Here is a 143,615-nt window from a genome sequence, read left to right as displayed (position 1 = left end):
CTCAAGTAGGCCTCGTGTCCCCTGGAAGGCATTCAGCAGCCAAAACAAGAAGACAAACAAGAACGAAAGAAGAAAAAAAAAACATTCTCTTTGAGGTGTAGAATTTAAAAGAGTCGTTTGCATGTGTACTTTAATGATGTGACCCTGAAAACGGGAGGGGGGAAAGTGACTGTACAGAGGACAGACAGGAGACATAAAAAAAAAAAAAGAACAACTCAAAGAGGATTATGTGTGTGCATGTTGTCATGCGATGGTCCAATGACTTAGATTTATCCTTCTAATAAATGTTTTAGTCCATCCACAACAGCTTCAGTGGATCTTGGACCTTTAATTTCAATGTGTCTTTTTTTTTTTTTTTTTTTTTAAAGACAGCAGAGGAGAAAGCAGTTAAACACACAGTCCAACGTCTCCCGCATGGGGTTGCAGTGAAATCTGCGTGCTCAGGACAAGCCGTCCTCACAACGTCACAGACTTCAGTGGATCAAAGTGACGCGAGGTGAGTGCAAAGAGTTAAATAAAAAAGGACAAAGATGCCAATGGTTGCATCTGCGAAATGAGGGCCTGGTTGCTAAAGAACTTGCCAAGAGTAATGATAACTGAGAGGCTGCTGGCAAGAAAAGCACTGCAGGAGCATCAGTGCAGGGGGATGCAGACCATCGCTAGCACCCTGAACTCCGGGGGGGGGGGGGGGGGCTTCGTGTGAATCATGGTGAAATCACCACAAAGGCTGAAAACCCTTTGCTCACGTGACCCAACGGTGGCCCAAACGCTGGGACATTAAGAGAGAAGGAGGCAGCTGTAATCAGGAAGTCGGCTCTATAGTTCAGCCTATACTGTATATGATAAATCTAATATCCAAGTTAAACTGGCTCAAATCATAATAACAACACGTTTGCATTATATTGTAAATTTAGAGACCAACAGTCATCTGTCAAAATCTACTCAAGGTTTCTGTTTCATTACTTCTCTCGTACACGCGGGGCATTGTTTAAACACGACGATGTGAGTGTTTAGGTTCCAAACTTACTCCTCAAAGAGCCGGTAGGTTTCTACTCGTTCAGACTGAAGATGATAAAACCTCTGGATGACAGATTTAAAGTCAGTGTGGACCTGGAGGGGAGGGAGAGAACAACAATAATAACAGTCACAAACGGGTTGAGTCATCATAGATTATAGCCATATTAATCTAACTTAAATGAAAATCTCAACTCCTCCATAGAATAATTACAAGCTGAAGTTACCGACATGATTCAGAGTCTGCTGTTGACTTAGCCTGTTAGCCTAGCACGTGTTAAAGCCTCGGCATCGAGGCTCTGGGACTCGAACCATCAAACACTCACCATGTCGGTCTGCCCGGCGACGCTGTCGGTGAGTTTCATCGCTTTAAGAAGGGAACATGTTTGATATTTCATGAAGTTAGGCCGTTGTTTTGCTCTACCATCTGATTCAGCACCACGCTCACGCTACAGGAAGTGACGCTGCGTGTGAATCAGTTGTCTTCAAAATAAAAGGATTCATTCGAAAACACCTTGGAATTTTATTATGAAAAAGTAGTTACTGAAATGTTTCTGCTTTTTTGTATTGCTTGCAAGATTTCTTTCTTGCTTTTTTTTTTGCTTCTTGTTGTTGTTTTTTTGTTGGTTTTTTTTTGCAATTCTGAACAAGAATGTATTCGCAGAAAAATATAATTTTGGCTCTTATAATTATAATAAATAACATGGATATGGATATGAGAAGGTGGGAACAGCCAGAAGATGAAGACGAATACACATTAATAAATGCAAAACATCTTGCTTCTTTTAAAATTAGTAATAAGTAATAAAAAAATTTATGAAATTGTGCCAATGATGTTTATTTAGAATATAGATTGAGCAGAAAAAGTTAGAAAGCAAATGAGCAATTGTGATGCACCTGAAGGAAAATGAAGGACAATTGTAAAATGTACCTTATAGCATGCTCTATTACAACAGTAAAAAAAAAAGATAAGGGTAGATTTGGTTCAATCTCACCATTATTATCCCATTAGATGTTCAGAGCTGTATAACTGTAACTGTGTTTTGTCTTGGTTTGACTCTCATTAGGACTTTCCAAATAAAAACCTTTCTAAATACAAATGATCTATTGTCTTTTGGTAAGATCTATTATAATTTACATATCATCTGCTGCTGTTGGTTCAGTGTTTTTCATTAAGTCCAAATGTATTGTAGTCATCACTCTGACATCTCAGCATTTCAGTGAACTTTATTGTTCAGTCTGCTGATAAGATTGATGAAGATGCTGTTTACTTTATGTGACAAATTAAAAAAAAAAAAAAAAAAAAAAAGTGCCCTGCCATGATAAAACTACTCTGAACTGCTTTGTTGATAACTCAACCTGACTGGACTGGGATTTGTGGATGGAGACATTCTTTACACATTGAACATTTATCAATCTCATCATTTCAATTTCTACCAAAAACCATAGGTTTTACTAAAAGTTGGTTCTTCCTTCGTGCAAAATCTTTCAACAAATTAACTATTGTGAAAAATGAACTTACATATGACCCTTTAAGTCCACATAGATCAACTAAGACCGAAACCAAATTATTATTTACTCTTTTATTAATTTAAGGTGTACTATCACTTTTTTTTTTTAAAGCAATAAATAAGCTTATGCTGGATGACGCTTTACAAGCACTGCCATTTAAACCATCGTGTACCATTGCATTTAATAACATCTGTCGAAACTGGCCGCGGTCCAGATTTGCACCTCTGCTGAATCAGACCGTGACCCATCAGCTGGAGACTTCGGCGGCCCATCATCTGCCTGCTGTTTCGTGGGATTAGAAAGCATTATTCCAACATGGAGGAAAAGGGGTCGTAAAGCTACTACTGTGCAGACGCGGGCACTCCCACGCCTCCGGTCTCCCCCCCGCCGCTCATTGGTCCATCCAGCCTCTTCAGCACCACGCAGGCTGAACAGCGACACTCCGCCGGGGCCGCTCGCTTCCAAAACCGGGGGATGATGCCGCGCCGCGTACTATGCCCAACTTATGGCTCCATTTAGTGGATTTCATTTCGCCGGCTGCCGTCACTTCATCAGCCCGACGCGATGCGCCCACGATCGGATTATCCGTAGATCGCTCGCTCGCTCGCTCGCTCTGCTACGGAACATCCCGTCCCCGGCGACTTCTGACTGGGCGACGAAGGAAGAAGCGGCTTCTGGCCGTACGCGGACGCTCGGATCGACGGGCTCGGGCTTGCCTCGCCGTGTCTCCCTCCCGTCGAGTCGACAGGCATGACGGGCTCTGAAAACGCAGCCGCTCGGGTTCTAGGCAGCACCAGCACCAGCACCAGCAGCCCCACATGCCCAGTGCCGCATCAACAAGCACCGCCGCCGCCACCACCCGACCACCGGGTCCCCCATCCGGAGCACCGGTGCCCCCCGACCGCCCCCGGACGCCTCTTGTGACATGACATGCTCGGCGCAGGAAGACCGGGATCAGAGCTTTCGGGCAGGAGCGCAGACGGGCCAGGCTGCACCCGAAGACTGGTGGTCTATGCAGGTTGGAGTCGGGGGGAGACGTACAGCCATACCTGCATCGGGAAATACATGTGATTCGTCAATAACCTGCACGGGGTTGTTTCTGCCTGTGTCGGGAGTTTGGAGCACGGTGTGACCCCCCCACCCCCTCCAGAGCAACCACTCTGCTGCCGGCTCATGCGCTCACACGCCGGCTGGGCGGAACCGGGACCATCCTCTGCCCTGTCCTGACCCCCCCCCCCCCCCCCCCTTCTCCTGCTCACTGAAGCCTTACTACTGCTGTTCTGACTCGAGGCCCCCCCGGAGTGGTAGCACCCACGGTTGCCTTACATTGTCATCTGATGCACGGCCACATAAGGTTGACCCTGGTTGAGCTCCAGCCCGCGGCGCTGTCCCCCAGAGCCGCCGGGCTCACTTGGCTGCTCCTGACCATCACCTTCACCTGCACAGCCATGGGATGCATCCAGAGCATAGCCTGCAACAAGTCGCGCATCAAGCGCGAGAACATCGTGGTGTACGACCTGTCCGCCACCATCGACCACTGCCCGACGGTCATCGAGGAAAACTCGCCCATAGTGCTCCGGTACAAGACGCCCTATTTCAAAGCGTCGGCGCGGATTCTGATGCCCCCGATTCCGCGCAACGAGACGTGGGTGGTGGGCTGGATTCAGGCGTGCACGCAGATGGAGTTTTACAACACGTACGGAGACGTCGGCATGTGAGTTCACGCCGCTCGTAACCTGCGCCCCCTTCCAACCCCCCCCCCCCCCCCCCCCGCTCCCCTTTTTTTTGGTTTGCTCCCCCAGTGACCAGGTTACAAGAAATCAAGCAACACGGGATGCGTGTGCGCGCTCTGTGCGCTCAACAGAGCGTGTCCAGGCTCGCGCGCCACGCTGAGTCTCACGGAAGGAGCGTTGGCGCGCGCAGCAGGTTAACGGTGCTGGTCGGCCTCCTTCATTCAAACGCCCACCGACAGATTCTGTTCCTGTGACTCTGGCACCCAAATAGAAAAGCTGCTATTAGAGGAGCTTAACAATAGTTGCTGCTGTCACACTGAAAAGTGTGTGTGTGTGTGTGTGTGTGTGTGTGTGTGTGTGTGTGTGTGTGTGTGTGTGTGTGTGTGTGTGTGTGTGTGTGTGTGTGTGTGTGTGTGTGTGTGTGTGTGTGTGGTACCCACCCCAGCATTATCTCGAAGGATTATCCGAGGGGGGTGTTTAGTCCTGCAAGTGTTTAGGGTGGGAGTGGGTGTCAGAGTGAAGAGGGGATTGGGGTTGAGGTTATGGGTGGTGGCATGAAGACCAACACAGATAAATGGAGGGGGGATAAGGGGGACAGTAGATGACAACAGTGAGCACAACAGAGAGATAATCCACTCTTCAGACAGCTGCTCGCCCTGGTTTTGTGTCTGGAGATTTAAAATCTCGCTTGCCTCACAATATTTAACATCTTGGATACATAAAAAAAACCAAAAAAACATTTGTGTTCAAGTACAAGCTGTAGTAAAGTGCTTAGCACTAGTAAAAAGTAAAAAAAAAAAAAGTAAGTAATAGTAATTAATAAAAAACTTTTCTTTTCCTTTAGCATTTTCAAATGTGTCAACACTCAGACAAACTTATTTTGTAAACAAAGTTACACGGAGAGCAGAAATCGCTCTTAAAAGAATAAATCTTGAGGCTATAAAAGTGGAACTCCAAGGCTTTGTATTTTCATTAAGATTGTTGTCAGACAGTTTTGAATGTAGTGGTTTTGACAAGGTGTTAAGTATCAGTGTAACTGCGTTATAATTGCCGTTCCTGTGTCCCATCTTCATAAATGTGGGTCTGCTGTCACCATTGAAACAGACATGCAATCTTTAGTTGAGCACTTGAAATAGTTCCAAAACAAATGACAAATGACTGAGTTTGTCTTTGAACAAATCTCACAGTTGACAAGCGTCTTCCTCCGTCGTTAAACTCTTTTGTTTGTTCAATCTAGTGATTTCCTTGCATTGTCTTTGCCCATTTCCTTAAAATGGGTATGAAAGGTACTCTTGGATAAGCTTAAAGTCTGTCCTCGGTTCAGAACGCACAAAGTTGTCCAAAAATGATCCGGTCAGACGTCGGCAAAAATGTAACCTTATAGTTAATAGGCGACTGACAGTCAAGAGATATTTTATTTCAAATCTACAGTTCCTCGGGTCTCATGCTTGTTGTCCGCCTGCAGGTCGAGCTGGGAGCTGCCTCAGCTGCGGGAGGGTCTGGTGAGAGCCATCAGCGACTCAGACGGCGTGAGCTACCCCTGGTACGGAAACACCACGGAAACCGTCACCATCGTGGGGCCCACCTCCAAGCCGTCGCGCTTCGTCGTCAGCATGAACGACAATTTCTACCCCAGCGTCACCTGGGCCGTGCCGGTCAGCGAGTCCAACACGCCCTTGCTGACCAACATCAAGCGGGACCAGAGCTTCACCACCTGGCTGGTGGCGCTCAACACCACGTCCAGGGAGAAGATCCTGCTCCACACCATCAAGTGGAGGATGAGGGTGGACATCGCGGTGGAGCCCTCCCTGCCGCTGGGCTCCCGGGCCAGGCTGGTGGGCAGGGTGCACCAGGACCAGCCGCGCGTGCTGACCCGCATGGAGCCCATACCGCTCAACGCCATGGGGAGGCCGAACGCGAACGACGCGCAGGTTCTGATGTGGAGGCCGAGGAGGGGCCCTCCGCTCGTCGTCATACCGTCCAAGTAGAGCTGCCGGGACTGTCCTCTGAGGACGTATCGCGCTTCGGCCGGATGGAAAACTCAAGGAGACAAACAGAGACCCGCCTTCTGGCTGAGACTTAGTATTTACCGTTAACGGCACAAATCGGAGTTGCAAGTTTTTTTTCGTTGTGAACTCTCCAAGGGGGACGAAACGCCTTAATTCCCCAACGATGCCTTTTGGTGATCCAGAAAGTGTGTCCAGCTTCCTGCGTTTGGTGCTGGTTTGGGTGTGTTTGGTACCCAACACACGTGAGCAAAGTGTTGTGCATCTCTGGCAAAAAAAAAAAAAAAAAGATTATATATATATATATATATATAACGCCATCAGTGCTGGGATCTAACACGAACCTGTAGTGTAGCTCTTCAAGCCCAGAGGGAAGAGTTCCAGCCTAAATACAGTTTCAAAAAAAAGAAGATTTTCAGCCTTAATGATGATCTAAACATAGCCTGCTCTGTACTGTATACTAAAGTGCTGTGTAGGAGTTTAACTGAGGAAAGGTGTTCGGTGTCGAGGTCGTGACCTGGTCAGACGATTCGGCGGTTCACACAGTGATGGAGAGGCACGAGCGTAAGACCAAGCCGGGCGACGTGAGCGTGGCCGTGCAGGCACGCGTGCATGTGGTTGTATGTTTTTCTCCAGCGGAGACCCAGGGTCTGGACCAGGCTTGCTGCTGCCGCTGCTGCTGCGTTACACCAGACTGCCTCACAGACGAAACACGCCGGGGGCTCTCGTCCACGATCATCAACACACCGTGTGCTCGTTTCGAAACATTCTTCAACCTACATGCATCCTCAGAGCCGCTTTTACTTTGACAAATGTCAAGAGGTACGGAAGACAGCACCTCGGATTCAGTCGTATCCGTTATTCAGTTGTTTTTTTTAATTTGTAATCACAAACGGCCTGTCCGGCGGCGCCGCAGAGCCTCTCCCTCCCTGCCTGCCTTTCCAAAGCCAGAGATGCCTGTGCTGATGACAGCCTTCCCAAAATGAAACGTGAATTTTTCTACCCAGCGTCCCGTCAAATCAAGTTCTCTGAGGTGGGAGAAGAACGGAGCTCATTTCAAATTGTGAGATATAACAATTGTGTCTGCCTTCAGGGCGTACAAGAGACAAAATGTCTTTAACTTCTCAGAATAAAAGAAGAGAGAGGGGGGGAGGTGGGAAGGGGGGGGGGGGGGTGTGTGTGAGGGGGCCCTCAGGCTATACAAGGGATCACATCACTCAGTTTACAAAAAAACAGAGCCTCGCAGTAACTTCTTGTGGTGTCGCGCTGCGAAGATGAACTGTATATAAATTACTTTTAAATGATCAGTCAGTGAGATTTTTTTTTTAATTAATTAATTTATTTTCTTCCTGGTCCATCAACTAAGTGGAGGTCAATTAACTTTCGTCAGCGGTCATCAAAGCTTTTCAAAAATGCCACGTCGTTGAAAGAAGCAGAACGGTGTTGGAGTTTACTGCTCCAGGTCAACATGCTCACCGCAAGTAATGTCACATGCTTCTGAAGACAAATTTAACCATCTTGGTTCAGTGAATGTGCGAGGGACGCTTTCAGGGGTGAAAAGAATGCAAGGAGGAAGATTTTCTTTGAAAAGTCCCTTTTGAAAAAAATAATAAAACGTGGGACTAATAGTCAATGTTTACTGGTAAAATTTAAATCCAGCTTTGCTTTCAACATGTTTAACTTTATTCTTTATTTGTTATCAAAATATATGTGGCATCCGGCTTTTTATTGCCCGAGTTTGTTTTGGCACCATCAAAAGAGATGAGGCCTTGTTTACTTACATTAATGCATCATAAATCATACGTTTGCTGTATATTACATATATAAATATTCAAAGGGAGTCCAATGGTGGTGGAGGCTGCAGTCCCTCTGAAAACACAAGTGAAACAGCTGATCACAAACTTCTGTTGTTGTAGATTTCAATCCCAACTGTTTGACTTCAATTCTCTAAAGAAATTAAGAAAAGGAAATCTTCACCTTGTATTATTTCTCCTCAGTGTGGCTCTAACGTGTCCTACAGTCACACAGCTTAGCACATTAAGAGTCTTGATATTTGGTAAAAACAGCCAAGTACCTCTCAGGCTGATGATAAGACTCTTTTTCCATTCACAAATATTGGACAAACTGCTTAATGAAAAATAAAACACCAAAATAGTTATAATTTATGCTCAGGGTGGCACGAAGATCGTCACTACATTTATTGACAATCTATTCAAAAGTAGAAAAGACGTTTCACAGAGCAACCAAACTATGGAACAAATCTGGTGCCATCAGAGACTGAATTATTAATATCATTACTGATCTCATTTACATTCAAAAGTGAAATAATTTGATATAAATCTGAATTTAATTGAGAAAGAAATGTGTTTTTAATACATTAATTTACCTCCTTATCACCCTCATATTATTCTTACTGAAATATTAACTATGTGTCTCAGTACAAATGATACTAACTTTGATATGCAGTGGAGAAGATCAGTGAAAATCAACCCGATTTGATTACAGGGACACCTTCTGCAGAAGTTTCAAATTTAAATGGGACGTTTCAAAATTCTAAGATCAGTAAAAATTTGGAGACAAGGGGCTTTTGGAAATAACTTGGAATTTCTTTAGAGATATACGCTGTGATTCATTTACTAGGTCATTTTAATTTAGGATATCCCGTTTATAATCCAGTTTTGAGTTCAAATTCAGCTTCGGGTGGCACAGAATCTGTTCTCTGCATAACCGCTGATCTCATGGTGGCATTGGTGAAAAAATCCCTTTAAATGCTGGTCCAGTATTTAGTTTACACAAACATGCAGACTGTTGTGCCGAGATGTTTTTGTATCGTGTGTATAAAGGAATCGTCACAACTGAAAAGACAAACCAGGGAGCAGCTAACGGCACATTTCACATTCACTGTTGGGGGAAAATGCTGTGTGTTGTTTTGCAGGCGGGTCTTTTTGCCAGTGAAATAGATTAGTAGATTAAAAAAAAAAAGAAAAGAAATACAGCTCACAATGAACTGCTGAGCTGGTACAGATGAGAACTAAACGAAGAGAGATGGATGATGATGCAACCACGCGATCGTTTCCCCCGTGCTGGTCATTACTCTTGGTGCAAGCCGAACGAGCCTTCACACACACACACACACACACACACACACACACACACACACACACACACACACACACACACACACACACACACACACACACACACACACACACACACACACACACACACACACACACACACACACACACACACACACACACACACACACACACACACACACACACACACACACACACACACACACACACACACACCTCATCAAGAGCCACACTCGAGCCACGACCACCAGGAAGGACTGTTGTGCCTGTGTTAACCGTACGCCCCGACACACACAAACAAATCACGCCGAGGGAAAGGAATCTGGATAAAGCTGCCGATTGTAGCCGTGTCACAGAAGCAGTTTGTGATGCATCCCGCCGGCCCACGCTGACAATCAAGGGGAAAAACACCTCGAACAGCACTTTTAAACCAACGAGTGAAGGAGATCTTCACTAGACTGGGGGATTTGATTCAGAAAATTGGGCTTTTTTGCTTTCCCCCCCCCCCCTCCTCTTCTTCTTAGTTGCAGTACAAAGTGGGAACTCCCTAAGATGAAAGTGTTTCTACTTTGACTACGAGGTTCATCCAGTCCACCATTGATGTGTATTCGGGCCTCAAGTGTCTTTATAACAGTCACAGCTGTGCCTGTGAAGTGGAGGGCGGGCCAGGACACCGGGAGTTTTAACCCATCGGCTACCGACTCGTTCCCGCTGACCCCCGTCTGACGCAGTTGATTGTCTGGGAGGCGACCGGGCGATGGGAGTTTTACAGTGTTACGAGATGACCCGACGTGAAACTCTTGCCGTGTTACAGTCCTTTGTCTCCCGACTGTCTGGCTTTTTTTTTTGCATGCAGTGTTTTTAAACTCATTAAAAGAAATGCCGAAAATATCAACGTTGTGAATCCGTCCAAACACACCCTTGGGTTTAGTGCAGCGCAGGTGGAAATCACACGTACCGACGACGTGGTGTTTGAGGCGTGAATGAGCCCGAGTCAATTAAAATATACGAAACCAGACAAAGGTGTAAAAGCTTGAAATGGGTACGAGGTGCTGTTAAATCATTTACATGATACAGGCGCATCGCAAACGAGTAGAATAACAAAAGAAAGGTAAAGGTTTCCAATCAACTCAAGCTGTTCCATTCATTTCAGGTTTATGACATCAACTGTTTCAAGAGATTTCATTTTTATAGATTCTTCATAATCTAAGCCTTTATGACCTGGAGATCAAAAATACACTATATGGAAATATAGTGTGATATTTCATAAGAGTAGATGTTGACAGCTGGCAAACAGAACAATTAGATCATCTGTGTGTGTGTGTGTGTAAGATCTATTGTGGACTGCTGAATCAGATAAAAAGCATTATATAAGTATTAAGTAGCATAAGTATATATTATTTTAACCACAGAAAAAAAAATCTCTTAGTTTGTCATATAACAATAATTAACATTTGATTGTTGTTATTGTGTCCCAAAAGAGGACGGAAGGTTCAGGTTCCATAGTGGGGCTGGGGGGGAAACGCAGACAAGAAAAGAAGCACACCAATACCATATTCAAGTTAAACATTTGTCATTTATAAAAGATTCACATATTGGTGATTGAAATAAAAATTAATAATTATACCTGCTTTGTCAAACTCAAATCTAACCAGAGTGAAACCAGCTCATTTGTTTTTGTACGCGTGTGTAAAAACGGCAAACATGGTTGCTGTTATTTACACTGAAAGAGAACACAAAATCACACATTGAACAGAAATGATCTTATACATAGACAAACTAGCTTTAAGCCCCCCCAAAAAATCAACATTTTCAATCAATTACCAGCTTTTAACAGTATTTCTCAGGTGTTTAATTATTTTTTGTTTTGTTCGCATTTTATACACACGATCACATCCCCATTGAATGTTTTCCTTCATCAGACGGACAGATAGGAGGTCCACAGTGTAAACGTCCCGCCACCGAGACTCGCAGTTCTGTAACTGTTATCACAGACTCCCTGGTGATTTGGGAGGCCGTTGTCAACAATAGCTGAATAAAAATCACGAGAGCTGTAAATGAAACAATACTAGTTGTGGTCACTGCAACTGCCAGAGACTAAACGATTGCTTTTGTTTCGATATTATGTCATACCTCCCCCAAGAGATAACCCGAGTTTTTAGACCCCATGAAAAAAAAACAAAAAAAAAAACAGCTTTCCAATAATGTCTGTAGACTAATTGTTCAATCACATATGGAGCATTTTCAAATCAAGGTAGCTCCATTTAGGAATTTAACACAGTGTCAAGTATCTGCTGGTTCATCCGGGAACCAGAGAGCGTTAATTCAGTCTGCGTTTCATGAAATTACAAAATGCTGCTTTGAATGCTCTGCACAGACACCACAGTCGACTTTAATCGCTACTTACATTCAGCGTGATTGGCAACTAAAGAAGGTCAATCACATCGAGAATTCAAAGTACTTTTTTTGCACCCCCCCCCCCCCAGAATGTTCACACAGTTTATAACCTGTGAACAAATCGTAGCTCTGTAGCAGGACCAATCAATCATTTCCAACCCGAGAACCACGTACGTGGCTGTATAATCATGAGCCGCACGCGAGCGCCAGAGAACTCATTCGAGCGCCGGAATTCGCTTTAAGTGGTCACATTTAGACAAGGACGCTTGTCTTGAGTGTAAAATACTGCCACCGTGAGGTGAAGGAGTCAACAATTTAGGATAGGTTTTACAATTGATATGCAAGAAAACGCGACTCTGAAGGAGACGACGTACGAGCTCCTGCCGACGGCCTCTCTAATCCTTTATGGTGTGACGGCAGCAGCTACTGGCAGTCAAGACGAGTCCTTGATGAACAACAATCAGTCGGTCCTCCGTCTCTGCAGCAGTGACGACGGCAGAAAGGAAAGACACAGTCCCGCGTTCTCCTCTTGTTGCTCGTCTTGAGGCACTTCTGGTGTGAGACCAATCGCAGCGTTGTGTTTGTTTCAGTTTCCTCTCATTTCAACCCGTTTGCCTCCTCCTCCTCCTCCTCACCACCATTATTTTGAAATCACAATGCATGAGAAAGACCTTTCAACGTATTTTTCCTCACATGTCCCGCTCTTCCTCTCCACGACCTTCTACGTCTACTGCTGCTGCTGCTGCTGCTGCCGAGTCGGCAGTGAGGGTCCTACGCCCTGCTGGGGTTGGGGGTCGGCTTGCATTCGTAGCCGTACAGGAAAGTGGCCAGGATGACCAAAACGGCCCCAAAGAAGAAGACGCTGCAGATGACAGCAGAAAGAAGAAAAAAAAAAAGAAGAGTCAGAGAGAGTGATCGCGACAACGAGGAAGAAAAAACAACAACAACAGAGACGATGACGGATTTCTCTACCTGGTGGGGTCGAAGTCCTGCAGCCAGAAGTACGAGATGAGAGTCGACAGGATGATTGAGAGAGACGTGGCGAAGCCCTTGAGGATGTTGTCCGCATACTTGATGACCGCCGCGATGACCAGACCACCCAGCGCCTGGAGAAACAACAAACACACAGACACAGATGGACAAAGGCTCGACCTTGCAAGGCCCCCCCCCCCCCGACACAAAACCAAACACTCCGTCTTCCCCCTGGGAGTGGCGGGGGCGAAGCAATATGTTCCGGGTGGGAGATGTCGGTTTTGAGTCATGGCGGCGGAGAAGAGGGGGGGGCGAGTTTTACCTGCAGGGCGACGACCGTCCAGGTGACCGTGTTGTATCCCTGAAACATGCCCGACTCCCTCACGCGCTCCCCGTCGTAGGCCAGCATCCCGAAGAGGCCGAACACGAAGCCAAACATCCCTGGAAACACACGAGCAGCCAGAGTGAGCGGAAGGGTCCGTCCGACGACTTCCGCCGGCTCGAGACTAAACTAAAAGGGGCATTTGAGCAAGTTACATGTATTTGCGCTCATGATCTGTAGTTGAAATTCCGTTTGTTTTTCTGTTCATGAATGACGCACCGATCAATTAATCTTTAAATGAGCCCAAACGGTTATTTTTCATCTGCGTTCTCAAGCAGCCTGAGTAAAAGTTGGCGTCATACACAGATTTATCCATAAACAAACTAAATACCAATTAATATCCGTGTTAACGCCGTATTGCAGTAATATACTGTGTATGGAAATTAACTTGTGCAGAAAGTAATAAATACCAATAACGGCAAAACAAATTGAGTTCGTTCAGAAGTGTAACAAGAGAAAATGAATTACTGTGAATAAAGCTTTTCTTAGTGTTTGACTGGTAATAAGGTGTCGCTGAGAAGATCTCTAGAGTGTATCTGGTAAGTAAATTTAACTTTTTAGTTCCTCTCAGAAAAACGTGGGCGGATTAAAAGGAGCAGGAATAATAGTCTCCATTCAGGATGCGTCTGTTTCGCTGGTTGCCTTTTTCTTTGGAATTTGAAAGAGACGACGCGGTAGTTTTGTGTGAAATCTTAAAAATGAGGCACAGATTGGATTTTTTCTTCTTCCCCCAGATAAGAAATCTACTTTTTTTTATTTCTATTTAGTTTATGTGGCTTTAGCATCAAATGAGGAATGATTGCAGCGTTTATATAAAAGATCAATGTAAACAATTCACTGTGATTATAGTAAGGGAGACAAAATAAACAAAAATAAAACCAGAGGAGATGAATGAGACCAGTGTTTTTTTTTTTTTTTAAAGCAGCCGTATTAAACCACTTTTCTGATTAAGAGGTCTCTTTTATATTATCTTCCATTTTAAATATCTACCCCAGATATTTAAACCGTCTCTGCTTTCAAATCCTCCAAAAAGTATCATTCTTAATTATATTTTTAACAAAAAAGTTAGTTTATGAATCAGCTAAAGGATCCAATCCAATATCCACATATAGACATTTTTTTATAAAGTGGAAACTGTGAATCATACTATACACATAATAGCCTCTGCGTTTTCTGTATTTGGCTCTCGGTGCAGATCGGAGCTCCAGCATTTCTAAAGCAGGTGGGAAAAAAAAGCTGGAAGCTCGCACCAGGAATCACAGGAGACTTAACACAAGACTCACACGTTCCAGGGTAAAAATAAACAGGAAAAAGAGGCAGGAACATTCATCTTCGCAGAAACATATCGGAGGGTAAAAAGCCCAGCTGGCTCGCTGCGCGAGGAGGATGAGGACACACACACACACACACACACATGGACACACACCTCTGTGATGTGGTCTCATACAAGTTCTTTCTCAATAACATCAGCTCACATCACTATTTCCTGTCGACAAATAGCTGTTAATCAATCGTCTTGACTTATTTCTGTCTAATTTTCTAATCGGACATTTCAGAATTTGCCCTCAGTGCCGACTGGGACCGGTCGGTGGACACTGACCCAGCTGGATGTTGCGGACCCAGACACTCTGTTTGCTCTCCTTCAGGATTTTCTCGAAGTAGACGCCAGCGAATCCACTGGAGCAGCACGCCACCAGGACTGCTGCGACGCCGACGAACTGAGAGCCCGCGGAGAGGGCCGCCTCCTCTTTGGCTGTGGGGGACTCGGAGGGCCACTGCAAGCACAGACAGACACGAGACTCCAGCTCAATAGACGGTCAAATGTAAAGTTGAATCCTCACTGAATATAATGTTGAAACTTACAAACATCAGCCAAACTCCTAAAGTACACCCCCAAAAAAACCCATTTAAAATGTCCTTGTTACTGATTTGGTCACAAAAAGACAGAAAATGACACGAGACACTATAATATGTTACACCAGGTTTGGAAAAAAGTGATTTACCAATGTATTTACCGTAAGGTCAATGACTTCACTAATAAATCTTCGGTTTAAACGATGAAAAATTATCTTTTTTAGGGAGATGAGACTCACTTTTAAACACTGAATTAAACATTTGTTGTTGTTTTTTTGAGGAACAAACATTTTTCACAAAATGTGATCGACCTCAATCTCCCACATGAAAGATTAAACTAATTTAAGTCGTAGAGAAGTAAGACAATATCCTGTGTCACTCTCCCAGAGACGTTTGAAGGTTTGAGAGGCAGGACTTGGCGCTTTGCTTTGTTTTGTGTAGACGTTGTTCAACGTCTACAGTCTGTGTTCACGATTCAATATGAAGGTAATTTGCTCAAGAAATGACGAGGAGCCTGACCGCAGTAGATAAAACACGTCGCCAGCTCGTTGCTTGATAAAAGCTTTCCACCATTTTTCGCTCAAACCTACCACACAAAGTATTTTACAAATAAGAATGCGGACAAAAAAAGACACTTCTAAAAGCTGGAGGAGAACCAGAGGCCGATGACACGGCTGCTTGTTTTCACACGTCAGTGTTTGTATCAAGAAAACAAACAAAGATATGAAAAATTCATTACCGAGCTTAAGAGATGCTGTCATAAGCTCATTTGGTTGTGGTAGACAAAGCCATACTCTCTAAAGCAAAGCACCTGCAGCCTTGTAGTTAACGGTGGGGAGCAAGAGCGGTACAAATGATCCTGTTTATCTCCAGGCAAGCGAGACAATAAGTGCAAGCTCGGCGATACACAAATTGCGCCGATGCACAGCGGAGGTGTCGGGATGAGAAAACTTAAAATCAGCAGACGGTCGCCGTTTCAGTTTGTGCTGTGAATTCTATGCCAGTGAAACTACTGCAAGTTGTGTACTTTCGGAGGTGAACGAACTCGATGCGGTGATCAACACTGAGTCAGATCTCTGGGTGGAGAACAGGTGCCTGAAGCTCAAACACACACACACACAAGTCCTCGCAGCTCGGCTGAGTTGTTAAAAGTGCTGCCGTAAGCAGGGAAAAAAAAGGGGCGCCAACGCAAAAGATGACGACGCTCTGTGGCTATGTGGGGAAACACATCTGTCGGTACAATATCGCTTTTCTTTCTGGTTAAAAATAAAGGTCGGAACAAAGCAGAGTTTTGCTTCATAAGGACAATTTTACAGGGGAAGATGCAGCTCGTCCTCCACTGCTCAACCTGTCCCATAATACACCCCAACAAATATTGAAAGAAATGCAACGGTTTCTCCCGGATTCATGCTGGCCTTGTTGCTCATTTGTAGGTGATGCAGTTTGCACACAGAACAGTTGCTATGACTGGAGTGTCATCGCATCATCCCGGATGTGTGAACGTGGAGTTTGAGCCTTTTGGGAGCCCACTGAGAACTGGCCCGGGAGTCATTGTTTCTCACTCTGGGCTATGAACGAGGGCATTTTCTTCACCATTGTGCTTTTCCTGGCTCGATGCTCATCCAGCATTCAGATGGAATCCCGAGTGCAATCCAGCAGACTGCGCTTTCTCTTCCTCCGAGAAACAGGAGGAGGGTGTCATCAAAACAGTCATTCCTCTTCTGAGGCGGAATTCATTCATGCATCTCTCGTAACCACCGAGAGCCAATATTTACTCAACGTTCCAACTTCGGCCTCGTTATTTATTCAACCTTTACAAAGCTGAGTAAGTGTGGCTCAGAGATCACGGCCGTTTCAACAAATCTTGCCTCCGGAAAGTACATTTGAAGAATGAACCATGTTTTCTATTCTTGACCCTCTTGATTCACAAGAAGTATTGTGATGTTTTTTTCCCCCAGTGTTTCACTGTCATTGCCTACAGAGTGCGCAAGAAAAAGCAAATAAAATAGATATTTGGATAAGGACTTCAACAGTTCCTCACAGCCGACGGGGAAATAATATAAAAGCAAAGACCTGTTATCTACGTATTCTTGTAGGCTGAATTCAAATTTGTGGTTTCAACCAAACAGCAAGGAGTTAAAAAAAAAGAGAATACTAAAATAATTGAATAAAAAATGGAATAAAAAAAAAAATTGCATACAGAAAATTGAGATTAAATAGTTCAGGTAAGCATGTTAGCTTGACTTTAACGAAGGCTTGTAGAGTAGAACTGGACAAGGGGTTTAAGCACATGGACTCAAGATCTGCAGCGAACCCTGAGCTGCCACTTAAACAGCAGGTAAAGTTAGTTTTAGGCAGATAAAGAGACACACGCCGTCACTACTGACCGTTGTTGTGCTCTGTGACACGGGAGATTTAATAGCTGATCTCCAACTATCGTCATGGTGGCGACATGCAACGTGTAAATCAGGACAAAGAATCCAATTACACAACGGCAACAATAGCAGCGAGTGTAACTAAGTACGTTTTTACGGGCTGCTTTAGGAATGCCGCTTCGCAGCTCTGGCTGCCACGGCGAAAGGAATGACAAAAAAACATTTGAGAAGAAGAAAAAAACTGCGCAGATTTCGAAGGGGTTGGACGGGCATTTACCATGAAGAATTGTGCAAAGGGTATGTGTGTGTGTGTGTAATAATGTTATTTTATTCAAGTTGATTTTAAGACACCGTCTGCAAATATGCACTGCACCTGCACGAGAGCCACTCCAGCCATCAGGATGAGCAGCGAGAGCCACTGGTAGATGCCCAGCCGGCGGCCCAGCATGGACACGGAGAACAGAGCCGTGGTCAGGATCTTCAGCTGGTACGTCACCTAGCATAGGGGGAGAAGATGTGTCAGCTCCAGTTGGAGTCGCACAGACTCCGCATTGTGATTTGTGAGGACTCGCGGGGCGGCACCTGGTAGGTGGCAGCGTCCAGGTTGGACAGGGCGACGTACAGCAGGTTGTTTTGCAGCGTGTAGATCCCCGAGGGGATCGCCAGCTTCAGCGTTTCAACGGGTTTGTGAATTATTTCCTGGCGCAGGATGCTGTTCAGAGCTCGCATGCTGTAACCTGAAAAAAGAAAGACGTTTGAGACACACAGCTCTATGATGAAATGGTGGAATTAAATCCATAACACTGCTGTCCTTCAGAAATGAGACGTGTAGTTTCAACAGAGGTTATTATCCTTTCAACAGGTCGGACATGGTGCAATGTTATCTCATTTGCAGTTACACCCCTAATATTTATTAACCACGGGCCAATGCAATGCCCCACGCTTCCTGTATTAATCGTTTCCTGGAGATGTTATAACGTCGTATTGTTTCCCATCCTCACACAACTTCAAACACGTCTTACTACAGAGATTTGATCCAGATCCAGATCTACCTTAACCTTGAATATATGACTAAGTAATGTCAACCTGGTCAATGATGAAACAAGGCAACTATTGCAAAAATCTGAAAATGATTAAAAACAGAAAAAAAAAGTTCAACAAATCAGCTGCAGTGTGAAACAAAATGTGGTTTTTTTTTCCTGGTAATTTTCTGAATGACAAAAAAAAAAGTGAACTGTGTTCATTTCCTAATCATCAATAATATCGAGGAGAATACACTATAATATATACTACCAGGGATAAATTAGGATGATTGTAAAATGCACTATATCATTTACAGGTGAACTGACTGTGGCCTTCTGGACACTCCTAAATGCACATGCACATGTACAGACAACCCTTTTTGCACAACCTACTGTTCTTCAACTTATTGTTTTTCAATAAAGGAGCTTAACAGCTAAATTAACAACAAGTGTTTGATACATGAAGTGACCAAAAAAATTAATCTGATTCAATTAGAATTGGTATTCAAACGGTCTTCCTCATCATGACGTTCGCATAATGACACCAAGACGATGCTTCCAATGGGATGGCCTCAGCCGGAAGTGGACCTGACTCTCGTGGAACACATCTGGAATCAGCGGAGCCGCTGCGCATTGGCTTTGTAAATCTTTACCCCGAAAAAACTTCAATGACCTGAGGGCTGCTGCTCAAGAGGAGTGGGACAATCAGTCCACTTGTGAATTTTTATACGAGTATTTTATATTATATACCTGGATGCAGAAAGGAGAGAAAGACACGAATGCTTAAGGGGTGACATTTCACCACCGCCTGTGAACACATGTTACTGAGCAACACACACATGCAAGAATAAAGCTGGAGCCATGAAGAGAAGACGCTGCAGGCGAGGACAATACTTGGTTCGTGCTTGGTTGGATTTGGAAGGAGGAGAAGAAGTGATCAGGTCTCACGTTCAGCTATTTATTTAATCGTTCATGGAGTCAGATGTGAAGTCGTCTCTTAACACCGTGAAGATGGTCACAAAAAAAGAAGCCCCGAACAAAGACATCACAGATCATTTTTATCAGGAGTCGTCATCTTCACATAACTCGAGTCACATGAGTCTGCAACTGCTCCATCTTGTTTAGTCTTCACTGTTCTTTTTTAAAACTTAGCCTTTTTTCTCCTTTCTTTCAATACAATAAAGTGAGACGCAGGTTTGACTCCTGTCATTATTTGATTTGAAGACGTTAAATTGTTTGTCAGTGATGATCTGTTGGGTTTCTCTCTGTAAAAAGCAAATAGAAATGACCGCGTTGTATTTGGTGCTCTATAGGGTGTAGCCTGTTTAAAAAGTGTTTAATGAATGGAAGAAAAACAAAAAAAGCACAAACTGTTCTTGTTTATCCGGTTATTATATTAGAAAGGGTTCTCCAGTTTGGTAGTCTCTTGTCAGTCAGCCTTTGTAATTGAAGAAAGAAGCCTTAGAAAGAATTTCCTTGAAAAGTTGAAGTCTCTACTGCTTCAGGCGATACTCGGCTTTTGGTGTCTTATAAGACAATGTAATAATTTGAAGGGTATGCTCACCATGACATAAGCCAAGTGAAGACATGCCAAAGAAAAAGAAACCGCATAATGCAAAAGTCTCTTTTCAGCCACAAGCAGAGAAAACTGGGCTTGTATGGATGGAGTAAAACAAGAAACCGTTCTTTTTGTTTGATCAAACTAAATTAACAAGTAGTTTGCTGTTGCTTGACATTGGGTTTTTCTTTTTTAATTACTTTACCACTTTAAAGGCGCGGTAATAAGGGAGGATTGTGAACTACCAACGTGGGTGTTGCAAATATAAAAATCCTGAACCATCAGGTTTTCAAACATGTATTCAACAGGTTTTGCTTCTCTAAAGCTCTCTAATGGTCGCCTATAGGACGCTTGCGTCACACTTTTGGCAACCACTGGACTGAGGGCATGTCAACACTTTTGTCTTGGACGTTTGCGGGTTCCAATCCCACAAGAGAAAGGGACAGGTCACCACCGAGGCAGTCCAAGACATCCTCGATATAAAATGGCTAAATGCAGAAGAAAGATTATCCAAAAGCAGATGAATAAAGCTTAGTTAGTCAGCCAACTGGGAGGGTTTGTCAGGTTAAATGTATACATCATTCTGGACTTGCTTTGGGTGTTTGAAGACGTTTCCAGGCTTCCTTGGTTGTACTGCATTAGAACAAATGACCCTTCAATCAGATCGCATGAAGTGTTTTGGATGAGAGGTGAAAATTCCAGGGATACTTTCATAGTGACATTAACAGCCTGGAAGTGGTTTTCTTTTGTTGACAGTGTGCAGCAGAACTCACTGTGCTCCTTGAAGACCAGCAAGACGCAGGCGAAGATCTTCAGGACCTCGGCCACCACCACGGCCGAGGAGGCCAGGTACCGGGGGCCCTCGGCCTGCAGGGTGCGGGAGTACCGCATGGTGAGCACCAGGGTGGTGGTCTGGAACACCAGCACGCCCAGGGAGAGGTACTTCAGCCGGAACGAGGCCATGGCCACGGGTGGGTGGATGGAGAACGAGGGGGGGGGGGGGGGGGGGGGGGTCAGCTGGACACAAGAGCACAAGAGACCCCGCAGACTGAGACCCAGAGCTACAGGAGGGGACAGAGACGTTGAATAAGAGACGTTTCCTAACCTCTTCCTTCTTTGAGCGACGCTTTATGAAAGCATAGAACGCGCTGCTGTGTGCAGCGTAAAGCTCCGCTGTCCCCGAAGAGGCTCAGCCCAGCTGTCAAAACAGCGTCAAGTCCTGCCGTCCATCGACCCAAACCGCACGGCTCACAGCTCAACGCGGACTTCTGCCGCTGTCACATCGCTCTCCGCCATCACGTCCGCAGCGGGGACCAGGAAAAACACACCGAAGAGGACCGGGGAGGACCGGGGAATGAGGAAATCCGTGAGAAAATACCCATGCGTGTACAGGTACAGATCCTGGAGGACTTCCTTGTTCGCGTCTCTTCTTCAGCTGCTCGTCAACGTCCTCCGTTTAACATCCAGCGCCACCTGCTGGCCTGGCGGAGGAACAGCACTAAATTAAATTAAATTAAATTAAATTAAATTAAATTAAATTAAATTAAATTAAATTAAATTAAATTAAATTAAATTAAATTAAATTAAATTAAATTAAATTAAATTAAATTAAATTAAATTAAATTATGATTTCAGAATTTCACACTGCGATGAAAAAGTATTTCTATTCTATACTATTGATCTCTCTACCACATCAATAATCATCATAACGATTAGGTAGATAGATAGATAGATAGTTTCTGTGGTGTTACTCAGGTTGGAGCAAATCCACTCAGGACTAAACAGGGCAAACACACTAGTCACACCTCCTGTATTAACAATTTAACTACAATGAATAAACAATTTAAATATATATATATATATATATATATATATATATATATATATATATATATTGGGCACATTCCTCATATATTAGCTCGAGAGGCTGCAGTTATACTGTATTCTGACAACCAACAAGTCTGTGGTCCCATTATTTCAAAGAAGCAGTTTAGATTTTAGATTGCACTCTTTTTGATATGAAAAACTCAGGTTCTCCTGAAGATATTTCCGGAATTCATGTTTCTGTGTTTATGTTTTCATTTGAGATCAAATTCTGCTCTATGTGGCCAAATAATCAAAATGAGTGTGACACCTTGGCTATTAAAATGTCATAAAGCCCACCATTGTACAAAGTCCTGCACAGTAAATACAAGCACAACATCTATAAAGATTTGGTTTTTATTAGAGGAAACACATTTGGTTGATCACTTTTTTTTCCAACAAAATTTATTTCATCAGTTTTTGTTCTACTGTATGCAAACATGGTGATGACTACTCCATATTTCATGTATATTAGAGGCTATTTGGTTAACAGAGAAATAGTAAACGTACATGTAAACACGCACACGCACACGCACACGCACACACACACACACACACACACACACACACACACACACACACACACACACACACACACACACACACACACACACACACACACACAAACTATGGACTCGTAGACTTGCTTATACATGGGAGCTGACACAGTTCCTATTAAAATGCGGACATGTGGAGCACTTGTGTGTAAAACTCTTGGGACATTAAAAGATGTAGAATAAAGCCGTGAAGCATCACACACTGGATTTCAATCAAACAAGGACTTTTCCAATATGTCACACATGATTCTTTTTTTTTTTTTTGGAAAGACAGGCCGTTTCCAACATTTGATACATGGCAACACTTTTTGCCAACAAGATCAACAGAATTTGGACATGGTGAAAATATTTGGCTGACGTTTAAATAAAAAAAATTTGGTCTTAAGAGACACCGATGTTTATTTTGTGAGTTTAAAAGGATATACAGTGAATGATTGTCTTGTGTCCACGTAGTAGTCACACAAAGCTATGCTCGACATCTACTTTAAAAAGGAAGACAAAGAAAAGCTTTTTTTTTTCTTCACTCACCTTCCAAACTTGGTTTATGAATCATGATCATTGCAAAAGTGCGAATAAAAAAAAAAAAAAAAAACAGATTGTAGCAAAGCAAAGCTGGTTATACAATTCTGGAAGAAAAAAAAAAACTACTTAATGAAGGTAAAAACTGCCTCTGTAACATTCAGAATCACTTAGGAAGTGCGAACAGTATAAAAACCATTAAAAAAAAAAAAGTCAACATCATCTTCGCAAAAATGAAGCTCAGTTATAAGAAGCAACGGGTGCTCTATAAGTGTATTTACAGTTCATCATACAACATACAAAACCTGGCGATACTATAGTAACATGTGACACACAAATGATTTGTTTCTTGCATAAAGTTTATGAATGAATTCCTCAACAACTCACGGTCCACCTCTGGCGAAGCATCCACACGAGTATTATTTGGTTTTCAAATGAACTCTTAGATTTCTCTAAGAGGAACTGATGAAAAAACAAACAAAAAAAAAAAAAAAACCACGGCCGCAACCACAGCATGTCGGCCAGACGGTGTTTGATTAGAAACGCTATCATTTGTCAGCTGGAATCAAAGTACTAACATTATGTTCACACCAGAAGCACTGACCCACACTGCAACACTGTGCACCTGTCTTTAACGTGTAGTTCTGTTGGTGTTTGTCGTACAGCTCTTTTCTAACACAAATCCCCTTCGGGCCACTAGCAAGACATACGAGAATAAAACACCGAAAGGCAACAAGTGGGGTAGTTCTGCTTCCACGATGAATGCGCCAACTGACTTGACCCATCATGTTAAAACAGTGATGTGGTTTCCAATGAGGAGTTCGTATGGGCCGGTTTTGCTGCACTGAGCAACATGTGAGGATCGCATTTTGCACAAAGAAGTAACGACGTCGTACACAGTCCCGTCTCGGTGTCCGTCTCCACAGTCTGTCTCTCTGATGCGACACCAGCTGAGCGCCATCTGGTCTGCGGCTCCTCGATGATCCGTCGATAAACAGTTTTGCGTGTTTGGTGCCAAGTAACAAAAAAAGAAAAGTCCCGACTCGAGAGTTCTCGGCTGGGATGAAGTCGCGTCAGCCTGTGACGGTCAATGCCGAGCCTCTCGGGTTTTCCGACAACTTTCAGTTTCTCGCTGATCGTACGCGAAGGTAACTATACAAAGTCTCTTAAGTGCAAAAGCAAAAATATAAAAAGGGAGACGAATGATTATCATATGGTGGGATAAACAAAGAGAATCAAGAGGAGGACGAGGAAAAGCATTTAATGTGTTACGATATGTCGTCGAACTCCAAACTCAAGTCTGTTCCTGCTTTCCTCTGGCACGTCTACCCAAACACCTGCATGTTTCCAGGCTGTGGCTGCTGGGGGGCCTGCGGCATCTGTTGTGACTGTGGGTGCTGCTGCCCCTGCTCGGGAATGTGTGTGTGGTGGGACGACTGCAGTGCGTGATGCGAGTTCCCCAGAGGGGTGGGGCTGGTGGTGACGTCGGACCAGTCCGAGTTGGAGTGTGGCGAGGAGGACGACCAGGGGTCGGGGGATTCCGGCGAGGGCGTGAGATACGGGTGCTCGCTGGGCGGGTGGGCGGAGTGGCCGGGCGTGGTGCCCTCCGAGCCGGCGGTGGTGTAGCTGTGCTGGGACGGGGGCGTCGGGTATTTATCCACGGGGCTCTGCATGGGGGGATAGGAGGGCAGTGGTCGGGACTGGCCCTCGATGCTTCCGTGCCCGCCCTGGCTGATGTTGTGGGGGTGCTGCAGGCTGTGAGGGAGCCCGTGGGTGATGCCCATCTGCTCGGGCATCTGGTACATCAGGCCCGGGGCGCAGTGGAGGTGGCTGGGCACCTGGTGGGAGCGGCTCTGACCCTGGCTCGGGCCCCGGGCCTGCGTGACCGGCACCTGCACCGGCTGCGGCTGCTTCATCATGGCCTGGCCGGCCCCGGGGGCCATCATCTGGAACGTGACGATGGGCGGCAGCTGTTCCCTGCTCATGGTGACATTCATGGGAGTCAGCATCGGGCTCTGGCTGTGGTGTTGGCTCATGCCCGGGTGGGAGCCTCCCATCTGGTGCGGGACGAGGCCAAACATGTGGTTGCCGTAGCCGTGCTTGGTCACTCCCACCCAGCCCTGCTGCTGTCCCAGCATGTGGCTGACAGGGGGCAGCATTTGTCTGGAGGTGGGGCTGCTCAGGAGGGGAGGAGAATTGGCCGTGGTGGTGCCAGCTCCGGAGACGTCCGCCGTGTACGAGTGAGGAGACTCCAGGGAGTCGACGGGCGACATGGTGACCGAACTCTCTGGAAGCCCTGCGGCTGCCTTGCCGCCGTTGGCGCTCCCTCCCGTTGCACCTCCGCCGTTGGCTCCTCCGGCTCCCGCGGCCAGACCCGGCGCTTCTCCTCCGGCTGGCTTCTTCCTTCTCTTTGCTTTCATGTCCTTCAGCTCCTTAGCCCCGCCTCCGACGCCGCCCACCTTTGCCCCGCCGCCGCCACGCCTGCTCTTCTTCCCCTGCGGTCCGGGACGCATGCCGATGAAGCCGGCTCCATTGGCCCCGCACATGACGGAGGAGTTCCCTCCCCCGCCCATATGGTTGGGCCCGTTGTGCGGACTGTGGACCAGATTGTACTGGTCCAGTAGGCGCACGATGTCGTGGTGCATGCGTTCTTGAGCAGTGTCGCGGGGAAGCCGATCCAGGTGATCGGTGATGTCGCGGTTGGAGTAGTGGTCGAGGAGCACCTGTGCCGCCTCGAAGCTGCCTTCCCGCGCTGCCAGGAACAGTGGGGTCTCCTCCTGAGGTGAACACATGAGAAACACTTTGAGAAACTAAAGCACCAGCTCCCTTCATGGATTCTCGATACAGCTTCACCCAGCCTGTCCTCACAAAGGGCCGGAGCAAATCACAGCTTGGCAACAAAGTGTGTTTTCTGCACAGGTCGCATTAAATTCATTTTGTGATACTGAATAGCATTACGAGTACTGTACCAAACCGTAATCCATTTCGCCTATGTATCAACAAGAAAATTATGTTCTGAAGAGGCACAGTATATTCAAATGACTAACATGAAGGGGCTTTTGTGGCTGCATATGTGTACTGATACAGGTGTTATATCAAGATGATGAATTACTATTATTATCTATCTGTGCAGCATGGCTTAGCTACCTCTGATACTGTAGTTTTATAATAAACACATCTTCCAGCGTTGCAGGGAGGGCTGACCCAATGAACTCACATAGGTGAAGTTTTTAGTGAAGCACATTAAGTATTTGTACTTATCGACACTGGTTAGGGACGATTTTCAATTATTATAATTCCATTTTGGGACACATTTATTCCAAAGCACCACACATGTGAATCCATGCAGAATAACATCTGAGACTATGTGCAACAACAGAACCACATTTAGAGGAGGAATAGTAGCGAAGAGTAAACAACAACCTGGACAATCTCATAGTCTACAGCAGTATGTGAACCCTCAACCCACTCCACTGGTTCCTATGATTGGCATGTAACTGGAGTAACAATTGAGTGGAATCAAAAGATCAGTACGCACCTTGTTATCTTGCATGTCACGGTTGGCTCCATTCTTCAACAGTCCAAGCGTGGCTTCCACGTTATTAACTGCAGCTGCCCAGTGAAGAGCGGATTTACCTGTAATAGTGGGACAATAAAAAGAAAACAGGACAGCATGACTACCGCTGGTAATTTCTGGTGTTACACTTTGACTATATTTGAGCTACTAATCAGAATATCACAATAAATCTCTCCTTTTTCTAAACAAAGGGAAAAAATTAAGTTTTACTGAATGGAATTCATTGTTGCCTTCCATATCATAGTTGTACAGCTTCTACAGTGCGTGGTTTATTGAAGGTCTGACGAGACAACAAAATCTTGGCAATAGTGGTTTTCTGACCGTGGTCATCGACAGCGTTGATGTCAGCATGGCAATGTATGAGCTCCTCCACCATGCCCTCCACAGCCAGTCGCGCTGCCAGAATCAGTGGAGTGGTGCCATCATTCATCCTGGCATCCAGCTCTGTTGCACGATTACGGATCAAAATCTGGGAGAGTACCAAAATCACATTACACGATGAGATAACTGCTTTGATGAAGATTTTACAATTGATGAGGATTTGATGGGCTTAATAATCAACCTGCTTCTGGCCGGAGACCGCTCTCACCTGAAAGACTCCCTGAGCATCGGCCGCCACAGCGGCGTGCAGAGGAGTCCGGCCCATGTTGTCGTGGGCATTGGGATCGGCTCCAGCGTCCAGCAGCCGCTTGGCAGCGTCGGCCCTGGCGTATCGCGCGGCCAGATGAAGCGCAGTTTCCCCCGTACGATCAGTCTGAGCCATCAAAGAGGCCCCCTGAGCGATCAGGTCTGAAATAACGCTCGGCCCTGGCTCATCTCCTCCACTCTCCTCCTCCTCTTCTCCATTCAGGCTGCAGTCCGGGCCTCCGCCGTTACGCAGCGATGCAAGCATCAGCGGGGTAAAGCCGTCTGAAGGGGGCGAAATGTCTTATTCATTTCGATCAAGTTGTTAAAAACCTTGCCAGATCCCAAAAATCTGTAAGTCATTTGTTTCTCACCGGGTCCCTTGACATTAACGTCCAGGCAGTCGGCATCCAGGTCGGCCTGCGGCGGCGTCAGGGTGATGTCTGCGGCTTTGCGATGCTGGAGGGTCCACTCTCTTCGGTCAACGTCTCCATCCATAGGAATGGGAAGCAGTGGTTTGTCTTCAGTCTGCGACAAGAAACAAAAGAAACAGCAACTGAAAAAAAACCCCTCCAATAATTCCAAACACTCCCTTTTCAATTTATTCTAAAATATTCCCATCAATGGTGATTTTTATTAGCCACTCACTCTTGGCTTTTTGAATGGTACTTCGTCCTCAAGCCACCTCTGACTCTGACTGCCGTCAATCGATCCATCCTGTGTCTTGAAATTTCTGATGTGGGAACGAAAAAAAAAAAAAAAAATGGCAATGATTATACAATTTTACCATTAATAAATATTTCTGCAAAGCACCTGCACATGTTTAAGCTGTGTTCTTGCAGTTTTTTAGCGTCGTATCCTTGAGCTTTTGAGGCACTCTGTCGACTCGTCGTTCACTTACTTCATGTCAAAGTCGTCCTGTCCAACGGGCTCTCTCCTTTTGTCATTTTTAGTTGCCAAGAAGCCATCGGGGAACCAGAGGACACTGTTTTTATGCTTCCTTTTGGCTGCTAGCATCCCGAGCACGAGGATGAGCAGGATAACAACCACCGCAACTCCAACCACATACATCAGAAACGAGTTTTCAGGTGGAGCTGTGGCTGGCTCGCCTAGAAGATAAAAAGACAGGTCTGAATACTTCAAGCTTCATTTGATTTGTTTTTGTTTTTTTCTGAAAACAAGCAAGTAAAACGCCATTTATTGAAGTAAGTATAGGTGTACTTACTTCGAACAGACTCTAGGGGGTATGGCAATTGAGCCTTGATGTGTGCGGCTGCGATGAAGGATGCAGCCTCGTCAGTTTTGGAGAAGCAGTGAACGGAGGTTTGAGAACATTCACGGTTATCAATCTCCAGGTACAACACAGAGCTGCCGGTATATGAATAAAAAAATTAATACAAAAAGTTACGAATAAGCAGGATATTCATGATTCAAATTAAGGTGACACATGATGAATGAATATGCTTACCCGATGACCTCCCTGTCTAATTCCCGCCTGCTCCTAATCCTTCGCTTTTGCTCCTCCTCTTCTCCGTAGTAGGGGTACACCATTGGCTCCTTGTTGTCATCCAGCTTCACTTGCAGGTTAGTGTGCAGCAGGGCTCCCAGGGCGCGCAAGAAACCCCTTATGTCTCCAAGCAGCTCCTTCGGCTGCAGCCGAACCACGAGGATCAACGTGCCGCCGACAACTTGAGGCGGCGTCTCTAAAGAGCAGTCGAGGCCATCCCATCCGCACGCCTCCGTGTAGCAGCTCTGGTCACAGATGTTGTTACGATAATGGTCCGCGCAGTACTTGTCATACCTGAAGATAAAACACAAAATGCAGGTTTGTGATTTGTGAACCCAATGTTGCAACTGTGCCCGCGACCGCGACGACCACAGGAGTCACCTACTTGCACAGCGAGGGCTCCTGGCACTCGAAGCCGTCAAAGAGGCACCCGGAGTTGTCGCACTCCTTGTCGCATCGTCCGTTTTTGAAGAGATCCCAGCAAGCCACACTGGCAGTGCAGTTCTCCCAAGGCTTCTTCCAGTTGAGCGAGCAGTCCCCTCCGTCCCACTGACATTCGTGGTTGTTGCACTGGTCGTCGCACACTTTATCCCCGGAGTGCAGCTCGCACTGTGGGTAGGGGCAGGTCGGAGGGGGCAGCGCCAGCAGTTTCTCACAGTATCGCCCGGAGAAGCGCAGAGGACAGCGACAGCTGAACTGGTACGCGTTGGACGGGTCTTGGACACAGGTTCCTCCGTTCTGGCAGGGCCACGGGCACCTCTGTTCATTCTCGCAGTGTGGCCCACTGAAGCCTGGCTGACAGTGGCAGTACAGGTGGCCACCTGGTGACTCCACGCAGCGCCCGCTGTTCTGGCAACGCAGTTTCCCACAGTTGTAGCCTTCAATTTCAACACAGCTGAATCCAGTAAAGCCCTGGAAAAGCAAACGGGCTGTATGAGTGTGACACAGTAATATAGCAATTCGTACAGTCCTTAAAGAAGTTGTGATATTGTTCAATTGCAACAGATGTTTAACCAAGAGAAGTTCACGGCAAGCGTTTCCGACAGATATGTTGCTCGTCTACCGTACCTGAGCCATGGGGTGGCCTTCGGAAGCAAGCATGAGAATAAATAGGGAGCAAGATGTTAGTGAAGAGAAAAAGCAGCACAGAGTGTAAAGACACAAGTGGGGCTAGCAAAGGGAAGGGAAATATTGTGTTGTGTGCGAAAGCTCTCTTTGTCACACACTGCATACATATTCATATTTAATGTGATTAGACCCATGAAACATAGCATCGTTGTTAACAAAGATTATACAGGACCAGCAACTGGCACATTTCAGCACATATTTATCTGGCTGTGAACACATGCTGTTCACAAAGCCAGCATTTCATACTTGACAGCAGATAGTGGCAGACAACAGACTGACAGTGGTAGCTTGTGAAATATTTCAAAAGCAGCCCATCCCTGCCATTCCTTGTGCTTGTATTGTGACAATCACTGCCAGTTTTGCCAGAGTTATTTCCTTGACAAATGTCTGAAGACCTCAGTCTGAATAAATTCCACATGGCATATAGACAATCACAAAAGCAAAACAAATAAGTGAAGCAGTACAGACGAATACTAACGCCAAAGACTTAGCAGAGCATGGGTTTCAGGCGAAGGTGTTTGAATACCAGCTATGATAATGAAGATGGAGCAGAACACTGCATGCAAGCCGATGCATGTCGAGTACTTGGAAAAAGCAATGAAAATGGGAGATGACAGCGGGGGAAATGTATTCTAAGCATGCTATGTTTTAAATACTCACAGGAAGGCAAGCACATGTGTAACCATGTACTGATGTCATGTTCATTGAGCAAACGCCCCCGTTATGGCACGGCTTAGACAGGCAGAGATCCACCATTGATTCACAATGACGGCCTGAGAAATCAAAGTCAAACACAGGAAATAAAGTGTGACGTAGTGTAACGGTAGATTGTAACTCTAATTAAATATCCAAATAATTACAACACTGAAACACAGTCGAATATACCAACAACCTGACCGGCTAGCGTAGCTGTTATGCGTCCCTTACCTGTGTATCCAAGGCGACAGAGGCACCGGTAGTCGTTGGCGAGCTGAACGCAGTCATGACTGCCCGGAGATTGGCAGGGTTCAGACAGGCATTCGTTGACATCGCCCTCGCAGTGTTCGCCCACGAACCCTGGCGGGCACGAGCATGTGTAACGGCCAATGCCGTCCACACACTGTCCTCCGTTCAGACAGCGAGGCTCCACCGAGCCAGACTTTGGGGCGCAGTCATCCACGTTGTTTTCACACTGGACACCTACGGAGCAGCACATAAGGTAGATGGGTGTCACTAGTGTGATACAGCTTATACAAGACAGATTTTTTTTTTTTTTTACTTTTGTGGACTTACCAGTTGTTCCAGGTGGGCAGGCGCAGGTGAAGTGATTTATGAGGTTGATGCATGTGCCTCCGTGGAGGCAGGGCTTAGAGTGGCACTCATCCACGTCATACTCACAGTTTACTCCCTGATAGCCGGGTTTACACTAAGGAGTTTCGCAAGGGATAGAAGTTAAATCACCATATATAGGGGTCCACTGTAGCATGTTAAAGACAATAGGTGGGGAAAAGCTGTTTGATATACTTACGATACACTCATATGTGCCCTGATAGTCTTTGCATGTAGCTCCATTGCGACAGGGGTTTGACTGGCACTCGTCAACCAACTCTTCACAGTAGCTGCCCATGTATCCCGGCTGGCACTGGCACTGATGTGTATTACCCACATTTATACACCGTCCCACATTCTTACACACGTTCTCCACTTCCAATCCTGCAGGCATGAGAAAAGACGCACCAATTGTAAATACAGCGGGCCATCTTTGCTGTTGTACATTTGTCAGCGTGCATACACTTTATTAACATTGATTAATCTGAACTCTCGATTTAGTCATTTAGTTTAGTTTAGTATGTTTACTTTCAACATTTTCTTGGTTGAAAGCCAACAGGAGCCCCAGCTACTTAACACTCTGGGGTTTTTTTGGGGGGTAAAATAAAAAAAAAAAAAATGGATAGGAATCAGGCACTTACCATTTCGGGCAGCATAGTCCTGGCAGGACATGTTGGGGACGTCACAGTAAAGTCCTGTCCATCCCATTTGACAGCGACACGTCCATGATGTTGCGGTCTGCGAGCAGGTGCCGCCATTGTGGCAGCGCACCTGGCTGCAGAGGTTCACGTAGTTCTGCACAGAAATAAGGAAGTTGAAAGAGTGTCAAAAGTGCCTGGTTGTGTGAAATATTGTCAGTCGGATGCATATAAAGTATGTTTGGGATTTTGATAAGCCTGCATGCTTTGATGCATTAGAAATTGTGTGTGTGCGCGTGTGTGTGTTGTTTGCAGTACACTGTGACACATTCTTTTGTCGTTGTTTTTCTTTTTACCTGGCAGTTCTGTCCATTGTATCCCACAGGGCAGGTGCAGCGGTACGTGCCCAGGCCATCAGTACAGGTGCCGCCGTTCTTACAGGGCTGAGAGTCGCATTCATTCTGCTCGTATTCACAGAACGTTCCATAGAAACCAGGGCGGCAACGGCAGGAAAAGGTATTGATGTCATCAATGCAGGTCCCATTATTCAGACATGAACTGGAGCGAAAGGGGAAAAAAAAATTCAATTGTACAAATTACATCCTGATTCATGTCAACTGTAAATATACCATGAACTAATACTGTTTAAATAGATATATTCTAAACCAGTATTTATGTGAAATTGCACTTGTTTTCCAATCGAGAAATCCAAAGAAGAACTCAACCAGAGAGAATCAATAATGGAAGAAAAACAGATGAACGGATTGGTAATCGAGTCGTCGGCTCACCTTTCAGTACATTCAGGGATGTTGTGCTCACATAAGATTCCATCAAACCCTGGCTGGCACATACACACAAAGCTGTTGACGTAGTCGTGGCAGATAGCGCCATTCTTGCAGGGCTGGCTGGCACACTCGTACACCTCCGTCTCACAGCGCTCCCCTTTAAAACCCGGACGGCAGTCACAGGAGAAACTCCCAACATCGTCCACGCAAGAGCCTCCATTGAGGCAGGGATCTGAAAAACGAGAAACAGAAAGCAAACAGTCAACAAATCTTGCTCATTATGACAACAAAAGTAATCTTGAATTAGGATTAAAGAATTTGGTGCTTGAAGAATTTCACTACCAAGTCATTATTGTATACAGGTGCATGTAAAAACAAATTGATAAATTTTTTTTCTTTTTTTTTTCTGTATGTCTTCACGAGCGTCATATAAACTAAAAGATTCCAAAACAATTTCAAAATGTTGACTGCGACAAATGCTAAAAGCGGAAAATCATTCAGTCATATGAAATAAAAGCTTGTGTGTCAGCGCATGTAACTGCTTCTTTTTGTGTGTGTTGCCACAGAACATGCAACATTCAAGCATCCAGCACAAACTGTGCAAAGGTAACTTTTATACTGTGAAAGTTTTAAATACTACTTTTTTTTTTTTTTTTACCAGACTGTGGAGTCTTTTTAAAGCATCAGAAAGCAACTGGGGGGAAAAAAACAACTCATGTTTTGCACAGTACATTCAGGGCACAATGGCATTATAAGTATAACGTATTAAATAAATCTATAGTCAGATGGGAAAATGTATGGAAATCTGTTGATTTACAGTGTTGCACAGTTACAACTTAAGAAACTCACTCGGCGAACAGTCGTCAATGTCAGTCTGACAGTTATGTCCACTGTATCCAGGCTGACATTTACACATGTAGCTCCCCGGGCTGTTGATGCAGCGACCGCCATTTTTGCAGGGGTTCTTTTTGCATTCATTCACATCCTCGTTGCATCGTAATCCTAAACAAGTGTAAAAAAAAAAACAACAACAAAAAAACAACAACTTTTATCCCAGCATTAATCTAGCAGTAGTAAACAAGTTTCAACCCAGAGACACACATAAACATCAAGGTTTCTGGACACACATGTACCTTGCCAACCGGCGGGACAGCGACATGTGTAAGAGGTGTAATCTGCAGATGGACGGCACACTCCTCCTCTTTCACATGGATGGGAAGCACAGGGAATCAGCTCCACCTCACAGTGATTACCTATCAAAATATTAAAAAAAAAAATTTTTTTAATGATTGAAGCATGTAAAAGGACATTTTCATTAAAATTAGATTTAGCTGACCTTAAAAAAAGTGTGGCACCGCATGTTTATGAGCCACTGTCGTTGGGGGAGTGACATTGCGTACCTGAATATGGTGGACTACACTGGCAGGTGTAACTGTTGACTCCGTCGATACAATTGCCTTGGTTCAGACAGGGTCCAGACGCACATTCATCGATGTTCTTCTCACAGTTTACGCCTGACGAAAGACGAAGAGTGATTAAGTCTGCCTCTAATCAAAAATGTGTTCCAAGACATTACTTCTCTTGCATGGTGGAGAGCAAACTGTCAAAATGACCACACCAAAAGACAAATTGCACCAAGTTGACAGGCGCTCCCTTTATAACAGCTGTCTATACCAAAGGTCTGCAACCTTCATGACCAAAAGAGCCATTTTTCAGGATTTTCCAGTGAATATAATTTATCTGAACTTGCCAATTATCTTAAATTAAGAAAAAAAATATGCATCTAAAATAATAGCTACACATACAAAAAACTGAGGTTGTATACATGAAGTGTCATAGGTACAATTCTATTATACTTTTAGCTTTTATGCCAATTTTAGAGATCTGTCCTCTTTTTTCCTGGATTTTTCCAGTTGTTTCTTTTTCTTCTTCTGAAAAAAAGCTGCACTTGTAATTTCAACCATTCTAGTTTGACCCTTCTTCCTGCATCTTGTTCCTTTTGAGTAATTTCAGCTTTTCTGGTTGATTGAGCAGTTTTACCATATTTAGCTGTTTTAGCAGCCCCCTGGTCTGCACACAAAACCTGTCTTAAAAGGTTGCCTCACTGATACAAGTATTCCTTCCTAAAATGTAACTCTTGACAAAAATGACAAAATCTTAGGACCAGTACTCATTTTTACATACCACAAATCTAGTAGGTTGACTTAATAATAAAGATGTATTTCAGTGTTGTTTGTGCATAAGTGGCTCAGCCACAATTTCATAAAACTTCTCTTTCTTAAAACACAAAAATAAAGGCATACATATTTCTAACATTTTCATGACTACACACACTTTTAGTATTGATCTTCATTGTTTGAGGACCAAACCCTCTGTAACATATATTTTCCATCCAACAAAAATGGGCTGGATGGAATCTATGAAGTTTTGTAATTTTTCTTCAAATAAATACTGAGAAATATATTTTCCAAATACTTGGGGGGGCGAGACGACGGTCTTACCTCTGAATCCTACTTGGCACTGGCAGGTGTAACCATTATGGCGGTCCACGCAAGTACCACCATTTTGACATGGACTTGGCTGGCACTCATCCCTTTCTTGGTCACACTGCTGCCCCACCCAGCCGGCTTCACATTCACAATGGTACCTTCACGTGAAGAAACGGAAAGCAGAAGTGAACATTTTGAAATCTGTCTCATTGCGGTTTCATGTGAGGCAGACATGTTCGGTGGTACACGTCAGTGTATTGCTGAGCAGCAGCCAAAAAAAACAACAAAACTATAGAATGGAATCTTCGCACTAAAGTACGAAACAATTCAAAATAGAAGAAAGCAAAAGCTTCATATCAAGTGTTGGTAGTTCACGTACCCATGTTGCTGTTCAATACATTCTCCGTGAAGACAAGGTTTTGGAGCACAGTGGTCAGTTCCAGAAAGACACAGAGGCCCGTGGGTGCTGGGTGGGCACAGGCAGTCAAACCCATTCACCTTATCCACACAGGTCCCGCCACTCATGCACGGGTTTGAAGAGCATTCATTGATCTCGACGTCACATTTAGTTCCTAGTGGAAAGAAGCAATGCAAAGGAAATGAGTTTCACCTATCCATTTAGTTAGCTGGCCATCTCTTTATTTACGTTTCCTTTCAATGTGACATTACGTTTTGTAGCACATACCTGTATATCCAGACGCGCACACACATTGGTACTCGTTGATGCCATCCCGACACTCTCCATATTCACAAGGCTTGCTGGCACAGTCGTCCACGTTGATCTCACAGTTCACGCCTGAGAAGAAAAAAAGGCAAATTCACAATGAATGCCTTTTTATATTTCCTAAATGTTGTATATGAAAGAGGACAATAAAACTATATTCTTCCCTAAAGACAAAACAATGATGCGACAGGTGAAAAGTAACAGTTTTACCACCAGGGGGAGCATGAGCTCAAATAAAGAAGGAAAAAAAAAAAAAAACCCAGCAGAAAAAGTAAGAGACACACATTTAATGCAATGCAGGAATGCTACAACATACAGCGACAGACAGGAGAAGAACAATCAGTGAACGTGGAAAGTAGAAGAGACGAAAATGAAGAAAGGAAAAATACAAATTCAAAAAAACTGAAAGGCAGATCAGAGGAGAGGAAGTGAGGCATGAAATCTGAAAGTGAGACATGACAGCGACACCAATTTTGGTCATGTGCGTACAATACGGGCTCAAGTACCACGTCTCAGGGTGGTACAACCCACTGAACTGAGATTACTAATCCACAAAGCAAAATGGGGGCAGAACAGCTCAATCCAGACTTGTGACTACTTCTCTGATGTAGTTCGACACTTCACAGTGCACCGAAAACTATTCAGGAAGCTCTCAATGTGGGGGGATGGTGGTCCCATACAGTCAGCGTGAGCTGCTCAATGCGGAACCCCAAAGAGGCAGAATTTAATCAATGTTGTACTCTGCGTGACAACTGTTGATTGTTTTATATAATTTACATTTTAATTTTCTATCGACTGTTCAGTAAAAAAAAAAATTACAACCAACCATTTTTTGAGTAATGACAGACACTAACAATGTTGATAGTTGGATTCTTTCATATATTTGACAATATGGCTTTGGAAACGGTGGACGTTTCTCCGCATCTGTACTGCTCAGGTTTGTCTTCCACCAAACATCCATTCAACGCTGTCTGGATAAAATCGATTTGACGTGAAATAGTCATTTTAAAGGTTTTTTTTCTATTATACTTTTAGCTTTTATGCCAATTTTAGAGATTTGTCCCCTTTTTTTCTGGATTTTTCCAGTTGTTTCTTTTTCTTCTTTTTTCTTTCACTGAAAAAAAGTTGCACTTGTAATTTCAGTCATTCTAGTTGGACCCTTCTTCCTGTATTTTGTTCCTTTTTAGTAATTTCAGCTATTCTGGTTGATTTAGCAGTTTTACCATATTACAAAAAATGTTTTTCAGGCACAGCAAATATTTACCTGCGGTTCCCTGTGGACAGTTACACTGATAGGCATTGACCAGGTCAATACAGCGTCCTTGGTTCTGACAAGGATTGCTGTGGCACTCCTGGACCTGGATGTGACAGATGGAGCCTGTGTATCCGGGATTGCATTCGCAGGAGTAGGTAGCAATGCCATCTTTACACACGCCGTGGTGGCAAGGAGCTGGCATGCAGTCGTTGATGTTCTCTTCGCAGAGGAGGCCGGTGAAGCCTGGGGAAGACAATTCTCTTAGAACAACACAGCAAACCTATTGTATCATGGCTCAAGTGACGATTTCAGATTATGTTCTGGGTCAAATAGAACCCAAGAATTTAAAGTGATACTCTTTTTTTTTTAACCTTCGGCACATTCACAGTCATATCCGTTGGGCCGGTCAATACATTTGGCTCCATTTAAACAGGGTGTGCTGGAACACTCGTCTATGTCTATTTGGCACATTTCACCGCTGAACCCTGCAAACAAAGTGGCACGAGAACAGTGATGAGACACGAGTAGAAATAAATGACTTAAAATGGTTGGAAGTGTACCAACCTGCTGGGCACTCGCAGACGAAGCGGCTGACATGGTCCACGCATTTACCCTGGTTCAGACAGGGGGAGCTGATACACTCGTTCACCTGAATTTCGCAGTGTGTCCCTTCGAATCCTGCAGAAATTATGATAAAGGGCATATTTTTGATTGAAAGTGTGATCGCCCAAACTACTACTGTGTTTTTGTTCGGCACGGGTTCTTCACAGCCTTGTCAGTGTGACGTGAGGTATTCTCTGGGACAATGAGTTTGGAACTGATTGAGTTTTCTCTTATCTTTAACGTGATATTAACATATTAGTAGAAACAAACCTTTTTGATATTTGCAATGCGAGGCCAATGGATCGTGACAGAAAGAGAGTTTAGTGTCAAAATAATGCAGTCAAGTTCAAAGTTCACATTATTTTCCAGTACGCGTTCTATAACTGACTTTCTAAGACAATATACGTGTGATGTGTGGGTTATTCTTAAGTTCCTTCAGAAGACTGCATTCTCACAGCCACTTCATGCTTTGCTAGTAGAAATAAATTTCTTGATCAATGTCGTATAAAGTTCCTCCTCCTCACAGAAAAACGCCATCAGGTCAAAAGCTGCACTTTTATGTCCAAATTCTTTCAAAAGTACTGCAAGTTACATTATCCCATTCGATTTACCAGGCATGCAAATGCAGGTGTAGTCTCCGATGCGGTCCAGACAAGTTCCGTCGTTCTGGCAGGGGCTTGAAGCACATTCATTAACATCTTGCTCACAGCGCGGACCGGCGTAACCCCGGACGCAGTTACAGGTGAAAGAGCCGTCGGTGTTGACGCACTGACCGCCGTGCTCACATGGGTTGGTACCTTGGGGGAGAAAGGATGTTTGAAATGACGTTTTGCAATGGAACTGAAACGTGAATCCACGCTAGGCTTCTATTCAAACACTCCCGTGTCTCACCGATGATGCACTCGTCTCGATCGGTGTTGCAGGTGTTGCCTACATATCCGGGTGGACAGTTGCAGTTGAACATGCCACTGATGGGGTTGGTGTCACACTGGGAGCCCTCTCGACACGGATTGCTGATGCAGGCATCATCGAGGTGGCAGAGCAAACCTGAGGGCACACGGCATTGAAAGACACGAGTTAAGGAATGTCTTTACCAATGATGTCTTAGTAACGACAAGCCAAATGCGTTGCAGCGATTGGTATAAATGTCTGCATCGTCCCACCCGTTTTTCCGCGAGGACAGAGGCAGATAAAAGAGGCGACGCGGTCGATGCATGTGGATCCCGGGCTGCACGCCGCCGTCGCGCAGTCGTCTATGTTTTCGGAGCAGTCTGGTCCGCTCCAGCCATTCACACACACACAGACATAGCTCCCGAAGACATTGCTACAAGTGCCACCATTCTGGCAAGTGTTTGGTTGCAGCCGACATTCATCCACATCCTCCGTGCAGTGCTGACCTGTGAAGAGGGAACAAAGGTGAAAAATATCCTTAATAATAAGAATAAGTTCAACGCCTGACATATTCCAAGAACTGAACTATTTTAAGGATTTTAGTACATAGTTTAAAAAACTCATTTTGTAGAGCGAATATCCATTTCTGCTGTCTCATTAGCTTGTCATGATAATAATCATGATGATAATAATATTAGAGCAAACAGAGCTTTAGTATCGGATCAGAAGTGAAAAAACCTGGATCGGTGCATTCCTATTAACAGTTACTGTTCTGAAAACAGTGCAAATATGCCCATAAAAAAAATATCTGGTGTAAACCGTGACATTTTTCCAAAATGTAGAGGCGGAAATATCTGTTGTCATAAACACGGCCTGAGAGGCTCAAAGAAGCGGAACTTTGGATGTTTGCTTTGTAAACAAAATATGTGTGCACAACACATATTTGTGTTTGCAAAGACATGTCTTGTTTCAAAGCGTCCGTCTCAGAGATGCAGAAAAAGAGGGATGAAATATGATGATAAGTAAGTATATTTTGTGAATGAATATATTTAGAATTGAACTACATATTTAGTAAATAGTGAATTGCAAAAAGCAGTAAACATTGTAATCATAAATAACTGTATTAATGAAAACTTAGTGAGAACATGTATTAAAAATACAAAGTGGTGAGGTTTTTTTTTTAAGTACGCTGAGATAATTCTAATCTATAAATGTTGAACCAATCAAAAAAAACCAACAACAAAAAAAACATTTGTGAACCAACAGTGGGTAGAAATAAACAGCTCTGCAGTTCTTACCGGTCCACTCTGGAGGACACTGGCAGTTGTAGGTGTTGACTCCGTCCATACAGGTTCCTCCGTTTGCACACTGATGGTCGGGGCAGTCATCGATGTTGTTCTCACACTGACTTCCGTTAAATCCTGGAAAGAATGAAACGAGAGCAAAATCGGTCGACCTTTCAATTGATGTATTAATTCGGGAAGGCTTTCAAAATCATTCTGCGTTGGTGTGCTGGAGCACAAATCCTGATGGAGAATAGGAAGCCGGCTGGGTGTGCGTTTGTTTGTTGTGTCTACAGTTGAGCACTCACTGTCGCAGTTTAACAATACGGTGTGTTTAATATACCACCGCCAGCAGGATCAGTCTGTTTTCACCTCAAACAACATGATGTAACAATTCAGAAACTCAAAACTAAATGGTAAAATGGTAAATGGTCTGGATTTATATAGCGCCTTCTAACCACACTGAGTGCAGTCCCAAAGCGCTTTACATATCAGCTCACTCACCCATTCACGCTCACATTCACACACCAATGGGACAGAGCTGCCATGCAAGGCAACTACATTTATTTGTTGTGATAGATCTGTTATGGTAGCTGTCAAAGCTGCACTTTTCATCTCCTTTCATTCCATTTTTTTTTTTTTCAATTGTCAGAACTCATTTTATATGAGGTGGTTGGACAAATGAGTTCATGTCACTTCTTAGTATCTGTAAAATAACAAGAAAAAGACTCATCCTGTCAAGGTTGCGCAATCCTACCTGGCAGGCAGTGGCATGTGTAGGTGGTTTCGGAACTCTGGTAGCAGGTGCCTCCATTTTGACACGGCGATGGGGAACAAGGAACGTATGAACTTTCACAGTGTTGGCCCGTGAACCCTGGTGCGCAGTTGCACCTGCAGCCAAAGGCACGAGTCCTTAACGTTAGTGTCATTTCTCAACTGCACTGCATATTAACATCGAGGGACATTTTTCCACATTTGCTAATTGGGGAAGGTGCAGTCTTACTTGAAGGAGCCCGGGGTGTTGACACACATGCCTTCGTTCTGGCATAAAGTCGGTGTGTCTTCACATTCGTCTGTGTCATTAAGACAGCGAGGACCTTTGTAGCCCTGTGGACAGGAACACGTGTAGCTGCCCCCAGACTGAGAGCTGCACTTCCCACCATTGGCGCAAGGACCAGAGAGACAGCTGTCCTCGTGCTCACAACGTGGACCTTGGGAGACGGAAGAGACAACGCAAAGTGGAGGTCAATGCTTTAACTATCCTGTGAAACGAGCTGCAGCAATATAAAACACCTTTTATATATACCCTACTTTTTATATACTTTCCTATACTCCTTAGAATTATAATGGCATTTTTGTAACAGTCACTTGTCAGTGATTTGATTTGTTTAATGGTAATTAAGTCAATCGATATCACAAATAAAGCACATTTTTCACTGTTTCAGCATTTCACAAGCACATTACATTGATGGCTCCTCACAAGTCAGTTTTGTTGGCTTGATCTTTAAAATGTGAGAAAAAAAAAAGAAAATCATAAATGTGTCATGATGGATTATTCTCAATTCGCAGATATATATATATATATTTTTAAAAAAAGTCAAATAAGGTTAGTTTTACAAAAATTTTTTAATAATACAATTTTGTTATAACATAATGAATGATTTGCCGATGGATAATAATGGAGAATACCAAAGTGGTTGTGAAAAAAAAAGTGTTTTGGTTGATTTTTATGAAGAATTACACTTCAGAACAATACTCTGAATAACGCAGCATCAAATCATGGTCAAATATAATTGAGGTTGGGTTACCACGGAATTTAACAAAACCTTCCCTGGCTTGCTTCATTTTAGAAAAAAAAAAAACAGCATTGTTGGAGCCTTATAAGAAAAAAACTATTAATGCTAAAAAAACAACAACCTTAGAATTAATTATGATTCATTAGTATCTTACCTGTCCAACCTCTGGCGCATTCACACTTGTACTTTTCAAGAGACAGCAGGGTGCAGACGCCTCGATTGGTACAGGGGTTGTTTGGGTAGCACGTGGAATTCTGGGGCGTTTGGCAGTGTTGCCCCGTGAAGCCAAGAGGGCAGGTGCAGGTCGCGCTGCTTGGCACAGGCACGCCGTCCGACATCGACACGGAGCAGTTCCCTCCATTGAGGCAGTAGCCGGGGTGACACGGGTCTTTGTGCTGGCAGTATTCACCCAAGAAACCTGGAGCGCACCTGAACAGAGCCAAACACACACGGGGAAATCAGTAAAAGGGGGCAACGTCAAGGCTCTCGGGATTCCCGGCTCGCCGCCACTCGGCGCGGACAATAAGGCTGGAAAGATGACCTGAACGAGTAGACAATTGCAGCATGTGTGCCGGCAAACAAAGGAAAAGAGTGAGTTTCAGTCAAGTGGCCGTAATCTACCACATCAGACAACTGTTACCGAGAGCACTGGCTGACTGTTCGGAGGAACGTTTGCACAGTTCGAGTATATACACACACACACACACACACACACACACACACACACACACACACACACACACACACACACACACACACACACACACACACACACACACACACACACACACACACACACACACACATACACACATCAAAGAATCAAATGAAGCAGCAAAAGCAAACACTGCTGTCTGACACACGGCCTCTTCAGAGCGGCACACTGATCTATACAACAATACGTGACGAACCACATCACGAGGCAGGAGGATTAGCCAAATGTGTGGTTATGCAAAAAAAATAAAAATAAAGCGTTTGTTAAAACTACTATGGAAATCATTTATAATAGACTCCATTTATGTTTTCTGCTCGTAGGGATGTAAAGTTGTCTCTACCAACAGACCACTTGCTCATCCACACACATTAACAAACCCCCTCAGAGAATGTGGGATTTTGTGTTTTTCTCCAGATCCTTCGTGACGAGCTGTTAAGGATGAGCCGAGCTTTGAGGCACGAACCCAAAGATTACTAAAGGAAGTGCTCTGAACCTGGAGCTGTTGCCTCACGATCCTCTCTCTCTGAGGGAAGGCAGAAGCTGGGTTGAATTGGGGTCAATGAAGACGAAGCAGAAGTTCAGAAGCAGAAGGATGTGAGGTGGCGATATCTGGAAGTTGTTGACCTAAGCTGGGCAGAAACTAAAAACAAGCAAAAAGCACCAACAATAATCTTGGTTAAGTGGCAGATAAAATGGGGGGGGGGGGGGGGGGGGGAACTGTACATTGAACAAAAAAAAGAAGAAAAAAAAACTAGTCGTAGACTAAATGACTAAAGTTGATCTGAAAATGGTGTTTTCCTGTTACACATCACCACTTCAGAGATTTCTTTTTATATTTCTCAGAATCAGTATCATATCGTCACAGAGGGGGGAAAATGACATTTTACATAATGATTAATAGCGATGTTCCCTTTATTACTTTCTATTCCTCAGCCTTTTGCAGTCCCTCCCCCGCCCTACCGTCACTTCTCTATGTGATCAGATTCGGCGAGTGGTTGTATTTTGTTTCGGGAGCTAAAATGTCATTTGTCAGGTAATTTCCTGTTCATGCTATTTTGATCTGGAGTCGTGTGTATGAGTGTGTGAGGCACATGGCAGACACGCTGTCTGGGGGCTGCAAGTGACAGAGAAACCTGCCGTCTCTTACAAAAGCCTCTAAACCTGCTTCCCCAGAGGGGCTCAGGTAACACAAGAAGATGGCAAAGAGACACGGTAACCAACCTACCAGATAGATACAGACGGACAGTGTTCAACAATGTATTACCCCAGCCTGCCCTACCCTCTTCAAAAGCACATTATTTGGATGAAAAACTGCTCGAGAGACAACATTTACTATCTTTTTATTTACTGCCGGCCACTCCACCCCACAGCAGCTTGAAGCTATTAAGTTATGTGCCTGGGAAAAACAGGAGGGGTATGAATCATACAAAGTGAAGTCTCACAGATCAATCACATCTGTGAGACTTCTGCCTGGTATGACGTCTGAGTCACCAAATGTCTCTCTCAAGACGACAAACAAACGTCGAGGAAGAAATCGTCATTCTCCCCATAGCAAGCTCACAAATGTGTTGACCTGGACGGACAAAAAAAACAAATAGAACGTAAGCGATGTGTTCATTATACTGAGTCTGAGTAGTTTTTCACTTAATTGAATTTGTAATTTTGTTTGTAATTTTCCTGCCATGTGCCAGAGCAGAGCTGCCTAATTGTGGGAGGGTGAAACTGTGGCAAAACCATTAGACAATGGATGTGTCATATTATGTGGTCATTTAATAAACTTCTTGTTTTCGTTGAATCCTTGGATTCAATAAAATATACTCAAAAATCTACAATCCATACAAATATTCATGATACTGATTAAAAGGTGACAGATGAGTTACAGACAATGTTCAAAGGAAAGGAATACTACATGCATCTTTACATCAGGTTAGACCACTTTCCCTCTTCTCAGTCTCTGCAGAGAGAGAGTGTGAGATATAGAGTGAGGGAGAGAGAGAGAGAGAGAGAGAGAGAGAGAGAGAGAGAGAGAGAGAGAGAGAGAGAGAGAGAGAGAGAGAGAGAGAGAGAGAGATAGATGTCCCTCTCCATTCTCAACACAAACACAGCTTGGTCATGATATCACAACAAAAATGGCCATCCTGGGAATTGGGGCTCTCTCTCTCTCTCTCTCTCTCTTCTCTCTCTCTCTCTCTCAGAGTGATGACATGACCCTTTGCCCTCACATTAGCAGTCCGTCAGACAAAGTGTCCGCATTAAATCCAGGTTTCTATTTCACTGTGAACATTTTACACATCGAAAAATGTTCAAGATGTTTCATGTTTCAAGACACTTTCTTCAGAATTGAGTTTTCGTCGCGAGAGTCTGAATGTTTTAAGTGTTATCACACCTGATGTGGGACTTCTTGCCACTCTTGCGAGCACGAGAGATTTTTCTGTCTCTTTGTGATCTAAAGATTTGCAAAACGGGGGGGGGGGGGAGACGCAAGGTCAACTCTATTCATTTCAGTTGCTGCAATTGAACCGCTGCTGACGGTACCAAGTGAAATGGCATCGGGACACGATACCCTGTCCTTCAGGTTTCCCTGCCAGATAGAGAGCTCGTTATTAGCCGCTGGCTGTGCCACTAGAGCCAGAGGCAAACAGACAAGGCTGTGCATGATTCGCATTATTTTCAGGGAGTGGTGTCTCGCTGAGGAAGCGATAACCCAACACACTGACACACTAGTGTGTCCATAGAAACAACACAGGCTGGCTCTGCTGACAAAAGTTACCATAAACACTGTAGGACTCCAGCAAAAGAATTGCACAAAAAAAAAAGCCTCTGCGCACACACACACTGTCGCCTCCGTTTTCAGGAGCAACACGGCAGAGAGAGAGATGTTTTGCAGCCACAAAAACTCATCTATGGGATTCTTTGTTTTGTTCCATGAGGACTTTTTTCCTCTCTTTTTCCTCCATCCTTTTCTTACTATGTGCAATTTCCCTCAGCCCCTCTTTCCCTCACTCCTCCACCTCTCTCTCTCTCTCTCTCTCTCTCTCTCTCTAGGTGTCAGGTTTCTACAGCTGGTTCACATTAGTCCCCCCCCCATCCCATGCACACCCCGTTCTCTCTTCCTACTCCTCCACCTCCATAACTACCTCATGCTGACCTCTTGCCTGTGCTCGCTGGCTGTTATGTGGGGGTTTCAATCGGCAACAGGGGTGGGTTGATTCTCACTGGCTCATATAATGACCCCCCCCCCCCCCCACTCCTTTCATTCCTAATTCCTATAGCTTAAGGTCTCCTACTCACTGACCTCCCGCTCCTACCTTCCCAACTTCCAACTCCTACAACCACCACCTCCCCCTTCTCTTTTAGCCACCATTCTTGTCTCAGCGACGCTTAACTCCATCATGATCCATCCCTGCGGCTATCAGGGAAAAGCAGCATGAGAGAGAAAGAAGGGAGACGATAAACCAGCTCACATTTCAATCCCTGGATCATTCCCCGTCTTGGCGAGAGCATAGGTGGCCTATTGACAGTACTATATTCCTGTGTGTGCATGCATGGACGTCGCTATGCGATTGCAGTACAGGTTACCGGCTGTGCCGTTTGTGCAAAGAATCCCCAACTTGAAAACAGAGCAAACGTTCTGCAAGATCTCTGGACTTTTTTTTTTTGGTTTTGTTTGTTTGACGTTCCCTCTGAAGAAATATCTGCTGCCATTTGCGATTGCAACCAGCAACTTCAGCGGATGGAAAAAGTTTCAGTTACATCACAAACACAGACAGACAGCATCTCACAATATAATGACAGTCTGTGGATATCGCCATTTAAAAAAAGCTTTACATCTTTAGGGAAATTAACAAACTCCTAAGAGCAAATGACGGTGATGGTTGCACAAGATCCAGGCATGAGGAGACTGAAGAAACCAGCTTTTGAGGACCCGACAGTAGAGTTGTTCTAATATACAGAAAAGGGCCGACACACTGAACGTGTATGCTTTGACTCTATTTTTGCGCAGCCAGGCTAGTCAACTGCTGCTGTTGTGCGCACCAAAAGACAAAAAATAGATCAAAAGCAGTGCATGTGGGTGCAGCTGACTCGTCCTCCCTACTTCCTTCCAATTGTGCTTGCAGTCAGAATTTGAACTGTTATATGAACTGTAATAAATCACAAGATTGTATGGTGAAAAAAAAAAAAAAACACTCCTCACTAATAGTGACACTTCGTCTTAAAAGAGGCTGCTTGTCCTGCCTCTGAATGATAACGAATTCTGTCGCTTCTTTAGTTTGAACTTAGAAGAAAAGGCTTGTTTGTAAAATGTAAAAAAATAAAAACCCCAACAAATATCACTATTACACTAATTCATTCAGCAGCAGAAGTCTGTTCTGTCTTTTAGAAGAGCAAAGGAGACCTGGAGTGCATAAAAATGACAAAACAGAGGGAAAGGAACAGACGAGTCTTTCAGAGGGATAAGAAAAGTTGTATAGGAAATGAAGAGAAAAAGAGGAAGACAGATAAAGTAAATTTAGTTGCAAAGGGTTGGAAATAACATCAGAAAAGTAATGAAGGAGCAAAACCTAAGAGGAAACAGAAGGAAGGCCGAGAGCACATAGAAAAACGAGAGAGCGAAGCAGGGTGGAGTCCCACAGTCGGGGTCATGTGGTAAAATCACAGGCTGCGTTTAGAAACAAACCTAAAAAAGACTAATCTGCGTGGCAAAACGGCACGGGAGCAGTTGTGGAGACCTGCGAGCTCCTTCCAACAGGCCCCAGTGTGTTGTTCTGTCATTATCCTGCGGTTGGTTTCACTGGACTCTCCCAACAATAGCTGCGTCTGCCTATAAAAGGTCGACATCGAGGTCGACACTATGCATAGTTCATCATCAGCTTCTTTAAAAACACATAAGACATGACACATTCTAAGTGTGAATTTCTGATGCTTGATACTAAATATCTCACATTTCTTCAAAGTGAAACGACAATAGCTGCTCTCCTTAATACAACACATTTTGAAATATTATGAGCAAGGTGACAGAGCACTAATGCAAACAATTGACATCCCACAGTGCAGATGGAGAACGTGAGGTTATGACAAAGTGTGGTACTTTTGACCCCGTGGTGCCACATTAGTGTGCCGCACAGAGCCACTTGTCACCATACTGTGTGTGGGTTTATGGTCTGGTTGCTACATTCCCCACTGTTTTGAAAGTCTTCCTCTTTGTGGGACAGCGCTTTTAATCTCTTCAAGGGCTTCAAGCAACCGCAATCTGCTACTTACAGCTTGGGTTTTTGTTTCATTTTTTCATTAATATCCCCAAACGAGTCAAATTGCATTGACTCCCAGACCTCACAGTCTATATTGCCCGCGAACGATTTAGCGTGCTGGTATTAATCCTTAAAAGTCAAAAATCACTTCACCAAAACGTCACCTAACAAAAAAGTAAATCACTTTAATATATCAACAATTTTCCCGTTCATTCCCAAGCCATTCAAAGCTCAATATAGCAATAACATAATATCACATTTATGTTGGTATCGAGAGACAGTCTCCCTGTTACCTACGAGCAACTTCATTCCATGCTTACAAGTCCCAGAATTCTATTTCCACCATCTGAACTTACAACACTGAATGAACTCCAGGTCTCCCCAGGCCAGCATGAGAACTTGGCCCTCGGCTCAAGGTGCCCCTGACTTTCACACAAATGGAAAGAGCACATCCACCAGATTACGGACAAAGAAACTCTTATCATTGTGGTTCCCCGTTGCGACCGCAGCTACAATGCCGTCAGCTGGCCTGTGGGAAGCAGATAAATCTTCGGAGAGGCGAACGCGGGAAATCACTGCTGTGGGTTTCGGTATCTTACTCTACTGTTTGTTGACTTTAGTTTGGATCATATGCCTAACCAAGCTAAACTCTGTGTGACTCTGTGGCTAATGCTAGGGGCAGCGCTGGAGCCGAGTGAAATAGTGGATTGGCTTCGGAACTAAATTTGAAGGTGTGAGAGTTTGATGAGTGAGGCGGATGCGAGATTACACCTTAGGTTGACTTACCAGTGAACGACAACAACTTTTACCGACGCCAGACCCGCACCAAAAATGAGATCTCAACTATAACTATCACCGAGAGTCACTGTAAACAAGTACAATTAGACTAACAATTAAACAGCATTAACAGCAATGACAAATTAACTCATGGTGAAAATGAAATAAAGGAGCTGATGGAAGAAAAAAAAAATGGAACAATTGAGAAACCAGGTGAGTTGTGTCCAGAGGCCTTCAGACCCCTGAAGCACAGGGAGGGACGAAGGCACAGACGGATGAGTGACAGTTTGATGAAGGAGGCGTAGAAAGAGGGAAATTACACTCCCCTCTCTCGCTGCTTCTCCTCCGTCTCCCATCCCCCTCTTCACCGCTCTCTCATCATTAGTAAGGAGTTGTGCTCCGAGGTATTCCTCCTCAAATTACCTGAAAAGAGACATCCTCCTTTGTTTTGGCCCTTTCTCTTCCTCCGTCAGGCCCGCAGGCTATTCTGGCTGTCAGATCAAACAGGCAGCACGTCTGCACAACACAGAAACTCTCTCCCCTCACTTTTATGAAAAGTTTTTTTTTTTTTTCCCCCTTCTCCTTAACATAAAGGCAAAACAACAGCTTCTAGACCAAAAAAAAACTAAACCAAAAAAGCAGGAAGACTTAAATACTTGGCACCACAGCCATGAAAAAAACACAAAGAGATCTTGTTCTCTGTTTTGAGAGAAGATAACATTGAAGCCTCACTGCTGTTTGGACTGTTCAGTTATTAACTGAAGTCAGTCTGACTCACTTTGCGTGTGTGGTAAAAAAAAAAAAATCCTTGGTGGCACACGAACCGGGCTTAAGTTGTTTTTTTTTTTTTTTATATCAGGCGATAATATTCACGTCCTCCCTTCAGCTCAGATGGGAGTTACAAATGTCGACCACGCAAACTGACAAATCCGCACGGTAACGTACTCACACCTCGCACACCCAACGCCGATGGCTTGCGGTGTCACCGGTTCGACGGCTTCTCTGCACCCTGCTCTGTGAGGCAGTCAATCGACCTCTCCCACGAACTGCAACTTTCTCTCATAACATTCTCTGTGTCCAAAGTCAAATACCTGAACCCACTGAGAAAAGACTTCTTTTTTTTTTTTAACACTTTTTTCTTCTCATTTTTGTGTGTCTTTACAGAAGAAAACATTGTAAACCAGTCAAATCGTGAAAAATGTCCATATGACCACAACACTTGGATGGGTATCAAATCACTGGATCACTGGAGGCAATATAAACATACAGATGTTTTCTTTAGGTATAGGGTTATTTCAGCTATCGGGTAAATAAATACTGGCCTTAAATGTATCCATCTGGATCAGGCAATGACCATGTTTATCTGCATGTGTGTGTGTGGGTTTTTTTTTTAGTTCACTACGTCTGGTTGGCACTCTGAAACAAGAGTATTCAACTCAGCTCAGGGTTTCTAATTGGATACCAACCAACAGAAAAGTAAACTTGAATAATAGGAACAATTTAAAATGTGTATTTTACATATAACCAATATTTTGTTTAACTGAGTTTCTCCTTGTGAAAAGGAGAAAAAAACCCAGAAATGTGCAGTCAATCATATGACTATAAGTAGCTGTAGCTATTAATCTGTTTAAACCAGAAAACTCACACATGTTGCTGTATTACATAGCTGATAGCTCTCATGACATTAAATGTTAATAATTAATAATTGCGGGTGGTATTGTTCGAGAAAGAGCCAAGAGAGCATAAAGTGCAATTTCAGAAATATTACACCTTTTAGCAGGAATACAAGAAGTTGACAAAAATAATACATTGCTGCCATATTAATTGTTCTATTGATAATCCAATCACTAACTGTCTGACCCCTGACCTGATTCATGTGACATATTTAGGCGAGTCTGTGCAGAAGGGCCACAGTGACAGTTTACTTACAAACAAGTGCCTTCAATACACTGAGGAGACTAATAGACACGTAATTCGATTTTTCTAACAACGAGCCTTTTGACCGACGACAAGGTCCAGATGTACGAGGCCCGCGAAGCTGGACAGACATATGAGCACACACATCTACTCATTTGTCTGCTTGTGCGCGTGTATACAATTTGTCTGCATGCTGTTCATGTTTGCAGTCTGTACACAGTAAAAAAAAAAAAAAATTGACTGACTATTTAATCAGTTTAACAGCAAGCCTTCTCTCTGTCAGCTGACTTCTCTGAACTGAGAGGCTTTTCTCTGTAGATCCTCAAGGCAAAAAAGCCTCCCCACTCTTTTCGTTGTAGCGTCTTTATCGTCGCTCCCAATCAAAGAACAAAATCAAAGAACACTCAGTTGTCACAAAAGAAGGACTTAAGCTTGACTTAATAAAAGACTGAGGATATGTAAGAGGAAATCAATTGATATCTTCTCTGGAATAAAAAAAATTTAAAAAAAATTACCAAAGCACACACACGCACGCACGCATGCGCACACTTACCCTCGGTGTGTATGAGGAGGGATTTAATGGCAAAAGGTAATGGCTCCTCAAATAACCACAGCTTTAATAATGAATGAACAGATCAAAGCAAGGCCTGTGTGAACAGGTTACAGTATGAATGGCTCTCTAGACAAAAGTGGCCATTCTCATCAACGCTTTCAAGTATATTTACGCCATGACTTCAGCTCACCGTAAAGTTTTGGAAAAACACGTTTTTCTTTTGCTTTCTGATCAATAACTTACAGTTCATGGGAAGTACCGCGCCTCTGAAGGCAATCGTTTTCTTACTGGGGGATAATAATAGGATTGTGTTTTGGAGCTCCTGACTCCCCCTCCAGCTGCTTTCCTGTCAGGTGTGAATGGTGAAGAATCCAGGGAGGACATGCTCTTGCCTCCCCATATTACCGACATAGCTCTAATTTTGTGTCGCTGCGACAATCCAGATGTGTTTCTTTGTCCTTAAAAACATTTAAAAGCAAAATCTAGTTGACCGTGCAACACATCCATGGCACCGTATGTACACTCGGCTGTATTCGTGCACCTTAAAGTACAATACAGTTACTTCACATGCTACTACAGCTACATGATGACTGGTAAAATAATATTCTGAATTATTTTATATCAATGCTGAAAAAACAACTATTATTGTTGTTATTGTATTATTTCAGGGAAAACACATTTTTAATTGCACTTCAAATAAATTACTTTGTAAAAAAGCCTCCTGCTCCATTGTTGCTGCACTAATGTTTCAAAGTATCATAGTGTAAACCTTCCATCGTCAAAAGGAAACTTTAAGGTTCTTTTTTTCCACCTGTCTGAGTGAATTTCATGAAATCACACATGAAAAGGACCAACTAGAAATTCTAAAGTGCAATCCTCAGTGCACTTTTAATGAAGCTACAGCTTTTTTGCAGGTTATTTAAAGGGAGCTACAGCAGTTTTCTGAATTAAATATGAAACACAAACCACCAGTCCTCATACCAAACATACTTAGGTTTATGTACAATTATGTGTGCAAAGTGTCACAAAAAGTCATGTACATTTAGGTCCTTAAAAATGCAAGTATAATCACAATAATCCGAGCCGTTTCAATAGGACCAGCATTGTGTAAATATAAGTAAAATCATCCCAAAACGCAACAATTCTTTGCGTGCTTTATTTGCATTTTGGACGTGGAAGGGTGAAACGGTGTGTGAGTACTGAGCCCACTGCGACCAAGAAGAGCAAGAACAACGCATGCTTTCGTATAAAATGTCCAAAAGTCTTCTGCTAACACTATAAACAGTAGTAAGTCGTCTTTTTGAATACTTTCTGGAGGGTATGGACATTTACACAATATGGAGGGGTTTGGTGATCACTCAATTGGCAACACACCTCTTAACATGTACGTTTTCTGTCATCTCATTTAACTCTGTTCACACAACGCCAGCAGCATAATTACCAGTGACATTTGAAACAGCAGAGTTCGCCTGGTCAGCAGGTAAATCCCGGGCCGTGCTACAATGCTACATGCTATGTCGCCCAAGAGTTTTCGGGGCTCACGCACCGGCGATGCCACGCGCTAAATAGGACTGACACACTCATTCAGCAGTGAGCTGGGCTGGTGATGAATCGTGGAATCAAATCGAAGGACAAAATCCTTGTAATCGAACTGAAACCTGTAAAAGCTGCACAGCGCTTTTAGGAATACCGTTTTTCAACATTTCAAAAGAGTCTGCAGAAGTCATTAAAATACTTTAGAATGAGCATCATCGCACCTGCAGCTCGACGTCTGTCACACTGAAAAATGTCAAAAACATCGATTAAGGAATGTCGCTGCCTTCGTCCCTTCTTACAGACGCATTAGCGTACTAAAATTCCACACCGTCTGGGAACAGACACACGGTAGAATTCTCATCGCATCTTATGAAATACGATCAGGTTCATGAACCAGTGATGGTGTTTTTCTTTTTGTTGTTTTTTCTTGGTTGGGAATTTGGCAAAGGAGTGGTAGCACAATTAAAAAGATGGCTAAGTGTTAATTACAAACTCGGCTCGGCTGTCAGAAAGTGGAAGCCTTGTATCAAAGTGGCCATTACACTTTCTACACCCAAGCCTATTTTTTCCCCCCAGACGTGCCACGGATAGCAACGTTCCCATGAGTTGTTTCACGTTCTTAATCAACAGAAACCTGGATGTGTCCACAAAAAAAAAAAAAAAAAAAAAAAACAACGTTTACACTAGTGTGTGAATGAACAATCACTGACTGCTTGTCATTCCGGGTCAGTCAGCCAAGGTACAAATTGATTTTTTTTTTCTGGTACTCATTTACAACTGCAATCATTGGGTAGTCAAATATGTTGGCAACGTCACAGGCAATTGCTATTCTATAGCAACGAGAGAATAAGAAATCATAAAATCTCCTCAAAATGAAATGTTGGAAGTCAAAGTGTGTGTGTTGGTATTGTTCCCAGACAGACAGAGCAGTCTTTTATTCCTTCCTTCGTGCCTGAGCAAAACCTCATGGTCCCAACCTCATGGTCCCAACCTCATGGTTGATAAAAAAAAAAAGAGAAGAAATCTGTTTTAATCTTCCTCTGGTCTTTTCTTTCACATGCCAGGATTCCCTCATGAGATGTTTCTGTTGCAGCATTTACATTTCCACAGCAGTTTTGTACGAGTGTGTACAGAACACAGTCAACCGGAAAATCGAGGTTTATTCAAGAACCCATTCACAGCGTGTCTTACTTGCAGTATTCTGTTCCATTGTTGAAAGTCAGGCATGTGGCATTGTTTACACAAGGCGCCTTCTCATCCATACATTGTAGAGCTGCAAGACACAAGAGATGACAGTCAGACAACATGAAACACATATGGAAAGGCAATATTTAAACCATTTAATTTGCTTTGCACGGTCGTGTTTTAAAAACTGCTATTCTATAATCCATTAAGACATCAACATTTTCTTTTATATATATACTGTTGACATGTAAGACAATAGAAAAGTGAACAAATGTTTCAATCAACAATTTAAAACAACACAAAGTTTTGTCTATCAAGAAAAAGACATTTCCAAATGCTCATCAGTTTAACCCAACGAGGGGTCTGATATCGGATTTTCTTGCTGCGTGCCAAGCCACACAAAGACCACATTTAGTTTTTGACGTTTAAGAAAAGTTGTCGGTTCACATTTTTGACATGCTCCTCAAAAAATTCAGTGCTTTGGCTGAAGTGTTTTATCAGTGCTGAAAGCCCCTCTCCCTACATATACACACAAAGGCACATGCACATGCACCTTCCATAATACAGACATTTTTTCTTTTTCCCCTCCAGTTTTACGGAGAAATAAATCTGAGAGGCTGCTATATCTATCGATCCAGCCATACAAAACTGGCCTGAAATTCGGCAGCAGACAAGAGGCTAGCCGGACGAGCACGGAGACAAAAATTAGCCTTGAAGGGGACGACAAAGTCCAACTATCTCCCCCACTGGCGAAGGCACTCGTAGCCAGACACATCCGCCATTGTGTGGCTTCGTGCCGACAAAGACACATGGCTCAAGAGGTCTTCACGCACACTATGCCAGTCCAACGTGCCAGACAGATGCGTGTGTCCTCAGTCGTTATCTATCAATGTGATACGCTGGTGAAATAAAGCCGATACAAACCATTAAGACTGGTAGGATATACTGTATATTCCCAAACTGTTTAGCGCAGAGCCTCACGTGACAAAGAGATGCAGAATAGAGTATGGGTATAGAGTCAGCTGATTTCAAAGAAATACCAACAAAGTCTTTACAAAACAGTCATTGCATTACAGGAAGTGTGTTCAGCAGTGGTGTTGCTTCCTGCACCTAGATTAATCACAGTGTCACTCGAGTTGAAGAGTCATTACGACGACGGTAACTATCAAGAACCCCCACTCATTGTGCTTTTTTTTACAGAGTTCAAGTTGAACACGCATTGGTCTATGTTTTTTTTATGGTACTCTAACTTTCAGTGTCCCTGAACTCACTTGGTCAGAGAGTGAAGCCAGACGAATGTTTTAGGCCCAGGCTGACAGACATAGTCCATTAGGCACGGGGATACCATACATAAACCACTGTGAAATTCATAATCCCTGCAGGCCCGCACATGCACACATGCACACGCACACACACACACACACACACACAACGACACACAGACACAATCGCACAGACATCTGTAATGAAGTGTTCGATGGTATCAGATTATTTTTGGACCTCATGCATTTGTCATAACAAAACAACACACGTCTCCACATATGTGGTTAGACCTGAGCGATATGGGGAACCTTCACCTTGGGTTTTAATGAAGCGCCTATTAATACAAAGCTGTACTTTGTAACATTTTTATTAAAGTCATTAAAAAAAAACTAACAAAAAAAAAAAAACTATGAAATGTAATAAATCTGAGCAGAACTATGCATAGCTTGACAGGATGCCAGTATTCTAGCACACAACTGCCAAAGCAGCTAAACAGTAAAGCTGAGAGGCTGGAGAAGTGGAGAGCAGTGAAGCCCAATGCATAAAGCAGAAATAATGAAAAAAAAAAAAAAGAGCTGCTCTAAACCCTCAACTGGTTTGACGAGCTTCCCACGTACACTGTCACAATGTCAGACAATGGTTTCAGCAGATATGGAACAGCCGGCCTTCTCCTGTGTGATTGCAACACACACAGGCCTTCAGAGTGCAATTCACCAATTCTCATACTAAAAGTTGGAATAATTTTCTCTGAAAACAAACAATTTTCTTTAAACAAGTTCCGATGACTGAGTTGTGAACTGCGATTCAGACTGGTTACCTCCCTGCCTCGCTGTTCTCACACTTTACTATCAATGAGCCACGGACAGAAACACTTCCCAGGAATGAAAGCCGAGATAAGGCTGGATCGACAAAGTCAACAATGAAACTACAGCCAGATGGTGTGAGCTGAGAAGAAACACAGAAGTTACCTGACCGAGTGATGGTTGTTTTTTACACCTGTCCTGATTAAAACTGTGTTTTCTTCTCACTCAATATTACCACATCTTCTGGTGTTGTGTGTGTGTGTGTGAACATGGACATAGGAGAATTTGAGGAGATACGGAAAAGAAAGCAAAAGGAGGACAATTTTGTCTGCTGAGACTGGGAATGTTGTTTGATCTCTGCTGGTGGAAGTTGTACCTGCAGATTGGACCATTATATACAGCCCTTTGAAAGACAAAAAAATGCTGCCAATGTCTTTGGGCCACCCAGAAGTATAGTGAAATTTGCTGGACTCGATATCAAGATGAAAAAATAAGTTCTTGGTTCGTTACCAACTAAGACACAAGGCGATAGTAGCATCCATCTGTTGATGACCTTTAGAAATGTTTACAAGCTTCTCCATGCAGTGCTGTAAAGTGTACGATTTCACCTTTTCCAACATGCATGATTAAAAACCATAATCATTTTCACTTATTAGATCATATCAGAAGGACACTCATGATCTAAATGGGTTAAAACCATTAAGTCTTCATTAATTGTCACATGTTTTATGATGGCCCACAAATACAAAAATGCAAAATAATGTCATTCCATATGGCTTCAACACTGCATCTCCAAAGGTTGAAAACAAACGCTTCACAAATATGAACCGAATGAGCAAATACGTTTTGGGTTTTTTTGCAGTGAAGAAACCTGGGAAAGGTTACAGTCTCTGTGTTTCTTTCAATTTTAGAGGTGAGAATAACAAAACAATACTTAAAAAGAGCAATGCTGTAGGTGCCCGTGTTAGTGTGTATTTATACTGTTTTGAGTCATTCAAGCTGCATTGTCCTGCACCTTGGTATGTTAACCTAAGCTATCATCTTGAGAGAGCCTGCCACATTCTTCAGAGATTAGGCAGCTTTATTGTATCAGACATTTCATCCAATGTCAGGCTGCCTTCATACTAACTATTGAGATCGGTCTTTGAAAGTTCACAGATCTGAGGCAGTGCTATTTAACTGAGTATTACATTTGGGATAGCGGTCACGCCACAATGTGAATTTAAGGGCAAAGGATGAGAGAAGCTCTGAATGGCCATTTGTATGTGATTTCCCATAAAACAACTCAACAACCGAATTGGAAAAAAATGACAAATAATAAAAACTTGAACTGTGAAAACTAAAATACTGTCATTTTCCATCAGTCCAAGTTTGCATTTTCTCCAAGGAGCTCGTGCTAACACCTTATCAACCTGAGCATGCGCGGTGATTCCATTTTGGCCGAAGGCCACTGCTTTGGCGTATGACTGTCTCACAGAACTCGTTTACTAACGACTCACGTTGCAATTTTGTTTATTCTTGCTTTAAAGTTCTTTTTTTTTTTTTTTTTTTGCATAATGAGCACCTGGCCTGTTTGGCTATCCATTAACTTAATCACTTTGTATGGCAACAGCCAATTACCAAGGCAGTGCCATTGAGGAAATATTTCTTTTTTAGAAAACAACTGAAGGGCATGGTCACAAAGGTCAAATGAGAATAAACCAAGTTGCCCTTTTAAATCTGGGTAGTTTCCGGCAAAAACACATAAAAGCCGAAAATGCAAAGCCTTAAGTGTCATAAAAATCTAAAAAAGAGAAAGTAAAATGCTTAGTCGTTGTCGGTCTAGACAGAAATATAACGAGAAGGTTGTTTAGGCTCATGTCCCTCAGCACTTTATGAAGCCGCTGCTTTATTGCAGATACCGCAGCGTGTCCCGAGAGAACTCCAGCCGTGTCATGAGAAGAACAGAAAAACCTTTAAATAGGTGTAATGATGAATAGGAGTTCGGGCCAGATGAGAGAAAGGAGGACGGGGTTTGAGCTAATGGCTGTGGATGGATATGGGGAAGTAATTACGAAACAGCAAACAAAGCCTGCACACGAATTGGATGTCCCTGGATCCTGGCACAAATCCATACGACGAAGGGGCAGGAAGTTGTTCGCACTGAGTGAGGAAGTAACCCCATTTCCTGGAATTGCTGTACAAGCCTCTATATCCAGCAGGCCAAACAGTTGCCATGGTAACTTGCAATAAAATACCCTTAGCTCAGCATGGAAGGAGGGATACGGAGCTCAAACTAAACACTATTACCCCGAGGGAAGCTTGACTGGCCCACACAAGACTCTGGGTGTACGGAGCATGAGTTTTTAGGATTTAGCCTCCAAAATCAGCTTCAGTTTAAGGTCTCACTGAAAGAATAAGGTCGATACCAAAAGGAATACCGACGACTCAAATCTCCCGATTTTCTTTATCAGTATGTTAAAGTATATGTAAATGCAACATTTATCTGGAATATGAAATTATTTCTATTGATCATATTTATTTCAAATGAATACTCTTAGTACACCTGTTCTGCCTTCTGAAAACCTATTCAAGATCTGATTCAAAGCATGAACCACAGACGACGACCCCGCAAATGTTTTAAAAGGATTTTGAATTGATAAAAAAAATGTGGTTGAGATACAAATCTCTTGATGCAGAAAGGTCCCTATAGACAACACACTTGTTTTGTGTTGTAATTGCTTTGAAAAGTTGGGAGAGTCTCAGCTGAGTGTACAGACAGAGCAGGGCTGAGCTGTTTTGGTTCAGCAGGAGAGCAGGATACACCGCTGGCTTGTTGGCTTGACTTGTGTGTGTGTGTGTGTGTGTGTGTGTGTGTGTGTGTGTGTGTGTGTGTGTGTGTGTGTGTGTGTGTGTGTGTGTGTGTGTGTGTGTGTGTGTGTGTGTGTGTGTGTGTGTGTGTGTGTGTGTGTGTGTGTGTGTGTGTGTGTGTGTGTGTGTGTGTGTGTGAGAAAGAGAGAGCCAGAAACAAGGATATCAGTCCAGACAAGTAATATTCAGGGACTTTCCCTCAAACATTCACATTCGGATTGTCTTTCTTTCAAAATGTCATTTTAATAGAAAAACAAACATAAATAAAAGCAAAGTAAAACCATTTCCACATCTGAATATATTTGAAATCATATATTATAATCATTATCCCTGAGTTGACATATTCCTGGGATCCAAAACTCGACTCAAAATGTCTCTTAACTTGTCTGTTTTAAGGTGCAATGTGTGAATTTAACACTTTCAATTATTATAAACTTACCTACACCCATACATTTCAAGTGTAGAAATATTAATATATTAACATCCAGCTAATTCTACCGACAGCTCATTTCTCAGTACTGCTCAGTCAGGAATTTGCAGTTTTTCTGAATGTTGCATTTTGCTGCTCAATTTATTAGTGCAACAGGATATATGACTTTTTGGCCAAGCCATGAATATCGTGATAACAAGTTCACAAGCAATCAATCAAGGGATTAATTAAGCAAACAGGACCTACAGAAAAGAAACAGTGGTTTACCACAATGTATTTAGTACTTCTCTGTAGTCTTTCCTCACACCATGTCTGATCTAACTTATATTGTGTAACAACAGAGAAAGCAACTTATTTGTCATTTCATCAAGACCAAGACCACAAATTTAATGCACTGGTCAACACTGAGAGACGAGGTCTTGTCTTCTATTTATTCTGTATTCTTCTGCAGCTATGTTGCAAGAAATTCCCCCATGGAGACTATTAAAGCATTTCAATTCTATTTATTGCGTCTCTTTTTCTTGTGGCCTGTCATTGTGCCTCCTCTTAGGCTCACTGACTGAGAAAGTCCACACGCCATCCTTATCTGGCTACTTTCATCTCTGCTGTGGTTCAAACTTGATTGTGACAAATATCCATTGACGTATTAATTTTTTTTATTACATTATGTTTTGGTCAGTTCATGTTTCCCAATAAGGTCTGATATGCAGAAATTTTTATATACACGTATTACATTTCTTTTTAACGATACTACAAACTTATTGTATGTATGCTGTGCTGAGTTGAGTGTTAATTGTAGATATTCACTCTGCCATTATCAACTGAGCAGTGTTTTATGACATTAACATGGTAAACGTGTATAAATTACAACAGCATATGAAAATGAGCAAAATAAGTTATTTTTATAACTATATATAAAGAAAATTCAAAGTGAATAACCAGACCATAAAACATCGAGGGTGTTTGGTGTTTACATCGAACGGAAGCCAATTAAGATAAAGACAAAATTGAGAGGCATCAAACATGATTCAATCATGAGTTTAAAAGTCCAACCTCAGTCTAGCCCATAATCTTTTCAATTACAATAAACTGTGAAGTTATAAAAACCGATTTGATGAATGAGTGTAAAACTGCTAAAGGTAGATATTTAATGGTAGAGTCTGACTGAATGGCTATTTTTGGTTTCTGTGTGCGCACAAGGATGGACCTGCCCATCAACGCCTTAACTCTTCAGATGTGGGGAGCTATCAAAACAAATTGTAGTATATTATATATCGCCCCATTGATGGTCTGTTTCCTTTTACAATAATACAGATACAGGAAATCACTTTAACGGTCAGGAGACTACTAATAATTGGTGATCAGCCTACTGTTTGTTCAAATCATGTCAAGGATTTGTAATGGATTATAGAGCAAAGAGAGCGACGGCAACACATTCATCAATGACTACTGGATATTAGTATTAAGCCAGCTATTGCCCAACCAGTCCAAATGTACATCCGAGAAATAACTTTCTAAATAAAGACCCCCAAAAATAGTTCAATTGATTGGACATCCAAATAACAAAATGAGATGCATTATGAAAGCAAGTTGCTTGTGAACCGATTTCTATTTCATAACCTTGTTTAAGAGAATTAGATTTTAAGCATTTCCAGGTAGTTTCTCTCGTCGTCCTACCTAATGTGCTTTGCTCATTACTCCATGCGCCCTGCTTGCCCGTCTCCAGGATTACGGGACTGCATTGGCCAAGGAATGCAGGCACCAGTAATTCCCTGTTAATTTGCTAACCTGTTGAACAGTGCAGACACAACACTTTGTAATCCCCCACGACCTTCGCAGCAGCAATACATCTCACATCATTTTAATTTTGCCTGCTTGGTACGATTAAAATCGGCAGGAACAAACGGGTCAAGTGAGAACTGATGTTTTATCAGCCGTATGATGACAGACCCATAAATATCTAACTTTGTCTATTATGCATCTTTAATACTACTATTATCATCATCACAATAAGTTTTTAGATTGAGGATGCCGTTATTCTACGCTGACATGACATGCACGGAGTGAAAACATGAATATACTAATACTCATGCATCTGGATTGCGGTCAAACAGATTCGCCCAGTGACACATACTATTTTCCACATTATTTAATGCTGTCATAGACCAACCACATCTTCAGATATGTTAACAGAACCTGAATTACAGTTATCCATTCTCCCTCCTATATAGCTCTCTGAGTTATCTTCATTTCTCAAAACCAACATGTCTTGTGAGATCTGCAAAATTGTTCAGACATTTTCCCCCTGATTAGTATATCAATACTATATCTGATCCACATAGCTTTAATAATAATTACTGATAACAGGTTATGTACCACAACCCTTTCAGGTTGCTGCTAAACCTCTTTAAAAAAAACAAACACCATTGATCCAGGTGTTTTAGCAAGCTATAGGCCAATATCCAGCTTATTTTTATTTCTAAAATCTTACAAAAAGTTGTTGCAAGTCAGATATGTGACAGTGTTTGCACTAACAACCTATTTAAGTCTTCAGTCAGGTTTTAGAGCTCTGGTCAAAGTTATTTATGATTTTCCTGTTAAACCTCAGTGCTGCATATGATCATTTTGATCATAACATCCTATTACAGACGACAACACATCATCGGGCTTAAAGGTACAGCATTAACCGGTTCTGACTTAGGACCTATACTTTTCACAGTATACATGCTTCCTATAAGGAATATTATCAGGAGACACACCATCAACTTCCATTGCTATGCAGATGACAAACAAATCATCTATAAAAATATTATTATACTGATTAACTTGTTGCATGAGAAGGCTTGGATGAGCCGTACTTTTCTATTTCTGAACTCAGATAAAACAGAAGTTATTATATTTGCACCAAAGCATCTGAGAGAAAAAAAAATATAAAGATATAGTAACACTCGACGGTATTAATTGACCTCCAGATGCACTGTGAGGAATCTGGGAGTCATTTTTGACCAGGACTTATCCTTCAACTCCCACATTAAACAAATCTGCAGGACTGCCTTGTTTCACCTCGGTAATTATTTCTGAAATTAGGAGCCTGTTAGTTAAATTAAAAACTAATCAATGAATTTGTTACTTCCTGGCCGGACAATTGTAACGCCCTGTCATCAGGGTGTCCCAATAACTCATTAAAGAAAGTTGAAAGTGCATATAATCTGAAACATGACAGTGCTAAAGGGCTGGCACAGATGTATGGTGCAAAGACTGTGGGGTGCTTTAACTGAGAAAAGAGAAAAGCAAGGGTTGGATGGCGTAACCGAGAAGATCTTTTCAGACAATTTATTACTAGTAACAAAGCCACGGGGCTTGTGGGTGGAGCTAATCGTCTGTTAATAAGGCAACGTTGTAGGCCGCTCAATAAATGACTTTGTCTTCTGAATACAGGGTGAAGCATAGTGCAGATAAATCACATTTCACACCAGGCTCCAACTTGGGTCAGATGCAAGTAAACCACGGGGAGCACAATCGCTCGCCTTTGTCTGCTTGTATCCGCAATCCATTACATACGCACACGCAAATAGATACGCGCACCCATGTAAGCCGTCTGCAGTTTGCACTGGGCAAATATGCAACCATCCACATGCCCACGCTGCAGAGGTAACGCCGTCGTGTGCCACAAACAATGGCACCTACGCTTCCTCAAGAATGGTCAGGCTGTCTATGGCTGGCTCGCTGGAACATGATCGCAGTGAACCAATCGGCTCGCCATGCATAACTCCTCCCATCGAAACCTATAACCAACATGTCAGGCCTTCGTTATGAAGGAAACTGATGCAAAACTATTTTGAACTTTTGCAATGCATACGTATGGAGATGGTGAGACAAAGCATCAAGAGCTGTGCAGCGTAGCAACTATATTCAAGTGCATTATTTGCAGGAAAAACAGCAGACAAGAGTGCATATGTGCGTGCATATGTGCGTGCATATGTGCGTGCGTGCGTGAGTGAATGAGTGAGTGAGTGAGTGAGTGAGTGAGTGAGTGAGTGAGCGAGGGAGCGACATGGACAGAGCGCGGGAGGGAGGGAGGAATGTCAAACACCAACAACATTCCTATGCTTCTTCTTGCACCGCCTGCGGCACTTTTACATTGTCTCCTCTTCTTTTGTGTAACGTCACTGTTAACAAGTCACCTATAGTCAATGAGAAAAACGTGAGAAAGAAAAGCAGGGGCTGAAGAGATCAACCCCGAGCAAAGCCTGAAATGAAAGCACGTGAGAGTGTATCAATTCCAATGCTTTAGCAACCATTATGTAAAAGCTCCAAAAAGCTACAGGCATTCTCATATTTCTCAAAAAAAAAAAAAAAAAAACCTACTAATGCAAATACTGACAAACCCTGTAAATTCTTAATGTAACTATGGACGATATAAAAATCGAACATAAAATGTCATGACAGCAGATAAAGCTACTCCGACTGAAAATTTGACATGTTATCTTATCTCGGTCAGACATTAGTAAAATATTGTTACATGAGGCTAACAGCGTTGGTGTTTACACAAGCATGTGTTTCTTTACCATAAATTCCGTTTGTCAAGGATTAGCTCTATGCAAACATCAGGGGGGAAATAAAATAAAAGGACATGGCCTCGGTAGAGTCACGACTGTTTTAAAGTTTTTTAAAGTTTTTTACGTATTCAGAAACTAAATTATTGCATGATCAGTTCATCTGGTCTGTTCTCTGGCATTCCCCAAAAAATATTGTCTCTGTAAATATGAATAATAATAATAAGAAATATATTATTATTGTTGGTTTTATTATTATTATAAAGGACCAGTGCAGCCTAAAATAATCCTTTCTCTTTACACTGACCATTCACTTTGTTAGTAACTTAGAACATGTGATCAATCCAATCTTATCTCACAAATGGCAATGGAGCAAATATAAAATACTAGAAATTCACACCTATATCATACAATAAGCTCCACATCATTACAAACTACAATGCTGATAAATACCTAATGACAGTCAACTTTAAAACAATAGGTTTTTTGCTCCAGAGGACGAATTCCTGGCAGAGCTGTTCTGCAACAGTAACACTTCAAGTGATTAAACAGTATTTTGATTTAAGTTGAAATCTCAAAACAAAAAACAAAAAAAAGGATCAACACTAATCAAGCTTAAGTCAACGCTTTTGATGTTGCTGGAATTATGTAAACATGTATTGTGCGTAACACTTGTGTTTAATTCAACTGATCAAAATATTTTAAATCACATGTAGGTATTTAATTTTTTTCACAGAGTGCAGAGTGCCCTTGCATGGAGAATTCACCCAACAATAAAAAAATAAAAAAATAAAAAAATTCACAGCAGTAGTGGTAAAGGTAGATGACGATGGTTAGACATTTGACCTGATCCAAATTGCAGCCAGCCCCTCATCACTCACAGCCCCTCGTAGTCTAAACATAATTTACTATCTGAGCTCCTTCCCTCAACTCAGCCTTCGTCAACATCTGGGCAGCGGTGCGATCAGCTCAAGTAGTAGGCCATACAGACCAGACCTCTCTGGATTTGTCAAATATGAACTTTTTGCTGCCATGTAAGAGACGTGTGTGTCCCTTATAACCCGAATGGAAGCACCATGGTCGTGTGGATAGACGTAAATCTGACTTTAATTAAACATACATGGCTTTTGTGTGAGAGGCCAGACCTTAAAGTTATCACCTGCGAAATGGACGCAAGAAAGACACAAATGCCACAGAAAAAAAACAATTTCAAACGTCAGCCTTTACTTTTCGCAGAGTTGAGAGAAGGGGGATGATTTATGCGAAGAGATGCGAGGTCCAGCCTCGAGTCCCGCAGATGCCAAGAAGTCAAAAACTCACCAGACGTGACAGCAAGCGTTATGACTTGTGAACAAATAAATACACCAAACGCTGGTCCCCCCCCCCCCCCCCTCAAAAAAAAAACAAAAAAACGGGACTCAACTTACCCAGAGAGAGGTGGGCGAAGCAGAAGATAAAGGCGAGCGACTTTCCCGAGGAGAAACCGGGTATCTTCTCCATGTTTTCTGTAGAATCCACATAAGGTCGCCAGCCAAAAAGAGTTGAACTGTCTCCGGTGGACGACTCGTTCTCAAAACTCCCCCCCCCTCCTCTTTTTCACTCCACCTCCCCCCCTCCTAAAAAAAAAGAAGTCTCCGCTTGCGGACGCAAATTTCTAAGGGATAAACACCATCTGTAAAAGGAGGTTATAACATTTCAGTTATTTGTTACGAGCTGCGATGTTGAGAAAAAGTGTCCCGTGTCGTCATAAAATAACTCGTGTTGGTCACACTGCGCTGAAAAAGTCTCCCTCCTCTCTGCGCCGCAGACGTGAGAGTCACCGCGAGGGAGGGCGCGAGCACGAGTATCCTTCCGCTGAAGTCACGCAGGAACTATAATCAGACAGGGAGGTAGAAGGTTTTTTTTTTTATTTTATTAAGTAACTTCAGAATCACTGCATCGCTAATAATCGGACTCGCAGCCTATATTTTTCTTTTGTTTTGTTTTTTTTGGTGAGGAGGAATATCGACCGATTCGTAGTTTCCTGGGCGCGAGCGCAAAGAAAAAAAAAAAAGTTAAAGTTTTCGTTGACCGTGTTGTCGCGGCGGAGGAATTTTTTTTTTCTCATTTTTTTTTTCTCTACTTCTCGGAGTCTGGTATGACTCAAAATTAACCCGTTCAATGGTGTGTGTTTTTTATACGCCCCCCGCTTGTTTTACACACCCTCCCTTCACCATCTCTTTAGGTTTCCCTACAGTCTATAACCACATATATTATAACCGCGGTATTATAGAGAGATGTGGATGCAAACATCTCTCTCTTGCAAAGATGTGTGCGGTGGTACACTGAACAGACAAAACAAAGTGTATCAAACACCATCTCTAAATCCACATCTGCATCTTCTAATGCAATGTATTACACCTGTGAAGTTGTTCGTTTGTGCTCTTTATTAGGAGCCTTACGAAAACATCACTGACAGGTGAATTTTTCCTCCATTAACTGGTTTGTCAGCCTTGATACTTGCAGCTTTCACGTTAGTCATCTCTCTAATTGCATGGTGTCGTTGATAGACAAAGGTCATTCTGGACAGTTAAGTTTATTTTCACTGTGTTGCTGCCAGACGTGGAGACGACTGAACATGTACGGCGAGGTTCAGTGTGAGTGTGGAAAAAAAAAAAAAAAAAAGTTCTTCTGAAAACCAACTCACTGTGGTTACTTTTGAACTGTATTACCAATAGTAGGCTCTGGATTCAATTTAAAAACGTTTTTCATTCAAAGCAGTTTTCAATCAAATAACACATTCTATAAATATTATTCAGGGAGATTTCTTTTTAATTAGATTAATGTATAAACCAGACATTTTATTGGTTGAATGTTGGTTAAAACTATGGACATACTCCATAGCGTTTCCATGATCGAAGCTCAATCGATTACTTGGCATAAATCTATATTTAACACTCACGTTAGTAGTTTTTTGTGATTCTTTTCTTCCGCCCCAGTCATAGAATAATCACAAACTTGAGACTGAATGAAAAGTTCTCTTTTAGAAGATAAATGTCAAACAAACACGACTTAATAATGAGACTTATGAGTAAACAATGAGAAAAAGCCGTGATTATTTTCTCATCAATCAGTGATGATGAGATTATAAGTTCCACAGAAAATATAAACCTTTTATTTATCATACAGAGTAATTGAGATTGTCAAGATTGTGAAGAGAAAGACAGAGTTATACAACATAGTTAATTCTTTAATTGTTTTATTTTCCTTTAGTGAAGTAATAGTGAACCACGACACCCTTACAGTCATCCTATAATTCACTTCATAAACAATCGGTGATCACAGAAATAGTCAACATCCATTATCGGGGTCAATGGTCCAGGTGTAAATGACAGGCTCATCACAATAAGAAGACCTCGTCTCATCCCAGTGATTTGTTTGTCTTTACACCCCATTAGTGATACATTGCAAAGCCTCCTGCTGCTGCAATCGGCCCTTTGTCCTCTATTCAACCCTGCTGAAAGGCCTGGAACCAGAGGAGAGCAAATTGATCTCCTCAGGGGTCCGCACTGACAATGCTTTTATTGCTGCGGCCAATGTCAAGCTCTTGCTCTCTATGCATGGCTGGATGTCAGGTGTTGGCACCACAACAAACGCTGTTCAGGCATTTGGTCAGATGCTGTTTATACTGAGGAATCCAGTCTCGTATTTGCTTATTCAACTGTTTGTTGACATATTTCGAAGCCATTCTGCATTTGGGTTCAGGAAATGGTGTGGTTGTGAAGTTATAAATTCAATTCACGATTTCTCCTCCTGCACTGTGTTAAATATCCTATTTCATGGTAGAGTCTCTGAGCCAATATTGATTTATTTCACATCAGAGAATCATGGTCTGCAGCATTGTTTTCAGAATGATGTCAGTCCAGATGTGAGCCTCTGAAGTTTGCCGAGAAATGGGGTGAGAAAGGGTGTGGCTGTGACTCGTAAGCAGAAAATTCTGATTAGTTCCTCCTTCCATTGCTCCGACGAAAGACTAGCTCGAAAAAATGTAACATCCAATTTCAGAGAAAAAAAATAAAAATAACATTTGAAGGCAATGCAGACAGAAACGTAAATCTCATTGTTCCTCAAAATCAGTTTGATTTAAGTATGAGATTTTACACATGTTCACCAATTGTTAATGCTGGATAGACTTACGAACTTTAACTTAACTGTCCCGTTTCACGAAGAAACAACAAAGTCATCCGAACAAAAACAAAAAAAACTAAGTTGTGTTTATAGCTTCAGCTTTCAAACAGCACATTTTAGCTGGACTTCATTGTGTTTAAATATTGGGTGTTTCAGGTCAACCACGGGGCAGTAAGAAACTTGGCCTTGACCTGTGATATCAGCTGCTTCTCTCACACTGGGGGGAGAGTTGCTTTCATCGATGTTGAGGCTCTTCACACTGATTAGGAGACCATCAGTCAGGGCGACTCCAGCTGTCAGGAAGTAGATTTATTCGGCGGAGCATAGTGTTCAGGTGGCAGATAGTAATGACTGATTACACTGCGGAAAGTGCGTGTGTGTGTGTGTGTGTGTGTGTGTGTGTGTGTGTGTGTGTGTGTGTGTGTGTGTGTGTGTGTGTGTGTGTGTGTGTGTGTGTGTGTGTGTGTGTGTGTGTGTGCGTGCAAAAGCATATTATATAGGGATAGCTAAACCTGATAACACACTCACAGTATGGGGACTTGCCTGAGATATGGGGACAAAAATTGAACGTTGAATTTTGAGGTGATGACATGTCTTAAGGCGAGATAAAGTTTAGGGTTAGATAAGTGGTAGTTATGGTTAATGTTAGAGTAAGCATCCAGGAAATGAATGTAAGTAAATATAAAGTTCCCTGAATTGATGGAAACACAGCTGTGTGTATGTGTGAGTGTGTGTGCATACACTCCCCTGCATGATGTGCCTGTTCTTATGCATGAATCCCATCAACCACAAACAGGTTGGAATCTCCTTTCCAGTACCCCCACATCAACTTTCCAAAGGAGGCCGAGAAGTGTGATACCCGATTTTAGCAGCTGATACACTTTTTATTTTTCAGTTGGAGCAGTTCATTTTCTTTAAAGTTCAAAGTATAAAATTGTGATGCGTTTCATTCATTGATTTCACGTTCAATAAGTGCTTGACACGTAATTTATACTTTTAATTTGAGTCGTGTGCCATGAAATTGGAAAACACGCCTGTGAAGACCAGCTATGAAGGCATTAGTGAGAACTTTTTTAGTTCACATAAGCCAGCGGGCCATTTGCAGAGCTTGTGTTTAGCATTACGTGTGAAGTTTTGATGCCCCCTGTGCCCTCGCCTCTTGAATACGTTGTGCCGGAAGCATCATCTGTCATGTGTCGTCTGTACCGTGTAAGCAGATCTGGCGGCCAGGAAGTAAAACGGGGTATATTTAGGGTTGATTATCGCCTCTTCTTTTTACAGTGAACTGTTTTGACTGCTGCAGAAGAAGCAGCCTGGACAGCTTTACATTATTTACTGCTTCCCTTCTTACACAATCAGTTATAAATGCTTATGTTAAAGTAGGTTTGAAATACATATTGAAGGACTAGAGGGCGTAGTTTTATTCTGTGTCTATGACCACAACTGCTTCAATTTCAGTTTGGCTCCATGTCAACACTGCAAGATGCAGAACTACATGGTGTTTAGTTAATAGATAGATGTAGATCTGATACAAGATTTTTTTATGCATTGAAGTATCACAGTAAACCAATTTCATATGTGAACTCTGGGTTATACGAGCTCAATGTTGACACTGAGTCAAATAATGCTCTCATATGTTTAAAAAGCTGACAGATCAGCACTAAATCAGTGTAATGATTTATTTTGTTTGACATGGGACAATAAACCTACCTGCAATTTTTTATTGGTTTCAGTTTTATGGCAAAACATTAAGATAGGACCAATGCTGAGTAACCATGAATGAAAAGTTGTATTCTATTGGCACAATCACTCAATTGTGATTAACACTTGATTGAGGCAGTTACTAGTTGCTGATAAATTCCTGAGTCACAATGCAAACATCGTGCAAATCAAGAAAATGTTGCAATGGTATTTCCAGCTTACACCGTAGCTGTCTTGTGGCTTTGGATGTGAAGTATATGTTACACTAATGCACCATTTGGCAGTGGTCAGCTTCCTCGAGGAAAGCACAGATTTTTGCGAGCGTGGTTGCGTGAGAAACCGAGATAGTGTATGCGAGTGAACGTGTGCGTCATGGCGTTCCTTGGTGGTCAGAGGTGGGAAGTCATCGAGTGCGAAGGCACGAAGTGGCCAAGCGTGATGTGGCCAGGACCCTCAGTCAGGAGTTCTGTTGAGAAGTGGGGTGAGGAAACAGGTGATGAAGGAGCTAAGGTGTGAGGATGAGGAGAGGTGCGTGTGTGTGTGTGTGTGTGTGTGTGTTGGGGGTGGGGTGGGTGGACTCATGCACACTGCACTTGTGTGCATGCATGTGAAGAGATCTTGTAAGTTGACCTACAGCGCTGGCAGGGCCAGGTGGACAGGAATGTGCTGTTGTGTGTAGATGGGATCCTCCCTTGAGCGCCCCAGCATGCCCACCATCACCCCACACTCGTGGGCTATTTATATTGCACTGTGGGAAAATAGCGGCTCCAGCAGTGTCATCTAGATCCTGCAAGGTTTATATTCCCCTCCCATGCACACACACACACACACACACACACACACACACACACACACACACACACACACACACACACACACACACACACACACACACACACACACACACACACACACACACACACACACACACACACACACACACACACACACACACATAACGCCACCCTGCTTACAACTTCCTTAGTCACAAACAACTATTAGCATATCATCTTACTGCCATATTCGCTTCACTCATTGGTTTTCTTAGTTATCCTTCAGTCATCCTGAAAAAAACAGTTCAGCTCCATTCACCTCAGCATGGTGTCAGTGTTGACTGGGGACGCTAAGAAAAGTAAAGCTAAGGTTTAAAAAACATTTTTTTTAAATACATTAACAAAACAAAATGTACAAATTTAGTTAATGGAAGCTTAAAGTAATGCTGTTTAGGGCAATGTCGAGGAATCACATAATGAACCCTTTAAATAGATTTGAAATGAATGCAACATGTGCTCTGCATGTGCACCCATGCGTGCATACTGCTCATTTGTGGTAACAGGCCGTTCCTCATGTTTCCACAACACTACTTCTTTGCCCTCTGTGAGTTTAGAATTGATTACAGGATCTCAGATAAGATATCACTTTTTGAAATGTATGACGATACTCCTCCTTTTTTTTTTTGTTGTTGAACTTTTGACACCTTATAAGCTTTTTTTGTGGCCTTAGATTCCTTGAAAGGTCTCCTTTCTACGGTGTCATAATCGGACTTGTCACAATGGGTGCCTGCACCATTGGTGCTTCCCAGTTCTCCCAGAACTCATGACCCAAAAATCTCACCCAGGCTAAGTCAGCTTCCCTGTTTTAAATGTCTTCTTATAACTTACTATTATCGCTCGGATTTCACTAATTGTTATTTATATTTCGCATTTTTTAGTCAGTGCATTATTATTCGGTTTGTTTATTTGTAGAGTACTTTACATTTATACTTTGGAAGAGCGTCAAATAATTAGCATCAAATAAAGTAAATTTTTTTGATTAAAGTATCAGCTCAAATAAAAAAGACGACTGCACAGGGAAACGTCAAGGGATTGCATGGACCTAACATTTTTGTTAAATAAAAAGTTTGGGGGTGTACATTTTGATGCCTCTCCCAGCCTTTGGTTCAAGGAAGAAACAACATAAATACCAGAATGATGAATGCAATCTTCCATGGAAAAATATTCCCCCTAAGTAGCACTTGGTTTGAGGAACAAAACAAATGACCACATTGCTCAAATTTGCTCCATATCCGAACTATTTATTGGAGAGATATTACAATGTAAGAAACTTTAAGTCAATCCATAGTTGGGGGGTAAAAAAAAGCTTCATATAATGGTAGCATCACTTCCAGATTTCCGGATTTAGTAGAACTGCTTTAGAAAAGGGGAATAATGGCAGAGGATCTGAAATTCATACCATGACCTTTGCCTGTACCGTACCATAATGAACACGCCACTATACGGCCAATGATATCTGAGATTGAACGAGGTTTCGCAGTGAACAAACCGAGTCCTATCAACTCTCACTTTATATCATCTCTTGAATCTACACTTGGGATTTAGGGACGGCCGTCTTGCTATCCTATAATTAGCTGTTCAATCCCCAGTCAACATCAAGTTACTCCCAATGGTGTGTGAGCACTTTGTATAGCAGCAATCACAATAGCTGTGCCTGTGATGATTGATATGAATATGACTGACCGTGTCAAGTGCAATGAAAATGCTGATGTGGTGCAGGTAAAAGTCCAATTTCCACCAATTCCACCACTGCAAGCACAAATCAGTCTCAAAACATGCTGACACGTACACCCCAAACCTCCTCCACCATTCTGTGGCGTTTGAGGCCCAAGGTTGTGTTTATCTTTAATTAATCTCACAACCGGTAACACAAGAGACAAGATTGATATGAGAACATATCACAAAGACGAGACGTACAGATAGAATGAGCCCGGTATAAGTATAACGACATGAAAAGATGTAAAATGCTCATGTTTTGTAAATAAATCAAAACAACTCATGTTGGTGTTGAATCTCTCTTCTTCGCTTTCTTTCATGAAACTTTTTTCCAACCATATTTATGTCCCACAGTATTCTCTTGGTCTGCTATCTTTAATGATTTAATGCAATATTTCTACTCGATTGAACATGTTTTTCTGGGTGTTTGGGACTCCCCTCAGTTCACACTCAATGTGGCACCTCTGTGAGATCCTGTTTCTCTGCGTGTTTGTGTTTTCATCTGACACGGCGAAGGTTACAGAGCGTAAAGTCAGTGTGCTCTTCCTATCATCCAGGGTTAATTGTATCATAAATTCACAAGCTGCTAAAAGACAGGCATGGCAGGAATTCACACTTCAGCGCTCGCGTTCTCACAGCCAAAGTCCAGTATTGTGTGTATGTGAGTGGGTGCTGGATATGATACTATTAATAAACCAACGTCTGGATAAAAGAGCAAAGTATGACAAAGCTAGGAAAAGGGAAATGGCATGGAGATATGCATGTGTGTATGTCAAATCTTTCGATATTATTGAAAAAATCTTTTGCTAGTTATTGCTACACTCAACATATGAACTCAAGAGTTTCAAGAAAAGTTCTTGTAATGATTATAGTTAGAAATAGGATGAAAAAAAAGCTCTTCTCAAATAATATATTATCTGAGTCAATATTTTTTAATTTAATGACTAATCTAAAATTGTAACGATTAGAACTTAAAATGTTTGTTTATGTGGGATTAATACAATTTGTGGTAATTAATTAGTATTAATTGCAATGTTTTAGTTTGCACATCTATTATGTATCATGTATTTTTTTTCCCTTTGTTGTACATTTCCCTCAATGCACTCCATATCCCCATTTTCTAGAGATCAACTTTTAGCACTCTGTGTAAGATGTTGAAAAACACTTTGCAACAAGACAAGATAATTTATAACACGAGCTTTATAACAGAGGTAAAGGTGCGTGCGTGGATTCTTTTAAAAAAAAATAAACACGTGGAACTGTGATGGGAAGGTATGAGTCGGACATCAGTGACCTGTGATAAAGCATACAAGAGGGCTGAGCGGGTCCAGAGTCTGGGACTCCAAGGCCTGCGCAAAACACTCCGTGTTGACCCCCCCTGTGAGAAGTTACCGGTTCCCAGGCCCCGGTGTGTACGTTTGTGGGGCAATAACTCATCAAGTTCCTCAACTTCCTCTTTCGGCCCTCTGCGCTTTATGACCCTCTCTTCTGCCGTACAGCTGCTGTCTCCACAGCTTCTCTTTACTCCGATTGGATGAGATAGAGTTTGAGGAAAGAAGATGAGAGAGAGGATCGGGAAGCAGCTGGGATGAAGTGGGAAGCTGATTTAATGGATCTGGGTTTTTTTTTTATCATAGCTATTATTTGATGGACACATCCACAGGCGTACACTGAATTAGGGAAATAGAAGATCCATAACACCGGGTTTCTTCTTTTGCATACCCATGATTACACATTTAGTTTCATTTGAGTGTTCTTTAAAAAGGACTAAAGCTTCGGATTGTTTTCCTTTTGAAGCCAAATGAGGTTTTGATTCATAATAAATGCTTTATGTATACTGAAGATGTGCAGTGAATACACTCTATAGGCTTCCAAATAACAATTGGGTCAAAATGAACATGACCAACTTGACATCATTATCAAGTTGGTCATTAAAGAAACATGGTTTCCAACTGTTGTCACTGTTTCAGCCACGGTAGTGACGTGACCCTGGGAAGGCAAAAAAGTCACTCAATGAGGCCAAATTGTTGGTCCAGACCAAAATATCTCAAGCGTTATGTTGTGGGCTTTCAGTGAATGACAGACCATGCAATTAAGATCAAAGGGAGGAAGTCTACTGATTTATAAATCCTTTAAAGTTTTCATTTATTTTATGAAAAGCATATTGGCAAATTTGAAATTTAATTTGGAAAGTCCCGATGAAAAAAAGAAATCTGGAAACAATATTTGACTCCCTATGTTCATTAAAACAAATTGAAGTCAGCATCATGTTCCAGGTTTAAGGATATCTTAAGGTGAAGTTCGGAGAAGACAATCGTAACGCTTAGAAATAGGAAATAGGAAAAGCCTCTCCGGTGAAGAAAGAGTAAGCAAACATTTGAAAATATTTGACATCAAAGGAAAAGATGAACATTTGATGTTAAAATACTTGAATGCCATTTTTTTCCCTTTAATTTAACATTGATTGAGAAATTATTAGATCATGAACCCAGAATAGTGTTTGTGTTCATTATCAGGATTTAAAATGGAACAAGATTGAAAACATGTGAGTCGGTTATCCACCGGGGCCGTCAAAGAGTCCATCTATACATTTTCTCTCCCACTTTATCCTGCACACTATGGATAAAGACAGACAACCATACACACTCACATACACACCTTAATTAACATAAGCTCAACAATTGACCCCTCTGCCAGAAATGACCAAACTAAATTAAGGTTGCAAACATTGTCAGTATTTTTTTTTTTTCCTCTTTTCAAACCTACATGTTACTGTTTGTCAGTGATTCTTAACTTTGTTTGAGCCGCACAGACCATGGAAACCCAGAGTTCAGACCCGTGGTCAAAAACAAAGTCTCAAGTCTGACTCGCTTCTCTGCTGCTCCCTCGCATCTGACATCTGCAACCACCAGACGTGTATTGATCCTATAGAGGCTGTGTCTCTTCCCATTTTCTAAAAGAGAGGGGAAAAAAATAGAAACATCTCAGAAACTTAAAAAATAAGAATGTCCTCTGTTGCAGAACAAAAACATCCAATAATCAAATGTGGATAATTAAATATCAGACCTCTTATTCCAAGCCTCGACTAGTAAAGGTCATATTATCTTAGTTGTCAACAAACTGGTTGAGGAGAGGTTTAGTTCAGACGAAGTCATTACAGTGGGTGACTTTAACATTCATGTAGATGTTGACAACAACAGCCTCAGCATTACATTTTAGTTTGTTATTAGACACAATTACCTTTTTGCACTCATCATTTTGTTCACACTTGTTCTCACACAGGGCAAACAGATTCATCAACTGTATTGTCTGTCGTTGGACTTAAAGTATAATTTGCCCAATTGTTTTGCAAGTAAAGCCTCAGTGACACTTTTAGGAAACCTGGAATCTATGTGTGGTTTTTGATGAATGTCAAGGTTTTTTTTTTTTTTTTTTATGTGCTGTTTCTTTAAGATTACAAAAGACTAAGGAGAAGTCAAGTGTGGGTGGCCGGCATTGTGGTTCAATCGTCTGTCTTTGACAGGAAATTTGATCGCGATAGGGTCATATGAATTGGCAAGAGTATACAAAATATATTTGACTTTTGAAAGTGATATATGTGTACATGGGACCAAGTTTTCAGTCGAGAATAAGTGTTTGTGTGTGTGCGTGTGTATAGGCCAGGCTATGTGTGTTTAGTACATGCGCCATATTCCTGACCTCTGATCACACAAAGTATTTTAATCCAATCAGCTTCGTTTTCACATGACTGTCACACACTCGCTGCTGCCATGGCAACCTGCAGAGGAAGGAGACAAAGTATTCAACTCAGAATGAGCCGTGTTGTCCTCTTTTAATCACTGTGACTTTAACCCACACATTTACAATCACACATGTGAGATTTTACACTTTACACATGTGTCACCATGTTTCCTCTCTAGTTTTTGGGAGGTCAGACATGTATATTATATATATATCTTTCTAAAGAACACAAACATTCAAGCATTGATTTCTGCTTTTACAGGCTTAATGTGAACTGGAAAATTACAAAGTTATGTATTTGTCAGAACTTGTTTGTGGTCAGAAACATACAAAACACATTGTTGTGTCTGAATTGAAAAGAAAAATATGATTAAATGTTATGCAGAGCGATGATTTACAGAGGGGCCGCAGTGTCTTCCTGTCCATTTGATTATGTTTAGGGTATAGTCAATTCTACATGAAGTGTGATTATATGAGACGCTTTGACACCACTGATAAAAAAGCTGTCGGACTGTGTACTGGCAAAGGTTAGCAAAGTTTGAGTTTAGAAAATTGTGATGAACAACATGACAGAAACTGACAAAAGACAAGCCGTATCGACATTTATGCAAAGATGTTGTCAAAGTGATAAATGTAGTAGTTACCAGTTCATTAAGTACAGTACTTGCACACCAACATCTTATTGCCTTTTGACTTGATTCTTGAAAAAAGAAGAAGAAGAAGAAGAGGAAGAGGAAGATTACTTTGAACACCTCTGGAGTCATCAACCATTTCCTCTGAGAGGTGAAAAGGTTAGCCTGTGCCCTGTGGTCTGGTGTTGGCACCCTACTATCTGTCTCGCTTCTCATTTTTGTCTGTGACATTTCCTGTTGTACCTCAAGTTGAACATTCAGTCTCGGTGAAGGTACACTACTCCATGCTTTTGCAGTCGAATAGAATTAAACATACTCTTTATTAATGTGCTTTTAGATGTGAATAAGACAATTCTCTCTGTATGTCTAACTTTCTTCGCCCAAAACACTGTCGTTTACATTTTCATATCCTTGAAATCCTCCACCAGGATGTCGACCTCAGCACAACACCAGACAGCCAGTAGAAAAGCAAGTTCAGGAAGATTTTGAGCCTCGTGTTTCCAGTCGGGTCAGTGTAACAATAGGAAAAGCACGCCACCTGCTGCTACAAAGAGGAATTGCTGCATCTTTTATAACAAATACCAACGAGCGACTCACAGTGGTGTAATGGTCTAATGACCAACACGATCACTTGTGCCGTCCAAAAACAAACATTGGAAGGTGTAAGTGTATGTGTGAATGCCTATTTTTGTCCTTTAATCAACTGGTGATTTGTCCAGCTTGGAGCAAAGCAGCATAAAAGAATGACTGCTATAGATTACAGGACTGTTTTTTTTTTCTTAATATTTGAACATTTTGTACCTTAACATAACAGTGATTCCAGGTGGTTGTGGCCTTTTACACGGAAACCTTCGAGTGATTAGGATGACCAAGCTTCACACTCCTAATTCTTTCTTTTTTCTGCTTTTTGACTTAACTGTTTATTTTGTAAATTTAACTAAGTCTCTGTCTCTGTTAATCTCTGCTGGAGGGTCTATATTTACTGAAAAAGGAAGCTGGGCTTTCTGTTATCAGGCTTCTTTTACGTGGAACCAGTTCCCAGTTTAACTTCGGTATTTTAAACATAATCTCTACCTTTAAGATCAGACTCAAAACATTTGAAGGCTTATAGTTAAAGATGCCATCAGTTCTGACAGGTGCGAGGTCTGTGTTCCTTATTTTCCTATACTCTCCATACGATTATATGTTATCGTCACATGTCAATGATATTATGTGCCTACCTCTTGTCTTTGTATTTACTGCCTCGTTGAAGTCTGCAGTGTGTTTATTGTTTTCTGATTTATTTGCTGCCGTATCTGTCGAAATGTGGTCTTTCTTCATACCCTATAACACCTGCCAGCACAAACCTGAGCTTGTAAAGGTTTATTAACAGTAAAAAGGCATTATCTCTTTCCATTGCCACCAATAGTTCCTGTGGGATTGTTATGATCTTCACTGGACTCTTAATGCAAGATTTCCATGATATGGGACTGTTGTGATGGGCACTTCCTGAATAAGGCCAAATTGAAAACATTAATAAACTGTAGTTTTATTTCTGAGTGTGATGATAAAATAGAAAATGTTTGTAGTCTTGCAAATGTGTTCTCAGACTGAAGAGCCCAATTTGAGATATGCTGACCACATACACAAATAATAAGAGATGGTGAGCTGAGGTACCTCTGACAATAAGAAAGCTGGGTTTTTTTTCTGTGCAAATTATTTTATTCAGATAGCAGACAGAACAGAAACAAAAAGGGGGTGATGTGTTAACCAACTGAGGGCCGGCCTCTAACCACTGTGACCCTCGGCGTGAATCAACATTTGAATGTAGTCCACACTTCTGTAAACTTTCACACCAGATAAAAGGATGAAGGACAAAACGGGGCGTTCCGTCCATCTGTATTTAACTGGCTGCAGAAACGTGCCGGCCCACCAAGCCACTGTGCAAGAGCATGGATACACTGTTGTGATGGGGTGAAAAGTTAAAACAGTCTCACACCAGATAACAGCATTCTCTGTCCCCAAAATGCACACATGCATAAAGATCAAACATTCTGAATAATTCAGCCATTCATTTAAAAAAAAAAAACCATATTATAAACCGATTAATCTCCTAATGTGTTGAATGGACTAACTGACACAGCGGAATCTTTTGCAAGAAAAGGCTAAAATGTAAGTTCATGTTGAATGAAATAAATGAGGCTCGTCTGGTGATCTCAGTAAATATTTTACAATTACTTTACAGAACCACTGAGATCCATTAATGGCAAAAGATGTGTTGAATCAGGCGAAAAAGAATTTACACGGCTTCCCTTAGATTATTAGAAAACGTATACTGAAATCATTTCTGTGTACCGGAGCATGTGTGTGTGGGGGGTTATCAGTTATTTCCACTCATAAAATACAAATGAAAATGTTTCAGCCATTTGCTAAATTTCAATATCCTCCAATAGAAACAGAATATAAAAAAAAAAATCATAATTTCATTAAATACTCTTGAGACTTAAAATATTTTTCATGCATGTGGAGTAAATCAAAACTATATGCAAATATCACCAATTGGGGGGGAAAAAAAACTTTTGCAAATGTAAACTTTTCCATTGTATTAAGATGCTCCTTTATATACTGATATACTGTTTGTTGTAGTGTGAATATTATGGTAAAAGCACAGCAATATCCATGTGATGAGTTCAGGGTAAATAAAGTACTGTACATCGTTTTGTTTTTCAGTATTATGAGATGCTATACAGGATTAAATCAGCCACCCTCGTTACAGTACAGCTTTAGAAACTCAAAAAACATGAAACTTATTACTTTGATAATTTTTGCCTTCATGCGCTCAAATCACCCTTGGAAAAAAAAGAAAAAACGAAAAGAAATCAACAACAAACAAATGCTCACACATACATTCACTCATATCTTATCCAATCCAGGGCAACATACCTTTTTTTTCTCTTTAACAAACTTAGTTATTATGACATTTGTGTTCAGGTCACACATCCTTGGACAGAGAACAACAAAAGGAGTGGTGGTACGTCAGTAAAGTCTCACTCTAAAAAGGAGGGATCCTGTTATGAGTTGAGGGGGTGACTTGCTTTTCTTCGCATCTGGTTCTTCGCTTTCACTCCCCGACGTCTCTTCTGCTTCGTCCCCCGTTCAGAGCCACCAGAAGCGCACGTAGACAATGAGCATGATGAAAAAGACACCACCGGCGGCCAGCTTGGCGTAGGTGGAGCGGGTATTCAGATACTTGGCGTCGCTCCTGTACTTTTTTGACAGGCTGGACAAGTTGCTGGCCTTGGAGTCCAGTGCTTACGAGGAGAAGAGACCAGATGAAGGAGGCGTTCCAAAACAACCAGGTACGGAGGGGACGAGAGAGAAGACAGACATAAACATTAAGTCAATCATCAAAATACAGAAAAAAAATACACGTTTCAACAGTTTGTCAAGTCCAATTACTTTTGCACTTAATCCAACATACAAAACAAGCGTTTTTTCAAATATTATGAAAATGGGTCTCCGCTTTATTTTAACTCGTGAACTTGTCAAAATGACTTTCTCCCCATTGTATTCCAATTTATTCAGAAGCCCCCCCTGAGGTGAACAGGCCTGTGCAGGCAAAAAGCAGCATAAAGCCTACCAGAGAGAGTCTCTCCTCTCTGCAGCACCTCTTCTATGTTAGCGACCATGATCCTCTGGACGTCCTGGAGCTCTGTGTTGATGCTGCCGAGGTTCCTTCTTGCTCGGCTGTCAATGTAGGATTTTTTGGTTTTTTGAATGTAAGTGTCTAAAGAGAGAGAAAGAGAGAGAAATAGAAATGTTATCCTGATCAAAAGCAGCCGGTGTATTCTTTCAACTCTTCCGACACTCGAGACTCATTTTCCTCACCAAATTCGATGAAGGAGTAGGGGCGCGACACGGTCGGGACCTTCTTTCCATGCTGCTCATGAAACTCTGCCTGCAGGTCTTCGAGGTAAGCGAAGGCGAGCTTCTTGGGGAAGCTGGCTTCACAGAGCACAAGGTAGCACACTCCCTTCTCTATACAGTAGCTGCAAAGAAACCACACACACACACAAACGTGAGGCCGAATTTGAACTGAAGCACACAAAGGATGTTTAAAAAAATAAAAAAATAAAAAAATGAATGAGTTTGACCACATTTTGTGTGAAGGCGACGTTTGGCAGCGAATCTGGATTCTTCTGCAATGGCCGCCTGCCGCATACTCACTGAAATGCCATTGACCCTGCCTCTAAAGTGCAGCGTGTGGGACTTTGGTCATTGAGCTTCCTGAAGAGCTGCTTCGCCTGACTCTGATACTGCTGGAGATCTCGACCCAACTACAGAGACAACAGAAAGCAGTGGTTATCTCACGGAAACCTCTCACAGGAAACGCAGCCTTTCTATCGGGGCAAGAAATCAACTTTTGTGTGAACTTTGACGAGGCTCAAAAGACATAATTTAGACAATATTTCACTATTTTCTTTCCTTGATGCTGTTAATTTCTTGCCCGATAATATCAGCTGAAGATAAAATGTACATCAATGGGTTCAGACATACAGCTGTGTGACACTGAAGCAGGGATATAAGGGATTTTTTTTCATTTTTCCTTAAAACAGCCACTCTGGATCATGAGCGCTATTTCATTGTATTGTGATGGAGGCTCAAACAGATGAATGACATGATATCGACAGCACGACTGAGGCGTTACAGAAATACGCATGGTGTTAAATGCACAGAGCAAAGACACAACAAACCTTTTCACTTCCCTTTTTGAAAGCAAATAAGAGAGTGCAGGAGAGATGTTAGTCCTGTGAAGTCACGCTCAAATGCAAATAAAACAACTTTTATTCTAAAAACAACAGTTTCATACACTGTGGTAAGCTTCTTCTTCTTTTTTTTTTTTTTTAACCAGAAAGAAAAATTTTAACTGAAGACTGAAGTCAGTCATATCCTCATCCTGATGTTCTACACAACTATTGCTTTATAAAAAAAGTATTCACATTTTGTTTAGTCTTCTGTTATTTGGCTGTAGGTGATGCAGATGCAAAGGTCACACATTATAGGACAAACTGACACAGTGATAGGCCACTTGAATAGCGTAAATACTACAAAAAGGGGTTTATTGCCAAAGTCAGGGAAACTGTCAGAAGCATAGAGACTTTTATTCTAAATCAAGGTTGGCATGTGGCCATGAGGTCCAAACAGCACACAAAGGAGTCCTACCCGGCCAGCAGGATGACTTTGCAAAATGTAAGAATGACAAAGAGGACATTAACAACAAATTGCCTTTTAAATATAATCAAAAAACATACTCATTATGTATGAATAAATTAGAAATCCTGTGTTTTGAGAAACAATAGGTTCCCATTGATCATAAACATGTGCAAAACGTGCATTAAATGTGACATTTCTCATGATATACTTATAATCTTTGTGCACTCAGGCAAATTATGGAAGGTGTTTTAATTGCTTGTTAAATTGGCTGTCATTTTACCGGTCCAAACTAGAAGAAGAAGAGTGATTAAGGTATGAGACTTTAACCTCACAGGCCACCCACGGGAAAAACAAAGCCACACAGATTATCTTCCTGTTAAGAATTCAAGTCATCCGTTTATCATATCTGATCACTCCTGTAGTTGTGCGAAAACAGTTGCTGGAATCTCCAGATTTGAGACAATCTGAGAATGTGTAAAGAAGTCGAGAAATGTTTTGGGTTTTTTATTTCCTAATGTCTGAGAATATCCTAAACAACAGTGCAGGTGGGACATTTTCATAGTCCATGTATTTAACTGAATGCAAGGGTTAATTTGCCAATCCCATCCGTGCAACTATGAGGAGGACTTGTAAACAGTGAAAAGAAGGAAAAAAAAGATGCTTTCGAGTGTAGCTTTCTGTCCAGTTACATCAACACCCGCTAATCATTAGTTGACTTTGCCTGGGAATTAGTCATTGGGTTGTTGATCTCGATCGAATTGTGGCCCTATTTCAATTTAGATTACAGTGACAAATAGTGCAGATAAAGCTGCTTTTTTTTATGGATTTATAGTCAACGGGGGCCTGCAACAGAGCTGGATAATTTCACAACAATGCGGATCGAGTTAAAAGATCCGATCGTCTTCTTTGGTAAATTATAATACTAATAATAATAAAAAGGGCTGGATGTGTTTAATGCTACCGCGGGCCTGCTCGGGAAAGCCTCCACGTATCACAAGAGTCTGACAGGTTAACTTTGCTGATGGAAGGTCTGGGGGTCCTCCAGGGTCCACATCTGGAAGGACGCTCGCGCCGCCAGGGTGTCTCATCCAGCTGCTCACTAACGTGTCCCTTCAGCTTTTGTACAACTCCAACATCTGTTTGATTTTTTTTTTTAGCTATAGTCACTGTGTAGTTTAGACAAGCTACCGACCGACCACAGGGGCTCCCGTCACGGCTAAAAGCGTTCACCTGCTCGTCCTCCTGCATGGACGCGGCCAGCGGCAGTCCGTCGGCCAGCCGAGCGATCATCGTCAGCAGCACCATCTCTGCGAGACCCCGCTGTCGTTTCGCCCCGCGGATCGTTGAGGAACCAGAGACCGTCGGTCTTGTAATCCGACAACACCGCAAGCACTTGACGAGCTGAGCTGGACGGAAACCACACGGCTTTGTGTGTCACACCTAAATCCTTCCGGCTGGCAGAGAGGACGACTGTTAAAGAAGAAACGTTCCGCATGACGTCGACGTTACTCGACCTTATTCTGATCGTTTGATTTCCTTTGTTTAAGTTAAAAAAGACAAAAAATAAAAAAATAAACAACATAATTTACATTAACAGAAACGTTGATCCCGTTGATATTGAGGCAAAAAAAATAAAGACAACGTGCAGATGACGTTGCTTGATTTGAGTCAGTGACCACGTCAGCGATGCTGAAACTGTGGTGCCACAGCGCCCTCTAATGGTATGTGGAGGAAAACCCTAAACATTTCTTGAAAACTAAACTGAAAAACTAAACAGAATGAAATAAATGACAATTGAATAATCAAAAGACTTACAATACAAATATACATAGAAAATATTTAATGCATTTTTAGTATTATTTTAAGTATTATTTTCCCTTGTTTTCTGTCTACATATCTGCCTGTTATCAGTCCTGTTCATGCATCCAGCATGTGCATACTGGCATGATTAAGACTTGACATGTGTGTGAAACAAAAAGCAAATGTTTATTAAGTGCCTGTTTGTTTTGCACAATATGGCCATGGTGTGTTAGCAAAATCATAATCATATGCACTTGTAAATTGTGAATAGGCAGTTGGTAAACTCACCTCCACATAATGTCTAAGCTCAGGATTCACTGGCCTTCATCATGTTCCTATTTTCTTATTACATAACCATTGCCCGTTCATGCTTTATTGTGTTTTGTCACAGATCACTGGTGAAACCCCAATGCGGACTCGAACACAGAGCTAAAACTTAAAAAATCTAAAGTTTATTTTCAAAGACAGGTTCAACACAAACTAACTGAAGGTATGGAGAAAGGGTAATCGTTTTTTCAAAACATAAAAAAGCACAGAAAAGGTCAGGAGGAGAAATGTGGCATGTCTAGACACAAGTGTACAAAGTTGATCTGACAACAAACATATGAGGGAACAGGGTGTATATAATATGGGGAGGGGAAGATACAGGTGAATCTACAGAGCCATATTGAGGAAAGGCAGACAGGAAGACAAGTGAGTCTCAACATAAAAAAAACAGGAAGACACCGAAGGACACAGAACCAAACATCAAAATGAGTCACAAATGCATGGAGTGTAGGTGTAAACAGCAGACAGCAGGGAGTAGCGTTGCTCACTCTAAGAAGTCCAACAAGCAATTTCTTTCAATATATGGTGAATGAGAAGGTTCTGAGATATTATGTCAAGCTCTATTCCCTCTATATAATATGCACATGCATTGTATGTTAATACCAATCTTTTACATAGAGGCTCAGTTCATTCAGGTGCTAAAAAGATAAACCAGCAGAGTTGGGAAGACGATCATCACAGCTCTTCATGATCCAATCATTATTTTCCTTTTTTTTTATGCCATGTTCTTTATAACTGTTACCTGAACCATCGCATTTTCCTCATGAGGTCAAATACTTTCCTATATCGTATTTCTTCTGGTTTGCACCTCAGTCTCCATCTGTTCACATGGCGCCACTCCAGTTCCAGGCTCATATGGCAGGAATTCAGGTTCAGTGACAATAAAGTCAGTGACACCAAAGTGAGGAAAACGGGGGCCTGACAATGTACAAGTCTAAAATATTCATATTCCGGGGTCGAACGTGATACTGAGACGCAGAAGGCTGTGTTGTGCCTCTTCATTTCTCATCAGGGTTTGGATGATTGTTTCACTTCTTCCTATTGTTCCCGAGACGACAAGAGCCTGACTTCACATTTCCACTCTCTTTGTCTCACAGTTTTTTGGTATTCATTAGTTTTTCTTCACTAGGTTGGGATGAATTGCCACTTCAGCTCTGCTTTGGTTTTGTCATGCCCCCATTTTTCCTTTGCCTATACTCAATTCTAATTTTCAGAATAAACAAATTGCCATAGTTGTTGGCAACGGTTTTCTAAACTACATCCCGGGCTGTTGTATCCAAATGACAGTATTGGGGCCAATATTGTCCTGTAGCCTACATACTGCTGGCTGTCCTGCTCTGAGCCTTTCAGTAACTATAACCTGAACCTTTAGTCACTGCTAAGTCGTAAAACCACATTTACTTCAATAAGTGTAAACATAATGTGCTCTGACAGCTTGCTAAATGGAGAAAAAAAATGTATGCAAATCTCCATTTATCTGGCTGCTGTGGTAGCTTTGTATTATATCATGCCAGCATTTTGAAAATTGTGCAGAAAATACATGTAGGACACAAATATTTGCCAGCAGATTCTGAGTGCAGTTCATATGATCAAATAGTCAAATGGATGAAAATCAAGGAAAAGCTGGTTTGGGGGCAATAATCAATGAATACAATGTTTTTGGACCAACCAGACCCACGTGAAAGTGTTAATAAACTGTATAATATGACCCCTTTAAGATACAGACAACTGATGTGTCTGGCCTTCACTACACCTGATCCAGACTCCCTAGGTGCACAAAACATGTCTTATTATATGTTACATAACAACCATCAGAGATGTAGCCTGCGTTTGTGAAAACAGTACAAAGTTAATCCATATGAGACAGTTGTTGAATCCTAAAATTATTTACGTCCATCTCCGTGGGTGGCATGTCTTTTCACAAACGTGAGCTTGTTTTTGCACATTTGTTTGAATGTTTAATGATGTGTGAAACAATAAAATAATCCATTGAACAAGAGGATGACATCATTTTTAAATAAACACCAAAGACATGGGAGGATCAAAATGAATTACTGTTCGTGCTTAACAGGGACAATGGCACAATTTTTATGTAATCTGCAAGCTCGTAAATTCAAACACAAACAAGTTTGTTAGCCATTTAATATAAAATTGAGTATATTTTATTGTCATAAAAAACAAGTATCAGATACACAATACATCAGTGTTGTGAAGCCAAAAAAACAAACCCTAAATCTATTTTTATTAGTGAATACAGTGAGACAGCAGGGGGAACGTTTCCAACGTTAATCACTCAATGCACATTTAAGACATTTCCATCTTGATCGCACACCATCAAGTCATTTTACAGTTTTTAATATTATACCTACTCTTGCCCTCCACACACACACTTTTATTTCCCTTGTTCACCTTCAAATTAAGAGAATTAAACCACGAACTAAAGATTTTGAAAAGAAGCTCTACTTTCTAAACACAGAATAACATGAACACGTGTAGCTCAGAATATGTGAGTGGTGACAGATAGTCTTCAAACCTTCAAGTTAGACTGGTTCAAATATCAAAGAAATGTTGACCCTTGCAATTACGAGTCAAGGCATCCAACAATTCTCAACTGCAATGATGGAGTAAAGCTATGATATTCCTCCCTCGCATTATTCAAATAACATACCCTGCAGTACAATTAAATTTTACATGAGACTTCTCTTTAAAAACAAAAAAAGGAGTGTGCTTAAATGAAAGGAGTCATGGCTTTTCACAGAATGTAAAAAAAAAAAAGGTCATAAAGACATTTTAGAATATCTCCAACCAAAAGAGGTAAAGGAAACAAAAAAAAAAGAATGTAGAGGAATGAAATTAGAACATTTGAGATTAAAATAACTCGCATAAGGATGATTTTCATTGCAGCCTGATACAATCACACGTTGACAGAAAAATGTGCCAAAGTAAAAAAAAAAAAAAAAGAAATTCTGGTAATAATTTTGGTTTGATTTTGTAGGTATAACTATAATCTCTATCCAACTGAGCACCTGGAGTATGATGGGCTAAGACAATTTAACTTAACTCTAATGGAAAATTAGAGTCGATCCATCGTCTGCGCAATTTAATTTGCTGTGCAAAGTGTAAACGTGCGACGCAGAATAGCCGGTGTAGCTGTACAACGCGACACAACTGGCAAGTGGATCCATGATTGGTGCTTGTCTAAAGCCTTAATGCAGGCATAGGGTGAATGCCAAGTCGAGAGATTTTGAGGCCTCAAAACTCTGCCGTGAGCGCGTGCAACATTATTGAAATATGCTGATGTATTTCTGTTTAATGGACTGAGCGTGAGCAGAGCTGCAAGGCTCCACTGGCAGGCGAGGAGGTCCCAAACCTATGCCTGATATCTCAGACATCAACTGCTTGTTGACTCCGACATCAAAGCCTACCGAAGACAGAAAAAGAACATTTCAGAAATGTCAAAACAATGTTTAACTCCGACATGATTTGGAAGCAGTGGGACTTCACCACTCACCGATCTTTATCGCATAACTCAGAAGCTCTTGCAGCTTAAACTGTTTGGACAAAAATAAACAAAAATGTAAATATGACTCCGATTAAATGCATAAGAGACGTTGAGACGAGCAAGTAAATAAGTTGTACCTGTATTGCCTTGGCTTGGGCAAGATCACCACTCTCAAACGCAGACATGACGTCCTTGACATGACGTCCTACATAGTTATATGTGCTGCGGAAGACAATTGCATAACATGAAAAGCTATTCAGCAAAGCTGGGGAGAAAAAAAAAAAAAAAAAAGACTGAACATGATTGCAATATTGCATACAGACCTTCCAACTGCTCCATTGGCTCCAAGAACCAGAGCAGACAGCAGTTGCTGTGGTAAGATGAAGGAAAAAAAGGATGACTTTTTGAGTTTCCAGGCATCATGTTGCAACATAGACAAGCAATTGTTGACAACCGGTAAAGACTGACCTCGTCGACGCCGTACAGGAGAGACCAGGAAGGCTTACTGTAGTTGACACACAAGCCAAAGTCCATCAGGTCGTTCCCAGAGAACTTCACGCCTCTGAATGAGGGAATGAGCTCCTCTATACCTTCCATGACGTCTCTGGCTGGAACTTAACAAAAGAAAAAAAAAAAAGGCATAATCTCAAGTCAGTTCTACAAAATAGAGGCAAATAGTTTCAAACCGTCGTGTCAATGTTGGATTCTGAAGTGACACTCACTGTTAACGCCAGTAAAGGCTGGAAGATGATAGAAATAAAAGGGCAGATTTGGAGCAACCGAAGCTACTTCCTGGAGAAAGGTTCTCAAAGTATCTGCAGAAAGGATGGAAAAGTGAAGCATTTTCAAAATGCTTGAACAGCTTTCACAGGTACAGTGCCGATTTCCCATTGTCACTAGATAAGTAGATCATAGGCGGCAACATGGGGCGCGTTCACACTGCAGGGAAATGCCACCCAATTCCGATTTCCTGCTCACAATTGACCCACATCCGACCCGTTTCGTGGGACGTTGCAATTCTGTTTGCACACCAGAGCCAGGCCTCGATCATATGTGGTACCGATTCTGAACGACCCGGTCGCAGATATGCGACCAACGTCAGGAATAAGTGCCGGAGGAAGTCGGATCTGCCAAAGTGTTAAAAGCTGTGCTCCCTTTCTTTTTCCGCCCTTTGCCGGCTCCTATTACACAATCACTTGGAAATGGATCCACATGCGCTGACCGGTGTCATATCCAGAGTCGACATCAGCACACTTGGCGTGTCGTCACATGAATATACACGCACTGGCCTGTGTTGCAAGATTGGGTGGATTCCTCTTCTCTAATGTACACTGCACTTAAACACTGGTCATAACGCGCACACACACACACACACACACACACACACACACACACACACACACACACACACACACACACACACACACACACACACACACACACACACACACACACACACACACACACACACACACACACACACACACACACACACACACACACACACACACACAGGAAAAAAATAAACTTCCTCATAAGGAAAACAGACACGTTCACACCTCCACTTCCCATAATGCATTGTCATTTAAGGAGACATGTCAAGCTGGCAATAGTGCTTATGACATGTTATTTATTAGACATATAATACTTTTGGCATAATTTCTTTCTTTCTACAGAGGTTGAGATATGGGCTAGTTTTATGCTTGTTTGGGCTGGAAACAGAGTCACAATCTGGCAACCCTGGCACCGACCAACATGGCATCCATATTTAGTTTTGTATATGGCGTGATCGGCGTGAATGATCACGCACAAAATAAATAAATAAATAAATCGTATCTCAGCAACAAAGTCAGAACTGAGCATCAAGAGCTGCAGTGTGAACATAGTAAACACACCTTATCAATTGACAATACAAAAAATAAAAACCCTCCGACAGGAACAACAACACACCTGCAGACTTGGGTTTGAAGAAGGAAGGGCTAATGACTGCAATCCCATCAACACCAATTGCAGCCGCATGGCGAGCCTGAAAGGAAAATTAATAGTGCGGAGGCTTCATTGTAAAGTTCACTCCGAAGAAGGGTTTTGCTCGACAACACAAAAAAAAAAACTACCTCGGGCAGCACGTTTTTATAACCTTCAACTGAACAAGGCTGTAAACCAGGTCTCTCACTGAATAAAGGCACGCGTACTTGATTTAGACTGGAAATATCACTTCTGCATGCCTGAAAGTATATCTATTCACACTCGCAAAAAACAAAAAGTTTAAACTGCTTCACGACAACAAGGACTCATTAGAAAACACGCCTATAAAAAGGTGCGACATAACTCACCAGTTCTTGGGAGTCTTTAACGCTCATGCACCCGACATGCACAATCACCTGCTCCAACCTGAAGAACGACATGACAAGACTTATCGATACGGTATTTCAATCTTAAACTACACGAGAACTTATGCGACTTACTTGCCGTGGGCCCTCAGGCGCCATTCCTCTGCTAGTTGCTTCCTCTCGTCAAGAGACAGAGACATGCTCTCGCCAGTCGTGCCATTCACTGGAAGCAAATTGAAGTTTTCTTATCGACACTGAATTTGGTGAGAAAAGGTTCAACCGATTTTTTAAAAAAAAAGAAAAAAAACTTCTCCAAAACATTTAATCACAGACAGAGAGACAGAAGTTGATAGTCAAAAGGTAACGGTTATGAGCGGCACCTCAACAGATAAGAGAGACATCAGAATTAAACTACCTTTTTATGCGACAAATTTTTAAAAGAATAATAAAAACAAGGCTTAAGCAGGACTGAATGACAATGAAAAAAAGAAAAGAAAAAAACAGCATCAAAAACAAAAAAAAAGGAACATGAAAACACGATAGGGTCTATAAATCAGCACAAAAAATCAACTGCTGATTAAAAACACACAGATACGAGAACAGAAATAAATCAGTGGACAAAGCATAAGAATGAAAGTATATCTGGTTCAATGCGACGAGATGAGGTGTGAGAAATGGTGTTTGGCAGTTCTCACTCTGTGAAAATGAGTAAAGAAGCCGTTGGAATCCAAGACGGAAAGTTCAACCTAACCGATATTCAAATAGATCTTATTTCTGTGAAGCGATAAGAATAAACTTAATCAACCAGCTGTTCCAATAACTCTGCTAGACTGTCGTTAAATGGAGATTTGTATTATCAGCACTGAAATTACGAAATCTTAATGACATTTACTTTATATCTTAGTGACATGGTGAAAATAGTGGGGCAAGTGTCAAAGCAAAGCGTGTCAGTTTTTAAACGTCTACATTAAATGCTGCAAAATTAAACAATTTTTTACAAAATATATATGAATCCTGTATGAACAACACAGTCACAAGAAGCACAGATAAGAAAGAAAAAAATGAACTTTCAGGCTCAGGGTGAGAGATTTTGGACAAAAGAAGGATGACAAACACAAAAAACATCTGATATGATACATGTGCTGCAGCGCTGACACCACAAACTCCGTCTTCTCTCTTTTTTTACCCCCCCAAACTGTTACGGAAAAAGAACTGCGGTTTAGAAACTGTAGACCTCAGAATGGTTAAGTTAAGGTTCTGCTTTAAAACTCTGGCTGGATGAAAGTAGTTTCAATGTAGTGTAAAAGAAATTCATCAGTATAGAATAAAGGACAGGAGTCATATAATTAAACCAGCACTGTGTAACGACAGTCTGCATAGAAAGGACTGGTATCAAATAAGAGGACGTACATTTATTTATTTATTTTTACAAAAGATGTGAAAAATGAATTTTGGGAAGAATTTTAATACCCAGGGTCTTGATTGTAGTATGTGAATATACATAATTTTGAACAAACACAACAAAGTCAAGGGAGTGTGCACTACATGAGGCCTTCTTTATCTTGATAATCACTTTTAGTGACCGTGTGACAATCATCATGCATTTATTTGTATAACTTTGTGACTTACTGAAGATAATTTGATGAATGGTTTTCACTCATCTCTCTGAACTCATGAACAAAACTCAAGTACAAGTAAAAGTACTGTAATTGGGGAAAATAAACAACAACAACCAAGGAACAGTACTAAAGACTAACTGTTACTTTTTAAACCTCACTGAAGTTCATTATCTGTAGCAGGGATTCGATTTAATTCACCTGTATAAAGAGTCTCCATTCAAAGCACAGAAAAACAACAATACATAAATTTTGTTGATTTGTTAATAAAAATACAAATGCAGAAAACCACCACCAATAAATGCAGTATTGTGAGTATGTGCAGTTCTTTCCTCCCTCTCTTGTGCATCATTGCAACGGGAAGAGTTTATACTCTCCAACAACTGATCACTAAAGTGTAATATCCAAGTGACATTCAAACCAAAACCACATGTCTGGGTTGATACGAGGAGGGTGATAGTGGAGTGTCATGTCAGTTGTACTTCTAAAGAAACACGGTGAATCATGGAATATTAATCATGGCTGTTGATTCAAGGTGGAACACAGACACACATACACACAAAAAGGGGGAGAAGAAAATCCACTTGAAAACTTACCAAATACGTTTTTTACACCTTGTTTCTCTCTCAAGTAGTCAATATAAGGTCCAATCACTGGGAGGTTGATTTCACTGTTTTGACAAAATAGGGAGAATGTAGGCCCACACATTGAGCACAAAACGAGCAAACAGGTTGCAGTACTCCAGGTGGACGGTGTGTGTGAGAGTGTGTGTGTGAGCCACATTAATCAGATTTCTCAACACACACTCCTCAACTTTTAACTCCTTACGGGGTAAAGTGGCAGTTTCGTAACGTATACACTCACACTCCAGGCTCCACAAATCATTTCTGGACTCGCGGATCAGAAATCAAAGAGGATGGCACGAGGATGGCAAAGGAGGATGGCAAACAAAAACAAACAAACAAACAAATAAACAAACAGTCCTCACCCCTGTGGAGTGAACGGCGTGAACGTGGCCGCAACAAGTCCCGTCAGTTTCTGTCCAGCACCAGGAGCCATGGCGAAACACCCCGAATCAACCTGAGACGGGAACATGGAGGTCCGACATGTTCGAAAGAGAGAAAAAGGAGAAGAGAACAGGAAGTGTCAGAAATCATTAACAAAAACGCGACCAAAAGAACCAAACCCCCGTTAATAAGCACCCACTCTATAAAAGTTACATCCTCAGAGTTAATGTACTTAATTTCACTCTTCGTGTATTTTTTTTTATTTTTTTTTGGTTTGTTTGTTTTTGTTTTTGTTTTGTTTAATTGCGAAGTAAGGTAACTAAAAACCTGTTGCGGATGAGAATATAAAACACATAAACCACATATATTGAGGAAGACATTGGTGACAGGAAGGAAGCCGGGACTTACCTGCGAGCGTCCGATGCTTCAATGCGCTCTGCGCGTGACAGACGTCAACCGGAGAGCTCTGAACGCGCAGTGATCGCAGGTTATAACTCTGCTATCTGGACGCCAAACCCCGCATCGACCTGCTATTTGTTAGTATGCCAGTCACGTGAAAACGTGTGCAAGTGTCGAATGACACCCCGTGGACTCATGGGAAATGTAGTTTGAAGGAAAACCCGGAACGTCAACAGTGGAATTTGAGGGGATCCGGATTATCTCGCCAATGTGTGATTCAACCCAGTTACAATTCCGTTTTTATTTCTAGAGCGCCAAATACAATACAGCCATTTCAAGGCATTTTTACAGAGAAACGCCTAAAACAATTCCACATGAGCGAGCATGAGAACTTGACAAGGCTGTACACGTAGTTTCATGCAGGTACATATTAGTCGTTGGGGTGGGGTCGTTATATTGGGGGGGGGTTAAGCAGGTTTTGTTCCAGCCGGATACGTAACAACCACTGGGATTATTATCAAATATAATGTAGACAATATAATGTTATAAAACCACAAATGTGATAACTAATGTAACAAGACACTGAACCTAAAACTGTATTCAATTTAATATGACATTATACGTAAAGGCAGGAAACATACTTTTCTCCTAACATTGTAATGCTTGTATTACATCATAAAGTGAGTCAGTGATTTCATGGTTTCAACTTGAACTTCAACTGCTTCAGTTTGAATAACACAAAATAAAATGAGTTCTAAACGTTTGGACTATTTGTTTATATGTACAGTATATCTTTATGCAGTTTATGGTATATATGTAGGATTGCTGTTGCCCAAGTCATTTATTGTCTTCCGTTCTCTATAATTTGTAATCTATTTCTCCAATTATCAGTACAAAATAATGTGTAAACATTCAACACAGTGAACTCACCTTTAAATTATTTTTAAATCGTTTTACATTATTGACCAGTTATTACATTTTGGGGGTTTTGTTACATTTTCTTAATTACATTGCAGGTTCTGCACTTTTGTTACACTATTGACCATTTATTAAAATATGGGCTTTATTACATTATATTATTTAACAATTTGGATGACATTTTGGGTAATTGGATAACAATTGGGTAAAGAGAAAAAAATGGTAAAAACGGAATAAGGTCAAATGAAAACTCATGGTTGTTTTATCAAAATACAGGTTTTGGAATTACAAGACTGTATTAGAGACAAATCATAGTTAAGAAATAAGAAAAAAACAAAACTGTAACAGGTGGAACTGTTTCAATTCATCACAGAAGGATCGTCCACCATGCTTTCCACACTCAAACTCAATTTATTTTGTTTTAATGAACTGCACCCAAAGGCAGCAGACAAACACGGTTGAGTTTGAGGCGTTGGCGGAGAACTCCCACGCTTTTTGTTGTTTTTGTTTTAATGAACTGCACCCAAAGTCAGCAGACAAACACTGACAGACCCGTGTGTAACAGAGGAGAGAGAGAGAGAGAGAGAGAGAGAGAGAGAGAGAGAGAGAGAGAGAGAGAGAGAGAGAGAGAGAGAGAGAGAGAGAGAGAGAGAGAGAGAGAGAGAGAGAGAGAGAGACAGACAGACAGAGAGACAGAGAGACATAGAGAGAGAGAGAGAGAGCTCAAACTCAAGTCTCGTATTCATCCTCAGGGTTGTTGGGTCCAATCTGACTGTGAGCTAAAGGCGGAGTCCACTCCTGAAACATCACTGGTCAATTGCAGAGAAAACACAGATCAATAATCAATTAATACAACATAAAGATTGTTCATATCATTCTTCACTAACCCCAGTATAAAATACAAAAGTTTGTATTACTGCAAACAAAACAAAAAACTGAAAAGGAATTGATCACTATGATAGCAGTCTGTCATCTTTCTTGAGAAAATAAAGTATAAAGTTATAAACATAAAGAATCAAGGAATTGTAACTATCACCAATTTAAAAGTTGAACCCTGACCTGTGTGACTGCTCAATACACCGAGAAGTAAAAGTAATGTCAAGTACTTGTGAAAGCAGATGGCTTTAAGAAATGGGAAATGGCTGTTGCAAAATAAGAAATGATTCTGAGGACTCAGCGGTACTTCGGCTTCTGTGATTTTCGAAATCAGATGAATTACATAAAGAGTTTAACCACCAAGCTTGATGTAAGTTGGCGATGAAATGGTCATGACCTTGATCATGTAAACTTACCTTGACAGCTGCTTACTGGGAGTCTTGATTGGTGGCTGGGACTCTCTTGGAAAAGGCCTCTCTTTGTTCTTTGTGACTAAATGATTCACATGGCATTGCTGTTTTCTTTAATCCATATTAGAAAGTCAAAATCTCATATAGCAAAAAGTGGGCAGAGCTGTCTAACACCTCCAGTGAGAAAACACTAAAGGCAGAGTAAAACAATTCAAAAACAACAACAAAACAAATACAATAAAGTTTGAAAACAAAGATGAAACAATTGAATACCAAAGCAAATAAATGAATATAATTATTATTTAAGCTGAAGGATGGTGCAATCATCCAGAGGCAGAATGTCAGAGAACAGCTACATACTGGGCGTTGTTAGTTTATATCCAGGGCAAATCTAAGAAACACAGGATTCATGAGAACTGATGACAATCATTCTTGAGATTTAGTTTTGACCCGATTTATAACTCAGCTTCTCCCACAAGGCAGCAGAGGTACGAACATCTCCAAGTGCACAGGTAACAGATGACATGGCGTGAAGATGGAGGTTAAGACTAAAAACTACTGAAAGTATAAGTAATGAATTTATGAAACACAATTTCCTTCTAAATAGTTAGCATAGTGACCTGGATTTACACTTGACCTGTAAAAATGTATGTATGTTTTTGTTTTTTGTTTTTTTTCTTCAAATGTATGCTAGGAAAAGAAAAAAAAGAGTCCAATTTGAACTGTCCAGTTGTGTAACAATATCAGGAAGTGAAAGTATCAGCTCGTTTGATAATGGCAAGCACCAGAATCAAAACAAATGGTCATAATGATTATTCAGCAGGATTTTGGTTACCGTGTACACCGGGCCATATACACAGGCAAGGATGCCACTGGTCATAACAGTTCATCAATGCCTAATGATGAATTGGGTTAGAACTGCCTTCTGGAAACATTTGTTGAGGTCGAGGCGTTGGCGGAGAACTCCCACGTTTTTTGTTTTTTTTTAATAACCTGCACCCAAAGGCAGTAGACAAACGCTGACAGAAGCGTGTGTGACAGAGAGAGAGAGAGAGAGAGAGAGAGAGAGAGAGAGAGAGAGAGAGAGAGAGAGAGAGAGAGAGAGAGAGAGAGAGAGAGAGAGAGAGAGAGAGAGAGAGAGAGCGAGAGAGCGAACAAGCCCCTGATCTTGACTGTCAAGGTAACTCCTCCAATGCGTAGTAAAACACAATGGAAGTCAAACTAAACACACAATCACGCGTAAGTTTTTAGTTTTTGATTTAAACCATTTTTTTCTCCTACAAATTATGAGATGACTGCGGTCACGGTTGGAGTCACGTCTGTATACCAATTCGAGCAGGTTGTGTTTGCTCATAGCTGTGAAGGAGTGACTGTTGCCTGACAATCTAAACCCCGGGCTAAAAAAAAACCCTTACATACAGGAAGCGGACGTTGTTGACGTTTTCGTCTCAGCAGTGTCCGGTTTTCAGGGTAGCTTGTTTCGGCGAAATAGCGGCATAGGATTAACTTATCAAATTTTCTTTAAGAAAAGACGTAAAAAACCAACCAGACTAAGCACAGTGTTCAGCGATGGAGTTGTTTATTTCTCGGTTTGTTTTGAGTTCTCGGCCTGCCAGTCGTCACCAGCCCGGATAGTTAGCACGGTGTGCTAACTCGCTAATTAAATCCTGTCAACTGCCGGGCTGCTTCTTGGACTGACGACGCCGAGTTACCAACTAATAATTAACAAAAGAGGGGTTTACGTGTGACGCAGAGTGATAACAGGAGCAGGTACGAGCTGGAGCCACTGTTGTTATTTGACTTGTTGGTGTGTTTGGAGGCAGTGAATGGTCCTGGCATAGGGAGCTGAAATGAAGCGATCACTCAGATCAGTTGTTTACCAGTAAGTAAAGATGACCGCGGTTATTTACCGTGGAAAGGAGCTGAGAATCTCCCTTTTGTGCCGATCAGTTAAAACGGCATTGTAGTTTACACATGTAAACGGTGGGATCTATTTAAACCTTGCGTACAGGTAAACTTGTACGTGTAACGTTAGTCTTTTTTTTTTTTTGGCACGACGTGTCACTTGTGTACAAGTGAGCCCGTGTGACACATGTGGAAAAGTAAATAGGTGTGACACCTTGGCCTGCTCTCACGACGTGGAGCAAAGCTGCACTGCAATAAATACTTGTCCCACTGGACTTCTGGTTACTTGAAACAAGGACATTCCTCGGAAGTTCCAAGCTGTGATTTCACTGAGCCCAGTCATCTCAACAATCTGCTGGATATAGATGGAGGGTGAGTGGCGATTGTGCTTTTTAGAAAAGCTGGAGAGCTGTAAAGATGATCTTGGGGGAAAGAAACAACTGGTTTAATTGAGTTCGTGCGTAATGCACTGGTAATGACTACATATTTACCGAGGGACCGACTGATATCTGAGCTGTAGTTGTATTTCTGGTGCCGCCACAATGCCGCCTGTGTTGTTCACCCTAATGCTACTGGGGACATTATGTGGCCTTGGACAGGCCATGTCAAGGGAGGAGAAGCACAAATTAAGGTGAGTTGTTGGGGAAAAAAAGTGGTTGCAAGAATCATGTCAAAAGTATAATACACCTCCTGATCTCTGCTGGTTGGGACTGTCTTCACAGGAACCAAGTGGTTGAAATGTTCGACCATGCATATCAAAATTATATGGTAAGTCCTTGAGAAGTGTGTCGTCTGTGCTCATCGTTTCCGCGATATGTCGTTGACTTTTGGCTGCATGTTCTCGCTGCCACTCTTTGTTTCACCAATCCTCACCTTTACCCTGGCTTCATTTATAACTTTTACATCCTCATTCATGTCCAGATAAAAGGATCAAGGTTTACCAAACGAGGAAAAAATAGAAAGTGGGACGTCAACACCCTGTGTTGTTGTTTTCTAGGACCATGCATACCCAGCAGATGAGCTAATGCCACTGACATGCAGAGGGCGAGTACGTGGCCTAGAACCCAGTCGAGGAGATGTTGACGACGCGCTTGGCAAGTGAGTACCTTTACTGCCTTTGTTCTTGATGTCTGAATCATTTTATTTAGCGTTTTGGTCACGCAAGTCATCCGGGCAATTAAAAAAATTATAATAATAGTAATGAAAACAATCTTAATTGGTTATCTTATGTAGTTTTGCATGTTGACTTTGAAGGCAAGGCTTTTTCACATGTCTAACAACACCAAAAAAACCAACAAATTGAAACGGCTAAATTAAAACTGGTAAACGTAAAGAAAACCACCTAAACACTTCAGCGGCACCAGTACAGACCAGTTGTTGTTGTTGTTGACGAAGCCCAAATACAAAATCGCAATGAAAATCAATTTGTTGAAGTTTTATTTCTCTGAATTTACCAATATTTTCCTGTGTCTGCATTGGTGTTCTGTGAGTTCTCTGACTCCTGTAATCCATGTCTGTTACGATGAATTGATGGAAGTTGGGAAACGTTTCAGTTAACAAAAAAATCTTGTATTTCTCTGTTAGGTTTTCTCTGACCCTTATAGACACTCTGGATACTTTGGTGGTATGTATATCTACTTTGTGTTTTTGTTGTCTAATAGACCCTGTGTCACAAAATGACTGTCTATTTGATCTTACTTGACATTTTTCCCCAACAATGTTCAGAGTGTGATTTACGACCTGATTTAGATTGTGACTGTGATGCATTATTTCTTCCTGCAGCTTTTAAACAAAACGACCGAGTTTGAGGCTGCAGTGAGGCGAGTGCTGTCAGACGTGAGGCTGGATAATGATATTGTTGTGTCGGTCTTCGAAACCAACATTAGAGTGCTCGGGTAAGGTTGGACAAAATTCTTTACATACGGTTGCTGTTAAGAATTATTTTGTTACAGTACCAGAATGTCTGCAGTCGTTACCAATACCAATATAAAATGCTCAATCTACACCACAGTTACAGACAATTTTAACAGAACATACTGTATGTACTTCACAGTACACGTCTTCATTGAAATATGTTGAAAGTGCAAGATATAACAACAATGTGAAAATGGTTAAGTATGTTATTAAAAAAAAAACAACAACTATGTTTTAATAGGGGTGTGGTTTTCCATCATTAAAGACTGAAACAGTTTACTTAATTACAAAAACTGTCAATTACACAGTAACGTGATGAATAAAATAATAAATAGCCTTATAAAGGGGGAAAAAAGCAGATGTTTTCCTAAAAACCTGCTTCATCACACTTGTACTTCCAGGCAGTTGGAGTACCAAAACCAGATATTCATGTGTATTTGTTGACCAGTGGCATCAATTCAGTACCACTATATTGTTTCTTTTAGGCAACCCTGTTCCTTCGTTCCTGTCACACACTTTAAATAAAAATGTAAATTTCTCGCAATTGGTAGAGAGATCAACTGATCCCAAACCAGGAAAAAAAAAAAAAAAAAAAACCAGAGAAGGAATCTGTGAATTTTATTATGAAAATACTATTTTAGTTGTGTTTGTGGTGTGTATTCAGAGGTCTGCTGGGAGGCCACTCCATGGCTGTGATGTTGAAGGAAGGGGGTGAAAACATGCTGTGGTACCAGGATGAGCTCCTCCACATGGCCAAAGACATCGGCCTTCGCCTCCTGCCGGCCTTCAACACGAGCAGCGGCTTGCCTTATCCCAGGGTAACACACACACACACACACACACACACACACACACACACACGATTTTATAATAAAGAATTGGACTAGTATTATACAGTAACTGGGGAATGGTTACTGTCAATCTTCCTTTAATAAGTGTGTTTTATTCCTAATACTATTTGTGAAAGTCTTGTTCCTTTCGGTGGCCTTTTACTGAACATAGTCTGCATGTTGACAAAAATGAACACTTACCTCTTCAAAACCTCTAAATGCATTTGATGTTACAAAACCGAGCTGCAAAATAACGTGTCTATTTACATGTGGCCAACGTCTACATTTGCTCAGAGCCTTTCCTCCGATTACGACCACACGTTGCCATTTGCTGCTTCGCCGCTTCTCCCACAGCTGTCAGTGTGTCTCCAGATGCAGACTTTTCTGTAGCTGGCTCGCTTCCACACTCGGTATGCGACAAATCTGATGTGACTTTTTCTTTCTTTTTTTTTTTTTCTTCTTTAATGTACCAGGTGAACTTGAAATATGGCGTCAGGGGTCCTGAGACGAGAACGGGAACAGAAACGGACACCTGCACAGCTTGCGCCGGAACCATCATCCTGGAGTTCGCAGCCTTAAGCCGTTTCACTGGGGACCCTGTGTTCGAGGTGACACATTGCCATCGTATATTTACATCCATGTCATTGGCGGTGTATTACCGTCGGCCCGGGGCAGCGGTGGCTTAGAGGTTGAAGACGCTAACGTGCGTTCGGTGGTTGAAAGGTTTCAATCCGACTGGTGACAAGAGTTACCTTTGTGGGTCGTTGAGTGATTTCTCATGCTGACGTATGGATATATTTACCTCACCGAAGGAGTGGTTGGCCTTCCTCTGAACATAATGACTGGATTAATGTTGATTTTTTTATGTCTGGAAAATTGTCCCAAAAAAAAAAACATGCAGTTCTGCCCCTTTTCACAAGATAATTTCAATTTTGAGCGCGTGGCGGGTTTTTTCGGTAAAACATAGACGATCCGCAGGTTTCCTTGAGTTGAGGACGGGTTCATTTCGTAGCAGCGGCAGTCTGCTGAACAAGCACCCAGTCAATCACTGTAATCATTCAAACAGCTCAGAGCTGCTGCAGATTGACTTTTACTGTGTTAAATCAATAATGCATCCTTCTTCACACACACACACACACAGGCCCATGCCCGGAGAGCCCTGGATTTTTTGTGGGAGAAGAGACAAAGGAACAGCAATCTGGTGGGAACCACCATTAACATCCACTCTGGAGAATGGGTCCGAAGAGGTGAGCGCACGGACACAGTGGACCTGGGGTGGGTGGAGTCGTGTGTGGGTGACGAGGTGGAGGAGATTGCGAAACATTAGCAGGGCTGATGATTAGATCAGAAGTAGCTGTCTGTAAGGACAAAAACCAAAGTAATAATCTTATACGTCTTTTTTTGAAAGGGGGGGGGGGGGTGAGACATGTTTTGGTTGTGTTAATGGTGTTCGACTATAAATAGGTTGTTTTGTTTGTCCACTGTTTTCTCTCGCTTTATTTAGTGAAGCTTTATTTTGTTTGCGTCCAGACAGTGGCGTGGGAGCAGGAATTGACTCGTACTATGAATACCTGCTGAAGGCCTACATCCTCCTGGGAGATGACCTGTTTCTGCAACGGTTCAATATTGTAAGCAGCAGACAAGCACATGCACACACTTGTGTTTCAATACCTCGCAGGTTTGCATAATAGCATTTGTGTCTACCGGCATCTCCCACGATCATTTTGAACTCCAGCGCTTCAGTTTAATCTTCTGTTAGGTTCGGTTATTCAAAAGCTTTCCTGGTCAAAGACGTTCTTTAAGACAGTGACGGTCTCACTGTGTTTCATCCATCTGTTCTATGTACAGCACTACGCGTCTATTATGAAGTACATCAGCCAGCCTCCTCTGTTGTTGGACGTTCACATCCACAAACCTCTGCTTCCCGCTCGCACCTGGATGGACTCCCTGCTGGCCTTCTTCCCCGGACTGCAGGTCAGGACACGAGATGTAAACAAATGTATCTGCCATCTTCAAAGACCTCTTTGTGACCTCGGTGACTTTGTATGTACTGGCCGTGTTCCAGGTGTTGAAGGGAGACATTCGTCCTGCTATTGAGACTCATGAGATGCTCTACCAAGTTACCAAGAAACACAACTTCCTCCCCGAGGTAAGTACTGGTACTCCGTCGAACCCAAACGACTGGACTTTTAACTGTGACGCAGGAAGTGCACGTTGTCTCGTCTGACGTGGTTTGTGTCAACCGAGACCCACGACGTGGCTGCATTTCAGGCTCTCCTGTTTACCTTCCAATTTACAATGTCAGGGCAGAGGAATAGCTCACCTGCTTGTCCTTCTCTGTCTGTCCTCAGGCTTTCACGACCGATTTCAGGGTACACTGGGCCCAACATCCCCTGAGGCCCGAGTTTGCTGAGAGCACCTATTTCCTTTACAAGGTAATTTATCAAGATGTCTGACAAATGCAGATGTTCATTTTTTTACTCGCTACCAAAATAGAAATCTATTGTCAAGCACAAGTTAAATGTTTTAGTACATATACTACTCAATTTATCGTGTTTGACGCTCTCATGTAAAAGCTACACTCACAATTTCACATCATCCTCATCTCAGTTTGAAGCGGTGAAGCAGCTTCTTGCATACAGATCACCAATACTTGTTCACAGTCATCAGTCCCTGTAAAAGCACATGACATGATAGGATATGTCAGAGGGATTTCCTTTGCGAGTCTTTGTGTGAATCCTTCTTTGTACTTGGATGTGATGTCCTCTGTAATGATTGTCCCCAGGCCACGGGGGACCCTTACTACCTGGAGGCAGGTCGTACCATTCTTGACAATCTGAATCGCTTCGCTCGCGTTCCCTGCGGCTTCGCAGCGATGAAGGACGTCCGCACTGGAAGTCATGAAGACCGGTCAGATTTTAGACTCTACAAATCCTTTTTTTTTTTATACTGGACAATTTCTCACTAACTGGGTACACCGATTAGATATACTTTGTACGTTAGATGTACATATCACAAAATAAAGATTAAATTCTCCGAATACAAAAATGATTGATAGAAGAGGTTTTTTTTAATGGTTGAGTTATATCTGTATATTTGACGTGAAGGAGCCAGTTTCTATAGTTTCTAGTGGCGCTTATATTGAAATTGTTCAAGTAATGTTGAAATTAAAGCATAAAATGGATAATTGAGAAGCCGATCATTCGCTTGCCAAGATCATACAAATGTAGACATTTAACATAGAACAGAATTGCACACTGACAAACTAATTTAGTTACAAAGATGGCATTTAAAAGTTGGTGTTACAGTTCTTTTTATTGTCATGGGTTCATTTAAACAATTTGAAAGATGTTCAAGCTCTGTTTATTAAATGTTGCATGTATTGCTCAAGCTTCCATGACCAAAACACTGTAACAAAATACTGCTAAATCAATTCTCAGAATTAACATTAATAACGTAGCAACGTGTGATAACAAATGGCTTTTTTCTAATATGTCACTATTCTTTTGCTGTCTTGTGTCCTAATTTGAAATCTGACCTTTTATAAAGTCTGCAAGTTAAATTTTAATTTACCTCGATTACATTTTCAACCCCCAAAAAAAGGAATTACCAGAATAATTAAATCTTTTATCCTCAACTTATTAAAAAAAATGAGGGGGGGGGCATAATAAGAAAGTTTCAGAACTGTTGGTATTGGCAAAAAAAACCCAAAACATTCTCATTTTGCCAGTCTGGTGTTTCAAGATTAGTTTTATTCTTTCCTCAGAATGGACTCGTTCTTCCTTGCTGAGATGTTCAAGTACCTGTACCTGCTGTTTGCCGAAGTGGAGGAACTTCCATTTGACGTGGAGGACTACGTCTTCACAACTGAGGCACACCTGCTCCCGCTGTCCCTCTCCACAGCTCCTCACTCCTCGCTGCTCTCCTCCAACAGAACGGTGACCGGCGCAGTTCTGCGGCGTTTAAAAATGGACAAAACTCCTAACAATACTCATTTACATTCCAGCTCATCGCCAAACTCGATGTGTATTACTGATTTTTACAGTCGGAGGAGGAGCTGGATGACTCCAACTTTGACTGGACGTGTCCAAACACTCGCCTCTTGTTCCCTGATCCCGCCTTCCCCCGAAACCTCCGAGAGCCCATCCGTAGCGCTGTGGACAAAAGCTGCCCACGCCCGGCGCCGTACAGGTATGTAAACATATAGAAGGTGGGTGTGTACGGTGTTTATTTTGCCATCTTGTGTGCTCAACTTCATCGCTTTATCCGTTTGCCCTTCCTCTGCCTCGACCTGGCTTCAGAGAGCCTGGTATGGGCCGTCCTCCTCTGAGGGCTCAGGACTTCATGGCAAACAACCCCGAACATCTGGAACTGCTGAGGAGGATGGGAGTGAGTCTCATCCACTTGAAAGATGGCAGGGTGCAGCTGGTCCAGCATGCCACACAGGTACACTTTTCACACTCCCAAATGGCAGAATTATCATCAAATTCAAACGCAATGATTTAAAAAAAAAAAAAAAAAAAAAAAAAATTCAATTGACCTTCAAATCTGAAAATATTTATTTTTCAATAAAGCCAGAATAGGTCACGTTTTTAACAAGCCCCCAGGAACTAGGTTTTCTAATAAATGGCTCGACACCAATAGATATGAATTGATATAACAACGTATTTATGAGCTTTGTACGCAGTGTGTGGAAGAGCGAACTATATGTTGTTTTACTCTGTGTGGGAATTGGTAGGCTTGAAATTTGGAAAAATAATATAATATATAAAATGGTTATTTTCCACTATTTCACTCATAGACTTCAGTTTGGGTCAGGCTCAAAACACGATCACACATTTATGCAAAAAGTTTGGACAAAACAAATGTCGTGAACCATTAGATCAAATAACTGCTATATTAAAATGTAGAGAAGTTCAAGTTAACAGCATATGGAGGCCTTTAATTATAATAACTTTGCTAATATATCAGTCTGGAGAGAATATTTTTATAGGAATGGAGTAGAAACACTTTTTATTTCTACACTTACATAAGGTGAGCAAGAAAGCAACAGCATTCTGACAGCAGAATGTTGTTTATGCGTCATTTTCAGGTATACTTTTCTGCCAACTCCATTTTTTTTTTCCCACCTTCTTTTTGAAAACGATCCTTAAACCGTCTCTCCTCTCCCACTCTCTTCCATCCGCGCGCAGGCCGTGAGTGCGGTAGCAGCGGAGGACGGCGTGCGTTTCATGCAGGAGATGATGGAGCTGTCCAGCCAGCAGCAAAAAGAGCAGCTGCCTCCCAGAGCCATTCAGATCGTCTCCCATCCGTTCTTTGGCAGGGTGGTGCTGACCGCCGGCCCGGCCCAATTTGGCACAGACCTGTCCAAAAGTTCCACGGGGGTGAGTGGGAAAGCTGCCAGGTTCTGAATGGGCACTTGGCTGTCTTCTCACTTGTGTTTCCTAAGAGAGAGACTCACTTTTAAGAGGCAAAAGGAATGTTTTCCAAATGTTGGATGAAAAAAAAATGGAACCCCTGGTTTCCAGTGTGGGATCAGTTAGAAGTACTGCACTGTGGCAAGTGGGATTTATTTATTTATTTATTTTCCTCCTGGTTGCAGGTACGAGGCTTTGTCGCTGTGGCTGAGCCCTACAGTGGCTGCAGTGAAATCACGAACGCCGAGTACGTCCAGGGCCACATTGCGATGCTTCAGAGGGGTCAGTGTATGTTTGCGGAGAAGGCCCGGCACATTCAGAAGGCTGGTGCCATCGGAGGAATAGTCATCGGTAAGTCTGAGTCGCCAGTGACACAAAGATGGAAGACGACTGTGCAGTGACCGGATTAGTGCTGAATAACTGGATTATCTTGGAGACAGTCCGTGTACATGCATGACGACTGAGAGCGATTAAACCTGTATTATTCATTGTAATGAAAACTGTTTTCTTTCTTCTTCCCTAGTTTATTTTATTTTGAGTTCCAGATCCATTGAAAAGAATGTATCAAAATTACTGTATGCCAATTAACGTTATTGTTATAAATATATATTTTTATTTCTTTTTTTTTTTTTTTTGAGTTGTCTAAATTCTTGAATTTCCTCAGACAAATTTTCCATCAGATTTGAACTTTAATCTAATTTCTCATTTAAAGTAGCTGTGTTTATTTCAAATGTTTTTCATGTGTTGTTTTCACAAGATGAGCCTTTTATCATTGTAACTTCAAAACGTTTTATGCCCATTTTATGGTCTCCTGCTCCTGAATTGCCACAGTTTTGACTGGCTCATATTCGGGAACCTTACAAATCAAACCGAGCCTCGTGGTCTTGTAGGTTCAAACTCCATGAGTTTGTGCATAGCGAGCATTCGCAGCAGCCTGAGGTTACTTAGAAATGTTTACATTTTTTTTGATAATCAGGTCAGGTTTGATGTGGTTCATGTTATATATTGGACTAAAAGGGATTATATACACGTACATAGCATTCTCATCCCTCTCCTCCTCGTCCTCCCCTCTATCCCACCCAGATGATAACGAGGGCAGCAGCAGTGACACGGCGCCCCTGTTTCAGATGGCTGGAGACGGCCGCAACACGGACGACGTCACCCTGCCTCTCCTTTTCCTTTTCCACAAAGAGGGCAACATCCTGTTGGAGGCGCTGAAGGAGTACAGAGAAGTGGAGGTGCTGCTGAGCGACAAAGCCAGAGACAGAGGTGTGTTGTCACTTCCTCGGATGCGTGTCCCCCCCCGATCCCCAAGTCCCTTGTCGACGTTCACTTGCGCCCCTTCTTAGGTCTGCTCACGTCACCTGGTTTCATGAAGTAAAGACGATAGGGACTTATACCTTATTAGAAGTCTCGAATATGACTCATTCACAAAGCCACCCACCAGTTGTGGTTATAATTGGGAGTGGTGGAGATTTACGTTCCAATTAATTTTGTATCCTCGTTCTTTTCCTCTTCTTTTTTTTTTTTTTTTTCCTCATTTACCAAATCCCTTTATTCCCTGTAACAGTGCCTTTCTCTCCTCTCTTTCCTGGTCACTTTTTGTCTTAACCCTCTCCCCTTTGGATGAGCAGCAACGATATTCAAAGGTAAACCTCTTCCTGGAAGTCTGATTGAGGGCAGTAAGTATTGTCTTCTTTTCCATCATTCCCCGTCTGCTAACCCTATTTCTTTTTACTCTTCCGTTTCTCTTAATCTCTCTTTTCCTCCCTATAATAACTCGTATATCTCTTTATCCTTACCTTCTCTTCCTTTGCTGTGTTAACCACGGGATTGATTCGGAGTTTGCTAGAAAAGCTTAGTGCAGTCAGTTTTGTGTCCTTTATTTCCTCCCCAGGAAATGAGGACATGACAACTCTGTATGGCTTCACTGAAGGAAATCAGTAATTAAACCTCATGGTTTAATGGGGCGGCAGGGTCAGACTACACTTACCCTTCTCAGTCATTTAACTGTGTGCTTGCATGTGGAAAAATGTGCTGAAATTTGGTCTTTTACTTGCTCGCGATGATACAATCACACTTCTGAAGAGGTTGGGGCGATCTATAGAATGTATTCGTATTGATTACAATGATTTACCAACAAAAATGTAATATTTAAAAAGGATATATACGACTAAAGCCGTTCAAAATTATGTTTGCCTTCTCATGTAAACTTTGTTCTTTTTTTAATTTGACATGTCACAAAGTCGGGACAGGGGCCCAATAGGCTTGAAAAATCAGCTGTTTAAACATTGTGGAAATATTCAAAAAGAATGTTCTTTGATAATATGCATTGCAGGTGGTGGCCTCTACCACTACCATGAACACTGCATACAATTTACACATCAGACCAAACTCTTTCTGTATCGAGGTCGTACATAAAACGAGTTTAAAAAAATATCCTTGATGAAATCCAACAAAGGTAAGTAATAAATGCTTGTAATGGGAGAAGTCACCGGTTCAGCTGTACTTGAGCTCTTTCAGTTGTTGTCTGATGTTTGAATATTTCAGTATCTGCTCAACACTCTTCTTTCAGTTTGCTGAATAGACACTTGACCGCAGTGCCTTTTGAATAATGGTCAGTCTCCGTAACCACACAGCCACTACAACACCTTAACAACCACATAGCCTGCATCTGTCTGTTCCTGAATTATGCAGGCTTTGAAGTAACAGCCTCCAATTGATATTGTTATTGCCTGGTCTCTTGATTTAAGTAAAAAAAAAAAAAAAAGGCACAGACTCTCTCTTCAGTCAATTTAGAGTGCAGTCAAGGGATCAGCTGATTTTTTAGAAACAATAACAAGATTAACTTCACTTCCTCTCCAACCAGATCGCCAGAAACAGTGCAACCTTTTGCCAGATTCCTTTTCTCTGTTGACTCTCAGCTTGGATTGTGTTGCTACGTGCGCACATTTCCATCCTGTGGGGAAACATGAGTCATATTGGCAACACGCTGTTATAGGTGACGACATTTCGATGAAAACTGCTATTTATGAAGGTGAATGGTGTGACAGGAAGCATGTCTGTAGATTTCTGAGTGAAGGTAGAAAGGTTTAAAAAAACCAGTATGCGTATATATTTCTGTGTAAAGCTGTACAGTCTCACGCCTTTGCGTCTGTTTCAGGTGTGGATGTGCAAGAAGCAGAGGAGGACTGCACAACCAAGGCAACGACGCCCGTCCCACCCGAGCCCCCCGCCCAGTCGCAGATGACCACGGTGGAGCTGGAGGAGTCGGCCTCCGAAGAGGTCACTCCTTTGCAGGAGGAGGTCAGTCCCGCAAATGAAAACGCGAGCGCGGCCGAAGAGGTCGGTTCGCCAAAGGAGGAGGTCAGTCCCGCGAAGGCGGCGCCGGACCTGGCTCCGTCGAAAGAGGAGAGGGACTCGGAGACGAGAGAAGAGCCCGAGGGGGACACGGACTCGAGCAGCCAGTCGGTGGACGAGCTGCTCGCCGATTGGCGGGAAGACTTGGAGGCGTTCCAGCAGATGGAGAAGGATGAGCTCTGACAGTCGTGAAGCACCTCGTTGCCCTGTGACTAGTTTGAGCTGGCCATGGGGAGAGACCCGGAGAGAGTGCATCTTCACACGCCCCCGGCCTGAAACCGACGTACTTTAACTGAGGCTGGGGAGACGTCTCCCACGTCGGTCCCCCCCCCCCCCCCCCCCCCTTGCGAAGGCCGTCATGTGCCAAGGCAGCCCTCATACTGTATCTCCAGACAGTTGAGCGATTTGTTTTTCGGTTGATGATCAGTGAGAGACCAGATTTCATTTTTTTACTGGCCTTTCTCATGCAGTTTGTGTTTATATGTCATAACGATTTACTAATGCAATGACACGGACCAGACTGTATGTAGCCATGTCTCGTATTCCTGTCCAAAATTACTCCTCACACTGTTGTTCAGTCTATGCATTTCTGACGGCTTTTGCTCAATCGAATGCTGGTCCAGTGATTCTCTCTCATTAATTCATTGACCAAGTTTTTTTTTTTTTTTTAATGATTACGTGTTGATACTTTGACTGTTCTTTCATGGTCTTTGTTCTCATCACAGGTCCACATTGACAACAAGTAAGGACTTCATAATGTATTGTGTTGGTGACAAAAAAGCTGCACAGTTTCTTTTGTTTTTTTTTATTTTATTTTATTTTAATGGCTTTATGGTAAACTTTACACCAAAACGTGTCTCTCAAGAGGAAATATGAAGTCATGTGTCGGTGTAAATATGTATTTGTGGAGATATATGGACTGAAATATCGTAGTGCTGTTCGCTCAGGTTCTGGTTCTGGTTCGCTCCACCAAACGACCTCTTTCTGGACCAGAGTTGGGTGGAGCACGAGTTCTCAGCAGCGTGACTGGGTGGAGATTACATCCACAGGCTGCCACAGGGGGGCGCTACATGAGCTGTTTGGTCATGCTGGATCTGCTGACTAAATGAAAAGACCAGACACATGACAGTCTGATTGGATTTCTTGAATTTGCTATATTAACACAGAATGAGATGCTCATTTAAAAAAATGTATGTAACATTTAAGGAGATTTATAAATGTGGCCGAGCAGAGGTTGAAGATATTTTATTTAAATTTTAAATTCTAGTAATGGCGTTCTCCCGATTTAACCCTTTGACATTGTATTTGGCCATTCGATTAACATTTTTCTTGGCGTTTTTTTACTCAAATGTTTGAGGAATTCACAAAACCAAAGTATTCAGGTTTATTTTAAAGGGCGTGAAATCAATTTAATGAAGCCCACGTACCTAGAATATTTTAGTGCAAAGTGTCTGGGCCAGATTTTGGGAATTCATCTTTATTTAGTCTGTTTCTATTTGAAAGAGTGAAGGCTGAGGAGTTCTGAGGGAATTTAAGAGGTCTGGTATCAAGAGTCTGATTCCAGCTCTGTTTTAAAGAGTCCTGCTAAATGCAGGCCCTAGTTTAAGTTAAGAATGTGGGTCTTTTTCAAAGAATCCAAGTGTTCAGTAAAGATGTTACTTTCAGGGGTCTGAGTCTGAAATAAATAAGTCTTATCTAGAGAATATGGGTTTGCTTGTTAAAGAAAAACAACGACAACCTGGTGAGGTCTAAAACAAATCCACCTGGACTGGATTTAAGTTAAAAAAGAAAAGTCTGGGTCATATGTCGTCTGTCCAGGTTTAGCTCGAAGAGCCTACCTGGCTTTAAAGAGTCTGGGTCTCGCTTGGAGTGTGTAGGTGTTTTAAAGAGGGCTGCTCTGATTAAAAAAATAAATAAAATAAATTCCCTTTGCTGATTTCTTTGAGAAGATGTTGAAGGATTGAACTGAGTATTTAGCTAAAGGCATGTCTTCAGAGGAAATGCTACACACATGCTGACCAATAAAACAAAGCTGAATATTTCAGTGGACGATATTGATTTTCTTGAATCACTTCTTTTCTCCACAGACTTTTTTTTTTTTTTAATAAAGAGCAGCCAGATGCACACATCACATCACTGGAGTCATCACCATGCACCATCACTGTCCAAATAATTGAAGAGGTGCTGTGAGGAAGTAGTAGAAATGTACTGGGGTGAATAAAAGTCATGCCTAACAAAGTGCTCGCAGCACTTTGATAAAAGAAGTGTGGAGTTTGTTTCACTGCATTAAGATGTAGCCATAGCTGTCATATATATATATATATATTGATCTTGACATTAAAGAAACTAAACAATCACTCCAGGCACACGATTTAGAGAATTGTTTGCAGAGAAAGATCAGAGAGGTGTTTGAATTTGCACAACTTGTCAACCCTTCCTTGTCACTGGCTGAAAGACAAAGTTGGGAATCAAGACTCAGAAACGCTGCCAATTTTGGTAATTTACTAGTATTTTGGGCACTTGCACGCTCATATTTCTCAAGATATATAATCTTGCTCAAGCTTGATTACAATCCACACCATGAAATCTACTTTGTCGGTGTTTACTGGGGACACCCGCAAATTGTAATGACACTCAAGTCCTTTCCGTCCACAAATTGTTACTTTTCTTAAATCAGTTTAATTGAGAAATGTCTTTTTTTCCAGCCTGTGAAACTTGTGCTTGTAAAAGAAAAATTTCAAGTGCAAATTTAATTGACATGGGATCAAAATGAATAGAAAATGGACATTATATAAATAATAATAATAATAATAATAATAATAATAATAATAATAATAATAATAATAATAAAAACAAAACAAGTGAGAGGTTTTCAGTTACAAGCCAGCCCTCTCCGGTGACCTTGGCTGGATGAAGGTGCGGGTCTGCGCGTGGCGAACCGGGGGGGACGTGTGTCGGTGAACCGGGGGGACGTGTGTCGGCTTCTCGGGTCAGGGGAGTGATTGGCGAGCCGGGCTGGTGGGGGCACTGCTCAGCAAGATGGCTGCATCGCTGCGCGCAATAGTGGCATCCTGGTGAAATGACGCAAGCCTCAGTTTACGCTCGGCTCGCGCTCACGGCTCTCCAGTGCTCATAGCGCAGATCCCGCCCGACACGCAGCCCGGAAGACCGACCGGCGCTACCCTCCGGTGGACCGAGCCCACCCGGTTCATCTGAGTAAGTACCGGGGTGATCGTGTCCCCCGGGGGAGGGGAGGGTTGGGGGGTGATGGTGGGGGGGGATCGTCGCCGCTCACCCTCCGGTGAAAGCCACGCTCCTGCCCGTGGTGCGTTTCTCTCTCTTTTGTTGTTGTTTCCCCGAGTGCGCCGTGATTCTCCCCGGCGTCCTGCTTCCTGCACACGGGGGCTCCGCATCTGTCGGCGTCTTGGTTTGCCGGAGCTCCTGCGGGCCCCCCCCCGCCCCCTCCTCCAACCTGGTCGCGCGTTCGTGGCTATTGGCGATCGAGCGCGAGCGGAGGGTGGACATGTGCACGATGTTGTCCGGGTCTCGTTCCTGGGAGAGCGTTGGCTGCTCTCGGCATTTTCAAATTTTCCACACATCCTGGTTGGCTGTGCCACCCAGTCCCGCTGCTCCCGTCTCCGCCTGCCGCCCGTTTGTTTTCGAAAAGCACTTCGGCAGCAGGGAACACACGGGATGACCGAGGGCGAGAGGCCGGTAACCTTTTTTTTTGTGTGCGTGGGGATCGTACTATGTGCGCACACGGAGACCGTTTGGCACTCCGTCTGCCCCTTCGCCCGGTGCTTCCCCGCCTCTCCTGCCGGGGAACAAAGCGCACAGTGTCTCCCCGCAGCGCAGCTGGACACAGCTGTTGAGCCGAGCCGCAAAAGCTCCAAGCCCCGGGACAGGACGGGGCTCAGTGGCCGGGCCAGGAGGGGGGCTACTGCCGCCGCCTCTGCTGCTGCACAGCCTGCAACTTCTCCAGTGTAATAGGAAAAGCTGTTGCCAGTGTCAGCAGGCTTTTTTAAATTTATTTATTTGTGGCATGGAGTTGGGAGCGGTAGAAGTTGCATGTTGCCTGCTTTTGAGGGGAAAGACGGGAGCTGCTGGGAATTATTGACAAACCCACAGGATTGAAGCTCATCTGCAGAAATCTGACAAAAACAAACAAACAAACTTAAACTAAGTATATTTGAAATGCATCCCTCTGCTCTTTCTCAGATACGAACACACACGGTCATGTCAAAAGGGAAGCTCAATTAGTTCCCAACTGCCCTCCTGGCTGCAGTGGTTGAATGTGCCATATGGTCATTTGCTACTGTAGATTGCAGCCAGGCCATTACAACAGACCCTGACATCCATCCAGAGGATGTGCTGCACTCCGGAGTGCAACTAGGTTGGTGTGCATTTCAAGCGCATTGCATCCGGTCAGCAACAGCTTACATCAGGGTTATATAGGTTATGACCAGCAATCCTGTGAGTGGATATTGTCATCCCCCCCCCCCTTCTTTTTATTCTTGATTTATCTGTTCGTCTTCATCCATCTGCCTCTCCCTCCATCCCTCCCTCACTTGCTTGTTGCACTGTGTGTGTGTGTGTGTGTGTGTGTGTGTGTGTGTGTGTGTGTGTGTGTGTGTGTGTGTGTGTGTGTGTGTGTGTGTGTGTGTGTGTGTGTGTGTGTGTGTGTGTGTGTGTGTGTGTGTGTGTGTGTGAGCGCTCACATATGGCCTTTGGTTCCGGTGACTAGCAGGAGAGACTGAAATACAAGAGTCTCACTCCTCCTCCTCCTCCTCGCTCGCTCCTAATTCCTTTCTGCGTCTTCCGTTGAGGCGGGAGAACCTATTCTTAGCCCCCATCCCTCTTCCTCGTCCCCTCGATCATCACCGTCATCGTCATCATCACCGGCGTCACCCTCTCCACCTGTGGCCTCTCCTCAGCGAGACTTGACGGCAGTTCAGGTGAGCGTTTGGCCACGTTGCACGCAGCACCTGTGATGTCACAATCTGAGGAGGTGGGCGGTTTCCATGGTTACCGGGATGTCCAGGCATTTTTTTTTTTTTTTTTTTTTTTAGGGAGTTCCCATGACAGTGTAGTAAACCCAGTTTGGATTTGCCTTGCGGGCGTCGTGCTCTCGATGAGGCAGTGGTCAGTGCTGTCAGGTGTGTATTGGCAGTGTGGAAAGCACTAGACCAGCACAACGCCATCCAACCCTGGAGTCCTGTCCGCCTGTCAGACTGACTGAGGGCATCGCTGGCTCATTGGTCTGTCTGCCTGACCTCCGAGTCAGAACTCCTGTGGTGAATGTTGCAGCATTACGTGTCTGTGCTGCACCTGATGTGCACAGCAGTGGATGTGGGGCTGTTCCCGCAGTCGGTCTGGCTTCATCACTTTTCGCAGGGCCCGTGCTTGATTTCTCTGCTCATGTCGGTCACATTACATCTCCCTTTTTCTGTCTTTCTCTCCCTGTTCCCAACGGTGTCTACTGTTGAGTTTGTGTTCAGAGTCCGGTTGGGATGCGACATGGTGACATAATGCAGTGTTTGACCATAAAGGGACAAGCCTCTAAGCGACGGATTGCTTCTGTTTCCCATCTTCACGGCGCATAAAAGGGTTTCTGGTGGGTTCTCTGCAGGGTCGCTCCACTATGATGGTCATGCCGTTGGACTAATGAACTTTGGCCTAATCTCCAGCTTAACACCGGGCTTTTAAAAATAAAGACAAGTGATGTGAAAGTAAAAAGTTCCTCATTGACATGCTGTGGGTATCATAGAAATGTAATCTGATTTCCAACACTGAGCATTAGTCTTTTCCAGGGCCGTCCATTAACCCTCATTTATCATTCACTGACTTTCTGCTGACTCATATTTTGATAAAACAAACTGTTTCAGGACTAAAATTGACAAGTCTTTTAACCAAAAAAACCCCCCCCAAAAAATGGAAAAAAGGGCCTTGTCTTGATCTCAAGGTGATAGAGTAACCAGACGTGCTTTGAACATTTCATTTCTAAAACTATTGTTTGCAGTTCAACATCATTGAAAAGACTAAACCGCTGGGATCAACCCAGACTGACTCTAATTAAAGCATTTCATTATTTCATTGCTGGTGAGCTTATCTATTTTATAACTTTCCCCTTTATTCTTTTTTTTACCAAATAAATGCATTTTTGAGACGGTTACACACAAAAACGATAGTGTTTTATTTACTATTTGAAGACTCTGGCCAGACTTGACTGAAATCATAAACATTTACCCTGCTGTTGTACATGACAGTCATACATTTATTGTGAGTGGGACCACGAGAAGGTCTCATCAGGTCTAAACAGATTCCTCATGGAATCACAGTTTGGCGGTCTTTATTTTGCGAAAATATTCTGAGGAGAACTGCCAAGTGTGTCTGTGGTGTGACGACCGTCACTATATCTCGACTGGTAAGGTGGGGGGTGTTGTGTTGGTTGTCATTAGGCTACGGGAATAGCAAAAATAACGTTGAAGGGTTGACTCACTGAACGGCTCACTGGCTGCTTTATGTTTCTGTCTGCACTGAATAAACGAGGTTTTCTGGTTTGCATGCGAAAGAGTAACAGATTGGCCGCGTGGAGGAGTGAAGCTCATCTCGTCTGCAGCTCCTCTCGTCTCATCTGCGAGGGGCTGAAACGGGCAAACGCCTCAAATGTGCCTCATTCACACTCGCGTGAAACGGCTTTGCCAATTAGTCGGCGACATGCTGGCCAATTGTGCATACATTTCTCCTTGTTTTTCCTTCCAGCTGGTGTGATTTTTTTTCCCGAATGAATATTAATGTTGCTGTTCTCGTATTGTGCGGCTCGCCGGCTGGTTTGTTGGTTTGCAATTCAGACGGATTTGTGTGCGAAAACATAAACACGTTTGACCTTGCGCGGCTGCTCCGTTGGAGTGGGGCTGGCTTCATCGGCTGTGCAGCTGTCTCTCGGTTAATGTGATGGAAAAAGCAGTCTCACAGAAGTCTCACTGATAGTGAAAGCAGGAAATAAGACTGAAAATTTGTTAAAAGCCCACAATCACTGCATAGCTTGTGTTCTTTCCCTGAAAAAAAACCAAAAAAACAACCCTTTTGCCAACAGATGACAGTGACTATAACAACCAAAAACAAAGCTGGCAAGTTAGAATAAATCAATGATTAAACTATGAGTTGAATGTTTGAACAAGTGTGAAGCATTTCGTGTGCAAGGCGCCCGTGACGGTCTTACCTGAGCCTAATTGTGTACGACTGATTGCACCACTTTTTCTGTCACACAGACATTTCTTCAGTTACTCTTCCCCCTGCAAGTCAATCACAGGTCTTCGACTTGCTTTTGCCACAATTACAATTTCAAACATTACTTGCTTTCAAATTGCCCCCGGGGGATAAATACGATTCCTTGAATCTGAAAAGCTCAAGGTTGACGCGACAACGATGTGCAACGTCTGATTGCCTTTTGCTCTCTTCAAATCATCTGTCACTTTTTTTAAAAAAAATACTTTTGCGCAAACGCCAGCCGTCAGTTGGCTCCAGAGGAAGCGTTTTTCTCATTCAGCCTGTATCTGGTCCAGTTTCTTTCTTTCTTTCTTTTTTTTTTTTTTTTTCAATGGTTTGGATGTATCTGCACCAAGATGTGGCCAAATGCAGCTCATATTTAAACTGGACTGCTGTCCTGCTTCCTGACGTTGGCAGCAAACGGTAATCTGGAGTACTCATTCATGGTAATCTGGAGTACTCATTCACCACTGCTTTAATTCCTTTATTTTACCCTTTCTCTCAAGCCTCTTGGCCCTCTTGGTGCAGAAGGGGAAAGGCAATGTTAAGAAGCACTCACCGTTTTAAAAGTGGGTACACACTGGGATTTTTGGCCTGTCCCAGACTAAAGATGACCAGTCGTGATGTCATCACTCGTCGAGGCTCGAAGCGGTGTCTCGTGTTGTACGTCGACGGAAGGTCATCGTCGCAGTCCCGTGACCAAAGATAATCCGAGTTAGGCTCCATATGACTGCTGTCTGGCCAAATCTCACGGCCTGACTGCAGCTTCTTGCAACCAGTAGAGACGCAGCAGGAATAAAAAAAAAAAGTTGCAATGGTCAGTGCAACACCAGAAGCATGATTTGCAGATTCCTCTCCATTCTGGTTGCCCCCCGTCCACTTTCTCCACCGACTTATGTTTGCGATTTAGTTTTTCCCTTACGGAGTCACAACGGCGGATCATATGATCTGCTTGTTTTGATTTTGCAGGGTTTTTTTTGCTGAATTCCCTTGCTGAGCAAAAGGCCCTTCACCTTGTTGGTTGAGGGCCCACAGGCTCAGGGACCCACAGTGGGATTCAAACCAGCTCACTTCATGGTGCAAGTTTACTTTCCTATTTGTTTACCAAACTATATCCCCGTTCGTGAATGCCTACGACGACGACTGCCAGATTCATGGCTTCCTTCATTTATTTATCTCCTGAAGGCAACCGTGCCTCTTGCGAGCGGAGCGCGACTCCGTACAGCCAAACTTCCAGTGGTACCCGAGCAGGAAATAGCCTTTTATAAGATTTCTAAAATTGTACATTCTGCAGGAGCCTTAAAACGCTGCTCTTTTTTTGTTTACCAGCACATACCTGAGCTGCTCGCGCTGCGTGTCCATCATTGTCTGCCGCAAGGCCAGGCTTCAGTTTCACTCGGCGGAACAGAGGAGCTCCTGTATACGACTCCTCCAGACCGTCCCGGTTTCCATGTCTGTTGCTTTCTCCATTATCACTCATCCCTACAACAACAGTGACGGAGAGGACGGACTCCCTCAACACTATACAGCCAAAGGAAAAGTGAGCGCATGAACACTATTTTAGTAAACAGTACACTATGCAGGGGGAGACCTTGACCATCTACCAGCCTGTGTGTGTGTATGTGTGTGTGTGTGTGTGTGTTGGCACGGGTTCCCAGGCTTGTCAAGCTGATAGAGTGTTTAACCAGGGACGAGAGGATAGGTGCAGCATTCGCTGCCTGGCGAGAGTAAATATTATGGTGCGCTGGTCCAAGATTTGTACTGAAATGACACTGCAGCAGGTTCTTTCTCTAGAGTGTCTTTTAGCAGAGTCAGATGTAACATTTCTGTGATTTTACGTTCTTCTGATTTTCATAGAAATGGGTGCAATATTCAATTCAGTTTAAATTCACCAATGAGTTTTTAGGGGTTTTTCATTTTTTGTTTTGTTTTATGTTATACAGCATTATGAGATAGTTTGCTTAACTGTGCCCTGGACTACGTTTCATATATTTGTTCTATTTTATTATTACAAATTAATTGACTTAACTGATGTTAATATAGACGATAAAGGTAGAACATTTTCAGTACTTTGTTTAAATGTACCTAAGGAAGAAAATCAATTCCATATTTTGGTGAAACACCTCGAACTTCACTCCAAAATTAACTCAACCTCCCAAAACCTTAACTCGATGGGGAAAATATAAGTACTTCAAAAGTACTACTTTGAATCTACAATGTTTGAGAAATGGTTTAGTACTTGAAGTTTTTTCTTGTAGGCTCCAGTACATTGGTTTCGTTTGCTTTTAAAATAACCTGAACTTGTCTAACATCTGCAGCTGTGTTAAGGTAACTTCCAGCACAGAGGCAGGTCATACAGGTCCTGGAGGGCCACTATTCTACATGTTTTTGACATCGCCATATTTCAACTCATTTTACTGGAATGAACGGCTCATTATTTATCTCGTTTAAGCAGGAAGACGAAAACAACATGCTGGGCTGTGGCCAGGACCAGGACTTTACACCTCTGCATTGGCACGTTGTTTTTTTTCCCACTCCATTTCCTGGAGTATTCATGCTTTGCATGCTTTTGATGTCTTCCCCCATATTGAGCTTTTGAATACTTTTGCACAACTTGTCTAGGAGCAATTTGACTGAGGCGTACAGGAGCAGGGAAAAGTGTGCAAGGTACGTTTCTTGAAAACCAGGATTCAGAAACTGCACTGGGCAGGTCAGTGTAGTGAACTGTTGCATGCTGCTGTTCGGATCACAGAGTGGCGTTCAAGCATTCGTTACTGACGCATGAGGACACGGTGGATGTGTCCTCTATTACTGTTTGATATGCAGATTCACCTTTGAAGTTGCAGACATTGGCATGACTGAAGTCATAGCCTGGCACTGCTTTATATAGGAGCTTTAACAATGGGCACTCATCAGCACAGAACCAAATGTAATCTGGCTCACAGGACCTGTCATGCAAAAAAAAACTTGTTAGAGCTTCTTCCCTTTTTCACTTTTGTTCAGCCAGTTTTTCAGGCTCTATGGTCCCTCGTACTCCCTCTGGCACAACCCTGTTTGAGAAACCTTTGCACTGCACACAACTCGGCCTGTATGAGTGCAGTGTGTTTATGCGAGCATGTACGCTCACATCTCCCTCCACAGCTCCCCCCCCCCCCCCCCCCCCCCCCCAAGTTCCTCCTTTGACAAACTGACTCGTAAAGGAGGCTCATTCACCGTACTGAGAGCAGGTCACGTCTCACCTCCAGGTATGCAGCCATCGGTAAGCCTCCGTGTTTGCCTACTCATATTCATTTGGAGAGTTTGGGTGTTTACCGTGTGTTAAGAATGCCTCTGGGCCAACATGCATGTTGGAGCGTTGGAGTTCTTTGGATTTGCCAAGCCCTGTAATATTGTTTTGACATGATTCCGTCTGGGGTGAAACATTGACAGGAAGCTCCGTGCCAGATCTGTCTTGGGTTCAACTGGAGTGGCACAGGAGCCGCTATCTGACATCATGGCATATTTATATCTTTAAATTAGGTTACTACTTTCCTTTGGCGAATATACCCGCTGTGAATGTTAAGCATCTGGAGCGAGTTGCTCAGATCCCGTGATGGATGTTCGCCACTTAGTATTAAGAACTTTTATCCCTTCCCCGTATCGGATGTTTACCAGATCATCGTTGGCTCTGCGTGTGTGCGTTTGTGAGCGACCGAGGGAGATGGTCGGTGTGAGTGCCTTCGCTGACTTGCCAGACTTAAGCTTGTCCCATTGACACACTTCAGCGTCTGCAGGAGGAGGCGAGCTCGGAGCTGCGCGGTCCAGCTGTCTTGTGGGTTAAATCAACACGGAGCAACGCCCCGCTGTGGTCTTCCATGTGGCACAGAGCGCCTCATTGGGTAGTGCTCAGGCGGACTCTGGCTAAAGTCTCCAGTGCCTTATGTGCACGCACTGAGCTCCTCTTTGTTTTTTGTTTTTTGTTTTAAAAACATGTGTTTCACTGTACAATGAGGAGGATGCAAATAAGGCACAGCAGAGTATTCAGGTTCAGGGTTGTCCTTTAATGCCTCTTTGCTTTTAAGCTATTTAATACAAACTGTATTAAAAATCTGCAATATTTTTCTTTTGAAAGTTTGAAGTGTTAAAAACCAATTTGAATGTGACAAAAAAAAAAAGAATAAATGCTAAACAAAACATGGTGAGACAAAAGGCACCCTGGAGTTCTCTCATCACGGAGAAACATCACATTTTTTAGAGATGAAGTGACAGCATATCTGTTTTTCCTATTCTGTTTGTATTGGTACATGGTATTCCTCTGTAATGATTAACATTTATTATCGTTTGTGCTCCATTTTGAAGTTTGACTTTCAGTGCTGTAGAGCGTTTTCCGTGTTTCATTGTTCAGGTATGTAATATTTTGCTGTATTGTTTGGATTCTTAAGTGAAATCTGTAGTTGAAACTGAACACTAACAATTGCCACAAGCTTAAAAGAAATTGTGAAATAACTGTTTTAATGATCAGAAGAGAAACGTTTACCAAAGTTAACGAGTTAGTTGCAGCCCCACCAGTCTCGTTGTGTCACTTTGTACCACAGCCTAGTGTATCAAATTACATTAACATAAATATAGCAGACGTGCATATAAGAGAACATAAGAATCTCCCACAGGATAAAGCACATGAAACTCAACAAACACTAAAGCTCAAAACAACAAACTGCTGAAACCTTCAGGCACACTGTCTCACTCTGTCAGCCAGTGCACTGAAGTGACACTACTCAAATCTTCTACACAGCACTTTTACACGCAACGTCATTTTATCGTAATTTATTACAAATCCAATGTATTGAATAACACTAAAACTGAATGATAGTTTTTTTTTTTTTGAAGAAATAACTGGTAAGGTGACACTTCAATTATGGCATATAGCCTGAAAGGTTGGATTCATTAAATAATATTGCACAAATTTCATTTATTTTAAAGTCTTTCAACAGTTCTTGTCCTGCCTTACCTCTCTGAGCTGTTCTCTCAGGTCAGCGGATCGGCTGCTCCTGTACGCAGGACTAAATGTGCCAAAATCAAATAAATAAATAAATAAATACACCATTAAATAATTATTCAAATATATAATTAATTAATTACAATTAGAATGAAATATATAAACGTGTCTTTAATTCATTAAAGTACCAATTCATTTTATGTAAAAGATATATTGAATTGTTTGACTATTCAATTATTTATTACAGCAAGAAGGTTGTGGGTTCAAGTATGGCTCGAGGCTTTTCTGTGTGGAGTTTGTGTGATCTCTCTCTGTGTGTGTGTGCGTGTGTGGTTTCCTCCCACAGTCCAAAAACATGCATGGAAGGTCAATTGGTGATGCTAAATTGCCCCGAGGTGTGAATGGTTGTTTGTCTTTCTCTATGTGTTTGTCTTGTGACAGACTTCCAACCTGTCCAGCGACCCTGAAAAGGGTAAGTGGGACAGAGGATGAATGGATGGGTGGATAGTCCTCCCTGCTCCTGGAGGTACCGGGGTCTGAACTGAAGCTCAGGTGCCGACACAACATTTCTATTGCTGATCCTCAATTGTGGAATGGCTGCGCATCAGACACTGTCAACTTTTAAAAGTAATTTTAAAACCCATTTTTCTTTCTTGGCTTTTAACCCAGCTTGAGACTTTGCTCCAGTTTTTTTTTGTTTTTTTTTGCTTCCATTCTATTGCTTTAATTGTTGTTTTTTTCTCAGTGTCCACACTTTATGTTATTTTTTTTTGTCTAAAAACAACCACAGCTGAACTGGAGTGCGGTACATAAAGTGTTATATAAATAAAGTTGAGATAAGTTAAACAAGTCTTCACCCAAAAAATGCCACAGAACACCCCTTTGATGATTTTTTGTGATGTTTGTAAGAAAACATGAGGCCACGAGCAGTGAAAGACATGCAACTAAATCTGATTTTGAACAGTGTCTCACTTTGATTTTTTTGTTGGGTTTAAAAAAAAAATCTGAGACTTACTTCTAGAATATAGTTTTTAAATTTAAAATGACTGACTCGTCCTCGTCCAGACCTTGCTGATATTTATTTATAAGTGTATTCAGCCCTGTAATAGTCTGCCAACTAGCTGTAGCTTTTATGTATAACCCAAGTAATAGTTGCTTGGCTTACGGATTCTACATAGCCTAGCATTATCCCCCACACAACAATAGCTCTGAGACTGTTTGCTCTATTTTTAGCCTGCTCCTACTTACAATTTGATGTTTCAATACATGCAAATCAAAAGCCTCCAAGCCTGCGCTGCCCACACGCTACAGACCCCCTTTGAAACTTAACAAAAATCTATCAAGGCTGCTCACATTTCTCAATAAACTTCCTCCAGTGGTTTCCAGAAGGGAATTTCTCTGCTTTTCTAATCTAATATTCAATTCAATGGGATGTTAATAGCCCAGAGTGAGGAGGGACTGTACCGTTCCCTGTTCTTATGTTTATTTTCCTTTCTCTCTTTCTGAAGCTCCGTATGAATTTTATGTCTCGGCTTCGTCATGAAATCCCTCTGTGACGGCTGAAATATTCCCCTATGCCAGAGTGTTCACACGCACAGCTCGTCCTGCTCGCTCACAGTCTCAATATACGTCTCTCTCTGTCAAGAGGCAGATTATTCCGGATGGGATTATTTCTGTGTCTTTATACAGCATTAAGATCCCCCAGCTGTTCTTGGTGCGCGTCATATTTGAGTTGTTCCAGAGCGGCAGTTGAGGTAAGAGGTGCCCCGGGCCGCCTGGAACACGGCGATAAGCTACTCCCTCGACTGGGACTCGCTCTCGGGCCACAGGTGACGCCGTGTTCAGCTGCACACACTAAGCCTTGCAAGTGTGAATGTCTCAATTGTCGCTCCTCAGCCATGCCGCCTTTTCGCCTGTGGACCCTTTGAGAAATGTGTGTACGAGCCTTGCTCAGGCACCTGAGATTAATGTCTTTCCACCTGGCAGGCCGGGAAAGGGATTAATTTACAAATTCCAACCGTCCTGCGATGAAGTTTTTGCTCACTGCACATTCAAACCTGTGTTAAGGGACTGAACGGGAGCTTAGGAGTGCAGACCTCCATCTATGTTGATCGTTTACTCTATTTTGGTGAACAGATCTCTGCACCAGCAATTACCTCACTTTTGACTGAATATATAGTTTCAAAACGTCTACATTGATGTCTAAATACATAGCTGGTACCTGTGCACGTGCCCTGGAACATCAACGTTTTGTATTAAAAAAGAAAGACCAGATCAACAAGCTGAAGGCTCATCTCTCCTTTGCTGGATTTTCTAATTTGATTAAGCTAAAAAGGTTCAGGACTGTTTTCAAACATCTGTAATGACTGATTAAAAAATAATAAAAATCCACTATTTTAATAACATTCAAAATTCAAGCAGCATATTTATGAGGACCCGTGATCCCCGGAAAGACATTTGCAAAATCCTGCAAATGTTTTGAGATATTTTCAAGACTATTTCTAATACTCACTTGTCAACTTCTTGCAGCACAATGAGACTCTTTACTGCTGCACTTCATGACCTCCAGTATTTCATATGAACAACATTGGTACTTCCACTAAAAAGGGAATATTTCTACTAATATTTCATGAAAAAAAACCAACTCAACTTAAAATGTTGTTTGTTTGAAGTTAGCCAGGAACATAATGAGATGTATTTCTAGGGTATTCTCTTGAATTTTTGGGAAAAAGAAAGGACAGCTCTGCATTTCATTTCTGCACGTTTAATTATAATGTGTCTCGACAATATCAGACTTCAAAGATATCCTTTATGAGGAAGACTCAAAGTTTAACGGCAATATGCATATATTTGTAAAGATATCATTCAAGAGAGAAGCAGTCATATCAGTGAAAAATGTAATAATGTTCTCCTCAAATGTATAATGTTGCATCATTTTGTTGTTGGCTGGTGAGTAATTCACAGCTATATTGGAGTATCCAATATTTATATCGTGGCATTTTTGTACTGTAAAATGCAAAACAAACAAAACAAAATATATATATACATTTTTTATGAATCACAAAAATATGGGAATTAAATAAATGTTGCATTTTCAGTGCATGAGAAAAATTATCTGTTATTGGATTGTGTGTGGACGAAGAGGGGAAAAAAAAGGAACCTTTTTACACTCTTATTATTTTCCAACATGTGCCATTAAATGGCCAAATGCTCTATCTCCAAATGTTAATGGAAGTGAAACGTTCATTTTGGAGCTGCCCTGTGACTCATCGTCAGTAATTTTCCCCTCAATTCTGTTAACAGACAAACTATGAAACCACACCAAACTTACTGGCGGTAATAATTGCTTTGACGTTGGCTGAAAACGTCCCGAACAAGTTTCAACATTGATTGTTCATCGGGTTATTTTTTATTTTATTTTTTTAAACTGCCATTGTGCCATTTAGTTGAGAACTTAAAGGTAAAACCCATAATCACAATGACATTGCTGTGAATAAAGGGAAAGAAATTTTCTTTTTGTCTTTTTGTCTTTTGTCCCTGATTATACGGTAGTTAAACAATGACAAAGAGAAAAAATCTGACATTTTCAAAGGAATAAAAGCAAACTTTCACCGGTTTTGATGCTCCTTCACATGACACCGGCTTTGATTCACTTAAAACCCTGAGCTTTTTGAAAACATCCCCCAAAGAGCAAAAAGCTCTGTTCTCCATTTCTGTGTAAACTAGGAGAATTGAACTTTTCCGAAATGCTGAGTGTTGCACATGCACACTACGATTAGAGGAAATAGTTCTACGTGTGTGAGTGGTTCGTCTGTAACAATGGGGGAATTGTTTATGCGGTTCAGTCTTTGGACTTTGAAAACGTCTTGCCAAATGAAATGTACATTAACACATCATGATTTGGAGGCAAGCCGAGTCATGAGACGCTTAAATCGGTTATCTACCAAACATGTTTTAATATTTTCTCTTTCTGTGAAAGACGTCTCGCTGCTTTTCTTTTCTTTTTTGCCTCCACTATAGCATCTATTCATGACACTGTCCCCACAATGACTATATAGCAGAATGCTCTGCATTGTTGTCTGAGACTAAATTAGCTAATAATACATTTTAATTATGCAGGCTTTGCTGTTGTCAAAATGAACGGTAAAATGGTCGACTGTATAATCGCAGTAATGTGGCCTTGGTGGCTATCCCCACAGACACTGGGTCTGTGGGGGCGCTGCCCGCTCCACGTACACCTGGTGCTTTTGTGCCGCGTCCAGAAGAGATGAAGGCCGGTTGGCCGCAGCCTGAATTCAGGAGTAAACACTGTCCTCTTGTCAGCTTCAAACACTTTGAAGGAGGGAGGAGGGGCTGGCGGCACTCTTATGAAGCTCTTTCTCCTCCGTCTCTCTCTCTCTCTCTCTCTTTCTGACATAATATCCATCCTTTCCTTCTCCCTTGTACTCCAGTGTTTCACTCCTTCCTCCTATTTCTAGCCTTTTTCTCTCTTCAGTGTTTTCCGCCTTTTCAAAAAACATCTCCTCCATCCAGCACTCCTCCTCCTCCTCCTCCTCCTCCTCATCCCCCTCCCTGCACTTGTTTACCGGTGCTGCAGATTTAATTTGGGTGATGGGTAATCATCTGAAGTGTGTGTGTCTGTTCGTGTGTTCGTGCACATTTTTGTAACTGGCAGCAGTCAGATGGGCTCTGTCAATGACTGCATATGGCATGTGTGATTGACATGGACACTATCTATAGTGTATTGTGTGTGACAGTGTGTGTGACAGTGTGCGAGGCCTCCTGTGACGGTGTGTGTGCGAGTGTGATTGACTGACGGCGCGGTTCACAGCTTCATGCTGGCTGTCCGGCTGAGTGGGAGGGTTTTACTCGCATCTCTTTCCTGACATCAAAATCCAGGTAGTGTTAAAATGAGCTGTCAGCTTTAGCGATGATGATGATCAACAAGAATTTCCAGTTTATTTTGAAGCCTTTCGACATTAAAGCCCACATGGTTTGTTCTCTTCCGTGTTTTCATTTCGCAGTGAGGAATCTTCTTGATTTAGTTTCATGTTTCCTGTGTTACGCTTCTCTCTTGAGGCTTCACCAAAAAGCAGTCAGATTGTCATTTGTGTGGTTAAAGCGCACGCAATATATTCCATGACTGAATGCCGAATGTTGCTGCTCGTCATTCTTGCAACTTGCTCGCTCCACAACAATAGTTTCTTTTCCTTGAAAGGTGTGGATTTCTCTCTCTATTGTCCCCATGCATGTGGAGACAGTAGTGATGATTCATTTACAAATTTGCATGATGCAAGTTAAATACCACATCACCCAGCTCACACTATATTAGGTACGTCTTGCTGATACTGGGTTGGGCCCCCTTTTGTGATCAGGACTTCATTCTTGTATTCAGAAAGCTGTTGTAAATGTTCCTGAGAAACTTTAGTTCATATTGACATGATTCCCAGTGTCCCATTTCACCACATCCTACTGGATCTGGTCCATTGGATTAGTATCTGGTGACTGTGGAGGTTCATTGGAGTTCATTGAGCTAATTTTCATGCTCACAAAACCTGTTGATGATTTAAGCTCATTAGCTTCGCCTACAAAGTTTGCAGAGAATATCATGTGTTAGTCTGCATGTATTTAGTTATTGGATTGTATGTATGTATGTGTTTATTATACCTACTTGTCGCAAAAAACTACTCACCTGAATTGCATGAATTTTGGGGGGATTTTAGGGATTAGACTTTAACTGTGTAAAGAATTTGGTCAGTGGTGAAAAAATGAATACATTTGAAGCTCACCGGGTTCCCACCCAATTGGATTACTTGAGTTGAACTCTTGACCTCGCCTGCCCAAAACTTTTATACAAGTTTACAGGGCCGAAGTCGGTCTATGTGAAAACACAATGTTTACAAAGTGTAAACAGCTCATTTATGGATGGAGTTGCAGGATGCGGTCTGTGTGCATGTGGCTGTAAATAGCTGGATATTCCCGTCGGCAGTGGATGGAGGCATAAACAGAGCTAATTGGAGAGTGAATATTGGATTTGCATCTTGCAGGTAGCCGGAAGCAAGACTGCAAATGTGTGTCCGTGTTGCTTCATGTCTATTAGATCATTATATTGACAGCGCTTTGTCTAATTTGTCTACACTGTGTATATGTACTATACTGTATGCATACTGTGTAGTAATGATGCTACCGTATGGTTTATTTTAATCTACTTATAGAAACACTGTACTGTAAGGAGACGACATCATGCATTTAGACTATTTCTTTTGTATTTCAATCATATCATGTTTGTGTTGTGGTTGGAGGGGTCGCACATGGCCAGCATGCTTGACACAATATGCAAACGTATCCTTCTTTCTATTTCTGCTTGTGTTTTCTTAATGTCGCCTGGCTTCCTCATACAAATCAATAACATGCATGTTAGCTTAAATTGCATAGCCCTGGCCCCTTTAGGGTAGGTGCAGACCGAGCAACTGCAGCGTGTCCAAAGACGATTATCATAACAAATTGTAACATGTGTGAAGGCTCATTATATTGCAAACTTACTAGAATAAGCTTCGCATTAGCCACACCGTTACATCAGAATTGGTGTTGTATACAAGGTCCTAACTTGTATGCTTTATCAATTCTTTGAGCTTATATTGACACCATCAATAAAGATCTATGCATAACACGTCTGACCTACGGCACCTTTGATTGTTCTTCACTTCAGTTGCTGAACAAAATTGTGGCTACTGACTGCAATTTGAGCTGTTATATAAGTTTATCACTTGATACTTCAGTACCAAAGAGTATCATTGTTATTCTAAGTGAACATGCTATCAAAGCCTTTAAGAAAAAAAATCAAATGAAGTAAAAAAAAAAAAAAATAGTGTTGGCAAATCAATCTTGGTGTGTAAAGACAAAATGTACTATTGTGTTGGTGGAGTGATTGTCATGTCATTGCCGTGAGGCCACGGTTGTGAAATTTGTGACACTTTTGGAAAATAATCTCTCACCTGAGAGACCAGACATTATAAGCCATGATCAAGGCCATCGGTCTTATGTCTGTTCCAGCCAAAATCGCGCAGCGTATAGCTGTATTTAATTTTGTGCCAAGCTGCTTATCTACCTGTTGCATCACTGCTGATCGTGTTCGCGACACAAATTGATATGTTATGTTTTGTTTGGCTTGACGGTGTTCTTACCTTTTCATTTTTTTTTTTTTATTTACATTTGTTTGTCAAAACTGTGTGTAGAAAGCATGGATAAATAATTTAACATTCAGACAAACATGCCATCATAAGTAGGTCTGGATGTACTTTGTGAAGGAACAGCTAATCTCGGGAGAGGATCCCGTGAAATAACACCGTAGAAAAGATCTCGCCGCAAATCACCGTGGACTACATACAACATGTGCTGTGAAAAGGCCGCACGGCGCCCTTGTTCATTTGACCGTGCAAAAATGCTCTCCTCTCTGTTCCTGTGCAGGTGAGAGTGCGATGAGGAGAGGCTTCAGAGTGTGAGGCCATGGGCTGCACCTCGGCCAAGCAGGTGTCCGCCGTGCCCAACGATGAGGAGGGACGTGGCAAGGCTTACAGCAATGGAGACCTCTTCACCGGTCAGTTCACACACGGACGTCAATAAAATCTTCACAGCTCCATTTCACTCACTTAATTGCTCAACGTAGACCAATTACCCCTGCCGCCCTCACTATATCTCCTCTTCATAATCGCTCAGAGTCCTCTGGGAGACCTTTAAGTTCTCCATTGAAGACAATAACTGTCAACTGCACTGGCTTTATAGGAGTCATCTGTGTTGACAGAACATGTTAGAGAGAGGAAGTAACCATTTAGAGAGATGATGGTGTGAACTGGTGTCCTTAACCTCAATATTTTTGTGGGAGATGGGAGGGAGAAAAAAAAAATAGCAATAACACCAATGTGAGGACAGGAGAGGCTAGAATGCGAACGGAGAAACGGGAAAGACAGGTGACGGATCACATCATTAACAATGTAACGGGTGAAGTCAAAAGGGCCCTCCACTAATTGAATTGACCACATGGAGTCTGATTTAACGTTCACATGGAGTTGGACTCATGCCCCGAGGATGTGTGTACGGTGTGTTGTCGCTTCGGAGGAAGTTTTCCAGAGTTCAAAAAAATCAGTTTGATGGTCTCATCAGGGTTCTTCTCCAGGGCTGAAACTTTTAGGAATATTCAAGGCAATATCACACTTGTTTGACATGTAACAAACGTCCACAGGTGGAGCAGTCAGCTTTACTCCTTTGGCTACCAAGCTGTCATTTCATATTTTTTTTTAATACTAAATCCATCTAATATGTTATCACTGTTTTACAAAAATATTTTTATTTTCACAAAAAGAGCTGTCACAAAATAGGCCCAGACTGTTTGTCACCACAAGTTCCTGCTTCCTGAAAGTTTCCTTTCTTGCATAAATGACTTCTCTTGTGGGAAACATTAGTTACTTTTTGCAAAGTCTGTCTTCAGAGTCTTTCATCATCTCGACTGTTGAGGATGAAAATGTTAAAATGCTTCTTGAAAAGTTCAAGTTCGCATTACCAAAGGTAGTTTTTGTCCATTGCTTCATTGGTTTACCAAAACTGCTAAAAGTATTCAACTGAAACAAAAAGTGAGACTGACACTGACAACTCAGCAATTACTCATAAACTAGAAAATTTATTTTATTTAGCAGCCAGATTTATTAAGGATTAAAAAAAAAGATGGATACTTGGTTGAAAAATATGAGTTTTAATCAATGTTGTGTTGGTATTACACTGGTACAAATAAAAAAAAGCTCCAGTTTAATTCAAGGACACAATGTTCCTTTGTGATTCATATGCGTTCATCTTTAAACAAGAACAGCAAAACTTCTAATATAATAAGTCACTTCCATTGTGCTTTCATCCTTATTCAGGGCAGCTTTACAATCATGTTTAAGTAATCCTTGTCTGTACTGTATTCAGGGTGAACTCGTCCCTGACTCAGGGTGCAATGAAACGGCATGATTGGAACAATTGAATGAGCTTTTGTGTCACTTTAAGAGTTATTTAATAACCGTTCTAGGTGTGATCCTTTTTAAAAAAAATAAAAGTTAGATCAAGCAACGATTAGAATCTGTTGCATTTTCTTGTTTTCATCTGTATAAACTTTGTCTGAAAACATCAAATCTGAACATGTTGTATGTTTCATTCGCATTTTCAGCAAAAAATATGAACTTGAGTCCATCCTGATGAAAATGTTTACTCAGCTGACGTTCAGAGGTGAATGAGTGGGGAAACGAAACATTTAATTTATTGATGAATGTTTTTGTTAATTGCAGCATTGACTTAGATTGTTTATAGCTGACTGTTGTGTGAGATGGGGGGAGAAAGAGAGAGAGAGAGTGCGAGAGAGAGGAAGGGGGATTAATGGCGATTAAGAATTAGGAGCAACACTCTAACTGCATGCGGGGGGATGGATGTGGCAGATGACAATCCACAGGAGGTCCCTTCTCTCTATCCTCATCATCCTCTCTCCCTCTGACCCGTTTCCCTCCTCTTCAGCCGCTCACTTTCTATCCGCGACCTTTCGTTGACACTCCTTTCTTTCTTCCTGCGCCTTCTCTGAAATGTTCCCATCACCCGCCGCCCCGCTCTCCCCGCTGATGTCTTTGCACTCGCGTCTCGTCTCCCTCCTCGTCTTTTAAGGAGCAAGAAAACTCGGCAGAGGCTGGGAGGGCGAAAGATGGGAGGAGTGGAGCGTTTTCCTTGAGAGGGGAAGAAAGAATGACGTGTGTCGACGCCTCTGCTTTTTTTTTTTCTTTCTTCCCCTCACTCACTTTAACCTCTCCGTGTCTTGTTTATATCGCCTCGTAACCTTCCACTGCTCAAGGCCTCATTCTTCTCTTCCTCTTTCTCTCTCTCTCACTCTATTTTGGGTCTCTATGACCCCCCCCCCCCCCTTCCCTTTCTTCCGGCTCCCATGTCCCAGTGTTTCTCCTCTCCAGCCTCTTTCCTCTCTTCTTTGGCACAACATTAGGTCAGAACCTTGTGTCCTTTCACATCCTCTCCTCAATCCTCCCTCTTCCTCTCCATTTATCCCTTCGTCTTGCTGTCACTTGGTCAAAGGGGGATCCAGAGCAGTCCTGGTTGTTACTATTTGAGCTTGTGGGAGATGGAAGTGACCTGAATAGTGAGGATTAGAGTTATCTCAGCTTGCATCTCCTTTCTTAACGCAACACCCCTCTGTTATTTGTCTCATTTTTGTTAGCATCTGGCCTTCCAGTTGTTATTGTTTAAGCATTGTGTCGTCATACTTTTCGACTTAACATGCCACCCTGGCCAAACTGGCTCACTGTATCTGGTGTGTTGTTATGACCAAAGCAGAAAGCATCAGTTAGCTCTGGTCAATCAGGCCCATTTTAAAGAAAACTGTGGAGCTGAAATGAAGAACACACTTTCCCATTGACATGCAAACAAGTTTGGACCTGGGAGGCCACGCCAATCCCGAGGCAACTATTCAGCTGATGTTATACTTATTCCATTAGGTTTCTATCAGAATTAGCGGGAGGGGAGACAGCTCAATGGTCCCGTTGCTGATGGAAAAATATTGGTTCACTTTCAGGTCTTAAGGACTCCAACGATACAGCAGATGATTAATACTATGAAAGATGGAAAAAGATTCCCTGAAAGACATGAAATGACAACTATTGAACAGCATGTCGGTGTGTCTGAGCAATCACATGTTACAGTGTTGTATATCACCGAACCTCTTCTCGCTCACGCTGATCCCACGCCAACAGATTGTCAGCTCGTCGGTCTACACTCGTGTGAGTGTGTTTGCGTCTGTGTGTGTCCCAGATATTTTGGCTGCCCATTCCGCCAGACTCCGGCTCCTGACACTAAACCACCCCCACCCCCACTGTGCCTGACCCTCTCTGGGTCACCCCCGCACAATAACCGGAAAAGGCTGAGCTGCATTACACAAACACCGAAGGCCGGCGAGGAAAAATAGCAACACTCACCACAACAGTATGCCACTGATGTCTGTTAATAATCACCGTCCTAGGAGATTGTAGTGGAGATAGCGGATGTGGTATTGCAGCATATGTGGAATCTCGGCAACTATAAAATGAGTTTCAGGCCAGAGTTTACTGTTCATAAAGTGTTTGTTTTAAGGCAGCAAAAACAACTGAGTTCTTGAACGCCTTCACCAAACTCAGCTGAGAAGTCGTGAATATCAGCAATGCAGTATTCCATGATATGCATGTTATGTCAAAAAAGTAAACGGATATATATATATAATATCCTCACCGCCTGCTGCAGGTCTTTTTTGTTTTCTTTGGAGCTGGAGAACCTCGCAGTGCAGCAGCAGGTCAGGGGGCAGCCCTCGGCTTGTTGATGTTTCAGCTTACTGAGGAAATATTCTTAGCTGAGCCTTTTTTCCCTGAGTAAGAAATGTGTTTAGTCCAGGTGAGGTCAGAAGAGAAGTGGACATGAAGGGATTTGAAGCTTTTCACCTCCTCTGCTCTCCTTGCAGTGTATTCACAGTGCAGTGTTCGGTGTGCTCTTCGTCCCTCTGTATCAAATGCAGAAAAAAAAAAATATTGCAAAGTACATCAGATAAATTTCTTCTCTCGCTGTTTTTTCTGTCAGGCCAACACACCTGCAGCAGGATCAATACTTCAGGGAGAAAAACAGACTTCCTCAGAAACTGATTATTACATGAGCACTTCTAAGAAACACTGGCACTTCATTCAAACTGAGATCTTCCTCTTAGTGAGCTCAATAGCTGCTCAGACCTCGCCAGTATTATCACACACGCAGTTTTTAAAGAGAGCAGTTACCTATTTGAGTGAACTTTTTTTCACGCCGTCACATCTCAGACAATTCTTTCTGTTCCCCCGGAGCGACACTAACTGCGGAAGACACTTCAATCTCATAACAAAACAACCGTCTCTGGACGCATTGCATGCAGGTTGCGGGTGAAATCAATTCAGCTGCAGGGCAGTATACAGAAATAGAGGAGCATGCTGGCTCACCTGAAAGTCACCGGTTCAATCCCTGGGCTAGCAGGGTAAATATGACACCAGGGGGTGAGAGCAGCACTTGCACATCCCTCATTATCGCTGCTGAAGTGCCCTTTAATGAGGCGGTTCAGCTTCTCCAGCACAGCAGTCGGCCGTGGCTAACTGTGGCTGGACTGTGCAGCTTCCAGGTGTGACTGTGGAGGAGTTTGTTTCTGGAAAGAGGTATTCATGTACAGAGGCAGTTCCAATGCAAGAACAAAGAAACGCATGACACAACCAAGTCTGTATTTTTGGAACGCTTGCCTGAATGAAGACATTTCTCCAGAAAGAAAAACTCTTCAAGAATGACATACACAAACACACCGTCATGCACAGACTGAGCTGACAAGCAGGTGGAACACAGACATAGATACTGTACATACCTGCGTACAAGAAGAGACGATTATTTGGCCGCAATGAAGGGTCTGCCACACGCCAGGAAGGACTGTGAAAGCGCTTTTCAACATTTCTCGAACGATATGACTTGTTACGAATTAAGAAATTGACTCCGGCTTTAAGAATTGTTCATGTTTCCAACAACATTTTTTATAAACGTTATAAGCAGTCACTGATGCAATGAGCAAACGGTTTCCTGGCAACGTTTGTTGTTGTTGCGCGGGTGAAATGTGTTCCAGGACATTTTCTATGAACAAATAATGAGTGGCTTTAGCTGCAGTACGTCACATCAGAGTGGATCACGCTCATCATGACGTGAACGTGTTCTACATCTGGATTGCACGCCTTCACAATCGGTTAGCGTTAACTTTAATATTGATTGTCAGCTGACAGGAACATTTCTGCTCGTATAACCCAATGATTGTCCATGAATTATGTTTGAATATTTGCTGCTCGATACAATAAATCAGTCAAAGTTGTTTAATCATGACAATAAAAGTAGAGACAAATACATTAAACTTGCTTTTCTGTGTAAATGGATGAAACAAATATGAGTGAATACTAGCCAGAAAGCATTAAGTATCAGCTAATCACATCAAATTATCTTGGTTTTTTTGTAATGTTCTGCAGGTTTCTGCTGGGCAAAGTATGAATAAAACCAAACAAATCTGTTCTGAGTTTCCCAATTTTTTATTTTTTTTTTATAGCTTAAGCTATTATACTTTTAGCACTGATGCAATTTATTCTTGACATTTTGAAAGTATAAACAAATTAAACTATGGTCAGTGCGATTCACACATTAAAAGGAATCAATATTGGTTACCTAACTGGTTGAATTAAATCTGTGTCAATTTAGTAGCAGGAGAAAAACATTTAGGTTAGATCATGTGCAGAATTCTATCACATTTAATTCTGCACTGACTTAGAGGAATCATGTGACAGTCACAATGGCTGCCATTCGAAAGGGATCTGAAGCAATATTAAATCAAATATCTCAAAGTGAACTGTCTGATCACCCACTTTTCTTCATCTTATGTCCAGCAGCTGAAGGCAAAACATTTTCTACCGCCTACTTGTCTTTATAGTCTTTCTCGTTCACAGCTGATTGTGAGTATATTTGTATAAGAGACGAGACTTTGTGTTCAGGTGTAAATGTCATGGCCAGGCTGATGATGGCCTCCAGCCAGACTATTCGAGAGGGAGGACACACAGCAGGAAGGACAGAGTGACATAGCCACAGGACAGAAGAGCTGTGAGAGCGTGCACAGACACACACACACATACACACACGCAAATAAGGCTATTTAAATGAGTCACGCTCATACAAATGCTGCACTTGCATGAAATAACTAACGGGTTGATTCAAAGAGGCTGAAATAGAAACACTCTTGTGTGTGCGTGTGTGTGTGTGCATTTTAAGGTCAGTGCAGTTTCCCGCTCTCTAATCACGGATGAGAAAGATGTCCACATCATAAAATCATGGCATCTCAAAATAGGTTTACTCTTTCATCTTCCGTTCCTTCCTCTGACGATTTCCCTCCATCTCACCCTGAGCGAGCCCCGACATCGGCGTGACGAAACACTGTTGTCATTTCTTGTGACGACCGACACGCACTGGCACACACACACACACACACACACACACCCCATGACCAACTTTTGCTCCCGTCTAAATTGAGGGAACGTGGTAGATGTGATAAGTCTTGATTGGTGTATGCTGGGTCACTTTGATCTATGTATATTAAAAGCTTTTTGACTCTCCCGTGACGGGAGCATAACATTCAGACACTTTGTAACCCGTCAGGCTCCAAATTATAAGATGGCCCTTTTTCCTCATTTCCTTACTGAAAATGTCAATTTCGATTTGTTTGTGTGCCCTGCAGCAGAATCTAATCTTTACTCTTTCTTTCTATTTGTATTCGGGTTTCAGAGATTTTAGAACCAAGGATGTGACTCTTAATTGTGCACTGCTCCTTCACCGTGTGCTGTTTGCCTACAGAAGAAATCTAAGCCTGAGATGAGCCTGTCTTGTGTTTAAAAGCTGTGTGTGTGTGTGTGTGTGTGTGTGTGTGTGTGTGTGTGTGTGTGTGTGTGTGTGTGTGTGTGTGTGTGTGTGTGTGTGTGTGTGTGTGTGTGTGTGTGTGTGTGTGTGTGTGTGTGTGTGTGTGTGTGTGTGTGTGTGTGTGTGTGTGTGTGTGTGTGTGTGTGTGTGTGTGTGTGTGTGTCGGCATGTTCAGACAGAAGCTACTTTGCACCAACTTGTTTACATTCCTGAGACAAACGGCAGAAGCGTAGACGGCGTTTGTTTCTCTCTTCTCTGTTCCTTAATCTCCCGACAGCTTCTCCCATAAATTATTTCAAATAAACAGTATTTTACTCATGATATTTGGCTTCGTCGTGTCACACGTGGAAGGGGAAGAGACGCAGGTGACGGCGCACACGAAAACACACGCATGCAAGAACGCAAGTAATCCAGGTGTGGCCGAGTGCGAGGCAGGGGAGGAACCCTTCAGCTGGGTACAAAGAGGCACAGACAGACGCACGGATAAATAGACACATAAACTGATATTGCTGATAGAGCGAGGGCAAAATACAAAGTGTGCAACAGTCAAAACAAAGCGTTCTGCATTTGCATGTGTGCCATTTATCAGCTTTTCGGCAAGTTTATCAGTGAAACTCTCGACAGCCAGGTTGTCAGCAGAAATGGCAGCAGGCTGGTGTTGTTGTGTTCAAGGTTAAGTGGCGTAAATGTTGCACAATCATGCTGTATAGAAGGGTTTTTTCCCAAAGCACTTTACCACATAGGCAGATTAATTGTAATTGCATGGTATAAGTACCAATGGAATCTCCTGCAATTGTTGCTTGCTTTTGTGCAGGAAAAAAATCTATTTTTTTAATATATTTTCTCACTAGTGCTATATAATTACATTTTCACACATTTATGTATTTATTTATTTTTTATTCATATAGTTTTAGAGCTGAAACAGTGAAAGGATCTACCTTTTCAATTTCTTAAGCTGAAAAGTTTGGATTATATCCCTTTTAACAGTCAATCAAAACGTCCTGGTTCCTGAAAATCATAAAAATGAACCTTAAATATACAACTGATATAAACGCAGAAGCATGTGCCTTGTCTGAAATGATGCATGACAAAGGATCAGTGTTAAAACATCCATGAGCAATACTGCATTGTAACGTGCATTTTCGGAATAGTGTCGCATGTAATCAGTGTTTAAATTACTTCACGGTCAATGTGACATAGAGAATGACGTTTTCTGAACCAACTGTAATTGAATTTCTGGTTATATGGATCTGTTTTAGCTGTGTCGAATCCAGACATTACTCTGCAGTTCCATTCGGACAATTTATCGCTAATGGGCAGTAATTCACAGGTTCCACGCATTCCTACATACAAAGAAGATATAGAGGAAACATTAAAAGACATATGGGAGCATAAACAACAATCAAATCAATGAAATGAAATCGATAAATCCTCCTAAATGGTATATAAGCAAAGTCCAATCATACTGCATGTGATAAAATAGTGCTGCTGTGACTGTGAGCTGAGATCTGTGCCGAGTGTGCCATGTGATGCCACGTCTGTTGCCCTGGTTTGCAGCTGTGGCAGGATGAGGACGGGCAGACGCTCTGGGTGTGGTGGTTGTGTCGTGTGGTCTCGCGGAAGTGTCGACACTCTTACTGCCACCCCAGCTTGTCTTAACTGTCTTAACTGTCTAAGCTGTCCATGTACCCTGGAAGCTATTCAGCTGATCTTTAATCCCCTCCAGCTTGCTCCTGCTTATCACTTCCCTCTTCTTCTTCTTCTTTTTTTTTTCCCCCCTCCCGTCCCTTCTCGTCTCATCTGTCTCCTCTCGTATTTCACATACACATGTATTCCCTCTTGTAGTATCGCTTTGTCTCTCTTCAGATGAGGTTGGTTTTAAAAGGATGGGGCTTGTAGCTCCCCTCTTGCTGCAGTGTCCGTGTTTTAATACGCTTCATGAGTTCTTCATCATCACGTTAGCTGGAATGAATTATGACTCGAATCAACGAGCCATGTCGGAGAAAGGCAGGAAAATCTGATGGGACCTGGTGGAGAAATATATAGACTTTAAGATATAGGAAGAATATGACAGAAAAGTTTATTGTTGTCGTTAAAAATGACATGTACTGTAATTTGATCATATAAACGGACACACGTCAATCCTATTTTGTCTTACTCTTTAAAACTGCTGGTCTTCTATGGTGAAAATCAAAAATGCTGGCTCTCCAATTTTAGGGGATAGATTTAAAATATTGACATACAAATATTAAATATATCGGAATATTTTATAAAATGTCATGTTTTCCCCCATTTTACAATGGGGGAAAAACACTAATAAGCTTGTACGCTACAAATGTATCACTAACTGACGAAACAATTTACTTTTTAACAATAACCCCCCCCCAAAAAAGTAGATGCACTTGTAGAACCAGGAAGAAAGAAATGCAGCAGGATAATGTTTTTTCTCTCTTATACAAAGGTTATTAAAATACATGTTTATGTCTTGAATCACATCTCTCCAAACATCTCTTTCCTCAGATGAATACAAGATGAAGGGAGTGGAAGAGGTGAAGTACATGAGAGGGGATGAAAACCGGGTGAATGCACGCAACCAGGAGAACTTGGTGAGAGTCACACACACACATACATACATACACACACACACACACACACACACACACACACACACACACACACACACACACACACACACACACACACACACACACACACACACACACACACACACACACACACACACACACACACACACAGGTAAAGACAACATGTCAGTGTGTGTGGAATGTGTGGACTCATCGCTGGCTCGGTTTGACTCCCTCCTGCAAAGCCTTGCAAGATAAACTGTAAAAAAATGAGCGGAGTCCTTTTTTTCTTTTTTTTTCTGCAAACCTTGGCAAATAACTTGTCAGTTCAACCCCTCGATAATGTGAATAATTAATAAATGGAGGCACGCCATCTTTTGAATGTCAAGTCTGCGCCGAATTACAACCTCGTGGGCTCCCTAAATGTCTGAACATGAGTTTGTTTACTCTTTCAGGCCTGTCTGACAGGCTGCTGAGAAATGCAACAGTGACCGTGGTGCTATGGAAAATAAAAGCAATGTTAAACTCTATGCAGATTTGTCCCTAAACAACTGCAACTACCAGTGAGCACTTTTATCACCCCAGGATAAGCAAGGGTTTTAAATGAAGTCCTTGCATAAGGGTGTCGATACAGACAGGTTGATGGAATCTTCAGTTTTTCCTGATCATTTCACATTATCTTTATATTATTATATTATATATTAACTCATTGTAACGTTTCACTGTCGCCCTGAACTTTCCTATTTGCTCTCACTCACATGGACAGTGGCTCATATGAGGTGATCAGCCATCATCAGAGCTGATAAACAGTTTTAATAGACCAACATATCTTATGTCTGTGAACAATGTCCGATGGAAGTCACACGGTGCCTGCTGGGTGAGGCACTGTAATTTTGATAATTGAGATTTGTTCTATTGGGGGTTGGGTTGGTGAGCTGATATGCAATGTTTGTTTTTAGCCTTCTTTATTAGCTATTATGAAAATGAATACTGTGTGCATGTGTTTTCAGGAGAAGAGCAATGCACAATACAGGGGGAAGCAGCAGAAAGAGGTGGCTGCAGCAAACATCAAGTCTACGTAAGTGATCGCAGCTCACATTGTATGAAGATCTGAACAGAATATATACAGATGGACGTATGTATATAATATGTACAAAGTATATTTTAGGTGCAACTATCAGAACAAAGAAACATATTAATATTCATCCTGTAGGTACCTGCCAGGTGACAAGAGTATCAGTGATGTTATTTTCACTGCAGGAAAAACTTGATGAAGAAGGCTGCAGTCGAGAGGAGTTTAACCTTTTCTTGAAATTAGACTCTGACAAAGAAAAGAATATACTGAATTATCACACCACTAGAACATATGAGCGATAGAAATCTAGGAATATCTCACTCTAAAACTGCCGTGTCAACACTATAAGACAATACAAGTCAAACTGTTAAAAATAAAAACCAACCTAGAACATGAGAGTGTGCATTACACATAACTAAATTAAAGTCCCTTGGAAGTCAGATGTAATTTGGTGGAACTGGCCCTTTAATAAACTGTGACATCCATTCAGTCTGTTGATATTATGGTGTGTGAACTAAGTGATAGCTAAGTGTCTGGCGTTTGTAGCGTTTGCCTCCTGGCCCACCTCCAGGCTGGGTGTGTGTGTGTGTGTGTGCAACTTTGTTAATGTATACATTATGTTATAGCGCTTTAAGTGTTTTTGCATGAGATATTGGGCTAATGCTCACTGAAATAATTATTTAAAATTGTCTGCAGCCTTCTCAACCCAGCCAGCCATTTCTCACACTGCAGGGAGGTTTGTGCGTGTGGGTCTGTTCCTGTGCGTGTGTTTGTGCTGTGTGTGGGGGGGTGTAATGGAAAATTCTCATGATGTATTTGTTGCCTCCCTTCTCCTCCTCCTCCTCCTCCTCTCCAACCTCTAATCCCCCCCATCTCTCTCTCAGTATTCATACGTCAGAGAGCCAGCAGGAATTTTTCAGGATGCTGGATGAGAAGATTGAGAAGGTGAGGGCACGTATGGGTGTGTTCGCGGAGGGGCTGGGTGGAGGTGCGTTATTGGTAGGGAATCTGGGCAGCTGGGTCTTAATATGTAAAGACAAAGGCTGTTAGAGCCTACGTTAATCCATATTGTTTAACTCTTGAGTGTGTGAGGAACCGGCATTGGCTGCAGAGACGAGCCAGTTGATTTACCCAGCGAGCTCGCATACAGCCAGAAGCAGCCCGAGTGAAATGAGAATCGACTTGTTTCAGCTGTGAGGCAATTCAGTCTTTCCCCCCCCCCCCCCCCCCCCCCCCCCCCTACACACAGCTCAACGTTGAAACACTTCAGTGTACTTTCAATTCTGGAGAGATTGAGGCCTTTTATCAGAATAAAGAGTCGGTCGAAAAGTACAATAATAGCGGAGGTTTTTATGACTGCGATGCTCATAAGAGGACCGTGGCTCAGTTGTTACAACAGGTTGTCTTCTAATCCCGAGGTTGGCAATTGGATTCCCTCATTTGTCTGTTTGTGTGGATGTTTTCTTGGGAAACACAATAAAGATGTGTCATTTGGAGGCAACTCATTTGGTTTGTGAACAGGTAAATGGGATTTGTCATGTGAAGTGCTCTGAAAGAGTAAAAATACACTACATATGATGTTATGCTGGGTTGACGTGCGTTAACCCTTACATTCCTCAGTTGTTTAGGTTTTCCAGCATATGTGCTGTTAAACACTAATATTGCCAAGTACTGAATGTTGAAAGAATATATCGGAACACTCAATTCAACTTATGGTTAATTCTTTCTGAAATGTAGGATAAATGTGAGTTTGTGTGGGTTATTTTGCTGAAATCAAACCAAAAAGATCAGTTTCAAAATCGGAATGAAGGTGTTTCTTCTGAGGCTGCGGCCCCCTGAATCCATTAAAGCTTCAGGGTTTGAATGCTGCCCACCCATTATTATCAGATTGTTGCAGAGGCTACTTATTCTGCATGAATAATTTACACATTTTACAGCTTATGTGGATCACTGAAACTAATTTGCTTGCTTCCAGACAAATTTTCATTGCGTATCTCGGTCTAACAATATTGCCTCCTATACAGCGATCAGCCATAACATTATGATCACTGTCTGGTGTAGATATCGTAGCGATTCTCTCTATCATGGCACCTGTTTGTGTGTGCGATATGTAAGACAACAAGTGAAGAGTTGAGAGGTCCACATTCTCAAATTTAACATCCGTCCCTCTCTGACGATTCACGAAGCACCGAAAAATATAAGCTGCTGCACTCGGCAAAACACCCACAGAAACACACCTTGATTAAACTGAGAGCATTACGCAAAGCAGCGACCGAAGCACAAAAATATAAAAAAGTGAACATTGTTCTCGCTTTCTCAAGCCTGAAGCAAAGCCCCTAATCAGTGTTGATACTGCTCTGTACGCGACATGATGGATGTGTTGATTGGCAACTTTTCAGAATATAATTAACTCACAAGCAAACGAAAACAAAGCAAAGTTGAATTTCCTGGGAAGTGGGTGCAACGACAGCACGTGGCAACCCTCAGTTTAGTAAGACTCAACCAATTAGCCTTAAACTCAAACACATAATTCTCCCATGTTAAGTAGTGGAAATAAATGCAATGTCAAACTTCCTGTATTTTCTTAAAAATGACAGTTTAGATCTATTATAGCACTTTAGGAGGCCCCTTTTACTTCCACTGGAGTCAGATATGCAGCTTTACATAAAGCCATATGAACCAGTAGATTGTATGGTTTAATAATTAAATCTGTTGTCTGCCATTGTCACACACTGTGTGCTGCACATGCCACTTTTACGCAGAATTTGCTTGGAAGTTTACTTTGATTTAAAAAAAGAAGAAGAAGAAAAAAAAGGAGCTGTAGCTCACGTGATTGATCCGCTATGTGGCGTTATTTGTGAAAGTGGGCGCCACTCTTCGAATGCCTGTGTGAAACCCAAATAACTGACCTTCTGAAGAGTGGGCTGCCCGCGAGTTCCATTAAAGTCAGAATGTCACCTGGACTGAAGTCTGTAGAGATGAAATGCAGGACGTGACGGGTGAAATCCCTACGCCTATGTATAACAATATAACATGCTTGTTTAAACGTGCTTTAATTGTAATTTCCCACCTTGAATTATCGAGGTACTCCTGCAGCAGCCTGTGTTTTATAGCTTCATTGAAGCACCGCAGAGTTATATATGCTCTTAAGAGTAGATTTGAAGACGACATGAAAGCTTTTGGTATTGCCTCCTCACTCAAGAAATAAGAATTAAAAAACAACTACCCACCCGTAAGAAACAATCCTTCTTATCCAATACTTTCAGGAGCAGTACTCACAAAATAGATATGACTGCAGTAACAGGTGCGGGCAGTTAGGAGTCATTTCGCTGCCTGTGCTTAAGTGCGAATAAACTCAATTATGCGTCTCTCATATTGTCTCACTTCACTGCATTGCTTTTCTTTGCAGGGTAGAGACTACTGTTCGGAGGAAGAGGAGGAGGAAGATGGGACATAGCACAGAGGCCCCCCGATTGTCAGCCCCTTAGAGAGCCTCACTGTGTGTGCGTGTGTGTGTGTGTATGTATGTGTGTGTGTGCGTGTGCGCGTTTATATATGTGCCTGAGAATGAATGAAGGAGAGATTTAAATCAGTGTTTTACCAGTGGGGTGTTGATACGACAGGACACTCAGTGGTTGGTATATTTTGAATATATGGCAAAGATAGTACTATAAAGAGTTTTTGACGCATGAGAGATGGCGTGAGACAACGAGAGAATGGGATAACGAAAGACTTGTTCAGAGATGACGACCCTCCTCTCTTAGCACCTCGCCCCGTCAGGCCCCCCCGGATGGACAGATGGATGAAAAGACAGACGAAAGGAAGGAGCGATGGCAGAGGACGTGATGATAGATAGGGACACGTCATCCTGACTGAAGGATTTGGGTCAAACCGGAGTCATTTCCTCAATTGTGACGTGCGCCGCCTCGCCATCCCTCTCATCCGTACCCACCTTTCCATCTCTCCTTCTCTGCGGTCCAATCCTCAGCGTTCACCCCCCCCGCTACCGGACTAAGGAGATCTTAGACATGAAGGCCCGGTGGTGACGGGCCTCTCGGTGGGTGACTGCAGGACTGAGAGACACAGAAGTGGCGAAGAAAGAAGGAACGAACGAAAGAAAGAAAGTCTGAGGAGGAAAAAAAACAAACTGCAGAACGCAGAGGAATTATTTAACACTTCCAGGATTCACGCGAAACCTTTCGGCCTGCCTGCCTCCTGTCAACTTGGTCTGGGCCATGAAGGGGTGAGGGAAGGGGTGAGGGAGGGTGCAGGAGAAGGTTGGGTGGCATATTTGGGGATATTTTATTGAGAAAGAGTAGAGAGTGAGCTGGTGATTTAGAAACTCCTGCCCTTCATGGACCTTTTTTTCTTATTCTGTTCTGCAGCAATTTGGGTTTTTTCTCCCCTCTTATGTTTTTTTTGTTTTTTTTCCCCACGGTCTGTTTCACTCACGGCTTCCATTGTTGTGCATCATCATTGTCGTCAGTCATTATCATCCTGATCACCAACAACAAGTGGACGGAAGCGACATAATTCAGAGCATCTGCATCTCAACCCAACCCATCCTCTATCATTTTACCCCGACATTGCAGCTCCCAGCACACACACACACACACACACACACACACACACACACACACACACACACACACACGTACATGCAGTCGTTCACACTCTCATTCCAGCACACCTCTGCATGTACACACACACACACACAATTATAAACCCATTCATTTCACCAGCAAACTGCCCTGCTCATAGTGTGTCACCATATTCCTACTACACACACACACACACACACACACACTGGGTTGGGCTCAAGGGGTGAATTCATGGTTGCCGTGGAGACAGATCTGATCACTTTTTTTTTTTTTTTCATCTTTACTGGATACTTCCTGTATTGTTTGGAATACTTTTTTTTTTTTTTTAATAAAGATAAATAAACAATCCGTGTGTGTGAGTGAGAGTGCCATCATGCCAGCAGTGCACTGAGTTGAGAGTGAAGTCAGTCTATTTTCCTGTGATCATACTGCTTAAAGCCATGGAGTCATACTCCACTCTTTTTGAGCTTCACCATTACGGGATGCCCCCTGCTGGCACAAAGGGAGAACTGCAATTACATTTTGGCCACGTTCCTATAAACTTAGGATTCAATAATATTTTTTAAAAAAGCATTCATGTATGGACAAAACTATCACAACAAAACATGCATTGTTTACTCTTATGTGATTATTGGTGCATGAATTTACCTTACTGATTACATAAACAAATTTAAGCTACTGAACCGTCCAGAAGAGAACAGTTTAACGTA

General features: G+C 42.3%; 8 protein-coding genes across 11 annotated transcripts in view; 3 read left to right on the top strand and 5 right to left on the bottom strand.

The window, feature by feature from the left end:
* rex1bd (required for excision 1-B domain containing) overlaps positions 1 to 1,497 on the bottom strand; it is a 4,166-nt gene extending 2,669 nt beyond the window's left edge. The window contains exons 1-3 of the mRNA XM_080506866.1: positions 1,341 to 1,497; positions 1,028 to 1,110; positions 1 to 21 (exon numbers count right to left, since the gene is read on the bottom strand). The exon at positions 1 to 21 is cut by the window's left edge and continues 184 nt beyond it. Coding sequence (XP_080362992.1) covers positions 1 to 21; positions 1,028 to 1,110; positions 1,341 to 1,412 — 176 coding nt within the window. The 5' untranslated portion in view covers positions 1,413 to 1,497. The remainder of the gene's footprint in view (positions 22 to 1,027; positions 1,111 to 1,340) is intronic.
* A 2,366-nt stretch (positions 1,498 to 3,863) lies between these two features.
* fam78bb (family with sequence similarity 78 member Bb) lies at positions 3,864 to 6,247 on the top strand (the record flags this gene model as incomplete). The annotated part of the gene is made up of 2 exons (XM_080506265.1): positions 3,864 to 4,240; positions 5,725 to 6,247. The coding sequence occupies 2 exons, from the start codon at positions 3,864 to 3,866 to the stop codon at positions 6,245 to 6,247; spliced, it is 900 nt and encodes a 299-aa protein (XP_080362391.1).
* A 4,678-nt stretch (positions 6,248 to 10,925) lies between these two features.
* slc35a3a (solute carrier family 35 member A3a) lies at positions 10,926 to 20,886 on the bottom strand (the record flags this gene model as incomplete). 2 transcript variants are annotated; one of them, XR_013936869.1, is made up of 8 exons in its annotated part: positions 10,926 to 12,312; positions 12,454 to 12,622; positions 12,733 to 12,866; positions 13,055 to 13,173; positions 14,715 to 14,889; positions 17,717 to 17,839; positions 17,926 to 18,080; positions 20,697 to 20,886. XR_013936869.1 is itself a non-coding variant. In XM_080506870.1 (7 exons), 7 exons carry the CDS (start codon positions 20,884 to 20,886, stop codon positions 12,532 to 12,534), a joined length of 987 nt encoding a protein of 328 aa, XP_080362996.1. In that variant the 3' UTR covers positions 10,926 to 12,531. The 2 variants fall into 2 exon arrangements, 1 of the variants encoding a protein (XP_080362996.1); XM_080506870.1 differs by having other exon boundaries at positions 10,926 to 12,622.
* Positions 20,887 to 22,127: 1,241 nt separating this feature from the next.
* Positions 22,128 to 64,867, bottom strand: notch2 (notch receptor 2). The gene is made up of 35 exons (XM_080506423.1): positions 64,732 to 64,867; positions 53,409 to 53,490; positions 41,625 to 41,899; positions 40,678 to 40,885; positions 40,432 to 40,565; positions 39,690 to 39,812; positions 38,664 to 38,897; positions 38,392 to 38,547; positions 38,112 to 38,297; positions 37,462 to 37,575; positions 37,269 to 37,382; positions 36,907 to 37,140; positions 35,604 to 35,714; positions 35,298 to 35,490; positions 34,931 to 35,076; positions 33,830 to 33,943; positions 33,563 to 33,682; positions 33,279 to 33,431; positions 32,433 to 32,661; positions 32,001 to 32,202; positions 31,648 to 31,801; positions 31,206 to 31,390; positions 30,971 to 31,103; positions 30,626 to 30,877; positions 30,359 to 30,471; positions 28,956 to 29,482; positions 28,532 to 28,864; positions 28,289 to 28,431; positions 27,965 to 28,172; positions 27,712 to 27,796; positions 27,438 to 27,591; positions 27,029 to 27,348; positions 26,761 to 26,908; positions 26,401 to 26,498; positions 22,128 to 25,639 (listed from the first exon to the last, which is right to left on the bottom strand). Exons 1-35 carry the CDS (start codon positions 64,802 to 64,804, stop codon positions 24,188 to 24,190), a joined length of 7,506 nt encoding a protein of 2,501 aa, XP_080362549.1. The 5' UTR covers positions 64,805 to 64,867; the 3' UTR covers positions 22,128 to 24,187.
* Positions 64,868 to 77,783: 12,916 nt separating this feature from the next.
* On the bottom strand, positions 77,784 to 82,698 carry sec22bb (SEC22 homolog B, vesicle trafficking protein b). The gene is made up of 5 exons (XM_080506428.1): positions 82,518 to 82,698; positions 80,301 to 80,410; positions 79,962 to 80,122; positions 79,714 to 79,860; positions 77,784 to 79,384 (listed from the first exon to the last, which is right to left on the bottom strand). Exons 1-5 carry the CDS (start codon positions 82,590 to 82,592, stop codon positions 79,230 to 79,232), a joined length of 648 nt encoding a protein of 215 aa, XP_080362554.1. The 5' UTR covers positions 82,593 to 82,698; the 3' UTR covers positions 77,784 to 79,229.
* A 2,841-nt stretch (positions 82,699 to 85,539) lies between these two features.
* Positions 85,540 to 92,379, bottom strand: npl (N-acetylneuraminate pyruvate lyase (dihydrodipicolinate synthase)). The gene is made up of 12 exons (XM_080506427.1): positions 92,278 to 92,379; positions 91,851 to 91,942; positions 91,459 to 91,532; positions 89,382 to 89,469; positions 89,250 to 89,307; positions 88,867 to 88,942; positions 87,639 to 87,731; positions 87,385 to 87,530; positions 87,240 to 87,286; positions 87,054 to 87,138; positions 86,926 to 86,965; positions 85,540 to 86,835 (listed from the first exon to the last, which is right to left on the bottom strand). The coding sequence occupies exons 2-12, from the start codon at positions 91,919 to 91,921 to the stop codon at positions 86,696 to 86,698; spliced, it is 918 nt and encodes a 305-aa protein (XP_080362553.1). The 5' UTR covers positions 91,922 to 91,942; positions 92,278 to 92,379; the 3' UTR covers positions 85,540 to 86,695.
* Positions 92,380 to 95,937: 3,558 nt separating this feature from the next.
* On the top strand, positions 95,938 to 109,937 carry edem3 (ER degradation enhancer, mannosidase alpha-like 3). Of its 2 annotated transcripts, XM_080506424.1 has the most exons (21): positions 95,938 to 97,008; positions 97,100 to 97,145; positions 97,375 to 97,475; positions 97,962 to 98,001; positions 98,160 to 98,272; positions 98,956 to 99,109; positions 99,595 to 99,729; positions 100,263 to 100,368; positions 100,652 to 100,749; positions 100,970 to 101,095; positions 101,187 to 101,270; positions 101,473 to 101,556; positions 101,907 to 102,031; positions 102,888 to 103,059; positions 103,167 to 103,312; positions 103,423 to 103,567; positions 104,314 to 104,505; positions 104,724 to 104,889; positions 105,622 to 105,807; positions 106,173 to 106,220; positions 107,702 to 109,937. In XM_080506424.1, exons 1-21 carry the CDS (start codon positions 96,920 to 96,922, stop codon positions 108,079 to 108,081), a joined length of 2,736 nt encoding a protein of 911 aa, XP_080362550.1. In that variant the 5' UTR covers positions 95,938 to 96,919; the 3' UTR covers positions 108,082 to 109,937. The 2 variants fall into 2 exon arrangements, with proteins under 2 accessions (XP_080362550.1, XP_080362551.1); XM_080506425.1 differs by lacking the exon at positions 106,173 to 106,220.
* Positions 109,938 to 110,924: 987 nt separating this feature from the next.
* Positions 110,925 to 143,253, top strand: LOC308137666 (uncharacterized protein C1orf21 homolog). Of its 2 annotated transcripts, none has more exons than XM_080506429.1 (6): positions 110,925 to 111,114; positions 127,610 to 127,739; positions 137,165 to 137,250; positions 138,240 to 138,307; positions 139,189 to 139,249; positions 141,714 to 143,253. In XM_080506429.1, the coding sequence occupies exons 2-6, from the start codon at positions 127,649 to 127,651 to the stop codon at positions 141,759 to 141,761; spliced, it is 354 nt and encodes a 117-aa protein (XP_080362555.1). In that variant the 5' UTR covers positions 110,925 to 111,114; positions 127,610 to 127,648; the 3' UTR covers positions 141,762 to 143,253. The 2 variants fall into 2 exon arrangements, with proteins under 2 accessions (XP_080362555.1, XP_080362556.1); XM_080506430.1 differs by lacking the exon at positions 110,925 to 111,114 and adding an exon at positions 112,720 to 112,853.
* The last annotated feature ends 362 nt before the right edge of the window (positions 143,254 to 143,615 follow it).

Source organism: Blennius ocellaris, assembly GCF_963422515.1.
Source record: "Blennius ocellaris genome assembly, chromosome: 12".
Classification (NCBI taxonomy): domain Eukaryota; kingdom Metazoa; phylum Chordata; class Actinopteri; order Blenniiformes; family Blenniidae; genus Blennius; species Blennius ocellaris.
Note: the sequence above shows the minus strand (reverse complement) of the source record. Positions and strands in the feature narration are given on the sequence as shown.

Coding starts and splice junctions, on each gene's coding strand:
- npl (XM_080506427.1), bottom strand. CDS start 91,921: ATGGCTCCTGGTGCTGGACAGAAACTGACGGGACTTGTTGCGGCCACG. Junction 91,533..91,850: donor ACGCCGTTCACTCCACAGGG/GTGAGGACTGTT, acceptor TTGTCAAAACAG/TGAAATCAACCTCCCAGTGA. Junction 87,287..87,384: donor TCCTGTACGGCGTCGACGAG/GTCAGTCTTTAC, acceptor ATCTTACCACAG/CAACTGCTGTCTGCTCTGGT.
- edem3 (XM_080506424.1), top strand. CDS start 96,920: ATGCCGCCTGTGTTGTTCACCCTAATGCTACTGGGGACATTATGTGGC. Junction 98,002..98,159: donor ACACTCTGGATACTTTGGTG/GTATGTATATCT, acceptor TTCTTCCTGCAG/CTTTTAAACAAAACGACCGA. Junction 99,110..99,594: donor GCGGCTTGCCTTATCCCAGG/GTAACACACACA, acceptor TTAATGTACCAG/GTGAACTTGAAATATGGCGT.
- notch2 (XM_080506423.1), bottom strand. CDS start 64,804: ATGGAGAAGATACCCGGTTTCTCCTCGGGAAAGTCGCTCGCCTTTATC. Junction 40,566..40,677: donor AACACCCCGGGCTCCTTCAA/GTAAGACTGCAC, acceptor CTTTGGCTGCAG/GTGCAACTGCGCACCAGGGT. Junction 29,483..30,358: donor ACACATGTGCTTGCCTTCCT/GTGAGTATTTAA, acceptor TTGCTTTTCCAG/GGCTTTACTGGATTCAGCTG.
- LOC308137666 (XM_080506429.1), top strand. CDS start 127,649: ATGGGCTGCACCTCGGCCAAGCAGGTGTCCGCCGTGCCCAACGATGAG. Junction 127,740..137,164: donor CAATGGAGACCTCTTCACCG/GTCAGTTCACAC, acceptor CTCTTTCCTCAG/ATGAATACAAGATGAAGGGA. Junction 138,308..139,188: donor GCAGCAAACATCAAGTCTAC/GTAAGTGATCGC, acceptor TCTCTCTCTCAG/TATTCATACGTCAGAGAGCC.
- sec22bb (XM_080506428.1), bottom strand. CDS start 82,592: ATGGTGCTGCTGACGATGATCGCTCGGCTGGCCGACGGACTGCCGCTG. Junction 80,123..80,300: donor GCAGGGTCAATGGCATTTCA/GTGAGTATGCGG, acceptor GTTTCTTTGCAG/CTACTGTATAGAGAAGGGAG. Junction 79,385..79,713: donor GAGAGGAGAGACTCTCTCTG/GTAGGCTTTATG, acceptor TCTCCTCGTAAG/CACTGGACTCCAAGGCCAGC.